Raw genomic sequence first — 144179 nt, 5'->3', positions numbered from 1 at the left:
TGCCGCTCACTATGACAGGCATATGTCCAGCAACTACTTGGCACCTGCTGTCAAGTATTGTCTTCTCTTAGATCCTGCCTGCAGGAAATTCAGAGTATAGCATGCCTACACCTTGGTGTTCCAAAGCATGCCACTTCAGGGTTCCCACATGAGGTGACCTTATGAATGACCCATGGCTGTGAAGTCGGAGTGGGCTAAAATGCAGGAATTGAAGTTAGAACTTTGGCTTACGGACTCCACAGCCCTGGTATGACCAGCTTCCTGTGGAGTGACTCCCAGGTCATAACTCCTTGCTGCCATTTCACATATTTGTTGGGTGATTGCACCTTTTATGTTGCATTGAAAATCACAACTTCCTGCGTAAACAAGGGACTGTATGGGGAGCAATTATTGTCTTACAGCTCATTTGTCCCAATACAAAAAAAAAAAAAAAAGAAAATAACAAGGTAACTAGCTCAATCCACATGCTATTACCAAACAAATATCTGTGAAAGGATGCAGGGGCTAAGAGCAACAGCATATGCTATATCAGAGGAGTTTAGCAGACTTGTGGTAGAGCTGAGTACAACCTGCAGTGCAGACATGGAGCAAACTAATGCATGATGAATTCATAAAGCAAGGGGGCAATCTACTTAAAATCTACAAGGGACTGTATTTAATAAGGCTGAGTGGCACTTCTCCATCTCAGCGTTGAACCAACGAACATCCCTTGCTCCGCAGCTACTATGGTAGACTTGGAGTCCTATATATAGATAATGCTGACAGTGGTCCTGGATCTAAAGACTACATACAAGTTGCTTGAAAACCACCAAACATATTAGCCTATACTGTGTAACTGGCAAGCACCTTAGCCTTTACTTGGTAACTGGCAACTATATTATGTGTAACCGGCAAGCGTCAGTGCCTCTTGGGAGTAATGCTGAACTGTTTGCATTTTATTCCAGAGTATCCTGATTATTTCTTCTTGTGCAATTCATCTTCAAACATGTAACCTCTGTCTCAGCCTTCTGACATTATCACTTGTGGCTCACATCTTCACCACTTCTAATATACATCTACAAAAGAAGGATTGTATTATTATTATTTTTTCTTTTTATGATAGATATACTTGTACATCATAAGGTATTTCCTGTAATGCATATATGTATTTCACGAATGTCAGCTTTTTTTTCTTTTTCAAAAATTCTATAGGCTTGTTATTTTCCTACCTTTCATAGAAGGTCAAAGCAGAAGAATAAGGCATGGATGTGATGGATGCCTTACTGCAACATATGCCCAGAGATAGAAAATAAGAATGTAGCACTATGCTGTACAATATTATGGATTACAATTTAATGGGGTTTTCTACCTTTTAGATATTGGTGACCTGTCCTCCCAATAGGTTATCAATATCAGGTTGAGTATTACTTTAATGGGAGCTGTGCTGCAGTACCCCAGTATGGCCACTACACAGTTTACGGAGTCTTCTTCCTCCAAGTCTGTCCACTGTTATGTTTCTGGTGCCCACTGTTGCTGCAAATAGCTTGTTGTTGGGCTACCAGATGTTGAGTCCTCCACCAATCTGATATTGATGACCTGTCCACAGGTCCAAGCCAACAGTATTTAAAAGGTGGTCAAAATACCCTACTAATAATTTTTTGTAATATACTTTCTATACTTTATTGATTTTATTGTTTTATAAGCAAAAGTGGCCGCCAAAGTATGGACCTTCCTGAAGCACTCTTCACTGCAGTGCATACAGGATCCGTACACTGTAGCAATATATGTGGTATATGGATTCTAATTTCTTAAGTATGCACTGCACTGATAGCTGTACTGGCAGGAGCACACATTACTGCTCCTGCATGTGCCCTCCACTGAAACCTCTGCCATAGAACATTGGAGCAGGATACCCTGTGCTATGCCAGGGTTTAGTGGAGCTGTTTGAGAACAGACAGGAGCTAGGAAGGCCGGAAGATCTCGCAAGATTTGAGATACTTGAAAACATTCAATTTTATAAAACATTTCCCTGTTGGTATATGATGTGTAGCACTATTGCAGTGCCTCTCTGACATTAAGACTTTTCCACTGGTGCCTTCTGGAGTAAATGCCGCCAAAAAGTGGCACAATTTGGCACGTCTAAGTGTAAATAAAGTTTCTGCGCCTAGTTTGAAAATGGGTATGGCTTAAAGAGAAAGGGGCCTGGCTTCATGGGAAATGGCCATGGCTTAATATGCATAATTTTTCTCCAAAAGTGCACCACAATCGTGGTGTAAATTTCTGTCTTAAATTAAGCCAACCAACGTTTTTTATAAAGTTAGACAATAGTGTCTCTCCCTGCACCAAATTTATCATCCAGCCTGAGCCCATGTGATAATTCTGTTGCAGGTCTAGACAGCCTGAGTGAATGTACTCTATCTATAGGATTAGTAAATCTGCTCCATGTCCTGTAAGGACACGGATCTTTCTTAATAACAGGTGAAACTTGAAATATCCAGAGTAAGCCTGTCCTGACTATGTGTCTAGACCTTTTGGGGTCTGGGTTTCCCATAATATCATCAGGTATTCTGGTGGGTCAGTCCAATTATGTACACAAGTTAGAGCCAATTTCATAGCAAGACTGTTGATCTATATCAGCCACATAACATAGGGAGAATTTAGTCAATGAATGAAGTTGTTGCCATAGTTGGATTTCATCCAATACCCCCAGTGCTGCAAGACAATGAACCACTGTGCTAATCAATGAAGGATAAATTCTATAATGACTGTCCTACTTGGTAGATTGTTGAGAGGAGGCTCGTACTGGCTCTTTTAGCCAGGGTAGACCCCCTAATCCCCCCACCCCCTGCACAAGTGACACATGGACACAGTACACTGACTGAACTACATACAGATGATCAGTGTACAGCATATTCAGGGCCGGTGCCACCCATAAGCAGAGTAGGCCACCACGTAGAGCGCCACTCTTGCTGGGGGCGCCGGCGCTCTGGAGTCTGGCCGCCAGTGGCGTTGCGAGGTGGGTGCGGGCTGCACCGGGTGACACCAGTTTGATGGGGTGTCACCCGCCGGACCCAAGTTCCCAACACCACTAGCACCAGCCCCCTTGTACTTGTGTTGCTTATCTGATCCTGTACCTGCCAGCTGCGCGGGCATGAGTTCAGTCACTTCGGCGCGCAATCCCGCAATACCCGTGACCTCTCGAGGTGGGTCTCGCGGACCACGCGCCGCAGGATGGGATTGCTTGCCGAAGACACTGAACTTAACTGAACTTATGCTCGCGCAGCTGGCAAGTACAGACTGTACAGGATCAGCGACACAAGTACGGGGGGGGGCAAACTACATAATGGAGGGCAGTCTGGGGGCAAAGTTAACTTGTGTGGTGGCAAAATTACTTAGTCGGAGCAAGGGGAAAATTACATAATGAAGGGCAGTGTGGGGGCAAAATTACTTAGTGGGGGGCAATTGAGCAAAATTACATTAAGGAGGGAAGTGTGGGGGCAAACAACATAATGTAGGGCAGTGGGGGGGGGGCAAATTAATGTGAGGCAGTGTGGGGGGCAAATTACATAATGTGCGGCAGTGTGGGGGGCAAATTACATAATGTGAGGCAGTGTGGGAGGCATATTACTTAATGTGGGGCAGTGTACGGGGCAGTATTACTAATGAGGGCATTCTATAAGGGAATTACTATTGGTGGGACTATGAGGAGCACTATTACTATGGGGGCACTATTATTTCTTCAGGATAGTATTTGTGGTCGGGCCGGGGCACAGCGAGCAGCAGGATAACACTGTGGGGACTCCAGGTTGAGGGATGAGGATAGAAAAGTGAGGACACTAAGGTGTCTGTGTGTCACACTCTGCAGAGACGAGGCGGCTGAGAGATGTGTCCGGACTGAATGGAGAAGATGATGACAGAGAAGATCTACATTTGAGGAGACGTCACCTGGAGGCCCTGGATGTGAGAGGTACGTGCTGCTGTATATGTGCAATGCTGCTATTTTACATATGAGAAAATGTTTACAATTCAAATGTTTTAATTAAATGTTCTATTTTACTATTTTTATTATTTGGTCGAAAGGCTGATTGGTGGGAGGGGGGATTGAAACGGGGCTGCTGTAAAATATCGAAAATTAGCTGGTCAAGTAGAATGTTGTTTGCAACAACCATTAAATATGTGGCCGACAAAAAAGGGGGGGGATCAATGGGCAGAGTCAAGGGGGCGGCAAAATTAGCTTTTGCCTAGGGTGGCAAAAATCCTTGCACCAGCCCTGAGCATATGCATTCATACAAACTACCCAGTTTATTATCATACACTCGTTGGGTAGCTGAAATGACTTGTAGGTGCAGAAACAGGGTCTCCAGGACGAAACAGTATTAGGCACAGCCTAGGCAGCAGGCTACTACTAAAAATAAATGTGTGTTGGCGTAGTTAAAGAGATTTATGAACAGTGGTCAGGCAATGTTTGCATGTAGCTGTACAGTGGGTCCCCAGAATGAATTTCACAATCTGAGACCGATTGAGACCATCATTTTTCTATTCCATCAGCCACTGTTGCAATCTTTCATACCAGTCAGTGTACCAGTCTTTTAGTCATGCCAGAAATGACACCATGAGAAAGAATACAGCCTCATTCATTCATACAATAGCATCAGGGACCACACATAGTATACATAAATGACCAATACTACATATGGTGCTAGTCCTGGCTAAATTCTTTCAGAAGTCATTAGAGATGGCACTGGCATTTTCAAATGTGACATGAGATATGTTATTGTTCCTTCTGTTCTAATACTAATATATTGTTTTGGATATAATCTTATTACTGTTGGCATCTGCACTGTTGTACCCATAGTAAAAAAATATTTTTGTGTAAGGTTGGGTGAGTATAATGCAATAACAACATTCTATTCCATTCTCCCAGTCTACTGCCCTGATCCCTCGCTAATCAGGGATCTTAATAACTAAGCAGCAGTTTGGAAATATTTTGATGCAAACTGTTTTTCTTTGTCACAAAAGGATTAGAATATAAAGGTAGGAACAACAATAAAGATGTAGCAACAAGCATAGAAGTTGTGTGTAAAGTATAGTATAAAGTAGAGGAATGAAAGTTGGAATCATCATAGATAGAAGAACATTGCAGCTAATATGGGTCCTAGGGAGTAGAGAGTTCAAGCCATGGTCGGACCATTTCTCCTTCACATGTGAACCTACTCAAGACAGTCCATTTCTACAGGTATCATCAATATTAGGCTACTTTCACACTGGCGTTTCTGGGTCCACTTGTGAGATCCGTTTCAGGGCTCTCACAAGCGGCCCAAAACGGGTCAATTTAGCCCCAATGCATTCTGAATGGATAAGGATCCATTCAGAATGCATCAGTTTGCCTCCGTTCAGCCTCCCTTCCGCTCTGGAGGCGGACACCAAAACGCTGCTTGCAGCGTTTTGATATCCGCCTGACGATGCGGAGCCAAACTGATCCGACACAATATGGTGCAATTGAAAACGGATCCGCCTCCCATTGACTTTCAATGCAAGTCAAAACGGATCCGTTTGCATTATCATGAACAAAAATAAAATAAAAATGGTAATGCAAACGGATCCGTTCTGAACGGATACAATCGTTTGCATTATAGGTACGGATCCGTCTTTGCAGATACCAGATGGATCCGCACCTAACGCAGGTGTGAAAGTAGCCTTAAATGTGTTATACAGGATTTGAAAACAAGGCTGCTTTCATTTAGAAACAGCACCAACTAGGCAATGGGTCTAGCCAAACTTCCCTTCTAATAGGTTGGGAGGATGCATAAGATTAATTATCCCTACAAGCACTTGAAAGAAGGCCTTACTTTGATCTTAGCTATAGAGCTCCCTCTCATCTATGTGTACACTCAGGGGAATGAAGTATTGGTTACAACATGGGGGGGGGAAATTATGGTTATATAGACCTAAAGACAACCATCTTAATATTACATTGATGCCCCATGTCCAATGCTGCCGGGCTACTTCTGTTTTGAACATTATTTATTCAAATACTACTACTCCCATTTTGCCATCACCAGCACTCCCCTCCTCTCTTTGCTCTGAGTGCAGTTGCACAGCTGCTTCTAAGGCTAGGGCTACATGACGACATGTGTTGCGCAACATTTTGTCGCACCAATGTCGTGCAAATTTTTTTATATTGATAGTCTATGGTGTCGCAGTGCAGCATGTGACATGCTGCGACTGCGACATGACAGTCACAAAAAATCCATCCGAGATGGATTTTTCTGCGACTCTCGCGTCACACAGTTGTATGTCGCACTGCAACACCGTAGACTATTATTATAAAAATTGCTGCGCAACACTGGTGCGACAAAATGTCGCGCAATACATTTTGCAGTGTAGTTGTGCCCTCATGTCGTCGTGCAGCCCTGGTCTAATTGTTAATCAGCTTCTTCTATAAATACTGGGTTGCCCTCTTAGTCTATGCCTGAGCTTAGGTTCCTAGCTTACCAGGGAAGGCGTGCTACCTGATTGTCTGCCCTTGTACAGAATTCTGCTTTTTAACTGAATAGGTACAAATACTAAGAAATAAGTAATCTAGTATGTGTTTTTAATGTGCTGAAAGATCAAGGTCCCATATTTGGGACAACATGATGATCTATATAAGACAGGACTTAGCATAACCAATTCATATACTATTGCAACTTTGTATCAGCTACTAATGAGGGGGGCAGGCGCCCTGAAATGTGCCTAGCATTTGAACTGACATTATTGAGAATCTACCTATATAAGCAATACTTTGAGTATTGATATTTATATTTGTGACATATTATGTGGTTTTAATCAAGTCATAATTACCATTAGTGCATTAATAAATAGTCTATATGAGTATCATTGTGCCTTGAGCTATGACTGATTATATTATTACTAGAGAAAGGTGAGCCACCGCTAGTATTATGAACTTTGACTGCCTTGCCTTCTACCTGTTTACAGACTAAGGCCTCATGCACACTGCCGTTGTTTGGGTCCGCATCCGAGCGGCCGTTTTGCCGGCTCGGATGCGGACCCATTCACTTCAATGGGGCTGCAAAGATGCGGACAGCACTCGCTTTGCGAACAAGAATAGGCATTTATATTGAAGGCTGTCCGTGCCGTTCCGCAGAGTGCGGAACGCGCATGGACGCCATCCGTGTTTTGCAGATCTGCCATTTGCGGACCGCAAAACACACCACGGTCGTGTGCATGCCTAAGAGTGTCATTTATCAAACTGGTGTAAAGTAGAACTGGCTTAGTTGCCCATAACAACCAATCAGATTTTGGACAGCTAATTTGGAAAATGGAGGAATCTGATTGGTTGCTACACCAGTGTGATAAAGGACCCCCACTGCACAGTGGTCAGAGTATTGCAACCAAGACAGTTCTACTTTACACTAGCGTGATAAATGACACCACAGTACAGTGGTCAGAGTATTGCCTGACCACTGTACTGTATGGGACAGAGCAGGGGTGTAACTACCATAGCGGCAGACCATCCTACTGCTATGGGGCCCAGGTCAAGAGGGGGCCCAGTTGTAGGTGGAATTATCTCCTCTTCCACTGGAGGTGAAAACTTAATCAGGACTCTACCCTCTAAAGGAACAACTTTTAGCAAATGAGGCAGTGGAAAATGGCCCAAGGGTCACTGAAAAGGGTTTAGGCAGAAACCCTTCTGGCCATTGTGGGGGCCTGGTTTGACCTTTGCTATGGGGCCCTTACTTCTCTATATACGCCACTGGGACAGAGCTATTAAAAATATCCCATTGGATTACGAACTGTGACTGCCTTGACTTCTACCTGTTTTACCAGCTAAGAGTATTGACTGACCACTGTACTGTATGGGGCAGAGCTATTAAAAATATCCCATTGGATACATAGAAATTAATTCATAATTCATTTTAATTTATTAATTAACTTCAGTGCATATGATGATCCTCACCATGTACTATTATGTAAGAATTAGGAGTAGAACTAATTTTTAGAAATTTTTATTATTTTATCATTTTATTATTTTATCATTTTATATATGTATTGATATTTATATTGTGACATGATATTTGTTTTTAATCAAGTCATAATTACCATTAGTGCATTAATAAATAGTCTTTATGACTATAATTGTGCCTTGAGCACTGACTGATGATATTATTACTAGCGACTGGTGAGCCACAGTTAGTATTATGAACTCTGACTGCCTTGACTTCTACCTGTTTACCAACTAAGAGTATTGCCTAACGACTTGGTGCTTCGCGTCTCTGACCCCTGTGGGTCAGCTGCCAACTACACCAGGACTATTCCAAAAGGTAGCAGCCTGGTGGGTACCTTGCAGCAAAGGCGAAAACCGGGGTGTAACCGGGGGATCACCAGAATAATGCCTTAGGACTAGCCCAAATTCAAGTTAGTTGGAACAGTGGGTCCACACCCACTGTCTGGTACATTTAAAAGATTAGAATTAGGGAAGTCTGTGTTAGTACATTGGTCACATACTGTTCTAGGATGGAGACTTGTATCTGTGACCTCTACCAGCATAATGATCACACAATAATTACCAGAACCATTTTCTACTGCTATGTTAAAGATGTATGATTTATGACTTCCTTTGCCAGATAAGTTCGCAGCACACAGTCTTGACTGTAAGGCTGGCCATACAACTTAAAGGGTTTATCCAACTCCAAAAATGCCTGCATATCTCAATGGCGATGACGTGATGACGTAGGACGTCACGCTCTCCCCTCCTCCCGTGGTTCGGCTTCCCCGCTGGCTTGAGTGTCTCTGCGGCCTCTCTGCGGCCTCTCCTGTTTCCCTAGACCCGGGGACTCGTGAGGTAGTCCCGGGCCCCGCTTCAGCTGTGCCCCTGTCTCTGCCTCCAAGTGCGTCTCTTCCTTTTCCTCTATACCTCATCACCTCCTCACCTCACCCAGATCGTGGACTTCTTACCTGGGCTCCGCTTCGCTCCGTCCGTCTGCCTCTGCCTCGGCTCTCTCCTCTCTGCCTCCTTGGCCGGCGGTGTTCGGCACGGCTTGGTCCGTGGTCCCTTTGGCGACTTCCAGTTCCCCTGTGCCCACTGGTTGTGGCATTCCTCCCCTCCTGGTGGATCCTCTCTGCGCCCTGTGTCTTGGGCTGCCTGCGGTGTCCGTCGGAGCTTGGTCGGCTGCTCCTCCTGACGGACTTCTTCGGCTGTGTCGCTGTGCCTCCTGCTCCTCTCCGGGCTGCCTGTGGTGTCCTCAGAGCTTGGTCGGCTGTTCCTCCTGGCGATCCTCCTCGGCTGTGTCGCTGTGCCTCCGGCTCCTGTCCTGTCATCCTGTCGTCCTTCCAATGTTCAATGTCTCCATGATTGTCCGGTCTTCATGTGGAAATTGGTCAGACGGTTCCTTTTTCGTTTTTTTCTTTGGTTCTTCTATTCTTTTACTAATCAACTAACAGAAGTAACAAAGTAACCAAAGCTAATTAAAGGATACTAATGCATACTCAACCTACATCCCACAGGGATCATTACTGAGGGAGATAAAGACAAAGAAACAGGAAAAAGGGGGGAGAGCAAAAAGAAAGAGAAAGGAGGGAAGGAGGAAAGGAAAGAAAGAAAAAAAAGAAAGAAAAGGAGGGAGAGGGAGAGAAAGAAAGAGAAAAAGACATATATAAAAAGGGGAAAAAAAATAAAAATAAGGAGAAGAGGGGGAAGTAAGGAAAAAGAGGAACGCGGAATGGCCCCAAAAGCTAGTAGGCCTTCCGCAGATCTCTCTGCCCAGAAACCAGCGACTAAATCCTTTGAAGGAACAAAAATAGACCAATTCCTAAGGTCCCCAAGGGTTAATACCAGAGGTGGTCAAAAGGACATTAGTTCCAAAAGAACTGACAATTCTGAGGTGATGGAAGCAGAATTACAAAAAGTTTCTGGGTACCCTCAAGGGGAAGGGGGAATAGAGGGAGAAGACATGCTTAACGTCAACTCTACCTCGCTAAAAGAAATACTATTGGCAGTAAAACAGAATGGGGATTTAATACAAGGCATTACAACCCAACTTGGGTCAATTCAAGCCGATGTGGGACTGATTAGAGACGATTTGTCAAAGATCCGAGATAGAGTTAACAATGTGGAGAGTTCTATGGCTATAATACAGAATGAATCCCAAAAAATAAACAGTGAGGTGTCCACCCTGAAGATAGATCTCAATCTTCTTAAAAGAAAGGTGGTGGACCTCGAAGACAGATCACGAAGATATAATGTGAGAATTTTGGGGGTTCCAGAGGGTGTGGAAGATAAGAACCCTACCCAATTTATACAGACGATGATCATGGAGAAATTTGGGAGGTATTTTTTTTCACCTTTGTTTATGGTAGAAAGAGCCCAGCGGGTCCCAGGTGTGAAACCAATCCCTGGGAGACAACCACGAACATTCCTTGTTAAGATGCTGGTTTCAAGGGACAGAGATACGGTACTAAGAAGGGCGAGGGAATGTTCCCCCGTTCTATATGATGGGAACAGATTGGCCTTCTTTCCTGATTTTTCTAAGGATATCCAGGATAAGAGACTCTCGTTTATGACTGTTAAAAAGAGGTTAAGAGAAAGGTATATTAAATACTCACTTATTTTCCCAGCAAAACTCAGGACACAACTTTTTTTTTTGACACTCCGGATAAAGCCGCGGATTGGCTTGAACGAAATAATATGTGACCTAACTGTTGTAAGGTTCGCTGGGAATAACAATTGTTAGACAGTGTTTATATTTTCCACTTTCTTTGTTTACCTAGCGGGGAGGTGCCGAGCAGGGGGGGGGGGGGGGGAATATGGGAGGGATGGTCATAGGTGAGATATCTGCTGCAATATGTGGTGGATTACTTGTATGGCGGGATTGGGATTGGGCTGGGATGTGTTTTTTTTTTTTTTTTCTCCTTTTTTTAATTATTGTTCATAATGTCTATCAGAATTCTTACCTGGAATGTTAGGGGTTTGGGGGACAGAAGGAAGAAAGAGACAAGCGGTTTTTGATATGATGCGTATACATCTCCTAGCAATTGTATGCTTGATAGAAACACATCTTACTGGGGAGACTTCCAGGGTGGTCACCAGGGGATGGGCTGCGCACACGTACCACTCAACCTTCTCTAGTCATTCTAGGGGAGTGACAGTTTTCATTCATAGAACGATTGAATTTTTGTGTGAGGCATCCTCTGTTGACCACCAGGGAAGATTTGTCTTCTTATACTGTAAGCTGGCGGGGATGATGTGAATTTTGGCCTTTGTTTATATTCCACCTCCATTCTCTTTCTCAGTGCTTAACTCTCTGTTAACATTTAGTGACAAATGGCCGGAATGCCCCACATTGATTATTGGGGACTTTAATTGTGTTATTAATCCGGCAGTAGATAGGGTCTCTATGGGTGTCGAGGGAGACGCCTCTGTTCAGGGGTCTCCCCTGGCACGCTTCTGTTCTGAGGCTGGGTTTGAGGATGTTTGGGGAAGTCTGGGTCAGGGGAGAAGAGTCTTCTCATGTATTAGTAAATTAGGTAGATCCATGTCCAGAATAGACCATGCTCTGATCAATAAAAAATATGTACGATATGTAACACGAATAAAGTACGAGACTAGGTCACTCTCGGACCATCTACCGTTACTCCTTGTACTTTGCCTGGCCCAGGATAAACAAATAGGGAGGCCTCCTTTTAGATTAAATCCTTATTGGCTATCACTAATAAAGAACCATGAAATAATACAAAAGGAAATTAACCAATTTTGGGTAACTAATTATGGGTCAACTAAAATCCAAATGGTATGGGATACTTTTAAGGCCTATATGAGGGGAATAATGGTCAGTCACATTGCAAACCTGAGAAAGGAGTACGGGAAAAATGAGAAAAAATTAAAAGAACAAGCTTCCTCAGCCACACATTTTTTCTATATAAATAGGACAGAGGAAAATAGGGAAACTATGCAGAAGACTACACAAGCATACTCTAACTTCTTGCTGGAGAAGGCACAACAGAGTTTATTCTTTAAAGGGCAAAAATATTTTACTGAATCGGGGCGACTGGGAAAACTCCTATCTAGGGTGATCTCGAGTCAGGAATCCCCAAAAAATATAGATAATATATAATTGGCTAATAAGAGGATGGTCAGGGGACAAGACTCCATAGAGAAGGTCTTCTTTGATTACTTTTGAGACCTTTATAGAGCCGACTGCAGGATCACGGATGAAATGATGGACTCTTATCTTGATGGTATTGTCTTTCCTACTATTACTCTGGCTCAAAGGAAGGTACTTGAGGCCGATCTCTCTATTCGGGAGCTTGAAGGCGCAATTTAACTATGCTCGGGCAACTCCACCCCCGGTTCAGATGGACTCCCATATGAATTTTATGGTAAATATAAAGAGGTTGTTTTTCCTAGATTGTTGGAGGTCCTTGCTGAATTGGTGGAGGAGGGGAACCTGCCGGGTTCAATGATGGAAGCTGTAATAATATTAATTCCAAAAAAAGGTAAGGACCCCATAGATTTGGGATCCGATAGACCGATCTCACTGTTGAGCGCGGATGTAAAGCTCCTGGCGAGGATCTTGGCCACAAGACTTTCTGGGGTTATCTCCTCCATTGTCCATCCGGACCAGAACGGTTTCATTCAAAACAAAGGTACACGTCATAATCTTCATCGGCTTTTTGCCAATATACAGGCTCCTGGGGGGTCTGCTCGCTCCATCCTGTCTTTAGACGCCTCTAAGGCCTTTGACAGGGTGGAGTGGCGATTCCTATGGAGGGTTTTGGCGAAGGATGGGCTTTGGGGAGAAATTTATAAATATGATTAAAACACTCTATAGATCCCCTACGGCCAAGTTGAGTCTCAACGGGAGTCTTACTGCCAGTATTGACCTAAATAGAGGTACTCGCCAGGGCTGCCCACTATCTCCACTCCTATTTGATATTTATATTGAGCCCCTGGCCGTGGCTATTAGGCAGGATGTTCAAATTAAAGGATTTGGAATATTAGGAGTGGAAGATCGTATTTCTCTATACGCGGATGATGTCCTTTTCTTCGCAGATAATACAGAGATAACTGTCCCAAGAATTATTCGTATGGTTAAACTATTCGGTGAGGTATCAGGCCTAGACATAAACTGGTCAAAGTCCATTTTGATGCCAATAGATCCGGTGTCCCAAAAGGAGTCCTTGATAACCCAGTTAGATGTTGTTGATACTTTTCAATACTTGGGTATGACGATATCTCCCAAGGTTGAAAATTCTGTACATCTTAACCTGATCCCATTGATAACAAAAACTAGGGCAAAAATAGGGATTTTTATCCAGAGCTGACCGAGTTTCACTGGTTAAAATGGTAATTCTACCCCAATTCCTCTATGTCCTTAGGAATATACCAATTTGGATAGAGGATAAATACTTCAAACTTATGGAAAGAATAATTAATGATTTGATCTGGGGAAGAAAACGAGTGAGACTCAGACTAGAATATTTATATAAGCCGCTGGAGCATGGGGGTCTAAATTTCCCATGCTTTAAAGGCTACTTTATTGCTGCTCAGCTATGGATGTGCAATGAATGGCCAAATAGTACACTTTTAAGTAGCCTAGTAAGAAGCTCTGCGCATAATAATATATTTACGCTTCTGGAATCTGGGCTTTTGATTAACAGGGACCAGGGTTATAAAGGGACTACAAAATTACTATTGAAAATGTGGGCTATTACTAGAGGATGGTTGGGGGTAAAGGGATCACTTATATTCACGCCTCTCTGGCACAATATCCATTTACAGACTTTAGATGGTATAGCAATGGATCAATTCTGGCAAAAGAATGGGATTCTTTATATGGCACAGGTTGTTAAGAATAGAGAAATTAAGTTGTTTGTGGAATTATCACATAGTGTAGAGAATCTATCTTGGTTTAGGTATTTTCAGCTTCACTCTGCACTTTTTAGTTTGGATGATAAATCACTGCTAAAAATAGATAATTCTTCTCTGTTAAATGAGAGGTTCGGGAAGATACCATTAAGAATGAAGATTTCAAATATATATAAATTATTAATTAAGTCACGATTTTCTGAGACACAATTACCAGGGCAAAGGGCCTGGGAGAGGTACTGCCCAAATATACAAATGGTAGGGTGGGGGAGCATCTTCACTAATCCAGATCAACTTTCTCATAACTTTAATCACGTTCTAATACAGTTTAATATTTATCACAGATTATATGTCACCCCCATCTGGTTAAACAAGTGTGGAATAAGGGATACCTCCAAGTGTCCTCGATGTGATACTGTCGGTGCGGATTATCTGCATATGATCTGGGCATTCCCAGAACTTGGAGCATACTGGAATGGTATTAATAATTTCCTCACCCATAAATTAAAAATACGGATCCCTCTTGAGCCACAATTGTTTCTACTGAACGATCTTTCGACATTAAGTAGCTATAAATCCCAAAAGATCCTACTAGGTAGAACACTACTATTGGCCAGGCTCCTGATTAGTCGGAGCTGGTTTGCACGTCATACCCCAGAGGTAAACAATTGGATAAACCTGGTTAATAAGGTGAAAAACTCTATAAGCAGAGGGGTGGATTAGAGAAATGGGTTAAGATATGGGACGGCTGGTAGTTCTGATTCTGATATGACTGTACGTGGAATATATTTATTTATTTTCTTATTTATATATAATTTTTTTATTTTTTATTTTTTTTTATTTCCTCTTCTCTCTTCCCTTCTCCCTATTTCTTCTTGAGGGGGTTTGGGGGGGGGGGGGGGAGGCGGGGGTGGACGCATTGCAGGGTGGGGTGGGGGGTAATGGGGTTAAGGGGAAAAATTGTGAAAATATATAATAAGGATGAATTGCATTTTGTGTACTTGCTTTTTATGTACTTTTTGCATTTTGTGTACTTCCCCTTCCCCCCCCCTATTCTGGTGTATATATGTATGTATTTGTGTATTTAAAGTCAATTATGTATTTTTGTACGGTTGTACATGTGTGCACATTATTGGATATATTGATATTGTTATGCTTATTATATTATATTTATTATATTTATTCTGTGGTATTTTGTATACTTTTCATTGTCCCATTGCTCTCCCTTCCCTCCCCTCTTCCCCCCCCCCTTCCCCCGTCTATACACACCAGACGGTACATGGGGTTACCCATTTGGGTATATATAGATATATGCGGTCATGTCAATATTCATCTGTATGTTCATTCTCCCCTTTGTCCCACCTTCCCCTTCTTTCTATTTCCCTTCATCAACAGTGGTGTCCTGATTCCTGATTCTGATAGATAGATGCCTGTTGCTCCTCCCCCGGTGTGATGCGTGCGCGCGTCATCCGGCGCCCCCTGCCTGTGCGTCCATACGTCATTTCCGCTCGATCATGTGCTTAGTCACGTGGGTGGGCGTGTTTTTGACCGGACGCCGGCTGTGGGGTGCCCGGATGCGCTCGCGCCAGAATGATCGCGCGCCGACAGACATACGCACCTGGGGACTAGTAAGTGCTGGTGTTTGATTGGTTTGTAGAGATTTTAAAACATTCGATCTGCAGTGATGGTGTTACCCCCTGACGAAGGTACGCCGAAAAGCGCGTTGGGGTAGCGCCACCCTGGTTGTTCCACTCCTGGTCTGTCTTTTGGTGAGTCCCATCTGCTATTTTACTCCCCGGTTTCTCTCCATCTGGATGTCTACTTACTGCCAGGCTTCCTTTGTGATTGGCCGGGTGTTTATGTCTTTGTCCACGTTGGGCTTCACAGTCATTTTGTGACTCACCTTTACATTAAAAATACATTGCTGGTCTGCGGGTAGTTCATTATCACTGTCTATACATATATCCCGCTGACCTCATATATTTCAGTATTCATGACCGGAGTGTCCCTCCCAGGATGGCGCCGTTCTTCCCTCTCCCTGCCCCCTTTTTTGTTCCTTGTCTTACTGCATCTTTTGTATGTAATTTTTATTATTTTTTGCCATGCTACAATAAAATATTTATAACCCTCATCTTTTGGCACTTTTAGCTCCATTTTCTCTGCGGTTCTGATATTGCTTTTTATAGTAATAAAGATGTTAAATAAAAAAAATAAAAAATGCCCGCACTGCCGCCGCTACATCTCCTCGTCACACGGATCAAAACATCTGGCGACCGGGGGCAGCCAGTAGCAGGCCACAATGGGTATGAGCAGGGCCGGCGCCACCTGTAAGGCTACCTAGGCAGCCGCCTAGGGCGCAATTTAGCAGGGGGCGCCGGCCCCGTGCGGTTTTAAAAAAAAGCGTTACCGCAAGTTTTTTTTTTAAAGTACGGTGGGCGGCGGCGGGCCCTCCCCCGCAGTGGGCGGCTGCCGCACTGCCCAAAGAGAGGGACTGACAGGAGGGAAGCACCTCTAATGTAGCGTGGCCGAGCTCTGTTCGGTCCGCGGTACAGGAGCATTTGTTTTCTGTACCCGGCCGGACTGACAGGAAGTGCTCACTTAGTGTGCACTTCCTTTCAGTCGGGCCGGGTACAGGAAATAAATGCTCCTGTACCGCGGACCGAACAGAGCTCGGCCACGCTACTCTAGAGGTGGGGGGGGATGGAATGAGAATGACAAGGGAGTGGGGGGGGGGGATGAGAGTGACAAGGGAGGGGAGGAAATGATGAGAGTAACAAGGGAGTGGGGGGAAGAATGAGAGTGACAAGGGAGTGGGAGGGGGAATAAGAGTGACAAAGGAGGGGGGGAATGAGAGTGACAAGGGGGGGGGGGAAATGATGAGAGTGACAAGGGAGTGGGGGGGAAATGATGAGAATGACAAGGGAGTGGGGGTAAGAATGAGAGTGACAAGGGAGGGGGGGATGAGAGTGACAAAGGAGGGGGGGAATGAGAGTGACAAGGGAGGGGGGATGAGAGTGACAAGAGAGGGGGGGATGAGAGTGACAAAGGGGGGGGGAGTAAATGAGAGTGACAAGGGAGGGGGGGAGTAAATGAGAGTGACAAGGGAGGGGGGGAATGAGAGTGACAAGGGGGGGGAGAGTGACAAGGGCGGGGGGAATGAGAGTGACAAGAGAGGGGGGGATGAGAGTGACAAGGGGGGGAGTAAATGAGAGTGACAAGGGAGGGGGGAATGAGAGTGACGAGGGAGGGGGGAGTGAGAGTGACAAGGGAGGGGGGGAATGAGAGAGACAAGGGAGGGGGGGAGAGAGTGACAAGGGAGGGGGGGAGAGAGTGACAAGGGAGGGGGAATGAGTGACAAGGGAGGGGGGAAATGAGAGTGACAAGGGAGGGGGGTGAGAGTGACAAGGGAGGGGGGTGAGAGTGACAAGGGAGGGGGGAGTAAATGAGAGTGACAAGGGAGGGGGGAGTAAATGAGAGTGACAAGGGGGGGAGTAAATGAGAGTGACAAGGGAGGGGGGGAATGAGAGTGACAAGGGAGGGGGGGGGAATGAGAGTGACAAGGGAGGGGGGGGGAATGAGAGTAACAAGGGAGGGGGGGAATGAGAGTGACAAGGGAGGGGGGAAGAGAGTGACAAGAGACGGAGGGGGGGAGAATAGAGTGACAAGGGAGTCCCCAGAGCCAGACTGCAGCCAGAGACCAGATCATCTTATTGTCCTGGTGGTAAGTAGACAATGCAATATGTTTATTATGTAATTGTTTAGTTATTAATACTACATTGGAAACTAATTTACCTCACATTAAGGCTCCATTCACACGTCCGCAACGTGTTTTGCGGATACACGGAGCCGCGGATCCGCAAAACACGGAAAGCGGCAATGTGCGTTCCGTATTTTGCGGACCGCACATTGCCGGCACTAATAGAATATGTTAAAACCCCTTCAGCCACTTACCTTTCTCCAGCGCCGGCACTGGGAACTCTTCTCCCCGATCCTCCTCTCAGCTGCGAATGCGCATGCGCACGCATTCAAAACTATGTTCCGCGTCTTCCCACTGTAATTTTCACAGTGAGAATCGCGGAAGCACCTCTAGCGGCTGTCAGGGAGGCAGCTACAAGAAGCTGTATTAACCCTAAGGGAAACATAGCAGTTCTTTTAATTTAAATGCTGAGAAAGGGGTGGGACATGATATAGGCAGATCATCTGATAAGGGGGGGGGGGCGGCGGCAATTTTTATCTTGCCTAGGGCGGCAAAAATCCTTGCACCGGCCCTGGGTACGAGCCTCCCTTGTGTCACCCGCGATGCCAGATGTTTTGATCCACGAGACGGGGAGATGCAGCGTTGGCCTTGCGGGCATCAGATGCAGCGTTGGCCTCGCAGGTGCCGAGAAGCAAGGTAAGTACAATCTGTGTGAGGGGCCCGGGCATTTGGGGGGGCATTTATGGGGTTAGATAACCCCTTTAAGGCCCCTTTACAAAGGCCCACACAGCATGCAATTATCTTGAACTATACAGGTTCTTCTCAGAAAATTAGCATATTGTGATAAAGTTCATTATTTTCTGTAATGTACTGATAAACATTAGACTTTCATATATTTTAGATTCATTACACACAATCCTTTTGCAGAAATGACTGCTTCAATGCGGCGTGGCATGGAGGCAATCAGCCTGTGGCACTGCTGAGGTGTTATGGAGGCCCAGGATGCTTCGATAGTGGCCTTAAGCTCATCCAGAGTGTTGGGTCTTGCGTCTCTCAACTTTCTCTTCCCAATATCCCACAGATTCTCTATGGGGTTCAGGTCAGGAGAGTTGGCAGGCCAATTGAGCACAGTAATACCATGGTCAGTAAACCATTTACCAGTGGTTTTGGCACTGTGAGCAGGTGCCAGGTCGTGCTGAAAAATGAAATCTTCATCTCCATAAAGCTTTTCAGCAGATGGAAGCATGAAGTGCTCCAAAATCTCCTGATAGCTAGCTGCATTGACCCTGCCGTTGATAAAACACAGTGGACCAACACCAGCAGCTGACATGGCACCCCAGACCATCACTGACTGTGGGTACTTGACACTGGACTTCAGGCATTTTGGCATTTCCCTCTCCCCAGTCTTCCTCCAGACTCTGGCACCTTGATTTCCGAATGACATGCAAAATTTGCTTTCATCCGAAAAAAGTACTTTGGACCACTGAGCAACAGTCCCGTGCTGCTTCTCTGTAGCCCAGGTCAGGCGCTTCTGCTGCTGTTTCTGGTTCAAAAGTGGCTTGACCTGGGGAATGCGGCACCTGTAGCCCATTTCCTGCACACGCCTATACACGGTGGCTCTGGATGTTTCTACTCCAGACTCAGTCCACTGATTCCGCAGGTCCCCCAAGATCTGGAATCGGTCCTTCTCCACAATCTTCCTCAGGGTCCGGTCACCTCTTCTCGTTGTGCAGCGTTTTCTGCCAAACTTCCTTCCCACAGACTTCCCACTGAGGTGCCTTGATACAGCACTCTGGGAATAGCCTATTCGTTCAGAAATTTCTTTCTGTGTCTTACCCTCTTGCTTGAGGGTGTCAATGATGGCCTTCTGGACAGCAGTCAGGTCGGCAGTCTTACCCATGATTGTGGTTTTGAGTAATGAACCAGGCTGGGAGTTTTTAAAAGCCTCAGGAATCTTTTGCAGGTGTTTAGAGTTAATTAGTTGATTCAGATGATTAGGTTAATAGCTCGTTGAGAGAACCTTTTCATGATATGCTAATTTTTTGAGATAGGAATTTTGGGTTTTCATGAGCTGTATGCCAAAATCATCAATATTAAAACAAGAAAAGGCTTGAACTACTTCAGTTGTGTGTAATGAATCTAAAATATATGAAAGTCTAATGTTTATCAGTACATTACAGAAAATAATGAACTTTATCACAATATGCTAATTTTCTGAGAAGAACCTGTATGTTGCCAATAAACTGATTGGCAGTACCTTTACACTGGGCAATTATTGGTAACGAGTGTTCCCAGTAACACTCCTTCATGATATGTGCCCCGATTGATAACCAACCCCCCCCCCCCCCCCCCCCCCATTGTAAAGGTGCCTCAAGATAGCCACTGCCAGACTCCTCTGGTCTATCTCCCCTAAAAAAATAATTAGATGTTGAAATCAAACAGCTCTTTATCTCCCCTTACATTTGTCATCAGGGTAGAGTGGAGTATGGCCAACTATAGTGCAGAAAAAGTATGAGGCCAACTGGAATAGCAGCTGCACAAATCAAACACCTGTTTGCTTCCTCCCTGACTGACACATAGTTGTATCATAGCACAAAAATGGGAAAGTCACCTCAGTTCAGTCAGATCCTGCATGCTACAACCTGACCAAACGATTCACATGTTAACATGCCAAATAAATGATATGGTGTGCCAAGCAGTGACTTACCAGGCTGCCTCTTTCATTGGGGGTAAGTAAATGACTATTAAAAAGTCAGCTTATTAACCCGTCTGGTGCTATAAATTTTTTTTAGCAGCATGATACTTGCAATCAAACACTAAAAATTGTATTTGACCATATTACAAATTAATAATTACATGGGATCCTTTTGAAAACAGATCCAGCTTATCTATAGTGCATCAGTTAAAGAGGTTGTCTCACTATGAAAACCCATTGTTAAAGGGGTTAGCCTGGATTTTGGTATTAATGGCTTATTCTCAGGAAAGGTCATCAATATCCGATTGGTGGGGGTCTGACACCCAGATTATAAAAGCAGACCACATATCAGTCACATCATTACTGGGTTGTTAAACTTTATGGGAAGAATATTCCAATTACAATGAAGGTTGCACTGCTCTCAGTGTTCCCGGGCCCAGTTTTTAGAATCAAGAAGAACATGTTCCAATATGAGAATGGTTATATTCCTAGATTCTAGAAGTCAGATGACCGTCCTTCTCATGCTCACTGAGCTGAAAAAGTACACAAAATTATATCAATAGAAGATAGGATCGACACCAGGATGGTCAAATATCCAGTCTTCCTCTCCCTCCAGCATCCCTGGACCACTTTCTGAGATTTCTCTTCACATCTGGCTAGAAAATGGCCAACATCCTGAACTAGAGATTCTCTTAAGTAGTACAACCCTTTGTTCAAAACCATTTGAATGCAACATTCGTCTGTCCCTCCTCCTGTATGTGGTGTGTCTGTGTATAGTGCTATGATTACCTGTAACATCATGCTGAAGACATAGTAGTTCTCTTTTTACTGTTTTCCATATTTCAATATTTTTTTATATAATTTGATTTCACCAAAACTGCATTGAAAATGGAAAAGGTGAAGTCCAGCACACAGTGGGCCAGATTTATCATTAGCTCAAGTCAGAATAATGGAGTGAAAAAGTCGCAGATTTTTGCGCAATCGCTAAAACTGCGCACAAATTTGCGACTTTTTTCTGCTCTGCACTTTGCTCGCCAGTTTTCTGAAAGTGAGCGTGTTTTCTTATGTAAATGAATCTCTAGACAGATTTACTATTGGGACTATTTAAAAAGTCGCAAAAAAGTCGCAAAAAAATGCGCAATTTCACTCCAGTGAGGACCATGCTTATCTTATGAGACTTTTTAATTGAACATGCAACTTTTTCGTAAGGACGTGCGACTTTTGTAAAGCTGCTTACTGACAGATAAACTGCTACCGTCAAATCACATTTATTACAGTCTTAAAGGGCCGATCATAAATCTGACTTGGCTAAAACTGACTTTAGCCATATGTGAAAGTGGAGTGAGCTGTCAGAGTCATGATAAATCTGGCCCAGTGTGTCTCTATTAAAACATCATCATTTAGTAAAGTCTGTTAAAAAAAAATACACATAACATGAGTACAGTACCGCAAGATCGGTCTACTCATTTTGAACTAGATAGTTCTTAATCATGACCTAACAACTAAATACATGGTAACACACTATTTAAAATATGCAACAAATCACATGATCAGAGTTGCACAAGTGTTGTTGATGAGTCAAAAAGATTAACACCAAGTGTACTAGAGCGAAAGAAACATAGTATTAAATGGCTGCAGTAGTTACCGGTAATATTAACAGATCAGATCAAGCCTCAGATTAAAACCTTCAGGAGCACTAGTATGTAATGAAAAAAATCAAGTGTCTCCCTACTGAACAATAACTTTCCATAATCCCCCTCTATGGGCTTTCAGATCCTTTCAATATATTGAAATGAATGCCAAAGTGTACCTTCTTGAAATGTCTGGACAGGGCAGAAAATGTTCTCTCTATCGAAGGTCACATCCTATAAATGACGGCATATGCACTCCTTCAAGGCACAGATATTGATATAGTTCTAAAATACTCAGGGAGACCTCAGTGAACCTGTTGACTGCTTAATATGAAAAATCATGCTGACAGAGAATCCCTTTAATTTGGCACTTAAGAGTTTTCCAGGATTTTTTTTATATGATCGTGGGGTCCAACACCCTGGACCCCTGCCGCTCAGCTGTTTTGAGAAGGCAGCGGCACTCCTGTGAGCGCTACTGCCTTTTCGCAGCTTACCAAGCACAGCGCCATACATTGTATAGCAGCTATGCTTGGTATTGCACTCAGCCCATTTGAAGTGAATGGGGCTGAGCTGCTCCTAGGCCACATGAACGAAGAACAAGATATCAGTGGCCTAGGAAAAGCTGAAAGAATGCCACGGCGCTACTGTGATCGCTGCCGCCTTCTCAAACAGCTAATTGGCGGGGGCAGTGCTGTGCCTAGGGTGTTTAGCATCCAGGGCGGGTCCTTTATTTGGCCCTCCCCCCCAATACTTAAAAAAATAAAAATACCCCCTCACAGTAGTATTTTCCTCATTGTACAACCTTCACAGTAGTTTTGTACAGATGTGTGCCCCCTCACAGTAGTTATGCCCACATTGTGCCCTCTCTGTGCCCACTTCACAGTTGAAATGCCCTCTTTGTGCCCCCTTCACAGTAATAATCCCCATTGTGCCCCTTCACAGTAATAATCCCCATTGTGCCCCCTTTATAGTAATAATGCCCATTGTGCCCCCTTCATAGTAATAATGCTGATTGTGCCCCCTTCACAGTAATAATGCCCATTGTGCCCCCTTAATAGTAGTAATGCCCACTGTGCTAGTAATGCCCTCTGTGCCCCCTCCATAGTAGAAATCCCCATTGTGCCCCCTTCACAGTAATAATGCCCACTGTGCCCCCTTCACAGTAATAATGCCCTCTGTGCCCTCATCATTGTAGTAATGCCCTCTGGCTCTGTACCCCCTCCACAGTAACATAGTATATAAGGGCAAAAAAAGACATTTGTCCATCCAGTTCAGCCTGTTATCCTGCAAGTTGATCCAGAGGAAGGGAAAAAAAAACTGCGTGGTAGAAGCCAATTTTCCCCACTTAAAGGGAAAAAAAATCCTTCCCGACTCCAATCAGGCAATCAGAATAACTCCCTGGATCAACGACCCATCTCTAGTGGCTATAGCCTGTAATATTATTACACTCCAGAAATACATCCAGGCCCCTCTTGAACTCTTTTAGTGAACTCACCATCACCACCTCCTCGGGCAGAGAGTTCCATAGTCTCACTGCTCTTACCGTAAAGAATCCTCTTCTATGTTTGTGTACAAACCTTCTTTCCCTCAGACACAGAGGATGTCCCCTTGTCACAGTCCTGGGGATAAATAGACGATGGGAGAGATCTCTGTACTGACCCCTGATATATTTATACATAGTAATTAGATCTCCCCTCAGTCGTCTTTTTTCTAAAGTGAATAACCCTAATGTTGATAATCTTTCAGGGTACTGTAGTCCATCCATTCCAGTTATTACATTAGTTAGCCCTCCTCTGTACCCTCTCCAGCTCTGCTATGTCTGCCTTGTTCACAGAAGCCCAGAACTGTACACAGTACTCCATGTGTGGTCTGACTAGTGATTTGTAAAGTGGTAGGACTATGTTCTCATCGCGGGGATCTATGCCCCTTTTGATGCAACCCATTATCTTATTGGCCTTGGCAGCAGCTGCCTGACACTGGTTTTTACAGCTTAGTTTGCTGTTCACTAAAATTCCTAGGTCTTTTCCATGTCAGTGTTACCCAGTGTTTTACCATTTAGTATGTACGGGTGATTTGCATTATTCCTTCCTATGTGCATAACCTTACATTTGTCAGTGTTAGAGCCTATGGCCCCTCTTTTTGAAGTTTGGTATTTTTGTTCCTCCCTGAAGAAATACTCTTTTGAATGATAATTGGAAGGTTATTACTTTATGGTCACTATTTCCCAGGTGTCCCCCAACCTGCACATCTGTTGTTCTGTTAGGTCTATTGGTTAATACTAAGTCCATTATGGCCGTCCCTCTAGTTGGATCGTGAACCAGTTGGAAAAGGTAATTGTCTTTGGGTAGTTGAAGTCCCCCATTATAACCACCTCATTATGATTTGCCGCCTCATCTATCTCGTTTAGTAGCAGATTTTCTGTGGACTCTGGTATATTAGGTGGTTTATAAAAAACTCCTATTAGTATTTTATTGTTTTTGCCTCCATGTATTTCTACCCACAGTGACTCCACATGTTTATGTCCCTCACTTATATCTTCTCGGACTGTTGGCTTTAGACAGGACTTTACATAAAGACAGACCCCTCCCCCTTTCCGGTTTTGGCGATCCTTTCTAAACAGACTGTAACCCTGTACATTAACTGCGCAGTCATAGCTATCATCCAGCCATGTCTCAGTTATTCCCACTATGTCATAGTCCTCCTCACACATCACTAATTCCAGCTCCCCAGTTTTATTAGTCAGGCTTCTGGCATTAGTATACATACATTTAAGTTTATGTATATTTTTAACCCTACACCTTTTCTTCTAAACTGTTCTAATCCCCCCCTCTCCATACCTCCCCCAGTCCCATTACCTTGTCCCCAGTCTCTATCTGCACTATCTTCCTATCCTATAATGTAATTACCCTCCCCCAGTCCCTAGTTTAAACAGTCCCCCAACCTTCTAGCCATCTTCTCCCCCAACACAGCTGCCCCTTTCCCCATTGAGGTACAGCCCATCCCTACGATAGAGCCTGTAGCAAAGAGAGAAGTCGGCCCAGTTCTCTAGGAACCCAAACCCCTCTTTCCTACACCTGTTCTTGAGCCACTTGTTAACCTCCCTGATCTCCCGCTGCCTTTCTTGTGTGGCTCGTCGTCAGGGGCGTAACTAGAAGTGACTGGGCCCCACAGCAAATATTTGTAAGGGCCCCCCCCAGCGTGCTTCGCACCTCCCTCCTCCTGTGTAAACCCCACTCCTTTGGCACAGTGTAGCGGTATACTGTATATTGTGTGGCACAGTGTAGGCTATATGTGTATAACATAAACATATTTCATATGAAAACTTACAGTTACTTGACTTGGCCCTTGGGGATCTCGGACACCACTTCCACACTTTGGTCGGGGGCTCGGTGGAGCTGATGTTGTGCTTTATCCTAATGAGAAAGATTTCATAATAAGGATTTGGAGAAGGGGCAGAGGGATAGCAGAGCAGGGAGAGGATGGTGCTGCTACTAGGAAGCTCATACCATGGGGGAGTAATAAAGCCCACCATAATGCCCCCCCAGTAGAAATAATTCTCCTTATAATGTGACAGTGCAAAAATACCCCCTTGTAATGCCCCCAGTTGAGCTAATGTCCCCATAGTGCCCCCATAATGTCCCAGTATAAAATACCCCTTTATAGTGCCCCCAGTAAATTCCCCCATAGTGCTCCTCTCCCCCTTCCTGCTAGTGCCCCCCATAATGTACCTGTATAAAATGCCCCATATATAGTGCCCCAGTAGATGCCCCTCAGTGTCCGGCCTCTGATAGGCTGCGGCCTAGTGTCCCCCATAATGCCCCCCAATAATGTGCCAGTAAGTGTCCCCATAGATGCCCCCCCATCATGTGCCAGTATCAAGTGCCTCTCTCCTCCCCCCCACATGTCCCAGTATCATAGTGCCATCTCCCATCCCCCCAATGTGCCAGTATCAAGTGCTTCTCTCCTTCCCACCCCCCATGTGCCAGTATCATAGTGCCAACCCCCCCCCCATGTGCCAGTATCAAGTGCCTCTCTCTTCCCCCCCATGTCCCAGTATCATAGTGCCATCTCCCCCCCCAGAAAAGTGGCAGTATCAAGTGCCTCTCCCCCCCATGTGCCAGTATCATAGTGCTAAACCCACCCATGTGCAAGTATCAAGTGCCAACCCCCCATGTCCCAGTATCATAGTGCCATCTCCCCCCCAAAAAAGTGCCAGTATCAAGTGCCTCTCCTCCCCCCATGTGCCAGTATCATAGTGCCAAACCCACCCATGTGCCATTATCAAGTGCCAAACCCCCCCTCCCACGTGCCAGTATCAAGTGCCTCTCTCCTCCCCCCCATGTCCCAGTATCATAGTGCCATCTCCCCCCCCCCCCCCAAAAAAAAGTGCCAGTATCAAGTGCCTCTCCCCCCCCCCCATGTGCCAGTATCAGGTGCCAGCCAACCCCTCTCCCCCCCATGTGCCAGTATCAGGTGCCAACCCCCCTCCCTCATGTGCTAGTATCAAGTGCCTCCCGCTCCCCCCATGGCAGTAACAGTCGGGTATTAAAAAAATAAAAAATAAGCACTTATACTTACCAGCGATGCAATGCGATGCAGCCTCTTCCTGTGTCCCGCCCTGTATGTCCATATATGGAGTCAGTGCTTGTATTTCAGAAATGTTTCTGCTGGGATTTGAACCCACGGCCTTCTGTATCAGAGGCAAAGCACCTAACCACACGACCATAAGAGCTGCCTTGCTGCTGACTGAAAAAATATGAGACTTCTACTGTTATAGCTGGCTAAGTCTACATCTATACACAACACACCCAGCTGCCCCAACACACCCAGCACTGCTATATCTCTATATGACAGCTGTCCCAGCACACTCAGCTCTGCTATATCTCTATATATGATAGCTGCCCCAGCACACCCAACTCTGCTACATCTAATAAACATGACAGCTGCACCAGCACACTCGGCTCTACTATATCTCTGTATATGGCAGCTGCCCCAGCACACCCAACTCTGCTACATCTATATATCTCTAAGTATTGCTATACATTAGATAGATATATAGAGATATAGCAAAGCTGAGTGTGCTGGGGCAGCTGTCATGTGTATAGATGTAGCAGTGCTGGGTGTGTTTGGGCAGCTGTCATGTGTATAGATGTAGCAGAGCTGGGTTTGCTGGGGCAGCTGTCATATATAGAGATATAGTAGAGCTGAGTGTGCTGGTGCAGCTGTCATGTGTATTAGATGTAGCAGAGCTGGGTGTGCTGGGGCAGCTATCATATATAGAGATATAGCAGAGCTGAGGGTGCTGGGACAGCTGTCATATAGAGATATAGCAGTGCTAAGTGTGTTGGTGCAGCTGTCATGTGTATAGATGTACACTTAGCCAGCTATAACAGTAGAAGTCTCATATTTTTTTCAATCAGTAGCAATGCAGTCCTTATGGCTGTGTGGGTAAATGCTTTGCCTCTGATACATGGTACATGGAGGTTGTGGGTTCAAATCCCAGACACATCAGGAGACAGTAAGATTAGATCACATTAGCCTGATCCGCTGCGGCTATTTAACTAACTTGAAAATAAACTGTCACGCTGCCGGGGCGCCGGGCCCGAAGCAGCCGCTTCCCCGGTAGTTACGCCACTGCTCGTCGTACAGGTAGTATTTCGGAAAATACTACCTTTGAGGTCCTTGCCCTAAGCTTTTGACCTAAATAGTAGAAATGCCCATTGTGTCCCCTCCATAGTAATAAAGTCATCTGTGCCCCCTCCATATTAATAATGCCCACTGTGCCCCCACTGTATTAAAAAAAAAAAACTACTACTCACTTTTCTGGTTCTGGGTGTTGAACCCCCACTGATCAGATACTGATGACCTATCCAGAGCATATGTCATTGATGTAAAACTACTGGAAAACCCTTTTAACCTCTTGGGGATACAGGGCGTACAGGTACGCCCTGATGTCCCGATACTTAAGGACACAGGGCGTTATTGTGTAAAACCTAAATAAATAAAAAAAAAGGTATACATATTAGGTATCTCCGTGTCCGTAAGAACCTGCTCTATAAAAATAGTACATGATCTAACCTGTTAGATGAACGTTATAATTAATAAAAAATAAAAACAGTGCCAAAACAGCTATTTTTTGGCAAATTTTTCATTTTAATCCATTTTTCCGCGTAACAAAGCAAGGGTTAACAGCCAAAGAAAACTCAATATTTATTTCCCTGATTCTGTAGTTTACAGAAATGCCCCATATGTAGTCGTAAACTGCTGTATGGCCACACGGCATGGCGCAGAAGGAAAGGAACGTCATATGGTTTTTGGAAGGCAGTTTATGCTGGACTGTTTTTTTGACACCATGTCCCATTTGAAGCCCACCCTGATGCACCCCTAGAGCAGAAACTCCAAAAAGTGACCCCATTTAAGAAACTACACCCCTCAAGGTATTCATAACTGATACAAACTTTGTTAACCCTTTAAGTGTTCCACAAGAGTTAATGGCAAATGGAGATGAAATTTCTGAATTTCTATTTTTTGTTACTTTGCCTCACAAAAAGTGTAATATAGAGCAACCAAAAATCATATGTACCCTAAAATAGTGCCAACAAAACTGCAACCTTATCACGTAGTTTCCAAAATGGGGTCACTTTTTTGAAGTTTCTACTCTACGGTTGCATCAGGGGGCTTCAAATGGGGCATGGTGTCTAAAAACCAATCCAGCAAAATCTGCCTTCCAAAAACCAAATAGCGTTCCTTTCCTTCTGCGCCCTGCTGTGTGCCCGTACAGCAGTTTACGACCACATTTGGGGTGTTTCTATAAACTGCAGAATCAGAGTAATAAATGGTGAGTTTTGTTTGGCTGTTAACTTGCTTTGTTACTGGAAAAAAAATATTAAAATGGAAAATCTTTCAAAAAAGTGAAATTCTGAAATTTTATCTCCATTTTCCATTAAATACTATGGAATGCCTAAAGGGTTAACAAAGCTTGTTAAATCCTTTTTAAATACCTTAAGGGGTGTAGTTTCTTAGATGTGGTCAATTTTATGGAATTTCTACTCTAGGGGTGCATCAGGGGTTCTTCAAATGGGACATGGTGTAAAAAAAAAAGGCCATCAAAATCTGCCTTCCAGAAACCATATGGCGTTCCTTTCCTTGTGCGCCCTGCCGTTTGGTCATACAGCAGTTTACAACCACATATGGGGTGTTTCTGTAAACTACAGAATCAGGGCAATAAATATAGAGTTTTGTTTGGCTGTTAACCCTTGCTTTGTTACTGGAAAAAATGGATTAAAATGGAAAATTTGCCAAAAAATTTAAATTCTGAAATTTCATTTCCATTTGACAATAACTCTTGTGGAACACCTATAGGGTTAAGAAAGTTTGTAAAATTTTGAATACCTTGAGGGGTGTAGTTTCCAAAATGGGGTTATTTTTGGGTGTTTTCTATTATGTAAGCCTCACAAAGTGACTTCAGACCTGAACTGGTCCTTAAAAAGTGGGTTTTGGAAAATTTCAGAAAAATTTGAAGATTTGCTTCTAAACTTCTAAGCCTTGTAACGTCTCCAAAAAATAAATAGGCAATCCCAAAATGATCCAAACATGAAGTAGACAAATAGGGAATGTAAAGTAATAACTATTTTTGGAGGTATTACTATGTATTATAGAAGTAGAGAAATTGAAACTTGGAAATTTGCAAATTTGCTAATTTTTAAAAATTTTGGGTAAATTTGGTATTTTTTTATAAATAAAAATGAATTTTTTTTACTCCATTTTACCAGTGTCATGAAGTACAATATGTGACGAAAAAACAATCTCAGAATGGCCTGGATAAGTAAAAGCGTTTTAAAGTTATTCACACATAAAGTGACACTTGTCAGAATTGCAAAAAATGGCCTGGTCCTTAAGGTGAAAATGAGCCCGGTCCATAAGTTTTTATTTTTTTATTTTTTTCATCTCATTTCAAAAGCCATACATTTTTTGTTTTTCTGTCAGCATAGCTCTATGAGGGCTTTGTTTGGGACTAGTTGTAATTGTTAATGGCATCCTTTTAGAGTAAATCTAATATATTGTATCGTTTTTATGAAATTCACTATGCAGTATTAGGGGCATTAAACTTTTATTTTATTTATTTATCTGTTGGTCAGTAACATTCTTTTCAAAACTCTTCCTGAATTTTTTTGCTGCATTTTTATTTTTCCATTGATGGATCCATGTGACGGCTTGTTTTTTGTGAACTGAGTGGTAGTCTTCCATTTAGCCATATTGGGGTAAGTACAACTTTTTGACACATTTTATTATGTAAATAAATGTGTATGCAAAAAATAAATGGTGATTTTTTTTAACTTCAATTTATTTTTATTTTTCCAAATACTTTTCTCATTTGCCAAATGCTGGGTCAAGTAACAATCCCTCTGCACCCACGGTTGCAACATGGGGGGTCATACACACATAGACGTTGCTACAGGGAGGCAAGGGGGCGCAGCCTTCTTACTGCCCTCGCTCAGGGCCTCTGCAGGCCTGCTCACCGCCGCAGCCCGGACTTCATGTAATGGTGTGTGCCTGTTCTGTAAAGCCCATCCTGGCAATGCCCACTATTTTCACTGTGTGCATTGCTATGGTGGGCTCGGAACAGGCACCCTCCATACTGCCCAGGGTGTCCTGACGTTACTCAGTGTCAGGACGTTCCTGTGCGGCGCTCCCGTTGGCCCCGCCTCCTTCCTCATGCCACGCTGCTACTGGAAGAGAACATGTGCAGCGCGGCAAAAGAGGAGAAAGGAAGAGGGGATGGCATCTTCTTGGACCTAGTCCCCCAGCCCCCTCCATATTGTTGAAGTGGCGTGTGAGATCACCAAGGGCCAAGCCAAGTAATTGTAAGTTTTCATGGGGAGTATGTATAGACTGTGCCGCACAATATACAGTATACCTCTACACTGTGTAGGGGTTATACTGTATATTGTACCACATGGCGCAGGGGTTATATTGTCTGGCATGGTGTAACCTCCATGCATTTGCTGTACAATATTCATTATATTTCATTCACCATGCCATGCAATATACATTATAATCCCTGCACCATGCTGTACAGTATACATTATAATCCCTGTACCAAACTGAATGTCAGAATGGGAAAGAAAGGTGATTTAAGCAATTTTGAGTGTGGCATGGTTGTTGGTGCCAGACGGGCCAGTCTGAGTATTTCACAATCTGCTCAGTTACTGGGATTTTTACGCACAACCATTTCTAGGGTTTACAAAGAATGGTGTGAAAAGGGAAATGTGCTGTTCCTTTCATATTGAATTTCTGCACTGTATTATTTCTTGTTTTTACCTATGTTGTTTAAATCTATTGTTCTCTGCTGCCATCTGCTGGCCGGAATTTGTATGCTGCACGCTTCGTTCGTTGTCTATAAAGTTTTCTCTGGGCGTGGTTTTAGCAGCCTTGGGCCTGGTCACTTCCTGTAGCCTTTTTCAGTGCTGCATCCTTTGTGACTGGAGACACACACCTCGGCTTGTGAAGGCATCAGTTTTTGACCAGCAGTTGCCTCAGCAGTTGCCTCAGCAGTTAGCCTCAGCAAAGACATCCACATCACAGCATCTACTGCATTCCTGTATTGTATCACTGTATGTCACTGCTCTGGATCAAATAAACCCACGTTTGATTGCATCCTCATGTCTACGTCTGGATCCATCTAACCTGAGCATCTGCCGGTCCGGTCTGCTCCACTGCTTGGATACGAAGGTAGGACAGTCACAAAGTCATTATCAGTTACACCTTCAATCGCCTTCATGTGGGGACAGAACAGTCAAAAACTGCCTTAAAGCCTTATACCCCAGTCAATATCCGTCTGAATGTCCAATGCCCGGCTGCAGGTTCCCTCAGAGCCCAGTGCCACACTCAGGAACCTCCCCTGCAACAGGCCCACTCCCAGCAAATCTGCCCGGCAACAGTGCACGTCCCATAAGCCTAAGGGGGAGCACGGCGTGTCCGCAGTAGATATAGTCTCGCCTGGAAGTCCTCCACTACTCGCCAAGCCACTTTCTACATCCTATATTAACCCTTGCTCGCATGATATAAGAACTGTTCACGCACGCGGGGCCTCCCTCAAACCAAAACCCCGCAATTCACTCAAAACACCTTGGGAAACTCATCGGGGTGCCTCATCTGAGCCGCACAGCAATTTTCAGCCCCCAATTCAAAAGTTCATTTTCTTAAAGAGACAGCGCACCTTAAATAAAAATGGCCGAAAAGGACCTCGTACAGTTCCCCAGTGATGAAACAAAACAAATGCAACCTGATACTGATCATTATGAAGAGCTCGAGGTAGAAACCACACTTCCAGCAGACCAAGTCACGCGACCAAGGCGCTCTCTCAAACCAACTATAAAGATCACAGAAAACTATCACACCAGGAAAGATGAGCTATGTGACAACCTGGAAGAGCTATGGGAACGAGTTTCCTCCCTCATATCAGGATTTAAGTCCTCCTCAGGCGATGCCACCAGTTTACAAGTTGCCGTCGGGCGGCTGAACGCAGCCCATGAAAGATACAAGAGACTGTCCACAAGGTATATAACCTTTCTAAAAGACTCTAATATTGAAGAAGCCCCGTCAGAATTGTGCAAGGCAGAATCAATAGACAGACAAAGAGACGCCATGGTGCTGGATGCTAAAGATAAAGTGGAACTCCGTATCTCTCATTTGCAAGAAACTAGATCACACAGATCGCATTCATCCAAACATTCCTCGCGGTCCTACAGATCATCATGCTCTAGAAGCTCCACCCTGAGCGAAAGATTACTAGAGGCCCGCATAAATGCAGAGCAATCCAAAGTGAGGCGTTCCTTCACCGAAAAAGAAGTCCTTGCGAGGGCAGAGGCACAGACGGCGGCCAAGAGGGCTGAAGCGGAGGCAGAAGCCAAGAGGGCAGAAGCAGAGGCGGCGGCCAAGAGGGCTGAAGCGGAGGCAGAAGCCAAGAGGGCTGAAGCGGAGGCGGCGGCCAAGAGGGCTGAAGCGGAGGCAGAAGCCAAGAGGGCAGAAGCAGAAGCCAAGAGGGCAGAAGCACAGATGGCGGCCAAGAGGGCTGAAGCAGAGGCGGCGGCCAAGAGGGCTGAAGCGGAGGCAGAAGCCAAGAGGGCAGAAGCAGAGGCAGAAGCCAAGAGGGCAGAAGCAGAGGCTCGAATAAAGATCCTTGAATCAGAGAGGGAAGAGGAAATTGCATTAGCAAAAGTAAGACTACTTGAGCAAGCATTGAGCCAAGGCCTTGATTCAGTCTGCTTACCACCAGAGGAGATAGACGATCCAGCTGATCGCACCAGCGACTACATACTGAAACAGTTATCTGCACCACCCCCAGTGTGCAGTACTGTCCAAGCCAACAACACTGAAACCTCCAAGTCAGCTCTACCTGCAGTGGCAGCGATACCCACAGCACCCGAGCAATCCAATAACAGTTGCCCAGACGCGCCCTCTCAAGGGCAGTTATTACAGCAAGATGGCTACCAGGTGTTTCCTGGCCTACGTCCACAGCTCAAGCAGCAGTTATCAAAATCTACAGAGGCTAGACCACAGCTCAACCCTGCAGCAACATCATTCTACCCGGAAGCATCTCACCCTTTCACGCCACGCAGCCTATACGCCCCAGGGGCATCACAAGTTGTCATGGCAACAAGCAGTGAGAAATCAGATATGTCTGAGTTTGCCAGGTTTATGGTGAGCAGAGAGCTAATTAACACCAGTCTCTCAAAATTTGATGACCGTGCGGAGAGCTACAGAGCCTGGAAGGCAACCTTCAAAGCTGCCATCGCCAACCTCAACCTAACCGTAGAGCAGGAGCTCGACCTCTTGATCAACTGGCTGGGCCCAGGCTCCACAAATCGCATCAAGAGCCTTAGAACTGTCTATGTGGGACAAGCAGAAGCAGGTCTCGCTGCAGCCTGGCAGAGACTCGAACGCACCTTTGGCAGTGCAGAAGCAATAGAGAAGGCACTATTCAGGAGACTGCAGAACGTCCCCAAGATCAGTCTCAAGGATGTCCACAAGCTTCAGGATTTAAGTGATTTGCTCATGGAACTGGAGCTTGCCAAAAGAGACCCTCGTCTGTCCGGGCTGTGCTACCTGGATACAGCCCATGGGGTGAACCCAATCGTCGTGAAGTTACCATACAGCCTGCAAGAGAAGTGGGCGGCATCAGTCTCAAGGTACAAAAGAGTGCATGACGTCACTTTTCCCCCATTTATTCATTTCTGTAGGTTCATCGATGAACAGTCCCAGATGAGGAATGACCCCAGCCTCGACTTCCTGGAGTTCAATACTACAGCCTCAGTGACACCATCATCAAGGTATGAAAGTATTGTACATAAACACAGAGACTTTAAGAGCAGCGTGAATGTTAGAAAGACTAACCTACCATCATCTGCAGTACCCACTGGTAGACAGTACACTACCTCATCAGGAGACAAGGCCTTCAATCGTGAATGTCCCATTCATAAAAAACCACACTCACTGAACAAATGCAGAGGATTTAGATCCAAAACAATACAGGAGCGCAGGAAAGTCCTGACCGAGCTTGGGGTATGTTTCAAGTGCTGCGCTTCATTGGAGCACATGGCTAAGGACTGCAAATCCATTATCAAGTGTGAGGAGTGTCATAGTGATAGACATGCCTCAGCTATGCACCCAACTCCACTCACAAGGGATTCACCTGCTGCCGTCACCACCAGTCCTGCTCCAAGTCATGGCGGGGAGCCCCAGAACCACGCTAACACAGCCACTGCTGTTTCCTGCTCATGCTTGGACGTATGTGGGGAGGGCCAGAGTGAGAAATGTTGTGCCCGCATATGCCTAATCAAGGTCTACCCGGAGGGGCTACCAGAAAAGGCAGTAAAAATGTATGCCATCATTGACGACCAAAGCAACCGCTCCCTAGCAGGACCTAAATTCTTTGAAGCCTTTGGAATAAAGGGACCGTCAGAACCCTACATCTTAAACACCTGCTCGGGTCGCATAGAGACTAGCGGCAGGAGGGCACAAGGATTCATCTCTTGTTCCGTCAGTGGAAATACAGAAATACCTCTACCGACGCTGATCGAATGCGATCAAATACCCAACCATAGGGATGAAATTCCTACCCCGGAAGCTGCATTTCACCATCCACACCTAAGGCACCTAGCCAACGTTATCCCACCTATGGACAACAACGCCGAGATTCTACTCCTGCTTGGCAGAGACAATCTAAGGGTACACAAGGTGCGTCAACAGTGTAATGGTCCCGACTATGCACCATACGCCCAGAGACTGGACTTGGGATGGGTAGTCATAGGAAATGTATGCTTGGATCAACCAAAAATCCGCTCATTCAAAACGTACGTGCGTGGAGATGGACGCACAACTTGCATTAAGCCTTGCCCTCATCACTATGAGGTGAAAGAGAAGCCTCCAGACCTCATACAACCACCTGACGACATTCCTCCCTTTGCTGACAACTTGGGAAGATTAGTCTTTCATACCAGCAAGGACGATGATAAAGTAGCTTTGTCAGTAGAGGACAGAGAATTTATCAAGATAATGGACAATGAGTTCCTTAAAGACGAAACCAATCACTGGGTTTCTCCATTACCCTTCCGAGCTACCAGGGTGAGACTCCCGAACAATAGGGAACAAGCTCTGTCTAGATTTAACTCTCTTCAGCGTACCATGAACAGTAAGCCTGAGATGAGAGAACACATCGTTGCCTTTATCGACAAAATATTCCGCAACAACCATGCAGAACCAGCTCCATCCTTAGGGAAGAACGACGAGTGCTGGTACTTGCCTTCATTCGGAGTGTATCACCCACGGAAACCTAATCAAATTAGGGTTGTTTTCGACTCAAGTGCCAAACATCAAGGTGTATCGCTTAATGATGTCCTTCTCACAGGTCCTAATCTGACGAATAACCTAGTTGGAGTGCTGATGAGGTTCAGAAAAGAGCTTGTTGCCATCACCGCCGACATTGAACAGATGTTCCACTGTTTCGTAGTCAGAGAGGACCACCGGAATTTCCTCAGGTTTCTGTGGTACAAGAATAACGACACCAACGCAGAGATGGCAGAATATCGTATGAGGGTACACGTATTTGGAAACAGCCCTTCACCTGCCGTGGCAACTTACGGCCTTCGGCGAACTGCCTTAGAGGGAGAATCCGAGTACGGTAAAGACGCCAGAGACTTTGTAGAAAAGGACTTCTACGTAGACGATGGACTCAAATCACTACCCACTGAAGAAGCGGCTATCGATCTGCTCAAAAGGACTCAAAGTATGTTGTACCAAGCTAAACTTAGACTACACAAAATTGCTTCAAACAGCCTGGCCGTTATGAGGGCCTTCGAATCAGGCGATCATGCACCAGGATTCAAGGACATTAACTTGGGACTGGACAGTCCACCTGTGCAGAGGAGCTTGGGCCTCAGATGGGATCTCTCGGCTGACTCCTTCGGTTTTCAGATAAGTTGTGCAGACAAGCCATTCACAAAACGAGGCGTCCTATCAGTGGTAAACAGCCTATTTGATCCGCTGGGATTTGTAGCGCCCATCACCATACAAGGTAAATCTTTACTGAGACAGTTTTCTGAAACAGTCAAGGATTGGGATACCCCACTTCCCTCCGTGAAAGAGCAACAAACCGAAAGGATTGACTGGCCTATCGGACTAATTTCAAAGGTTTTCCCTAGCAAGGATGGCAAGGTCCGGAAGGTGGAGTTGAAGATCTTCAGGAAAGGCGAGCTCAAAACGTTCTCAAGACCAATCAACGAACTCATTTTAATATTGCCCATCGAGAACGTCCCTGCAGGGTGAACAGGACTGTATCAAGCTTCGCAGATCTTCTCCATTCCAAGTTGGAAAACAGGACTAATCTTTTTTGCATTCTAACATGTTTTTCTTTTACAGGTTGTTTATATTTTATGGACATTCGTCATAGTGAAATCCCCAAAGTGAATTTCAGACGGGGAGTGTGCTGTTCCTTTCATATTGAATTTCTGCACTGTATTATTTCTTGTTTTTACCTATGTTGTTTAAATCTATTGTTCTCTGCTGCCATCTGCTGGCCGGAATTTGTATGCTGCACGCTTCGTTCGTTGTCTATAAAGTTTTCTCTGGGCGTGGTTTTAGCAGCCTTGGGCCTGGTCACTTCCTGTAGCCTTTTTCAGTGCTGCATCCTTTGTGACTGGAGACACACACCTCGGCTTGTGAAGGCATCAGTTTTTGACCAGCAGTTGCCTCAGCAGTTGCCTCAGCAGTTAGCCTCAGCAAAGACATCCACATCACAGCATCTACTGCATTCCTGTATTGTATCACTGTATGTCACTGCTCTGGATCAAATAAACCCACGTTTGATTGCATCCTCATGTCTACGTCTGGATCCATCTAACCTGAGCATCTGCCGGTCCGGTCTGCTCCACTGCTTGGATACGAAGGTAGGACAGTCACAAAGTCATTATCAGTTACACCTTCAATCGCCTTCATGTGGGGACAGAACAGGAAAAACATCCAGTATGCGGCAGTCCTGTGGGCGAAAATGCCCTGTGGATGCTAGAGGTCAGAGGAGAATGGGCCGACTGATTCAAGCTAATAGAAGAGCAACGTTGACTGAAATAACCACTCGATACAACCGAGGTATGCAGCAAAGCATTTGTGAAGCCACAACACGCACAACCTTGAGGCGGATGGGCTACAACAGCAGAAGACCCCACCGGGTACCACTCATCTCCACTACAAATAGGAAAAAGAGGCTACAATTTGCACGAGCTCACCAAAATTGGACTGTTGAAGACTGGAAAAATGTTGCCTGGTCTGATGAGTCTCGATTTCTGTTGAGACATTCAAATGGTAGAGTCCGAATTTGGCGTAAACAGAATGAGAACATGTATCAATCATCTGATGGCTACTTCCATGTCACAAAGCTCGAATCATTTCAAATTGGTTTCTTGAACATGACAATGAGTTCACTGTACTAAAATGGCCTCCACAGTCACCAGATCTCAACCCAATAGAGCATCTTTGGGATGTGGTGGAACGGGAGCTTTGTGCCCTGGATGTGCATCCCTCAAATCTCCATCAACTGCAAGATGCTATCCTATCAATATGGGCCAACATTTCTAAAGAATGCTATCAGCACCTTGTTGAATCAATGCCACGTAGAATTAAGGCAGTTCTGAAGGCAAAAGGGGGTCCAACACCGTATTAGTATGGTGTTTCTAATAATTCTTTAGGTGAGAGTACATTATAATCACTGTACCATGCTGTACAATATACTGTATAGCATAACCCCACAGTGTAGGTGTTATACTGTATATTGTACGGCATGGTTTATGAAATATAATGTACATTGTATAGCATGGTGCAAGGATTATAATGTACAAAGTATATTGTATGGCATGGTGCAGGGATTATAATGTATATTGTATAGCATGGTGCAGGGATTATACTGTATATTATTATTATAAAAGGAGGCAATCATATATGGAAAGGATGGGGGCCATGGATTGGGGGTACTATGGGGGTGGGGGACATTATACAAAGGAGGCAATTATATATGGAAAGGATGGGGGCCATTATTACAATACTAATACAGGGAGCCATAATTATTACAATAATACAGAGGGCATTATACATATGGGCACTACGGGGGGAGGTTAGGTATTTTATCTAGTGGCACTACAGAGGGTCATTGTAACTACATGGGGCACTGCAGCAGGTCTTTATAAATACTTGAACCACTATAGGAGGTATTATAACTACTGCAGACAGTATAGTGGACTTTATTACTACTGCATGCTCTTATAGAGGTATTCTATAGAGGGGTCTTGTTACTGCTGGGGCATTATTATTGAGCACATATTAATGGGGTTACTATTGGAGGTACTGTGGGGCAGTGTTCCTCAACTCCAGTCCTCAGGGCCCACCTGCCGGTCATGATTTGAGAGTATCCCACAGAATGAATACCTGTGGTAAGTCCTGATGCACTGACTAATTGTATCATCTGCTCAATACTAAGGAAATCCTGAGCACATGATCGACAGGTGGTCCCTGAGGACTGGAGTTGAGGAACCCTGCTGTAGGGAGCACCATTACCATTAAGGACAATTTGGGAGCATATTATTATGGGGGACTATTTGAATGGAACTATCTCAGTATTGGAGGTAGCAGCAGGACGACAGTGTTTAGGCACCAGGAAGGGGAAGGATAGCAAAGTGTGGAATGTAAAAAAAAAATCTGTGAAACTCTGCAGAGACGAGACATGGCTGAAAGAAGATATGATGGCTGTCTGATCTCCGAATGAAGACATTGAGGGAAGTCTACATGACAGGAGATGTCACTGGATGTAAGAGGTATGTTCTGCTGTATTCTCCTGTATATTTTGTAGCAATGTATGTAAGGTCCATCCAAATATCTTTTTCACGGTAGGGGGGGAGGGGGTATATAGAATTTGTCCCACACTGCCTCAGCCCGGCCCCAGACTTCAGGTCACACTGTGTGTGTTCTGAATTCTGGGGCCTCACACCCATCTACTACATTATTTGTACTCAGAGAGCTATCACTGTGTTATCTGTGGTGTTACATAGGATTGCAAGTGACATCTACTACATTATCTGTAAAAGGGGTGTGGCCACAGATGGGGGGGGGGGGAGCGCTGTACTTGGCTTGCCCCGGGTGCTGGCAACCCATGCTACGCCACTGCCCGCTGATTCTTCTTTAAAACGCTGGCCGCCGCTAGTACAGCGGCGATCTGTCAGTTTTGCCAAATTGAAAGTACTGCCCATGCTGCCCACCCGCTTCACTAGGGGCTCCTTGGCAGTCAGCAGCAAAGTGAATCTTCCCCCACCCATCTCAGCTGCTATTGGCTGGGAGGGAGAGGGCAGCACTACCATTGGCTGCCTGTGTATTTCAGCCCAGCAGGGTCTCCAAAGGCAGAAAATAATTTAACATCAGGAAACATCAGGTATCCCTGCATACCGCAATACTCTCGTATTTTGTAATCCTATTTATATATACTTATTTAGTTTTTTTCAGTAGTATGATTAAGTGGTGAAAATTATTAGTGCACCCCCATTTTTGACTGTGGTATCTTATGTGCCCACCCCTTATATATTGTTTCTAGAGTCGCCACTGCATACACATTAGATTAAATTGGACATACCATAAATTGGATATACCAGATCTGCTCCTTTATACAGTTTATTCTTATTGTCTTTATTAGTGGTGTAGCTGTAGGGGGAACATGTAAAGATGGAGCTAGGCTTTCCTTTACTTGGGCTATTTTTTTTTATGAAGAATACATGAGTTTTCTGAAACAGACATGTCAGGAAAGTTGTCAGGTCCTCTTCAAAGCAGAAGACTTATCATATTAGTTATACCATACATGATCCTGATGTGATTATGAGACAAGATAGTCCTCTAACACCTAATGATGGGAGATATATCCTAATACATAAATGAGCATGTTTACATATAGAATTACCATAATTTAAAGCTCCTGCACCCCAGTATAAAATATGTAGTAAGGCCTACCATTTTCCATGTGCCATTTAAAAGATCCTCTCAAGCATCATGACCTGGGGTGCTACCTTTGAACTTCTTAGGCTGGGTTCACATGGGCGAGATTTCCACGCGGGTGCAATGCGTGAGGTGAACGTATTGCACCCGCACTGAATCCGGACCCATTCATTTCTATGGGGCTGTTTCACGCATAACTTGTGCGTTGCGTGTAAATCGCAGCATGCTCTATATTGTGCGTTTTTCACGCAACGCAGGCCCCATAGAAGTGAATGGGGCTGCGTGAAAATCGCAAGCATCCACAAGCAAGTGCGGATGCCGTGCGATTTTCACGCATGGTTGCTAAGATGAAAGTCTATTCAACTGTATTATTTTCCCTTATAACATGGTTATAAGGGAAAATTATAGCATTCTTTACAGGGAGTGCAGAATTATTAGGCAAGTTGTATTTTTGAGGATTAATTTTATTATTGAACAACAACCATGTTCTCAATGAACCCAAAAAACTCATTAATATCAAAGCTGAATATTTTTGGAAGTAGTTTTTAGTTTGTTTTTAGTTTTAGCGATTTTAGGGGGATATCTGTGTGTGCAGGTGACTATTACTGTGCATAATTATTAGCCAACTTAACAAAAAACAAATATATACCCATTTCAATTATTTATTTTTACCAGTGAAACCAATATAACATCTCAACATTCACAAATATACATTTCTGACATTCAAAAACAAAACAAAACAAATCAGTGACCAATATAGCCACCTTTCTTTGCAAGGACACTCAAAAGCCTGCCATCCATGGATTCTGTCAGTGTTTTGATCTGTTCACCATCAACATTGGGTGCAGCAGCAACCACAGCCTCCCAGACACTGTTCAGAGAGGTGTACTGTTTTCCCTCCTTGTAAATCTCACATTTGATGATGGACCACAGGTTCTCAATGGGGTTCAGATCAGGTGAACAAGGAGGCCATGTCATTAGATTTTCTTCTTTTATACCCTTTCTTGCCAGCCACGCTGTGGAGTACTTGGACGCGTGTGATGGAGCATTGTCCTGCATGAAAATCATGTTTTTCTTGAAGGATGCAGACTTCTTCCTGTACCACTGCTTGAAGAAGGTGTCTTCCAGAAACTGGCAGTAGGACTGGGAGTTGAGCTTGACTCCATCCTCAACCCGAAAAGGCCCCACAAGCTCATCTTTGATGATACCAGCCCAAACCAGTACTCCACCTCCACCTTGCTGGCGTCTGAGTCGGACTGGAGCTCTCTGCCCTTTACCAATCCAGCCACGGGCCCATCCATCTGGCCCATCAAGACTCACTCTCATTTCATCAGTCCATAAAACCTTAGAAAAATCAGTCTTGAGATATTTCTTGGCCCAGTCTTGACGTTTCAGCTTGTGTGTCTTGTTCAGTGGTGGTCGTCTTTCAGCCTTTCTTACCTTGGCCATGTCTCTGAGTATTGCACACCTTGTGCTTTTGGGCACTCCAGTGATGTTGCAGCTCTGAAATATGGCCAAACTGGTGGCAAGTGGCATCTTGGCAGCTGCACGCTTGACTTTTCTCAGTTCATGGGCAGTTATTTTGCGCCTTGGTTTTTCCACACGCTTCTTGCGACCCTGTTGACTATTTTGAATGAAACGCTTGATTGTTCGATGATCACGCTTCAGAAGCTTTGCAATTTTAAGAGTGCTGCATCCCTCTGCAAGATATCTCACTATTTTTGACTTTTCTGAGCCTGTCAAGTCCTTCTTTTGACCCATTTTGCCAAAGGAAAGGAAGTTGCCTAATAATTATGCACACCTAATATAGGGTGTTGATGTCATTAGACCACACCCCTTCTCATTATAGAGATGCACATCACCTAATATGCTTAATTGGTAGTAGGCTTTCGAGCCTATACAGCTTGGAATAAGACAACATGCATAAAGAGGATGATGTGGTCAAAATACTCATTTGCCTAATAATTCTGCACGCAGTGTAATACAGAATGCTTAGTAGAAGTTAAATTGAGGGTTAAAATATATATATATATTAACTCCAATTGATCGCGTAGCTGCCGGTCTCCTGTTCTTTCTTCAGGACCTGTCAAAGGACCTGTGGTGACATCACTGTGCTCATCAATGATACATCACATGATCCATCACCATGGTGATGGACCATGTGATGAGCTCAGTGACGTCACCACATGTCCTTTGACAGGTCCTGAAGAAAGAACAGGAGACTGGCAGCTACGCGATCAATTGGAGGAGGTGAGTTAATTATTATTATTTTTTTTTTTACCCTCAATTGACCTTCTACTAAACATTCTGTATTAAAGAACGCTATTATTTTCCCTTATAACCATGTTATAAGGGAAAATAATTACATCTACACAACCTTGAACCCAAACCTGAACTTCAGTGAAGAAGTTCAGGTCTGGGTACCACATTCAGTTTTTTATCACGCGCGTGCAAAACACATTGCACCCGCGCGATAAAAACTGAACAACGGAACGCAATCGCAGTCAAAACTGACTGAAATTGCGTACCTACTTGCGCAGGTTTGCCGCAATGCACCCGGGACGCATCTTGAGCCAAAACGTGACACCCGTGTGAACCCAGCCTTATTGTTTTACACCCCAATTCAACAGCTTTTAGACACCAAGGCAAAGAATCATCTTTCCACGGACAAAACATTTACACCCTGATGAGCCATGTTTTGTCAGTGCTGACAGTGTCCCCTCCATGTCACAAGCAGGCATAAGGATGGGAGGGTATCTGACCAGTGTATAATGAATCTACCAAATCACAGCTTCTTGCATGCTTGTAAGTGTGGTATGAGGGAAAAAATATTGGGACTAACTGCAATCAACCATTCATACCTAATTGTTCAGAAGGTGAGTAGAGAGAGCGTATAATGATCACCTATAAAGTATATACAGCAACAGTAATTAACAGTATAATTCAATGGTTGCAAATAACTTTTTCCAGTTGATGACAAGGTATATAATGCCATGTATGGAACCCCATTGGTACCTGTCAATCACAGCAACCAGTAGCACAGAAGTAATGTCTGCTAAATGGCTCCATTATTTCTGGGGTTTCATGTAAGTAACCACTTTGACTGCAGCATTCCTTTTGTTTTCTGATTGTTATCTTTGTGTTATTTCCATGGAAAATACAAAGGAATCTGGAGAATCCATGAGGGCTGTACACAGACTAGTGTGCTGAATAGACACAGCCTGGGCCCTTTTCTGTACACAATAGGAAGTCATGCAGACACCAAGCAGCCACTTATGTCTCACACCCCATTAAATGAACATGTTGTCTTACACATTTTTTTCAGGGAACAAATATTCACTGAAGCACAGACTGGAATCAATCAGTAAAGAAATCCATTACACTAGACTATTGGGACTGTAATGTTTCGGTCACTAAGCCATCATGATAATCATGAAAATAGTACAACTTCTTATGTATTATAAACCAGTATCCAAAGGACCAACGGCATATAAAAATAAATATGTGAAAAAAATATCTACCATTGATCCAAGGCTGGAGCTCAGCCTGGTGAATACATGAGCTGATACACTTAGAGGGGTAAATTCTTGATAGAAAACTCATTTTACATAAATATAAAGAATCCTACATAGGGGGTGTCATAACGATACACAAAGTGGCTGCTATGGAGTCCATGTAGAGAGGGGGCCAATCTTTCTTCCAGAACATGGGTGATGTGAACCTTTGTAGAGTGAGAAAGAGAGTGAACAATGTTATTACTAAAACCGGCGCCCATACACATTCAGTAGTTGTCAAATGAGGGACCATTTGGTGACAGCTATCTCTTATACATATACATGTTCGGTGGGGCTGAGCATGTATATGTTGTCAGTGAGAAGAGAGGAAAAATCCTCTGCCAGACACTCCTAGCCAATGGCATGCTCAGGAAGAGAGGGACGATCCACCCCTGGTGCAGGCTCTCAGGGGGGTGCCAGAACAGAAGCAATGAGCGCTTCCATCAATACAGATGTAAGCGCTCATTGCTTTTCCCTTTATAAGATGCAGTGCATCTTGGCTGCCTGCAGCGTCAGGACGTACAGAGCGCACTCTGACCTGACGCTGCAGGAGGTCAGGTGACTGCAGCGCTGGCCCTGAGAAGGGAAGACAGCCAGGACAGGGAGAGTGGCGACAGGAGAGGTAAGTTACTTTATTATTTTACAGTCTGATCTGAGGTCTGATATGGAGGTCTAATGGGGGGTCTGGAGAGGTCTAATGGGGGGTCTGAAGGTCTGACTGGGGGGGTCTGGAGGTCTGACTGTGGGGGGTTTGGAGGTCTGACTGGGGGGGTCTGGAGGTCTGACTGGGGGGTCTGGAGGTCTGACTGGGGGGGTCTGAAGATCTGACTGGTGGGGTCTGGAGGTCAGACTGACGGGGTCTGGAGGTCTGACTGGGGGCTCTAGAGGTCTGACTGAGGGGTCTGGAGTCATCTAATGGGGGTCTGGAGGTCTGACTGGGGGGTCTGGATGTCTAATGGGGGGTCTGGAGGTCTAATGGGGGTCAGATATGGGGGTCTGGAGGTCTAATGGGGGGTCTGGAGGTCTGATATGGGAGTCTGGTCTGAGGTCTGATATGTGAGTCTGGAGGTCTGATATGGGGGTCTGGAGGTCTAATCGGGGTCTTATATGGGGGTCTTATCTGAGGTCTGATTTTGGGTCGGGGTCTTACATGGAGGTCTAATGGGGGTCTGATCTGAAGATTAAAACTGGGGTCTTATATGGGGTCTGACATAGAGGTCTAAAGGGGGTTTGGTCTGAGATTGGGGGATCTCATTTAGGGTTTTATATGAGGGTCTGATCTGAAAGGAAGGGGGGATTGTTTTGTACTAGTGCACAATATAAAGGGGTGTTTTTGTACTGACGCACTATCTGTGTGGTACCAGTATTTTCAGGGAGACTGTTTCTGCAGGAAAGTATTGGAGAGCAAAGTGGACACAGTATTTGGGGTTGCAGGATGGGGTGTTGAGAAGGTGGGAGGATGATGGAAAAGTAGGAAAATAAGATGTCTGTTTGTTAAACTCTGCAGATACGAGGCACGGCTGAAAAAAGTCACCATGGTGGTCTGGTCTAACAGGATAAGAAGAGGATATCTACATCAGAGAAGAGAAGTCACTGGATGTAAGAGGTACATATGTGAGGCTGTATTATCCTGTAGTGCTCTATGTAATGTTTTCTAAGTATGTCTTTAAAGGGGTTGTCCGCTTTTTTTTTGTATGAGCACCACCTTCTCTGCTCCGTTTACCTGCTCATCACTGCAAATGCTACGGCGAGCAGGTGAACAGAGCAGAGAAAGCAGCTCTCATATGAGTGCTGCCCTCTCTTCAAACAGCTGGGGGCACAGAGGGCATTACTACTATGGAGGGGGCACAGAGCCAGAGGGCATTACTACAATGAAGGGGGCACAGTGGGCAATATTATTGTGAAGGCGGCATAGTGGGCATTATTACAGTGAAGGGGGCACAATGGGGATTTCTACTATGGAGGGGGCACAGAGGGCATTACTAGCACAGTGGGCATTACTACTATAAGGGGGCATTGAAGAAATAAACAACAGCACTCAATAAAGAACTATGTTCTGGTTATTTATTGGCAACTTCACCAAATTGTGACGTTTCGGTCGTAGGACCTTTATCAAACACAAGTTGCCGTTGAGAAAATGTGTGAAGAGTAGATTGAGCTGATGGTGTATCCACACCCATATAGCGTCTATATGGGTGTGGATACACCATCAGCTCAATCTACTCTTCACACATTTTCTCAACGGCAACTTGTGTTTGATAAAGGTCCTACGACCGAAACGTCACAATTTGGTGAAGTTGCCAATAAATAACCAGAACATAGTTCTTTATTGAGTGCTGTTGTTTATTTCTTCAATGTATGATTCTGGCTGGGAAGCCAGCACAACAAGCACCACAGTCCACAATAGATAAGAGTGCCACGTCTTGTCTATTTAAAATATACTATAAGGGGGCACAATGGGCATTATTACTATACAGGGGGCACATTGGGGATTATTACTATGAAGGGGACACAATGGGGATTATTACTGTGAAGGGAGCACAATGGGAATTATTACTGTGAAAGGGGCACAGAGAAGTCATAACTACTGTGAGGGGGGCACAATGTGGGCATAACTACTGTGAGAGGGCACAATGTGGGCATAATTACTGTGAGAGGGCACACATCTGTACAAAACTACTGTGAAGGTTGTACAATGAGGGCAATACTACTGTAAAGGGGTACAATTTTTTTTAAAGTATTGGGGGGGAAAGGTGCCATAGAAAGGACCCGCCCCGGTGCCAAACACCCTAGGCACGCCACTGCTCCTAGCGGCCCTTATTTCTTGAGAGAACAAAAGGTTTGGGCAAAAAGAATTCAGCTCCCCTGATGCATTTCTCCTCCAACAGGCTCTCCCCATTCATAATAAACTGTTGGCCAAACCTTTGCATGGAGGACTTAAGAGTATGGTGGTGTAAATGAACAACAATGGGCCCTGTAACATGGATGTATGGATGCTAATAAAGGGATATTCTGAACAGGCAAAACCTCTTTACATCCACCCTTGGAAATTGTATCAAAAAGGAGATAGAAAGTAAATACTGTGGCTACATTTTCAGTAGTAGCCTGCTGCCTAGATGGTGCCTCAGACTGTTAATTTCCTGGTGACCCAGTCAATTTCCTCCTGATTGGCTCCTGCCTTGGACTATGGCTCTCTTAGGCTACTTTCACACTGGCGTTTTGAATTCCGTTTGTGAGATCCGTTTCAGGGATATCACAAACGGTTCAAAACGGATCAGTTCAGCCCTAATGCATTCTGAATGGATAAGGATCCGCTCAGAATGCATCAGTTGGGCTGCGTTTGGTCACCGTTCCGCTTTGCAGGCGGACACCAAAACGCTGCTTGCTGCGTTTTGATGCCCGTCTGACGATGCGGAGCCAAGCGGATCCGTCCCCATTGACTTCAATTGTGAGTCTGGACGGATCCGTTTGGCTCCGCATCGTCAGACGGGCTTCAAAACTGTTTGAAAACGTTCACGTCTCTGCGCATGCCCAGTAATTTCCTTCCCCTCCCATCATCGTCGGCCATCTTGGATCATCGACTTGCTGAACACTGGTAAGTATATGAAGTTTTGTCTGTTTGTCTTTCTTTATTTCTTTCTATCGATTTATCTATCTATCTATCAGTAGGGGGGCTGCTGGCACTGGGGGTGTGGCTGGAACTTTGGGAGCTGCTGGCACTGGGGGGTAACTTTATGGGGGCTACTGGCTCTGGGGGTGGCTGATGGCACTGGGGTGGGGTGCTGCTGGCACTGGGGGGGCTGATGGCACTGTGGGGGGGGGGGTGGGTGGAACTGTGAGGGCTGCTGGCACTGGGGGGGCTGCTGTCACTGGGGGAGGTGGCTGGAACTTTGGGGGCTGCTGGCACTGGGGAGGCTGGCTTTATGAGGGCTACTGGCTCTGGGGGTGGCTGATGGCACTGGGGTGGGGGGCTGATGGCACTGGGGTGGGGGGCTGATGGCACTGTGGGGGGGTTGGTTGGAACTGTGGGGGCTGCTGGCACTAGGGGAGGCTACTGTCACTGGGGGGTGGCTGGAACTGTGGGGGTTGCTGGCACTGGGTGGGGGCGCTGTCTTTATGGGGGCTACTGGCTTTAGGGGGTGGCTGATGGCACTGGGGGGGCTGATGGCACTGTGGGGGGGTTGGTTGGAACTGTGGCGGCTGCTGGCACTGGGGGGGGCTGTGGGCACTGTGGGGTGCTGCTGGCACTATGGGCGGCTGCTGGCACTGTTGTGGGCTGGTGGCACTATGGGGGGATTATGTCACCTGTGGGATTAATAAATTTTTATTTTTTTATTAGGGTCGTCAAAAAAATAAAAACTTTAATAGAAAGTTCTGTGGTGGACAAGAGGCAATTTATCTTGTATAAAGTAAGTATTTAAAAAAAAAATTGGTGATATATCTGGAAATAGTGCTCTAAACAAGTTCCTTTAACGTTATCTGCATTTTGTCTGGTATTATGTTGCGTACAGATGTCATCAAAGAAGCAAACCATTGATTGGAGACACCCACCCAGAAGGCGCCTTCATTTACAGAGTCCGGTAAGTAGAAAATCAATGCTTGGAGTTTGTACTGTTTGATTCGTTGCATTAATCAGTATGTGCTCTTATTATAGGCTTCTTCATCATCATCGGACGGCTCTCCAGCTATGGCCGGCTCACCTGCCGGGGCCGGCTCGGCAGTGGTGGCATCGCCATCGTCCAGGGGAGGTGGACCATGCCCAGACCGGGGCTGTCAAGAAGTAAGTATATATACTATTATACTACATTATGGTTACAACATTTTTTGTTTTTGTTTCAGCAATCTGCACCTAAAGCTGCCAGCGAGGATCCCCCAGTCGCCTCCAGAGTCCGCGGGAATGAGCGTGGCAGTCGTAGACGTGTAAGTCTTGATTAAGTAGTTCTAATTTGCATTTTGTATTAGGATTTTCAGTTAATTTTGTATTTCTTTTTCTTTCAGGGTTCCAGAGGCTCCACCAGAGAAGATGAGGAGCTTGGGGTCCCTTCCATCGATAACAAGCTCCTCATCCAACTGGTGGAGGCGCGTCCATCTTTCTTTATGGGACCACTCTGACCGCCACCACGCTGATCATCATCGGACCCAGCGGCTCTGGAGGGACATATGTTCTGAACTTTTTGAGACCTGGGGGGAATCTAAATGCGGCGGCTCAGGAGAAATATGGTAAGTACAACAATATGTATTTTACTACATTCATATTGTTCTTTACCTTACATCATACTAAATTTTATTTTTATGTTTTTTTCTACAGCCAAACTGGTTACCACGCGTTGGCGATCTATCTGGGACCGCTTCAGGAGGGATTTCAACAAGGAGGTTCAGGCCCCGTGACTCCGGAGGAACCTCAGGGACCACATACATCTATACGGCAGCCCTGGGGTTCCTGCGACACACAATGGCACCAAGAAGGTAAATATTTTTAAAGACTGTAAAAATAATTTATTTAAAGGGGCTGTCTGAGACAGCGGAGCTTTTTGCTCCCCTGTTTTAGCCAGCCCCCTACAGTCAGAGGGACAACTGTTCTCTGGGTCTGAGTGTAAGGGGCTGTCTGAGACAGCGGAGCGTTTGGCTCCCCTGTTTTAGCCAGCCCCCTACAGTCAGAGGGACAATTGTTCTCTCGGTCTGTGTAAGGGGCTGTCTGAGACAGTGCAGCGTTTGGCTCCCCTGTTTTGGGCAGCCCCCTACAGTCAGAGGGACAACTGTTCTCTCCGTCTGAGTGTAAGGGGCTGTCTGAGACAGCGGAGCATTTGGCTCCCCTGTTTTGGCCAGCCCCCTACAGTCAGAGGGACAACGGTTCTCTCCGTCTGAGTATAAGGGGCTGTCTGAGATAGCGGAGCTTTTGGTTCCCCTGTTTTAGCCAGCCCCCTACAGTCAGAGGGACAATTGTTCTCTCGGTCTGTGTAAGGGGCTGTCTGAGACAGCGGAGCGTTTGGCTTCCCTGTTTTGGGCAGCCCCCTACAGTCAGAGGGACAACTGTTCTCTCGGTCTGAGTGTAAGGGGCTGTCTGAGACAGTTGAGCGTTTGGCTCCCCTGTTTTGGGCAGCCCCCTACAGTCAGAGGGACAACTGTTCTCTCCGTCTGAGTGTAAGGGGCTGTCTGAGACAGCGGAGCATTTGGCTCCCCTGTTTTGGCCAGCCCCCTACAGTCAGAGGGACAACAGTTCTCTCCGTCTGAGTATAAGGGGCTGTCTGAGATAGCGGAGCTTTTGGTTCCCCTGTTTTAGCCAGCCCCCTACAGTCAGAGGGACAATTGTTCTCTCGGTCTGTGTAAGGGGCTGTCTGAGACAGCGGAGCGTTTGGCTCCCCTGTTTTGGGCAGCCCCCTACAGTCAGAGGGACAACTGTTCTCTCGGTCTGAGTGTAAGGGGCTGTCTGAGACAGTTGAGCGTTTGGCTCCCCTGTTTTGGGAAGCCCCCTACAGTCAGAGGGACAACTGTTCTCTCCGTCTGAGTGTAAGGGGCTGTCTGAGACAGCGGATCATTTGGCGTTTTTTTTAAAGGACAATTCTTTACTTTCCTTCTTTTTTTTTTTCTACAGAAGTGCCAGCAGCATTCGTGAGCCTAAACAACCTCCTGAGGCGGAACCGGAACGGATCGCCAGCGCCAGCCCTCCTGTCCCTCATGCATCGGCTCAGGACAATCCGCTCAACAGAGGCTCTTTAGTATCCGCCCAAATTTGAGAGCCCTGGTGAGCAGGCAGAGATCCGGTAGGCCAAATGAAACTGATTAGGTGAACCTTGTAGAGGTCGTTTCCGTCGCTCTGGAAGGTTTTGCCGATCATCAGAGGAGTTTAGTGCTGACTTGATTCGCCGCTGGGAGGGCGCGGAGTTGGTGATTCAACGCAGCCCTAACTACCATTATGGGCTAAGCATAATCAGTTTGATGGACTCAATGACGCCTGAGCAGTTGCATGAGTTTAAGATCATGCTAGAGAAGGAGTCATGGCAAATTATGCAAAAAAAAATTTCCACAATAAAAGCACACAGAGTTATGGGGACTGAGTATTGCGGATGTGCTAGCGGCCATCTAGCAACCCATGTCCTCAGCTCTATACATCAAATCCCGGTGACAGTTTCCTTTAAAGGGGTATTCACATTAGACAATGTGATATGCCCCCATTGTCTGAGATGAGAAAACCCCTTCAAGGCCTCTTGCACACGACTGTATGCCCTCAGAGACATACGGTCCGTGAGCGGGCCATATGTCCCGTAGTGGCATTGATCGTGCGCACGAGAGTACACAGCATCATAGTGTATAATGATTCTGTGCAAGTCGAGCTGCCCGTGGGGCTATTGTCTAGCACTAATAGATCATATGAGTGCGGGACAATAGCCCAGTGTGCGGCACAACATGGTCAGCATCATGATGCTATGTACTCCCGTACGCACGATCAATGACGATCAGGGACATATGGCCCGCTAACAAACACTATACATCTTTTAGTGCATGTAGTCGTGTACAAGAGTCCCGAAGGTGTGGTCTGTGATCAAAGCTGAAACCGGACCGACTCGGAATTTCAACAAGATGGCCCCGGAGAGATTGGCAACGGAGCATTTAATTTCTTCTAGCTAATGACAACCCTGGGATCTGAATACATGAATTGGGGGGACACTTTGAGATGCTACTCAATATAAAACGGATCCGCTAAATGGATGCAAAAACGGAAACGAACGTGACAAACGGATCCGTTTGTACGGATCCGTCTAAATGGCTTCCGTTTGTCTCTGTTTAGTCATTTTATTGACGGATCAGTTTCAAATGCGTTTCAAACTGATCCGTGAAACGCCAGTGTGAAAGTAGTCTTAGCTATTTGAACCAGGAACATACACTCAGACAGGCTGCAGCAAATGCTACAAGATGAATGATCATGGGGGAAGTGTGTCCCTGGTGAAGAAGGATACTGGCTGGCCCCCCTCTGTGCCTAGAAGTCATCCCAGCCACCAGATACATCTATAAAAGTATACTGAGTAGTTTGTTAAATAATGTACCCAGTTTTACATATGTCCATGGGCTAGCTGAGATACTGTATGCACTCTATCTGTATGCAGTACAGTCAGTGTACTGTGTCAGTTGTGCAAGTAGTGGGGGACTAGGGGCTTACCTTGGCTCAGGGCCCACCAGGGCATTCACTGGTTCCCCTGTGGGCCAGTCAGAGCCTGAAAGAAAAACCTATAATTACCTCCATGTGAACTCGGAGACATAAACACATTAGCCTAAAGTTGATCAAAATGGACAATTTCAACCTAAATGATTGTTTGTCTGGTGAAATTTAACAGCAAACCATAGTTTCAGCCAACGAATGACATACTACCAGTGTCTGAAAAGAATTCATCCCTGTTTGAAATTTTCGTCCAATAGACAGAAAATCTTTAGTTCAAAGATGTTCCCAGATAAGATTATTTGGTTTTGTCCGGTGTTATTGAACATGTATGGCTGGTTTGAAAGACGAATATGGACTAAAAGGTGTATGACTACGTATGCAACGTGATCGCTTGCAATTTACCTACTTCTATCTGAAAGATGCCCATACACAGACTAAAGTTTATCAAAACGAAGAATTTCAACCAAAACAAATGTTCTTCAGGTGAAATTTAACCTACTGACCGGTGAAAGACCATCATCATCTGAAAAGAAGTTGGTCTCATTTAATATTTTCATCCAATAGTCAGATGAAAGTTCACAGAAAGATAGTATGGGACCTAAAGATCTTTCTTTGATAGAATGTTTTCAGAAAGATCTTTAATCCTTCGGCTGGTTTCAATGAGTATGTATGGCCAGTTTGAACAACTGCAACGGCAAATATAGACTAACATTTGTATGGCATGCCCGCAAAACCATTTATATTTGTTTTTTCAACTGCTTTTCATCCATCAACCAAATTCTATCTAATGTGTATGGCCACCTTTAGTGTACACTTTTACAGCTTTATAAAACTAGGAGTTAGTGAGTCATCTACGAAGGGTATAAGTTATCTACCTGGATATGAAAACAAAATTTTCTGATAAAATGTTACTTACTACTTTTTGATGTAATCCCCCTTGACTATAACATACTTATTCCATTTCACCTCCAGTGATCGGATTCCCTCAGAATAGGAGACTTCTTGCTGCTGCACGAACCCTGTTACCACCTCTTTGACTGCATTATCATTAGGAAATTGTTGCCCACACAGAAATTTCTTCTGGTTCCAAGAGAGAAAGTAATCATTGGGAGCTAGGTCTGCACTGTAGGTTTAATGTTTGAGCTCCATGAAGCCGCATTCTCTGATAGCAGGTTGTAATTTGCGAGACCTGTTAGCTGGAGCATTGTCATGAAGCAGCAACACACCTGCTGACAACTTCCCATGTCATTTCTCTTTAATTGCCTCACATAATACCTTCATTTTCAAGCATAGGTATCTCCAGTAATTGTTGTCTTGTGTGGCATAATTTCTAGTGATAAAACGCCTTATGTATCCCAAAAAACTGTTGCCATGATCTTTCTATCTGACTGCTGCGGAGACAAAATGTATTTGGAGTTGGTGATCCCTTGTGCTTCCATTGCATGGACTCTTGTTTAGGCCTCTTTCACACTACAGTATTTTGCGTTCAGTATACTGGACGTTTTTTGAGTTCAGTATACGGAACAGATACTGAACCATTCATTTCAATGGTTCAGCAAAAAATACTGAAGTGTCTCCGTGTGCATTCCGTTTCAGTATTTCAGTATTTCCGTGCCGTGGAAAGATAGAACATGTCCTATGTTTGTCCGCAAATCACGGTCCGTGGCTCCATTAAAGTCAATGGGTCCGCAAAAAAACGGAATGCATACGGAAGGCATCCGTATGTCATCCGTTTTTTTCGGATCCGTCATTAACAAATGCTAGGCCCAGCCCACTGTGGCCATGTGTTTCTTGTTGCCAAACTTTGGCTGAGCACAAATACAGGTGGCTTCCGTTTTTGATCCGTGAAAAACGGACCGTATACGGGAACCATACGGAAACCATACTGAAAGGTTTTTGCGGACATACTGAACGGAAACGGAGACACAACGGAACCCAAAAACGGGACAACGGATCCGTGAAAAACGGAACGCAAAACACTGAAATGGACATACTGTAGTGTGAAAGAGGCCTTAGTCTCAGAATCATGGTGGTGGACCCTTGTTTCGTCACCCATAATAATTTGAGTCTCCCAGATTTTCTCTAAGCATGTCTAAAGTCTCTTGGCTTAATTGCTGGAAACAATTTTGTTTCTAAGGTGTGAACATTTGTGGCACCCACTGGGAACTGATCTTTGACATCATCAAAACATCATGAATGATACTGGATATTGTGCCAACTGAAATGCCTAATACATGAGCTATAACACTGATTTTGATATAATGATCTTTCAAAATTATTGCCTCCACTTTATAGCACATTTCCTCTGAAGGTGCTTCAACAGGTCACCCTGAATGGGAGTCATCTTCAATTGATTCCTACCCCATTTAAACTGCTTGGCTGAAAACTTTACTTGATAGTAGCAAAATGCATCATCACCATATACAGCAATCATCCTTTCATTGACTTCTTTAGGCTTATTTCTTTGTAAGGAATTTAATCACTGAATGAAGCTCCAATCCCTCACTTTCTTGGTAGACCCGTACTGCACTGCACTTGCCATCCTGTCACTTCCAGTGCCTTCATCAGACTGAACTGCTACTGTGTTTGTTGCATGTCCAGACACGTCTCAACCTGCACATACAAGCTCAGGTACAGAACATGTTGGAGTAGATAACTTCTTGATCACCTTATACAGCACTTTGGACTATGTCAACACTGCATAAACAATTAGAATCACATAGATAATGAGGCAAGCGCTACTTTCACACTCGCGTTTTGTGGACGGATCCGTTCAGATAATGCAGCGTCTGCATCCATTCAGAATGGATCAGTTTGTATTATCTTTAACATAGCCAAAACAGATCCGTCTTGAACACCATTGAAAGTCAATGGGAGACGGATCAGTTTTCTATTGTGCCAGATTGTGTCAGTGAAAAACTGATCCGTCCCCATTGACTTACATTGTGTGCCAGGACGGATGCAAGCAGCGTTTTGGTGTCCGTCTCCAAAGAGGAATGGAGACTGAACTGATGCATTCTGAATGGATCCTTTTCCATTCAGAATGCATTAGAATGCAAACTGATCCGTTTTGGACCGCTTGTGAGAGCCCTGAACGGATCTCACAAACGGAAAGCCAAAACGCGAGTGTAAAGTAGACATAGACTGGGACACATTTACCAATATTGTCTAAGGGTGCGGACACCTGGTCAGTTTTCCTGATGCAGTTTTGCAAGCAAAAGCCAGAAGAAAATAAAAAAAGTTGTACCTGTCATTTATACTTTCTCATCTTTTATGATCCACTCCTGATTTTAGCTGCCAAAACTGCATTAGGAAATCGGACCATGTGGCCACACCCTCAAGGTACCAATAAACCTTTAAAAGCTGTCAGCCATAACTTGTTCGGGTTCTTTCACACCGGTAGCCAATTATCACAAACATAAATTTGTATGCAGTGCAACATTTGCCAGCTGATCAGATCGTATGTGAGCATGAAAATACTTGCTGGTCAAGAGTACATCTGTGAATATGGGATGTGCTGCCAACATAATATTTAAAGTATGCGGGAAGAACAATCATTCGTCCCTCATGCACTTCAATAGTCTCTGTAAGGGCCTTTTAAACAAACATTGATTGACTGATTTTATTGTCAATTGGCACTCGTTATGGCTTGTTGCGGCCTGTGAAAAGACACTTAGATTTAAACTGTGTAAATTCAGAGTAGGCTGCCTAAAGATGAACCAAATTTATCACAGTGCATCATGCTGGATATTAAATTTGGCGCATCTTTAGACACCTTTGTCTTACTTTCACTAAAAGTTTGATGCAATTTTTGAGCATATTGGTGTATTGTACACCATGCTCTATTTCCCGCTAAGCCATGCACCCTTGTCAAGTTGGGCGCAATAAAGTATCTGATACACTTAATAGGTGTAGAACAAAGTAGGTATGCCAAGTTTAGCCAGAATTCTTGTATATTTAGCGTAATAAATCTCCCTCATTATGTTTTTCCTCAGGTCAGGTTGATGACTACAGAATTATCACTTGCCACGTTATTCACCTCTAGACTGTTTATTCACTGTGGCTGGTGACATTTATACTGTACAATAGGCTTGTGACTATGGCATAATATTTATTTACATACCTGCGGGCATTGCGCAGTATTGGGATGGGCTGTGGTCATTTTTTTTCTATGAAGACATATTTATCTGTACATTTCCATGCACACACATTTTTGCATTGGTCTGGCTATTTGCTTGTTATTTATGATACTTTTAATTATAATATTGTCTAGCACTGTTGTGTTATTCTATAGGTGGGTTTTTTGGATTCCATGTAACAATTAAATGGGTTCTATGAGAAGCAGGTATTGATTACCTATTCTCGGGATAGGTTATCAATATCATATCAGTGAGAGTCCAATCTGTTTCAGGCTGCTATTGTGCAGTAAATTATAGTGTGCATGGAGCTGGAGGCAGTCAGCTCCATACACTGTGTAGTGGCCATGAAGGGGTACTGCAGGTCAGCTACCATTCAAGTAGCTCTGTGCTGAAACTAGCATTACATTAGCAGATCAGGCAGATGATTGTCGGGAAGGAAGCGTTCCTTCCTGGCAATTGCCTGCGCGTCAACGGATAAGACCCCTGCTATTACATGCAGCAATCTCCTCCACAGTATGGGGATGAGCGATGGCTAATGCCATTGCTTGTCCCCATACTAAATCATTATTTGCTGCAGCAGACCGTGATTAGATGGCATGATCTGCCGCCGGCAAACAATGATTTTTAAGCATGCTGAAAGATTCAGATTACCGATCAATGAGAATTTGTCTGCACGACGATCTGCACGATTATCTGCTAATGTAATACTAGCCTAAGCCTCTGTCAGCAGTTCCTTCAGATTTGACAGAGATTAGTGCAGGATGCAGCACTAATCTTCCTGTCAAAAAGACAGACACCACATTAGGACCCATGATGGATGACTGTTACTATTGAAATAACATCTTACAGAACCAAACATACAGGAGAATACTGCACCACATACCTATTTTATCCAATGATATCTCCTCTGATGTAGACATTCTCTTTTCTCATCTTCTCCTTTCGAACTGGACCGCCATGATGATTTCTTTCAATCATGTCTTGTCTCTGCAAAGTTTCACACACAGACATCTTAGTTTCCATCATCCTCCTCACCTCCTAGACACCCCATCTTTCCACCCCTAATACTGTGCCAATACAGTGCAGAAACAAATAGTTTCCCTGTAAATACTAGTACCACACAGATAGTGCCCCCTTCAATAATTGTTGACAGACAGTACACTGAAAAATAATTGTGCCCAACAAATCTGACAGTAATAATGTCGGAAAAAGTATGCTCCAATGTAATTGTGCAAAGTTGATGCTGTGCCAGAGTAACCCCACAGTAATAGTGATCCCAAAAGTCCCACCAATAGTAATAATTTTCTCCCAGAGTACACTTAGTGGTAACAGTGCCCCATTGTGTCCTAGGAGTAAGAATGCCTCCAGTAGTAATAATTCCCCTAATAATATATGCTAGTAGAAAAAAATGCCCCCCAAAAAATACCCTCTTATAATGCATGCCAGTACAAAATGGCCCCCTTATAATGTGTGCCAGTACAAAAATACCTCCTAATGTGTGCCAGTACAAAAAGTGACCCTGTATAATGTGTGCCAGTACAAAAAAAACATTATAATATATGCCAGTATAAAAAAAATACCCCCTTATAATGTGTGCCTGTATAAGCAATGCCCACTTGTAATGAGTGCCACTACAAAATATACCTCCTTATAATGTGTGCCAGTACAAAAATTCCCCCCTTTTAACGTGTGCCAGTACAAAAAGTACCCCCTTATAATCTGTACCAGTACAAAAATACCCCATTATAATATATGCCAGTACAAAACATACCCCCTTATAATGTGCACCATTACAAAAATACTCCATTATAATGTAGTACAAAAAGTACCCCCTTATAATGTGTGCACTACAAAATATACCTCCTTATAAGGCTAGTTTCACAATAACACTAAATTTGTTCAGCAGGCTGTTCCGGCAGAGGAACAGCCTGCCAGGGTTTGTCGTATATGGCATATACGCCCCCTGAAGAAGCAAGGCGAAACGCGCGTCGGGCAAGGAGCCATCATCCTATCCTTTCTGGTCAGTATAGGTTTTCCACCATTAATTGTACTTTGTATTGCTGGTTGCAGGTGGATCAGCGCCTGATCACCTTTATGTGATCACTCTGGCTGACCTTACTGCAACATTATTGCGACCTTATGTATTTATATTTTTGTAACGCGTGGTGGCGCAATAGGGACGCTGTGCTTTCTGTGTAATTACTTATTGGTATTACAACCATTTATTACATCAGTTTACCATCTGACCTATCTGACATACCAGTTTTAGGATCGTTTTGGTGGCTCCGTGCACTTGTCACTTTATCCTCCTGCATCTTTTTACCACTAATTGAAACTGTTGTATATGTAGTATTCATTATTGTATCTTTCTATTAATAAAGATTTATCAATTATATATGTGTGTGACTTTTTAGGTTTTCTATTTATGTACACACATATTTTCTTACACGCTAGCCTAACATCTTTGGTTGTGTATATGGCATAGCCCAGTGGTCGGCAAGCCGCGGCTCGCGAGCCACATGCGGCTCTTTTTATCCTTGAATGCGGCTCTTTGGTGCGGGCTGGCGGGTGGGCGGCCGCGCAGCCATATCGCGGCGCTCAAGCTTGCAAAATGTCCATCATGCGCCTCCTGCCCCGTCTGTCTGCTCCTTCCACTTTATGAATGAAGCAGGCAGGCGGGGCAGGAGGCGCATGACGGAGGGTGAGATGTCACGCTGCGCACAGCAGCAGAAGAGCGGGCAGCGGCGGACTTTCTGCAGAACACCGGCCATGTGAGGAGTGGTAAAGAGGCCGCCGCTCAGGTCCAGGAGGAGCGAAATGTCCTGCAGCAGAAAGGTAGGAGCTGCCCCCGGTGTGTGCACAGCGCCAGGCACTGCACCGGCCCCGCCGCAAGTGTCCCTGCCTCTTCCCTTCCTCCCACTAATACATTACTTTACTTACTGGAGGGCACTTATGGGGGATATCTGTGGAGGGCACTAATGGGGGATATCTGTGGAGGGCACTTATGGGGGATATCTGTGGAGGGCACTTATATAGAATCTTATGCTATATATGTGTCATCCACAGATATCCCCCATAGGTGCGTCATCCACAGATATCCCCCATAGGTGCGTCATCCACAGATATCCCCCATAGGTGCGTCATCCACAGATATCCCCCATAGGTGCGTCATCCACAGATATCCCCCATAAGTGCGTCATCCACAGATATCCCCCATAAGTGCGTCATCCACAGATATCCCCCATAAGTGCGTCATCCACATCTGCAGACAAGTTTAATAAAAGTAAAAAATGATAAAGATAAAATGAAATAATAATCAAGATCCAAATAAAAGAAAGTACATATAAAAGTATGTAAAAACACACTCTGGGCTCATGCCCACGAATGTAAGGGCGCCGTGCCTGTGCTCTGGACCGCAAATAGCGGTCCGTCTGCAATGCACGGACACAGACCATGGGGCAGCTGCATGAGGATCGCGGACCCATTCACTTGAATGGGGTTCGCGATCCGCATCCGACTGCCCGCACCGCAAAAAAGTAGCGCATGCTGAAGTGAATGGGTCCATGATGCAGGCTGCACATGGCCGTGTGCAGCCCGCATCATGGACCCATTCACTTCAATGGGTCCAGGATCGGGGATATGAGTGCTACAGTGTGCTTCCGTGGTGCTTCTGGCTGTGCCTCCGCACCTCGAAAAAGTAGTGCATGCGCTACTTTTTTGCGGTGCGGAGGCACAGCCAGAAGCACCACGGAAGCACACTGTAGCACTCATATCCCGGATCCTGGACCCATTGAAGTGAATAGGTCCTTGATGCGGGCTGCACACGGCCAGTGCCCGTGTATTGCGGACCCGCCGTATGCGACCTGCAATATGGCAACGGCGGGCACACGGTCGTGTGCATGAGCCCTAATAGTCCTCACTGGTACTGTTGACGCAATATTTTAGGTGGCTCTAAATGTGGCTCTCCAAAGAAATTTCAATCGTGGTTTTGGCGATATTTGGCTCAGTTGAAAAAAAAGGTTGCCCACCACTGGCATAGCCCAATACTACCTTTTCTTGCCAGAGCCTATTGACTATAATGGGACTCGGTGGGGATCTGGACAGTTTCTGGCATTAGTCAAACGGGCCTGGCGGTGTTCCAGGAGTTTCTGGCTATGCTGGATACAATGAACACCAATAGGACGTTCCACTGCAAGAACAGCCTGCCCGGACGATTTTAGTGCTAGTGTACAACTAACCTAATGAGTGCCACTACAAAATATACCTTCTTATAGTGTGTGCCAGTACAAAAAATGCCCCCTTGTAATGTGTGCCACTACAAAATACACCTCCTTATAATGTGTGCCAGTACAATAATGCCCACTTATGCGTGCCACTACAAAAATGCTCACTTATGTGTGCCAGTACAAAAAATGTCCCCTTAGGTGTGCCAGTAAAAAAAAATGCCCCCCACCATGTGTGACAATACAAAAAGGCCCATTATGTGCCACTATAGAAACGTTCCCTTTTTATTGCCCCTTAATAACTCTTCTGGGCTGTGTCCTGAGCTATATGCTGCCCGGCTCAGGTGGCGCAATGATAATGACATCATTATGCCGCCTGTGTTGGCCTCTGTTATGCTACAGGCACTAGGCCTGAAGCCTAGCAGAAGGAGGGGTGGGGCAGGGAGATACCACTCCCGTGCTTCATGGCAGCATATCACCGTTCTGAGGAAGAGACTGCATCTCATGTAGGGTTTGGCGACATGTTTTTCGCGACAAGAAAGTCACATGACATTTTACGTAAAGGTGTTGCAATGAAACACGCAACATGCTGCGGTGCGACATTTGCAAAAAATCCAGATGTATTAGATTTTATGTCACAGGTAGTGTTGAGCGAACTTCTGTTTTAAGTTCGGCGTCTAAAGTTCGGCTTCCGGTTAGCGAAGAATCCCGATATGGATTCCGAATTCCGTTGGGGTCCGTGGTAGCGGACTCAATAATGGCCGATTATTGATTCCGCTACCACGGACCACAACGGAATTCGGAATCCATATCGGGATTCTCCGCTAACCGGAAGCCGAACTTAAAACAGAAGTTCGCTCAACACTAGTCACAGGTCATCTACGACATTCGTCCAATTGACTTAAATGCTAGTCTCACACCACCCTCCACCCACCTGCGACTTGACTCTGTTTTCACAGCAGAATCACAGTTTTTAGCATCTTTTATGTCTCGCGACACAAGTTGGCGTGTAACCTTGTTCGATACTATTTATTCTTAGTGCAACTAAAAAGAGCATCATACACAATATTTTTTAAACTAATGGGGACAAAACCACCCTGTCAAGGACTTGATGGATGAGGTCAGTTCAAGCAATTGTTGACTGGAGTCTTTCATAAGTATCAGAAGTTTTTTTTACTTGAATGATAATTATAATATTATTACTACTTTACCTCATGACTGGAATATCTGAAACAGGAATGCAATTTCCAAAAGCCGCCACTGGGGGTGCTGTGCGTCGCTGTGCCTTGTGATTGGCTGCCCTCTGGCAGATGTGCCCCGCACACGGCACGTTCTATATAGAGCTCGAGCAGCTGTGGAGGAGGAAGGTCCTGAGTGGGAGCTCAGCAGCGCAAGCAGTTTCTCTCAGGAAAGCCTACGAGACGACGTGCAGGGCTCCCGCATCATGGCCCCGGCATTCCCTCCCGGCAGGGTACTGTGAGAACCCTGGACGCAGCCTGTACACCTTCACATATCGTGGAACGTGTGTAGATAGCGACTTGTCCTGCGCCACTTCTGACTGTTTTGGGACTTTTGCTCTTGGAATGATGGATAAAAGCAGCCTGGTCACTCAAACGCAGACTGTCCTGAGGGCTGACATCTTCGCTGACCACTACAGAGTTGTGGGCAAGGAGCTGGGCAGGTAAGAGCAGAGTGGGCAGTGCATTTTATCTATTTAACTACCACTCCCATCATGTACCAACTATTGGCTTACTTTTTATTCCAAAGCTGGATTTGACTTGTTTTTGTAGGGGTATGCTGTAATTCTAACACCTGTGGGGCCCCCCTGGTGAAATTAAGAATCCCCCAAACCTATTATTCGCCTCAGTAATAAGTGTGTATGGGGGGGATTGTATCTCCCCCTTATTGAAATCACATCTGTGACTGACTTATTCCAGAAGTGATCCTGGTGGGTTCACTCGGTGATTTTTGTAGCAATGGTCACTATATTCGAATTGGTGGCATTTATCATAATGTACTTGTTACAGTGCATCTGTATTGTTCTGGACAACTGTCCTTTAAAGGAGGATTCCACCTAAATGTATTCTTTAGCATCACAGAAGGTGGTTTGTATTGTTACCTCCACTGATCCCCTAAAGGAAGAGGACTTTTCTCTGCAGAGCACCTTTTGATCCTGCTCAAAAACTGGTTGGTGTCATTGATAGTGTTGGGCGAGCCTGCTCGGCCGAACACCGCTATGCGCGAGTCAATGTATTTAAATCTAATTTAGCCTCTATTTCTGAAAAGTTTCTGGCGGGATTCAAACTCAGAACCTTCTACATTACAGCCCAGAATGTTAACCACTACACTATAAAGTTGCACAGCCAGTTACTTTAAAAATAAATAAAAAAGAGAGACTTCTGCTGTATATAAATACTTAGGCTACTTTCACACTAGCGTTCGGGGCTCCGCTTGTGAGCTCAGTTTGAAGGGTCTCACAAGCGGCCCCGAACGGATCCGTCCTGCCCCAATGCATTCTGAGTGGAGGAGGATCCGCTCAGAATGCATCAGTCTGTCAGCGTTCAGCCTCCGCTCCACTCAGTGAGCGGACACCTGAACGCTGCTTGCAGCGTTCGGGTGTCCGCCTGGCCGTGCGGAGGCAAACGGATCCGTCCAGACTTACAATGTAAGTCAATGGGGACGGATCCGTTTGAAGTTGACACAATATGGCTAAATTTTTAAACGGATCCGTCCCCCATTGACTTTCAATGTAAAGTCTGGACGGATCAGTCTAAACTACTTTCACACTTAGAATTTTTTTTTAACTATAATGCAGACGGATCCGTTCTGAACGGATCCAAACGTCTGCATTATAGGAGAGGATCCGCCTGATGAAACATCAGACGGACCCGCTCTGAACGCAAGTGTGAAAGTAGCCTACTAGTAGTAAGTATTCCTATACAGCAGAAGTCTCATTATTATTATTTTTTTTTTTTAAAGTAACTGCCCGTGCAGCTCTATAGTGTAGTGGTTAACATTCTGGGCTGTAACGTAGAAGGTTGCGAGTCCGAATCCGAATCCCGAAACTTTTCAGTGTTATCTGCAGATGTGTTCTCCCACATAATATCTGTTCCAGCTTGTACTGGGTGTTTTATATAATTGGTTATTGAATACGGGGAGTAATACGTCTTCTATACATAGGGATCTCTGCAGAGAAGCTATGACAGATCCACTCAAGTCTATTCAATGTCCACGGAGCTTTGAGTTGATTTATTCGGAATCAATGACTGTTTGCCATTGATATACTTTGGTGATATTGACACCAGTGTCACTAGTCAAAACCAACTTGATGTTACTGGGTTGCATAGAATTTTAAAGAGGGGCAAGTATGTCAGACATATACGACAAATCTTTCTGATTTGTGGGTGCCTGGCAGCTTTATCCTTGACTTGAGAGCTGAGCACATCCACAGTTGTCATTCTTTTCTTTCTCCACACTCATACTGCTGCAATGGCCAAGTTCAAGCAGAACTTTCATTCTCCCAATGGGTAATGGTTCATGGGTTGGTGAGGTTCCCCAAAATCGGACTCTTGCTTCATATTTTATGGCTATGCCATAAAAAATTGTTAGTCGGATTACCCATTTAAAGAAGACATATTGGGGTGGTAGTTCATGACTTAGGACCTTTATTGATACCCAAAACAAAAGTTTTGGCACTGTAGCAGGGGCGCACATAGACAGCAGAAGACCTATGTGAAGAACCATACATATGCCACTTGATATACAATAGCCCATCATATAGCATCCCATTTTGTCTCTATCACAATCTATATAGTTACTCCAAGCCGTAAGACACATTAACTCAGTCCTTTATGTGCAGTCTAATAAACAGTGGGAAGATGCTTTCAGAGTGGCCTGGGGTCCCCTTACTTACTAGGCCCCTATGCAATTGCACAGTTTGCACTTGTGCTCTGTCTGCTCCTGCTCTACACAGCACTGGGACCTCTGCACTCATTTTAAGGGCTTACACACATGAACGTATTTTTTCCATGTCCGTTCAGGTTTTTTTCTTTGCGGCCTGTATGCGGAACCATTCACTCCAATGGGGCTGCAAAAAAGGAAATTACTCTGTGCGCATTCTATGTCGGCATGGTCGTTCTGCAAAAAAAAAATGACCATGCCCTAATATTGTCCACATTACGGACAAGGATAGGACTTTCCTATTAGGGGCCAGCCGTTCTGTTCAGCAAAATGCGGAATGAACACGGCCGGTATCCATGTTTTGCGGATCCGCAATTTGCACCAGATTTTGGTGGTGTTTAGAGATTTTGACCATGTTAAAAAACCTCGCGGCATTATTGAAGAGGTTTGATTTCCCATCGCTTGGGAATTGGGGAAGATATGGCAGAAGATAGGTTTAGGAGGAATTGCAGTACAGATAGTATTTGCACAAAAAAAAACTATTGGCAAAACTACAAATTGATTAGACAAGATCAGTGTTTCATGTACCAGTCACTGGAGGAAGATCCAACCTATTAAATGTGCCCGTGGTGTTAAATTAGTTGGACTGCGAAGTTCCCGCCTGTGGTCTGCCTCCTATCGTCCATGTCCCTCCCGTTTTTCAGAGGAAGGTGGCAAAGGTGTCGAAAAAGCTGAAAATGCTGAAATTTGGATGCAAACAGCAACACAATTTGCGAATTTCCGATGCCAGAAAACTGGTATAGAGCTATAATAAATGACCCCTAATGAGTTGTGGCTCATTGAGTTGTAGCTCCATTTATTACTGGTGACGCTGCTGCATGGAGACTTGTTTGAAAGGTATCAAATACCTAGTGAGAATTTGTTCCCGACACATCATTAGTAATCATTATAAGGTGTTGACTTAAGCACTCTGCCCAATTATATCCCCTTTGTTCAAATGGGTTAAGATAATAGTGCTGCTCTCTTCCCATACATTCTTCCCATACAATTGTAGATACAACAGATGTATATTCCAGGATGCCTGTTTACAGATGGCTTGTAATAGTACTATATTAAGACATGTGTAGGCAAACCTGCTCATTACCTAACACATCCAATCCTTTTATGTTATTAGTATTTTTCAGTGTAGTGCTGCTGCAGGGGATTTATATTATTTTACACTTTACTGATTGATTTAAGGGAACATTCCAGGCAAAAGTTATACTTAGTGCAAGGATTAAGGGGGCGGTGCATGACAGGGAATCCCTTTTTAGTATTCTTGGACTCACTGTGTCAAACACCACCCCCTCAGGTCCTGTCCAGACTAACCTTTTTGAATTAAGAAATCTATTGGATTCAGTAATGAAACTAAGCTAGCCAGTGCTGGTGCTGTCACTGCACAACTCCCCAGATTCTCATTTGAAAGGTCCATAAGGGAATTTAAAGGGGTATTCCTATCTTGGACATTGATGGCCTATTGGTAGTATATGCCATTAGTGTCTGTGGGAGCATAACGCAGAATGTGTGGCATGCTTTATATTCATTGCTGTGGGAGTTCTAAAAATAGCTGAACGAGCGTGCGGGGCAATTTTTGAAAGTCCCATAGTGACGAATGGAAGGCGCACTGAACATGCATTGTCACCTCTCCGTTAATCACTATGGGACTGCTGGAAATAGCCAAGTCAGCACTCAGTCATTTTCTTAACTCCCATTGTGGTAAATGGAGGGTGGGCGCACTTGCATGATGGACTCTTCTTCACTTTGGGGGACCTGTTTTGGAGACAGGAATGGGTCCCAGAGGTGGGACCCACACCTATCTGACATTGATGGCATGGAGTATGGAAATACTTCTTTAAGAGCTGTACAACTATCATCTTGTCCCCTCAACTGAGTAGTAGAAAGTTATCACGTGAAGGATACCCAATTCATGTACTCCATAAGACCTTCCTGCACAGACTCCACACAGTCCTTCACTAAGAAGTTTCAAAATCTCCATAAGGCCTCATGCACACGACCGTTGTTTTGGTCCGGCTCGGATGCGGACCCATTCACTTCAATGGGGCCACAAAAGATGCGGACAGCACTCCGTGTTCCACCCAAAAAATATAACCTGTCCTATTCTTGTCCGTTTAGCGGACGAAAATAGGCAGTTAGATCAATGGCTGTCCATGCCGTTCTGCAAATTGCAGAACACACACGGACGCCATCCGTGTTTTGTGGATCCGCAATTTGCGGACCGCAAAACACACAACGGTCGTGTGCATGAGGCCTAAGTCGGATTTTTTTTCCAGCACATCCCCCAGATGGTCGATTAGATTAAGATCTGGGGATATGGATGCCAAGTCAGCACTTTAAACTTTTTGCCATGTCTCTAAATACACTCGTGAACCATTTTGTTTGTGGCATTGTGTATTATCCTTGTCGTGTACTTGGTCTGTAACACAGGCGGAGTCTGAGCAGAAGATCCACTTGATATGCCCTAATAGAATTTTTGGAAAAGTCGTCTCTATGAGACAACACCTCTTAAGAAAAGTGTAAGGCCATAAGTATTTTTTGGGACTGGACCAGACATGCTCCACACGTGCATTAATGAGCCTTGGGCACCCAAGACCCTATCACAGGTTCAACAGTTGTTCCTTGTTAGATCTCTTTAGACACACAATTTGGCTTTTATCAGGGTTGCTCAAATACTTACTTTTGCCAGTTTTTTCTGTTTTCTTCAAGAGCTGACTGTTAACTTGCTGTCTAATAAATGCCCCCCCTTGACAGGTCCTATTGTCACAGAAATGTTATTCAGATTGTATATACAGATTTTACTATTATTACTCTATATGGAGTTTTGTAGGAAAACCAAAATACAACTTGACATCTAGACCCAGAGCAACAAGCACTGATCCTTACGCTACCTAAATATAAAGATATATATATAAAATCAACATACCATCATGGAATTTGTCACCAGTTTTGTGCTGCCCTATCTGATGCCACCATACGCTGGTGACAAACACCTTGAGTAAAACTGTAGGTCACATACTTATTTGTTTAGTATTGAGGAGTTCCAATGCAAGCTGGGCACAAGAGTCCACTCAATGATGTGCATGAACTCAGGAGTCCTGATATTCATGAGCTCCTGGTTCTCTCTCCTGCACTGCCGATTGACAACTCTCTTCCCATTGCAATCAGCAACAGGGGGTGTGGAGAGTTTGGAACTCATGACTTTTAGGGGTGCTGAGTTTGTTGAGTATATGCACCAGACTCCAGCACTCTTCTCATGCTGGAGGTGCTCTATACTGATTTTAGGGTCCATAAAGCAGTTTTCTGGGTGTATAATTTTGTTGACCTATCCTCAAGATAGGTCATCAATATCTGATCGTGAGGGGGTGGACTCATGGCAACCCCCAGTCAGTTAGCTTTTTGCAGAGGCTCTGGTGTGCAGTGGCCTAGGACAGTGATGCCACTTTCATCGGTCACATGGCTGGGGCGCAGCTCAGTCCGGGGCTGAGCTGCAATACCAAGCACAGCCAGTATAAAATGGATGGCACTGTGCTTGGTAAGCTGTGAGAAGGCTGTGGCACTTACCAGGGTGCCTCTTCTAACAGCTGATCTGTGGGTTGCCGGGAGTCAGACCCCCACTCATCTGATATTAATAATCTATCATGAGAATGGGTTAACAGATATGGTAGCATAACACTGGTGACAGATTTCCTGTAGCATGATATACTTGTTTGAGACAGTAAAATACACAGTTGCTGATTACAGTACCTTTGTTTAAGGGACAGTGCTCTCTGAATTCCACATAGCCCATAAAGCTGCTATGAAAACATTTGAGCCATTGATCAGTGATGCACAACCTGGCCACTTCAAGGACTGTGTAAATGAAGAGCCTTAAATGCAATGAGTTAATTACTCAAATCATGGCCCATTCGCACCACTGTGCTATTCCTAACACAGACAGGAACTTTATGAGTAACACCAACCCTACAGATTCAAACTTTGGTTTCAATTATGGAACTAGGGACTGTCAATTGGCCTGTGTCCACCCAGGACCACACAAGACGTCTTAAAGAGCCATAATCCTTTGTATACATTATATCACTTTTTCAGTAGTATGGCAAATCTGTGGAATGTTAACCAAACTGTAAGGGATGCCAAGAGGAGTTCGACAAATTTTAGGATTTGCTGATATTATTTCCAATTTCCACTTCCATTGACATACCTTATGGCTGAACCTGGAAGTTCATACATGTGAAAGGATTCCAGTGATCTGAAGGAAACTTGTGATCGCTTCCTGAGTTTACTTTGGATGTGGAGTCTCAGGGTTGAGACACACACAGTGAAATTTAAGCATGGCGGATGAAGCATTCATTGTTTATGTCTGGAAATGTTCTGTATCTGGTGTTTTTGAGGTACTACAAGTCCTGTACGCTATGTACTTCATGGCTCGGGCTGTGTAAAGCTACTTTTTGTTAAGTAGTTTTCTGTAACATTATTCCTTGAGTAGCAAGTTGGATTAGGTTTATAGAAGGTTGAAGGATCTCAAGACATAAATCTTGAGGGCAAGGTGTTGAGTTAAGGTAACCAGTCAAGCCATGCCCAACTGCAGCAGCCATTGGCTACTCAGTTCCACCATAAATTCATGTAGTCAGTTGCTGCGGCAGGTGGGCAGGGCTTGGCTGCGCCGTCTGACCATACCTTTAGAGCAGGACAAGAAACTTTTACCTTTTCCTTAAAGGATAAAAATACCTTTATATGTTCTGTAATGTCAATATGTTCAGAGCATACTAACTGAAAACACAAATAATAAGGCTTCAGGCACAGAACATACAGGAAGATTATTGGACACAGTAAACTTGGCGCATTTACACTTTGTCGATGAACATACAATTGTCTTAAAGGAAGCATTCCCTCCCGACAATTGCCTGTTCATCAGTGGAGGTGAAGAGCTTTATTTAGATACATTGATCACCTCCACTGTATGAGAATGAGCAATGGCTATTGCTATCGCTTGTCCTCATACAAATTCATTGTTTCTGGGCAGCAGATCCCTGTTTGCACAGCATGATGACTGAGATGTCTGCACGAAAGATCATTTCACCCAATTAACGAACGTTCGTCGGGTGATCTGTGGTAGGAATGTTCGTTCTTGATGATCTGCCCAACTATTAGGCATCATTTAACTAGACAGCTAAAAATGTGTGAGGTTTATCGCTGTGGCTGATGCTAGATGATGAATCTAGTGCACCTATAGTCTAAGTTTATACTTTACGCTATAATTTTACGCAAACGTTCTGATGCATATTCGTGGCCCATTAGGGCAGATTTACCAAACCTATTGTCTCCATGCACCAGATTTATCACATTAAATCTGGTGCAGGATTAGGCGCTTTTGTCTAACTCTATACCAAATATTGGTTGGCTTACTTTGACGCTAGAATTGTGGTTGCAGATGCCCTTCCTGCAGATGTCCCTTTCCTGCAAAACCGCATCCCTTTCCACTGAACCCTGCCCTTTTTCAAAGAAGTCAGAAAAAAATGTAGAAACCCTAGTTGTGCCAATCGGCGACACTTTTTAGACAGATTGTAGGTGCAGATACATTAGTAAATCTTTTTATCTTTATATAGCGCCAACATATTCTGCAGCGCTTAATCCAGACCATTGTTGTCCTCTTTCTGGTAGGTCATGCCCTATTGTCACAAACCATGCCCCTGTTTTCGGATAAGTAGAAAAAGGTGTCTAGAACACTTAATGTGGTGCCAAGCACGTACGCCATTTTTTGTGGTTCAAATTGTGCCAGAATTCTGGTGCATCTTGATTGAAATTAAAGGCTGAAAACCACAGCTGAAGCTCCAATTTCTACCACAGATTGGCAGCGAATCCACATGCAGATTATCCCCATTGTAATCTAATAGGAATAAACTGCAGCAATATTGTACATGTCATGGATTTTAAAGTCCACAGAGCATTCATTATTATGCACAGATTTTTTTTCAGGAGCATGTGAACGGGTTATAAAATGCCATATTTACTTACCGTACATTGCAGGCAGAATATCAGTATCTGTGATAGTTATGATTTAAGAACATTGCGTTTGAAACATGTTAAACTGCGGTGGAGGGTGGTGAAGTCTTACCTATGTACTTTTAACCGGAATTAAAATAAAGACTCCAGAATTTGTTCAATTATCCAAAGGACGAGTCCGGTCCACTCCGTGCACCGAATATGTATGGTGAGCTGGAACTTTTTTTACTTATGAGCATATCTGTGATTTAGGCTAGGGCGACTATTTGTTGCAACATTTAGCTCTCATGCACGCGACCGTTGTTCGGGTCCGCATCTGAGATGCAGTTTTTGCGGCTCGGGTGCGGACCCATTCACTTCAGTGGGGCCGCAAAAGATGCGGACAGCACTCTGTGTGCTGTCCGCATCCGTTGCTCCGTTCCGTGGCCCCGCTAAAAAATATAACATGTCCTATTCTTGTCCACGCCTTGCGGACAAGAATAGGCATTTATATTAAAGGCTGTCCGTGCCGTTCCGCAAATTGCGGAGCGCGCACAAACGCCATCTGTGTTTTTTGGATCTGCGATTTGCGGACCGTAAAACACACCACGGTCGTGTGCATGAGGCCTTATTGTAATGATAGTCTATGGTGTCGCACTGCGACATGCTGTGGAACGACAGTCGCAAAAAATTCATCCAAGTTGGATTTTTGTGCGACTGTCGTGTCGCAGCATGTCGCAGTGCGACACCATAGACTACCATTATGATAAATGTTGTGTGACACATGTCGCAGTGTAGTTGTTCCCTTTTTGTCGCGCGACTAATTGTGTAGCCCTAGCCTAAATCTTGACATAATCCTGAATGTGTGAACATGGCCTGTGAGTGGAGATTTCCATAAGCGACCACCCATCTTGAAAGTGAGTTGTTATCCCAAAATGTTTGCCATAATTTGTAGTAAGAAAGTTGTAGGGTTCAGATTTGGTCAGAGAAACACATACATGTAGTTTACATTCTCTACTCATGGGTTTCCTCCACAGCAAAATAAAATTTTTAGGTGAACTCTAAAGTGCTTTAAATAAGCAACACTTTGGGGACATAGGTCCATGCGAATTTAACCTCTATACAATGCCATGGAATATGTTCATGTTATATACCGTATTTTTCACCCTGTAAGACACAACTATATTTTAGAGAAAAAATAAAAAGATTTTCATCAGACCTCAGCTCAGATCCCCAATCAGACCCCCAATGTGAATCAGACCTCAGCTCAGACCCCCAATGTTAATAAGACAACCAATGTTCATAAGACCCCCAATCAGACCCCAATGTGAAAAAGACTCCATTCAGTCCTCAGATAAGAGCCCCAATGTGAATGTTCCCCTAGGCAGACCTCAGATCATACCCCCATGCTCAGAGCAGACAAAAAAAAAAATCAACTTACCTCTCCTGCTCCGCATGCCTCCGCTGCTCCTGGCATCCATGCTTTTCTTGTTCTTCCTGCAGTGCACTGTGCTGTGACCCGACGCTGCACAACTTGAGTTCACAGAGCTCGCCAACATCCTCACGCTGTGTGCAGTCACAGCACAGCCAGCGGCCGAGGACCAAGAGTCGGTGAGTACAGAGCCCGCACAATGGGAGTGCTGCATTCACCGCCTCCGAGTTCTCCTGTACTAATGAGCTCCTCCATAATGGAAACGCTCATTAGTATTTGCCCTATAAGACGCACTGACATTGAAGGAAGGGGGTAGTGCGTCTTATAGGACAAAAAATATGGTAATTGATCGGAAATAAATACATGGGCTGTAGGGAGGAATGGCTTGAATGTGGTGTTGGTGCTGATCGTTGTAAACAAGATATGGCTTTCCTTCAGTGCAGAGTATACTATACAGAAAGTCAGAAGGGAACTTCCTCTTTCATGATCCCTGCGGTTTTGCTGGAGACACATTGAATTTATCACCATCCAATAAGCAAATGTGACTGTCTGTCTGGGAATGTTAGCATGAAAGCTGAGGATGGTCAGGGGTTCTGATAGTACTAGCCCTAGCTATACATTTACAGGGGAGTTATTCAAGAGCTGTGAGCTGATGCATTGGAATTCCAAGCAGCCCTGCCAGGTCAGAAGACAATGATTATATGACCTGTCCTCTTATTTACTAGTAGCCACATGATTCTCCTTTCTTGTTTTGGCCCTGGTCAACTGTGTTAGCAGTGACATTTATCTTTCTATCCTTACACACCAAAACAAATGCAATTCCTGCTGTGACAATGCAGGTTTTAGGTTACTCTATCATTAGTTTTTGTCCATCCATGACCACACAGTCCAGTTTTTAGGGTGCCCGGATGAAACCAATTGCCATGTAAATACGGTAGTTATAACCTACAAAATTCCATGAAGTGGATGCTCCATGAGTTCTTCCGTCATCCTAAGTTCTCCTGTACTGATTTTAGAGATGGAACCACTGGGCATGTGTCTTATTGTCCATAAATAACCTTCTGTTTCTTCTTCCACACATTTTTGCTGCCCGTTGTCTTGAGCTCCTGTACAACGTCCCATCTCATTGAACATTTCACATTTCTGTCCTTTACTCTGTACAGCATGTCTGCACTTCAACTCCCTATGGAGATGTAGAATCTTACTTATCCGGACAGCGATGCACTGACAGACTCTCTCAGCCTGGGGCCACTTTTCCATGTTTAACATATTTTTGAACTCTCTATGGATTTGTTGAAAAAAAACAGTTTGTATGCTGCTGCCTTGGTTTCACATATATAGCTATTTCTAGTCATGTGCTGATGCAATGGTTCATGCTTGACTTTGATTCTGATCAGGATGTAATTTGTATGTTCCAAATCGGAACTGGACAGATCCCAGGAATCTGGCAGCTAATGTGACTAGATATTTGGTGCTGGAGACTAAAGGCCCCCATACACATTAGTACAAGAATGCCCAACCTGCGTCCCTCCAGTTGTTGCAAAACTACAATTCCCAGCATGCCTGGACAGCCTACAGCTATTAAGGCATGCTGGGAGTTGTAGTTTTGCAACACCTGGAGGGCCGCAGGTTGAGCATCCGTGCATTAGTGTATTGTCAGCTGAATGCACTGCTTTTGACAGGACCAGACAACATTCTAAGGCTACTTTCACACTAGCGTTCGGGGCTCCTCTTGTGAGTTCTGTTTGAAGGCTCTCACAAGCGGCCCCGAACGGATCCGTCCAGCCCTAATGCATTCTGAGTGGATGCGGATCCGCTCAGATTGCATCAGTCTGGCAGCGTTCAGCCTCCGCTCCGCTCAGCAGGCGGACACCTGAACGTTGCTTGCAGCGTTCGGGTGTCCGCCTGGCCGTGCGGAGGCAAGCGGATCCGTCCAGACTTACAATGTAAGTCAATGGGGACGGATCCGTTTGAAGATGACACTATATGGCTCAATCTTCAAACGGATCCGTCCCCCATTGACTTTCAATGTAAAGTCTGGACGGATCCGTTCAGGCTACTTTCACACTTAGAAATATTTCTAAATTATAATGCAGACGGATCCGTTCTGAACGGATACAAACGTCTGCATTATAGGAGCGGATCCGTCTGATGAAACATCAGATGGACCCGCTCTGAACGCTAGTGTGAAAGTAGCCTAATGTGTATGGGAGATCCTGACTTTTCCCTAACAGATTATGAGAAGAGAAGGGTCTGGCAAACTGTACTTTTTGCCCGGTCCTTTGTTCTCCCAGGAGATAAGCAATCACCAGATGTTTTTTTTTCAATGACATGCTATATATTTAATGAAGAAGAACCCTTCTGTTCCTTTCAGTCTGATACAGAAAAAAAATAAAGAAATAAAGAGACATCCATAGTCCAGGAACAAATAAACACATATAAAGAAGTCCCCCAATTCCATCTGTGGACACTGCAGGCCTCCACAGCAGAATGAAAATAAAAATATTCACTAGATAGACTGACAGTCTGCATGATTGCAAAAACTGGATTTCCCCTTTAATATCTCTCATACTTGCTACTTCTGTTTTGTTTTTCCTATATTGCAAAAATGCATTTTTTTTTTTACCAAGCTCTGTAACTTACAGTATTTAAAATTGTTTTTGCATGGAAAAGTAGGAGAATTCACATGCTAAAAGGACATGGCCAGCAATCCTTCTCCCTTGCTTAAACATTATTATAATGACTTTGAAACTATGTAAACAATAATGTGGGATTTCGGCTACCATGCTCTATTTTTTATTCTAACTTATAGCTGGTTTACTCTTCCCGCTGGTTTTTTAAATAATCGGCCCGTGTAAAGGTGCTGCAGTTTACCTGATGAAATAGCAAAACTCTTATTCATCTGGTCCCCTTTCATACGGACACGGTTTGTATTGCAGTTGTAAGTAAAAAACAAAACAAAGCAGCCATAACCTCTTATTGTCTAGGCATCAGAGGGTCATGGATTGAATCCTGACTGATCAGATGTTGAAGACATTTCCTATAAGGTATACCTCTTATCAGTATAGTAGGAAACCACCTTTATGCATTGAAAATTATGCCAAAGATTGCATTTGAGTTGTAAGCACCAGAAAATAATTTACTCTGAATATTTACATACAATTGATATAACTGACCCCTGTATAACAGTAATTGTCAATATAATCAATATTTCATTGAATGTCCTATCTCTATGGAAAAGATCTCGGTCGCTCCTGTCTCTTCCAGCAGCCAGCATCCCAATATAGTGCATTACATGAGCGCTTGCTAAGTCTATATCTTCCCAGAAAAGCTCTCAGTATTATGGGTATTTTGTAGATATTCGATGCCTCCACTGTGTGCAATCATTGACTGACATTATGGTTGGTGTTAGATCACAGCCAAGTGAATAGTGATTCTGGGTGATTAACTTAACACTTATTTTTTATTTTTTTGGGATGTACCGTATGTCATTCTCCAAGTTACCCGCATGTAAAGGGCTGTACTGTTTTTGGTACAAGGCTATCCTTGTATAGGACTACCAGCAATGTCTCGGAGGTCATTGAGTCATTTTGCTAATAACACACACACATTCACAATTCACTTATTTCCTCTCTCTTACGTTACTATAAACTGAGCTAAAAAAAGAAGAAAAAAAAAACTGAGAAGAAAGAGAAAAGATGCAGTGCTGTAACCCATCAGACTGTCATTATCAGGACAGGAGCATGGTGGGGGTTACAGATATGTAGGCTAAACCTTTCATGACCCAGAAAAGTACCTTCCTTATCATGAGATTGGAACATCTGTATACACACAGTGTGTTATGTAGCACAACATCAAAGACTGAATGATAGGCATGGGGAGAATCAGCAGGCGGCACTGTCCTAGTTTGCTTACAAGTGGCTACAAAGAAACAATTTTCTATGGTAGTAAAAAAAACTATCAATAAACTCAGATTTCCAGTTTTAGGCCTCATGCACACGACCGTGGTTGTGTTCCGTTCCGCAAAATGGGGTTCCGTTGTTCCGTGATCCGTTTCCGTTTTTGTTTCCGTGTGTCTTCCTTTATTTTTGGAGGATCACCAGACATGAAGGAAAGTATAAAAAAGTCTAAGTCAAGTTTGCCATGCAAATGATAGGAAAAAAACGAACGCGGACGACAATTTTGTGTGCATCCGCGTTTTTTCACGGTCCCATTGACTTGAATGGGTCCGCGAACCGTTTTCCGTGAAAAAAATACTACAGGTTATATTTTTTTGACGGACTGGAAACACGGATCACGGACGCGGATGACAAACGGTGCATTATCCGAGTTTTCAACGGACCCATTTAAAGTCAATGGGTCCGCAGAAAATCACGGAAAACGGAACAACGGACACGGAACACAACAACGGTCGTGTGCATGAGGCCTAAGTCATGTTCCCTGTCAGTCAATTTAAAAAAAAAAGGGTCTAAAATAATACATGTAATGTAAAGTGTTTATGCCAGTATTTTTGCAATAATTGTACACAAATTCTGGCACATTTTTATTAGTAAATTGTCCCTATTATTTTTTGCTGTACTAACTAGGGCATAGGCTACACTGAAGCTTTTGATGCCCATAAAAACCTTTGAAACTTATGTGACTAAATGCAACTGAAACACCAGTGGTGCAAACTTACAGTTGACATCAGCTTGACACAGTGCGGTGATTGTTGAATTGCTTTAGAAATTAATGGTAAATGCTGCAAGACTTCCAAAGGGCTCATGCACACGACCGTATGGCTTTTTCAGTGTTTTACGGTCTGTTTTTTACGGATCCGTTGTTCCGTTTTTTGTTTCCGTTTTGTTTCCGTTTCCTTTCTGTTTTTCCGGTCCGTTTTTCCCTATGCCATATACATTATACAGTAATTACATAGAAAAAATTGGGCTGGGCATAACATTTTCAATAGATGGTTCTGCAAAAACCGAACGGATACGGAAGACATACGGATGCATTTCCGTATGTGTTCCGTTTTTTTTGCGGACCCATTGACTTGAATGGAGCAAAGCACCGTGATTTGCGGACAAGAATAGGACATGTTCTATCTTTTCACGGTACGGAAATACTGAAACGGAATGCACACGGAGACACTTCAGTTTTATTTGCTGAACCATTGAAATGAATGGTTCAGTATATGTACCGCATACTGAACTCAAAAAAAGGCCAGTATACTGAACGCAAAATACTGTCGTGTGCATGAGCCCTAATTCTGTTGGAGAAAAAGACCAGCTGAAAAGAAAAAGTTGTGTAAGGCTACTTTCACACTGGCGTTTTGGCTTTCCATTTGTGAGATCCGTTCAGGGCTCTCACAAGCAGACCAAAATGGATCAGTTTTGCCCTAATGCATCCTGAATGGAAAAGGATCCGCTTAGAATTCATCAGTTTGCCTCTGTTCCGTCTCCATTACGCTGCAGCGTTTTGGTGTCCGTCTGACGAAACTGAGCCAAACGGATCTGTTCTGACACACAATGTAAGTCAATGGGGACGGATCCGTTTTCTATGACACATTCAGGCACAATAGAAAATGGATCCATCCTCCATTGACTTTTAATGGTGTTCAAGACGGATCCGTCTTGGCTATGTTAAAGATGATACAAACGGATCCGTTCTGAACGGATGCAGACGGTTGTATTATCTGAACGGATCCGTCTGTGCAGATCCATGACGGATCCGCACCGAACACGAGTGTGAAAGTAGCCTTACCCTTCCCTGTGCTTATCATTAGAAAAAAAACGGAATTCACTGGTTAGTTTGGGCTTTGCAGAGGACCTGTCACCTCTCCTGAAATGTCTACCTTAGCAACTACTTGCATTCTCCATGTAATAACAATTCTGCAGCATAGATCGCCTGCAGTGAATGTCCATATGGGTGTTACCAGTTGGAGGTGTGTCCCTGGACAGTCTGACACTGGCAGCACTGATTGAATATGTCAGACTGTGCAGGGGCCACCCCCCCTTCCCAGTAACGCCCATCTGGACCTTCATTGTAAACTGCTAGCAATTTATTCAGGATTTCTAAATTAAATATAGTTGGGTAAGAATTTTTTTCCCCTAAAATGAGGAAATTTTCTTCTACCTCACAGTATCTTTTTGCCTTGCACTGGATCAACTTGCAGGATAACAGGCTGAACTTTTTTTCAGACTTACAAACTATGTTACTATGTAAATAGCAATTTTGGAGCATCTTTTCTTAGAACGCTGCTATACCTAAAATTCCTCTGTTATTTGCCCTAGAAATTCATGATGACAGCTGTTTGTTAGTTACCAGATGGGGGTGTGTCCATACACATAGACACTATCAAATCGTATCAGACTGTGTAGAGTCACACCCCTTTGATAAGGGGTAGAGTAACGTCCAGCCTTCAGTTTATTTATAAATAGGAGGAATTAAAGAGGAGCAACACAATGCAGAATCAAGAAACAAAGTGTCAGTAGTGGCGACTGGTCCACTTTAACATGTAATTGGCTAAGACGTTGCTGATGACAAATAGATTTAGATTCTTCTCTTCCTTAGGGCTGTTGCAAATGTAATTTGAATTGTCAGTAAGGAAGATTTCAGCTTCAATCACCCTGTTTTTTTTTTTTTTTTTAAAGGAAATGGGGTAACAGGTTCTCTTTAAATAAAAAATTATAGCACCTAGAGTTTAGGTGGGGGAACTGGTCTGACATGTGCCCCAGGTGCTGGGTATCAGGGAGGGGGTGCTAAAAAACCACTCTGCCTTGGCCAATGTATTTAGATAAAGGCCCAGGTGAGCAAAGTGAATCTTTCCCCCAGGTAAAGAAAGCTTAGCTACTACTCTGGCATTCTCTCAGGGTAAGGTCTCTCTCACACGACCGTTGGTGTCCCGTTCCCGTATTGCGGACTGTATTTGTGGATCCGCAATACACGGGCACCGTTCCGTTGTCATTCCGCATCACGGATGCGAAACCCATTCATTTCAATGGGTCTGCCAATCCGAAGATGAGGAACAGAAGCACGGAAGGTAACACTACGGAAGCACTACGGAGTGCTTTCTGGGGTTCCGTTCCGTGCCTCCGCACCGTAAAAAGATAGAACATGCTCTATCTTTTTGCGAACGGAGGGATAGCGGACCCATTCAAGTGAATGGGTCTGCGATCCCCATGCGCCTGCCCCACGGAAGGTGCCCGTGCATTGCGGACCGCAATTTGCAGTTCACAGCACGGGACACCAACGGTCGTGTGAACGAGCCCTAATAGTAAGGCCTCATGCACACGACCGTTGTGTGTTTTGCGGTCCGCAAATTGCGGATCCGCAAAACACGGATGGCGTCCGTGTGCGTTCTGCAATTTGCGGAACGGCATGGACAGCCTTTGATATAACTGTGAGGTATATGGATTAATATTTACTGTCAGCCATGTCCACCCACCATTTGCTGAAAGATGGCAGAGGAAATCAAGCTCCACAGGGGGGCCCTGCTTCAAAGCCACCGCCAAATAGCAGAAAACTCCTAGCAGGCCACCTTTTGTTACATTTCACATCTCCAGTCAGACAGCACGGATCCTGCAGGAAAATCCCCCAGCAGGAGGTATCAGCCCTTGCCAGGATCAATGCTACCTCCCAGACATTATGAATCGCCGGGCATCGCAGGAGCAAACCAGATACATATTTGTGTCCCGGTGGCCACGAGGAATGTGCCCATGGTCTTTGTTTGAGGGTGGGATGCCCGGAAAGGGAGATATACATATCTCCCCACAGAAACCAACTAACGGTACTATGTTTGGACTCTAGTTTTAGCCGGAACCCAGGCGGATCCGTTGGTCCCAGAACCATTTTCCTGTGACCTGGACTGGAGCTATGAACCCTAGAGGGTTTTGTGGGTCATTTGCAGCCATTCCAGCAGAGGAGGGGTGGACCCCTCCCAAAGGCCGGGAGGGGAGGGGTCGGCTACAGGTTAAAAGGCTTGTGCCAGCAAGTGGGCGTGTCTTTCTCTGAAGAAGGGTCACATCGTGTAATGTGTTTAGGGGGACCCAGGAACTAGCTGAGATCACTGCCCTTCATGTGACTACAACAAAGAACACCTCACAACCCAAAGGAACTTTCATCTTAGCCGGTAACTGACTTCTACTCTGCTTAACCCTGTTGTACCCATATAACCTGTATCTGTAACCTCAGACCACTGTATATATTCTCTGTTTATATTGTGTTAAATCTAGTGTGCCCTTAAGGCGATTAAATATATAATTTAATCTTGTGCTATCTTGTATCTCGATCATGAATCCCTGATCATGTCCGTGTTTGGGCCTAGTTAAAAGCTACTCCGGGTTGGTTTCTCACCCTATATAATCCCGTTAGCGGACCGGGTTTATATCAAACGAGAAGCTGGTGGCAGATACCCTGGCTGAGACAGCGCTGTTTTCACTGCGTCAGTGAAAAGGCTCTCTCAGCTTGTTGCCTCTCTGTGCCCGCGTGTACAGGAGGTGTCTGTGTAAACTGTACCAAGCTGACCTTACCTGCTCCTCTGGAGGGCGTAACGTCACCCTTTTGGTAACAAGTGACCATACTGCGTCTCGTGAGCTCGACGTAGGTGACGTCAAGCGGGCATGAGGGGTGGTATTCGTCACAATAACTGCCTATTCTTGTCCGCAAAATGGACACGAATAGGACAGGTTATATTTTTTTTGCGGACCACGGAACGAAGCAACGGATGCGGACAGCACACGGAGTGCTGTCCGCATCTTTTGCGGCCCCATTGAAGTGAATGGGTCCGCATCCAAGCCGCAGTTTTTGACCAAAACAACGGTCGTGTGCATGAGGCCTAATACAGTTCTTCTTTGCACCCTTGGTGCCCTGGGCTTGTATGAGCTTCAATGTGCTTTAAAATGTGCACATAGAACTCTTCAGACATTAAAGCGTAGAAGCTATATTTATAACAGGACATCCTCCCTCTGCAACATCTCATAAATATACCTTAGACCATGAAGTACAAAGTATTTGCAGATATGTATACATTCCAGCAGTTAATAATATATGTTCTGCTCTGCAATGCATACTTAAGAGCTGAACCCGGACATACATCCATTTTCCCCCCGGCAGCCCCACTGACTTCAGCATTGGAGCAGTTCATGCTCCGATGCTCTCCTTTGCCCTGCGCTAAATCTCGCAGGGCAAAGGCATTTTTTGGAGATCCGGTGACATACCGTGGCTCTCCATGGGGCTGCCAGGAAACTCTGTGATGTCACCGGCATAGATGGGCGGGATTTAGCGCTGCCCTAGCTAGTAAAACGGCTAGGGCAGCTCTAAAGGCCGCCCATCAGAGCCAGTGACGTCACCGAACACACTGCCGGGCGGAAGTTTCCACCCGGCAGTGTGTTATAATAAACAAAAGAACCCTTGCCCTGCACGATTTAGCGGTGAACCCGGACAACCCCTTTAATTAAATAAGCTCATGATGCAGTGATATGGACATTACTCATTATTTATATAGCAGTAATATATTTTGTGCATGTTGTAATCAGTTATGTCAATGCCTGACCCTCTGGGGCACACAGTCTAATCTCACTATATTAACCTTTCACTTGGGATCCCGTCACATTATAAAAAAAAACAATATATGGGTGAAATATGAAATGGAAATATGGCCATGACAATGCTCCTTTAAGGCAAGGGCGAGTTTACATCTGCGTTGGGAGGCTCCATTCAGGGCCTCCATAGCAGATTCCGTCAAAAAGACCAGAGAACAACGCCCCATGCATGACTTTTTTTGTCCAGTAAAAATACAGAATTGCAAACAGACACTTAATGAACTCCATTGTAGCTAAAAGAGTCTGTTCAGCTCTGTTTGTTTCAATCAGGTGCCACTTCCGTTATTTTCATTGTTCCACTCTTCTAACGGAGCAGAGCAACAGAAACAGTCAGAACTGGTTACAACTTATGAAAATCTACAACACACAAATATAGCAAAGATTGAATGTCTGGTTGTCATCCCAAATACAATATATTGGGCACCGTCATATGTAATCTCAGGACATGAATGCACTTGGCTTAAATCCCACTCCACTTTTTAAAGTGGTGCGAGGTGGTGCAGGAGGCCAAAAGTAGCGAAATTTTGTGCAACTAAAAATGTTAAATAAACTGGCATAACACATTTGATAAATGTCCTCCTTAGGGTACTTTCACACTTGCGGCAGAGGATTTCGGCAGGCAGTTCCGGCGAAACTTTTTCAAACTGATGGCATTTGTCAGATGATCAGGATCCTGATCCGTATGACAAATGCATTGAAATGCCGTATCCGTCTCTCCGGTGTCATCTGGAAAAACAGATCCAGCATTTATTTTTTTCACATTTTTTTCACGGTCTGAGCATGCGCAGACCGTGATGCCGGATCCGTTTTGCTGGAACACTCAGGGCCGGATCCGGCATTAATGCATGTCAATTGGAAAAAATGCTGGTTCCGGCATTCCGGCAAGTGTTCCGCAATTTTGGACGGAGATAAAACCGCAGCATACTGCAGTATTATCTCCGTCCTGAAAAGGCAAACAGACTAAACAGAAGACATCCTGATGCATCCTGAATGGATTGCTCTCCATTCAGAATGCATTAGGATAAAACTGATCAGTTCTTTTCCGGTATTGAGCTCATGTGACGGAACTCAATGCCGGAAAAGAATAACGCTAGTGTGAAAGTACCCTCTTAGTCCATATTGACCATTACAGTGGGTCAAACTGACCATATATGTTCAGTGACATCAAATGAAGCATAAACAGTCTGTGCTGGAGCCTTCTGGGGAACCTTATTTCCAGGATGACTTTTTGACAAAATTTTTAAAGATGCAGACTTCTTTTCAGACGATCATGGTGTGTCATCGGTCAGTTAAAATGATAGGTCGTTTTTACATGATAAATGATCACTTTAGTCTGTTTTGATCAGCTTTTGACTAATGTGTATGGTCACCTTTAGTGGGCAGGTCAAGCACCAAAATTATCTGTGTGTCTATAGTCACCATAATGCTGGCCAAGGACCTGTTATAGATGCTGGCCAAAGAGGCAAGAAGCTCCTGCTAGACATACAGCATACAGATTTCCAGCCTGTTGGCTAATTCTCTCCACCCAATGGAGATTTTGAGGGACACTTAATCAGTCTCTGTAGATATTATTAATGTATGTTGGTGGATTTTTTATATTTTTTTTGGTGCTTGTCCCTGCACTGTACGTTATCAAAACTTTCTCTAGTTTGGATCTATTTCAAGACTGTCAAGGGTTATGGCTACAGTTAATCATTATCATCTGCGCTGAAGTGGCGAATTTGTCTGTAAATCCTGGCATGTTTCTTGTGGTTAGAAAACAACTACCATGAGAGTGTCAGAAGCTGAGCTTACCTCACTCTCTAATAAATCTGTCAAACTGGGAAGAACCTGAAGCCACACTTGACTGAATTACATTAACTCCAGTTACAGGTACAAACAGAGGTGGGAATGTGCCATAGTCCAGAGTGTTCCAGAACAGAGGAGCAGCTTGAGAATGCTAATTTTAATTAGTATACAATAAACATGGAAAACTGTTTTTGTGGGCAGAACCTAACATTTTCATATCTGTTATGAAAGATTATTTACTCAGATCAAGATACAAGTCAGTCCCAAAGTCTGAAGTATTTTGCTGGACTCGCCACCTCTGCTGGTATGGAATTCCAAGAATCCCACCCTATTTGTAGCTTATGTCTTCACTGTCCCCCTGGCTGACCACCTTCCATATTCTAACAATGGGCCTCTTGTCTGAAGACTTTTCTTTGTCTGAAATTTGCTACCCTCCTCAACATTGCGGAATTCCTAAATGGATGCAAAGAGCTGTATAACAGAACTATGCCCTTTCTCGTAGACAAGAAATTAGGGCCATGACATTAACTGCTGATTGCACAAACGTTGCATCTAAATACAATGGTAATAGAAAATAGTATCAGATAGCTGTATCTCAATGGTTTAGATGGAGTTACACTTTTTCGATCACATCTGGTCTATTCTTCCATGCTGCACAACAATTTACCTTTGTCCGGAAGATTTCTGTGACATGGCAGAAGATTAGGTTTTCAGAGAGCTATAATAATTTAAGGTCCCTTTAGACGGGACCATTTAGCAGGCGATTGTTGGTTAGGATCTCCACCGCAATATGGAGAGGAAACTGACTGAGCTTAGACATGTGCTAATGTCAGCTGAAGCTAACTGTCTTTATCTCTTCTTTCTACATGTCTCTTTTTTTATGAACAGTGAACTTTTATTTTATGAAAATGAGCCTCTAGGAGCAATGGGGGTGTCGCCCCTACTCCTAGAGGCTCTGTTCACCCTCCTCTGGCCACGCCCTCGTCATGTTGAATGACAGGGCCAGGCAAGATGATGTGAACACTGCCTGGCCCTATAGAGAAAAATAGGGAAAAAACTGTCAATCAGCAATGGGGGCGGGTGGGCAGGGGTAGCAGGAGCTCATGATAAGCCGACTCTTCTCAGGCTGTGCGGGGGCTCTTCTCTGGCATGTGCTGCTACCATCTCAGCAGCAGCTTTACTTTAGCAGATAAGTAACTGCTGATTTCAGCGTGTCTGTCACTACTTTATGCTGCCCTCAATCAGGAGGTGACGAGTTCCCTTTAAGATATACGTCTTGTTCAATTGCCTATACACATTGGTAGGGATGAGCGAATTGACTTCGGATGAAACATCCGAAGTCGATTCGCATGAAACTTCGTTTCAATACTGTACGGAGCGAGCGCTCCGTACAGTATTAGAATGTATTGGCTCCGATGAGCCGAAGTTATTACTTTGCAAAGTAAAAAAACATTTCCAGAACTCGGATTCGGTTCCAAGGTACCACTGAGTTCGGGAAATAGATTTTTACAGTAGAAATCTATTTATGAAGTTATTACCCGAAGTCCCGTGAGACTTCGTGAAGTAATAACTTCGGCTCATCGGAGCCAAAACATTCTATTACTGTATGGAGTGCTCGCTCCGTACATTATTGAAACGAAGTTTCATGCGAATCGACTTTGGATATTTCATCCGAAGTCGATTCGCTTATCCCTACACATTAGTTTTATTTTGAGGTATCTTCTCATTTTGGTATGATGAACTGGCAATATAAGGGTGGTTTAAATTGTAGTATTGTGGCCAGAATACCTGAACCTTCTGCACTTCTACTGAACCAAACTTATATTTCTATAGATTCTTAAAAACATGGCTGTAAGGGAGATTAAAATACATCTACATTACAACCACCTGTTGTGTTAATGACTGCCAGACACCCTTAAAGGGGTTGGCCCATCCCAGACATTGATAGTATATCACCAAGGCATGCCATTAATGTTAGGTGCAAGTTCCACCTCTGGGACCCGCTCCTCTGCCCATTACGGGGCCCCCGAAGTGAAAGAGAGCACACTGATCGGCAGTGTCGGACTGGGGTGCCTAGGGCCCACCAGTGGAATTGATTTTGGGGTCCAACTCTACCACTAGCATAAGCAGAAATATTACTTGTATATTTTTCGGCCTTAAGTGCATGAACATGTGCATTTTAGCACAGAATTCAGCATGCAGAATAGAACTGTATTGTGCACTGTACAACATCAAGTGTTTCTCATTAAGAAACTCAATTAGTTGATAACTTAAGGGGAGGTTTATCATCTCCCTTGCGCCAGAAAAGTGACTTATTGAAAAAAGAGTCACATGTGTCTCTTTTTACTCGGCACTCACCACTTTTCAAAAAGGGATCATGACAAGGGTGGAAAAGGGCGTAGTCATCAGCAGAGAAAAATCTATCGTCATTTACAACTGGTGCAAAAAAAGACAGAAATCCAAAGGCAGACTGGCCAAAAACCCTACAGGGAATTTCATGCAGTGGGCTGATGCCCATATGGCCACCCAATCCCCCCTCACTGCCGCTGTCCAGGTACATACTACTGGGGGAACTATAGGGGTCATTATCATAGAAAGTTCAGGCAGCATGCTGAAGGTAGGGTTGGCTTGGTCTTGTGGCCCACATCTCACTTCCTAAGCCCCCTGCTACATATTAGCGACAATATGAGGAGGAGAACAGAACATAGCATATTGATGGCCACCACAGAGAGACAGCTTATGGGGAGGTATTTGGTTCTGTGGGACATTATTCTGTGCTGCACTATGGTATTACTGACCTTGCCAACTTGTCTTGGCCCCATTTACTTGTGTTGTCCCACCTTCTGTCAATTTGGACCCATCTACAACATTGGAGCTACTTTAAAGTTTAAAGTTTTTTTCCAGGGCCACTTAAAGTTCCCAGTCCGCCCTTGCAGAAATGTACGGCAGCTCTGAGCTGTTGTAGTTTTCTGTTTAGCTGCACAGAGTGCAGGTGGATGCACCTAATTTATGACGAGGCCTGCACCTCGTAATAAAATTTGCCACATCCTACAGCAGTGCAGGAGATATCAAGCGTAGAAAGCACCAATCTTGATAAATCTCCCCTAAGGGTCCATACACACATCCGTGAATGTGTCTTCACCCGTTCCGCAGAATTGACGGGGCAGGAATGTGTAGGAATGTGTACGGACAGCACACTGTGTGCTGTCCACATCCGCATTTCCGAAGCGCGCCCCCGATCTTCCGGTCTGCGGCTCCGGAAAAAAATAGAACATGTCCTATTCTTGTCCACAATTGTGGACAAGAATAGGCAGTTCTATGGGGGCGCCGGTCGGGTGTATTGCGGATCCGCAATACACTACGGACGTGTGCATGGACCCTTAGTCTGCTATTTGCAGTCAGTAGTATGGACAGCAGTAACACATGGAAATTCCTTGAGGGTGGGCCCCACAGCAGTGCAGCAGCCATACAAGATGAGGAGTGGTGAGATGATCTCAGAGATTATCTAGCCACTTGCTGCACCCTCATGCCCATTGCTGGACCTGTAGTGAGTGCCTCGCTGCTTATTACAGCGACAGGTAGTGGCGCTTTCCAGCAGGCAGCTGGGGCTGCCGCTCATTAGTGACTATGTGATTATCAATATAGGCATGCAGGCAAAGGGCCCACCAAGGATTTCACCAGCTCCCCAGTGGGCCAGTCTGAGCCTGCTGATCGGGTACACTCAGCTGTGTTTGAGAGTCCCACAGTGGTGAATAGAGAACGCACCATGGAAGCACTGCCACCGCTCAATTCACGGCTATTGGACAGACTGAAATCAGGCACTCACTATTTTTGTGTTTCCCATAGCGACAAATGGAGGGTGGCCATGCATGTGTGACTCTGCATTCATGTAATAGTATGGATCCCAGAGCTGGGACCCATAATTATTTAGCATTGATGGCATAAAAGAAAAGGGGGGAGAAATTACAAAGTAAATGTACTACAGATCACCAATTTTTGGAAAGAGTATACTAGAAAGGTGATCCAGAATTCACTAGATACAGTGGATATAAAAAGTCTACACACCCATGTTAAAATGTCAGGTTTCTGTGATGTATAAAATGAGACAAAGATAAATAATTTCAGAACTTTTTCCACCTTTAATGTGACCTATAAACTGTACAACTCAATTGAAAAACAAACTGAAATCTTTTAGGTGGAGGGAAGACAAATTATAAAAATAAAATAATATATGGTTGCATAAGTGTGCACACCTTTAATCTAATACTTTGTTGAAGTATAAACGCCCCACTCCTCCGTGAACAGGGGCCTGATGTTACCCGCAGGCTGTGTATGGCCTAACAAGAATGCCCAGCTCGCTGGTATTTAAAATCAAGACGGCCTCAGAACGAGGCTTGGCTCATGACGTAATGACGCCCACGCGGTCTGGATTGCTTGAATTGCCGGGCAGTGCGGACGCTCCCAGTGTAGTGACGCAGGTGGCCTAAGATGACGTTACTGCGTTGGGCCGCTCTACGATATACGCGGTCCAAGCTGAATAGCTTGCCGGGCAACCTGGACATAATAGCAGAATTAGTGAACATGGAATAGTGAATTGATGGACATGGTATATTAAAATATAAAATACATAGTAACATAGTATATAAGGTCGAAAAAAGACATTTGTCCATCCAGTTCGACCTGTTAACCTGCAAGTTGATCCAGAGGAAGGCAAAAAAAAAAAACTGTGAGGTAGAAGCCAATTTTCCCCACTTAAGGGCAAAAAAATTCCTTCCCGACTCCATTCAGGCCGGCAGATAACTCCCTGGATCAACGACCCCTCTCTAGTAGCTATAGCCTGTAATATTATTACACTCCAGAAACACATCCAGGCCCCTCTTGAATTCTTTTAGTGAACTCACCATCACCACCTCCTCAGGCAGAGAGTTCCATAGTCTCACTGCTCTTACCGTAAAGAATCCTCTTCTATGTTTGTGTACAAACCTTCTTTCCTCCATACGCAGAGGAAAGATGTCCCCTCGTCACAGTCACAGTCCTGGGGATAAATAGACGATAGGAGAGATCTCTGTACTGACCCCTGATATATTTATACATAGTAATTAGATCTCCCCTCAGTCGTCTTTTTTCTAAAGTGAATAACCCTAATTTTGATAATCTTTCAAGGTACTGTAGTTCCCTCATTAAATTGTAATGAAAGAAAACCAAACCAAAACAGATAAGAAATAATGAAAACAGGGGGGGGGGGGGATTTTTATAATACAGAGGTATTATATATTGTTCAGTAATTCTGTGCCATTATGTCCAGGTTTCCTAAATTACTGTTACGCAACAAATGCCAATTTCTATATTGCGCGGCGGCCGCGGCCCCACATTTGGGACCGTGCTCCTGACAGGAGACGGGAACGCGTCCTGGCAACCTAGTCAGCAGTGACGTCATCTTAGGTCACCTGCGTCACTACGCCGGGAGTGTCCGCTTTGCCCTGCAATTCAAGCAATCCGGACCACGCATGCGTCATTATGTCGTGAGCCAAGCCTCGTTCTGAGGACATCTTGATTTTAAATACCGGCGGGCTGGGCATTCTTGGTAGGTCATACACAGCCTGTGGGTAACATCAGGCACCTGTTCACGGAGGAGTGGGGCATTTATCGATTGCCACCCCCCCCCCCCCCTCCTCCTTCTACTTTTTTTTTAACTTAAGCCACACTATAGGTTTAGTTCTTTGATTATTGCAGCATACAGGTGCACTAGTAGAATCATTTGTTTTGCACCGCTGCTCATCAGTACCTATTTTGTAATTTTTATCATACACCCAGCTTCCTTATGTTTGCCCTGATGAGTCTTTAAAAGCGAAACATGCATATAGGGATTAACTAGGATAGGGCGACCTAGGGCCAGTTTAATTAGGGAAAGGTTCTGGACAGGGTCGCCCTTGTCAGGGCAGGTGCTCTGTGGTTAGGTTATCAGGGCCAATACAGCACCCCCTTCATAGGGCAACATCAGGGACATGTAGTCCCAGCTCCCGTCCTCTTTGCAACTATTTCCCTTTTTCCCAATGACATTCTCATCTTGCCTGCTGGGAGAATTGATGCGTTCTTGAACTCAACGACTGAGTGGTAGGACAAATGGTGTTCATTTTGAAGTGCCGCCGTGCACTATTATCCCTACTACTCGAAAAGCATTTTGCCTTTATCTGTGGATTGGTATTGTGATGATTTATTTTGACAGAAGCTTTTGGTTTTTGTTTTCATTTGGATTTGGTTATTTGTATTATTATTATTTGCATTGATGGCATACCCTAGCGATCTGCCATCAGTATCTCAGATGGACCAACTCCTTTAGGTATTCCTAGTTTAGCAGATCCACTTTGTCAACTCCTGATAAAATGGGGATCGGGCGGTGTTGAAGTATGATCAAACTGATTGAGAAATTTAATGAACTTAAATCTTAATGAAGAACAAGGAATGCTTAGTACCAATGGAAACAAGTTTTGGCCATGAGCCTTTGATATGTATTGTTGGGATAAACCCATACACAGAGTGTCAGATGTCAGACAACCTTGGATTAAGCTTTTTGCTGAAAATATATATTTTCTTATATTTGCTTAGACATGATTGCCACAATAAAAGTAAAGGTCTTGAGATGTATACAGAAATGTACTCTCGTTCATAAAATCACTAGACAAACATGTCGGACCTAATGGGATTAGTTCAATTATTAAACATTATCGAGATGTGTCCTTGTCTCATAACCAGACTTGTCAGGTTTCTTTGAAGCCAAAGAGAAAGAAATTGAGTCTATGTTTATCCCCATAAGCAGACGTTAAATAAGATCTTCGCCTTGCTAATCCATTTAGTGAATGTGAGGGCAAAGTCTTTTTTATGGTCAATAGACAAGTGACACATTAAAATGCTCCTTATCTTCTCTGATTCATTAGAGAGAGCAAACATTTACTAATATCACCTAAATTATGACCTCCTAACCTCGAGTAAGCTTTACGATAAGATGCCAGACCAATGCTAACACAGCCTGGGCCCTCAGCAGAGACAAAAAGAAGAAAGTCTGGTTTCTTAATTAGATGAAAATGAAGAAAGAGAAAAAAAGAGTTAACTTACGTGAGAATGTGACTGAAAAATAGCTCCATGGGCTTGTCCAATAAAGATAAAGACATGTCCATATCATCACAAGATCATTCAATAAGCAGCTGCTGCTCTGGCGGGGTCATAGTTACCACATATTTGATAATTGCCAATTCATTTCAGTAGGTTCAGTTATCCATGGCCACCCCATTAATAATAACTGATCCACTAGAGTTTAGAGCAGGGATGGCCAACTTGAGGCTCTCCAGCTGTTGCAAAACTATAACTCCCAGACTGCCCAGACTGCCTACAGCTATCAGCCCACAGCAGGACATGGTGGGAGTTGTAGTTTTAAAACCACTGGAGAGCCGCAGGTTGGTTGGCCCTGGGATTAAGCTGATAGCTGGACATACACATCAGCCTGGCTTCCTGACTCTCCTCTGACAGATTTTGGAGGAGAGAAGGATCAGGGATGTTGGAATTCAGCATCCCCAGTCCTTGTGTTTTCAAGATAGTAAAGCTGCCGCCAGAGGATTCTGGCAGTGTCTTTACTCCATTGTCCCAATTCAGACAAATTGAGCAGGCATATGTATGGGAAAGGGGGTATAGGGATTGATTGGGGATTGCCTAGATGAAAACCTGCTTTAAATGGATTTTCCAAAAACTAAATATTGATAGGTCATCAATATCTGATTAGTGGGAGGCCAACTCTCTTTACTCGCAGAAAATCCCCTTTAGGCCTCATGCACACGACCGTTGTTGTGTTCCGTTCCGCAAAATGGGGTTCCGTTGTTCCGTGATCCGTTTCCGTTTTTGTTTCCGTGTGTCTTCCTTTATTTTTGGAGGACCACTAGACATAAAGGAAAGTTAAAAAAAGTTTAAGTCAAGTTTGCCATGCAAATGATAGGAAAAAAACGGTCGTTTTTTCACGGTCCCATTGACTGGAATGGGTCCGCGAACCGTTTTCCGTGAAAAAAATAGGACAGGTTATATTTTTTTGACGGACTGGAACCACGGATCACGGACGCGGATGACAAATGGTGCATTAGCCGAGTTTTCAACTGACCCATTGAAAGTCAATGTGTCCGCAGAAAATCATGAAAAACGATCGCAAAACACAGGCACCTGAAATGTGCGATCCACAATTTGCGGACCGCGCATCACAGACACTATAATAGAAAATGCCTTTTCTGGTCCGCAATTGCGGACAAGAATAGGACATGTTCTATTTTTTTCAGGAACGGAATTGCGGATCCCGAAAAAACGGATGCGGATACCGAAAATGCGGATTCGCATTAGTTCCAGCCCTATTGAAAGTGAATGGGTCCGCAAATTGCGGAACGAATGCGGACCCAAATTACGTATGTCATCCTTTTTTTGCGGATCCGCAAAAAACGGAAACATGTATAAATTTCAATAAGCAAATAAAGTTGTTTGGATTTCTTTGAAAAAAAATTGAAAAAAAAAAAGTGAATAAAAGTTTATAAGATAAAAATGTAATTTCCAGGAACGGAATCCGCATAAAACGGATGACATACGTAATGACATACGAATGTCTTCCGTTTTTTGCGGATCCATTGACTTTGTATTGTACCAGGATCCGATTTTTGCGGAAAAGAATAGGACAAGTTTTATATTTTTTCGGACATGCGGAACGGAACAACGGAAACGGACAGCACACATTGTGCTGTCCGATTTTTTTCCAGGACCCATTGAAAATAAATGGGTACAGAACTGGTCCAGATCTGTTCCGCATAAAACGGAACAGATCAGGAAATAAAAAACGGACGTGTGAATGGACCCTAAGGCTGGGTTCACACTTGAGCGTTTTACAGCGCGTTCAAACGCGCTGTAAAACGCTCAACACATGAAAACCAATGCTTCCCTATGGCCCTGGTTCTCACTTGAGCGTTTTACAGCGCGTTTGAACGCGCTGAAAAACGCCCTACGCTCAAACAAGTACTTGAGCTTCTTTGGGGCGTTTTGACGCGCGTTTGTGGCCATAGAACACTGCAGTCAATCACACAAACGCGCGTCAAACGCGCGTTTACTATTGCAAAAAACGTGCATAAAAACGCGCGACAAAAACGTGCGTTAAACGCGCATATAAAATGCGCTCAAGTGTGAACCCAGCCTAAAGGTGACTTAAAATAGTTGGACAAGTAAATAGTCTGTCAGACTGCTATCCTCCTTATCTCTCTCCTCAAATCACTGTGGCACACAAGCCTTTTAGGTTGCAGGCTACTTTATGCTCTGGGCCAGGTCATGCTGAACAGTTTGGTGCAGTATTCAGTGTATTTTATTCTCCAAAAACAGGTATGGAATCTAAAAGGAGGAAAAGTGTAAAGAAAATAATTATCCTACTCTTCTATTCATGTGTTACTATTCAGTATTTTTTTGTGAATCACATACTGGAAACTGCAGAAGAATTGCATAATTAAATTTATTTTAAAATAGTATTAACTCCTCAGGAGAGATGTACGGTAATTTGATTACAGCTGCAGTATTAGGTCTGCGCACCTCTCGGGGATAAGTCCAACAAAGGTTGGAATTAATCAGCTCTCCTGCATTCTTGTGTATCTGACCTTGAAGATGAAGGTCTCGGAGTGGGCACCTACAGGGCACAGGTGGAAAACATTAGCCTGTGTTAGAATTCCATGCAATTCCTTTTATTATTTGACGACCATCTGTTAGTCTGCACATTGTCCCTGTTAACCCGTGAGGTTAATTTGTTTAGTTAACTGCCCATTTTCAAGCAAACAGTTTTCTTTCCCTTCTGTGTGCAATAAAATTGGTGGAAGACATCTGTCATAGTATAACGTTTGTGTTGGGAGGTTCACAGGTTGGACATTAAACAATAAGATCATTGTCATGCCTTTCTGACGGCCATAATACATAAGTCTGTATTATGGCTACAATACCAGGACCTCTTATGGTTTTGTGAACTGCGTAGATCACCATAGACCCTTCAGTTAGGGACCCAATACACGTTAAGCCATTGTCGACCGAACTTACTGGCTGACAGTCTAAAATTTTAGGAGGCCTCCTGACTCTTCCTGGACATATGATGTCAGGGATTAATAGAAGGGTTGGGCCCATTGAATTTCAATGCCTGATCCTTTTTTTCTCCCTGGAGATAAGCTGAGTGTCTGGCAGCAGCTTTGTCCTTTCTGCCCATTAAAAGCACATACCTGCTCAGCCAACCGTGCACATGTATGGGGAAGATAGGAGAGATAGCTGTCAGCCAAACAAGCCTGTTATACACAGCCTGAATTTTTCATCCTAACCGTATCATATTTGGGCTGACCTGAAGGATACCCAGGTCCACATAAAGATTGTTCTGTCAGTTGTGATAACAGAGACACTGGCATAACTTGAAGGTCCTGGGCCCCCGAAAAATATATATTGGGCACCCCAAGTATCAAATGTTATTTATAGTACTGTTATTTTCTTGTGTGGAAAATGAACCATAAACCCCTTCAGGTGCCAGTTGTAACATTATGCTTTGCAAGAAACTACTATGCGCTATCATGGATAGTAAGATTAGATATCCATGTTAATAACCAAATATAGGCCTTTTTCACACAAGCAGCCTTAGGGTACCTGCACATGGAAAAACTGCAGCGTAGTACAGTATAAGCAAAATTTATAAGAATAGACAATTCTCACTTTGCCGATTTTTTTTTTTTTTTTTTTTTTTTTCTGCCCTGAAATTGACCTACTATATAGATTTCCAAGTCCGCAGCATGCCAATTTTGGGTAAAACCAGTGTAAAAACAGCATTGAATCCGCACCAAAAACCACAATTAGATCTTGCAGTTTTGGTGCAGAAACACACAGAAATCCTAAGAGAAATTGGTGTGGTTCTTGTGCGTGTTCACCCACACCCAGGTGCAGTTACCCGTATACAGATTCACTTTAGGGAGCTGGATCAGGATCAGAATTTCACGTTATGCAATGAATAGCAAATGTCAGCACTGAGCTTATGAAGTTATTTGCTGGCCCCGCGTTATACCTCTGCAGCCTGCACTCGATGGCACCTGTACCTTTTTAGCTATTATAGTAAATACTTTGCAATCCCACTGGCTCCACTCAGAGATAAGAGCTGTTGATTTCAGTTGTGAAGTCAGTCTGCAGTGTGCCTGGACATCTCAAGGTTATCTGTAAGTATAGCGCCTGTTCTGTAGCCGACAGCCAGGTAACCAAGCTAATCACTTTGAAGTGGAGGATTACAGGTAAGCATTAAGTAACTAAAAACATTACATCCAGTCTAATCTAGTATTTTCCTTTACCGTACCTAGGAATATATGTCCTTATAACACAGTCACAATGAGCAGCTTTGAAGCTAATGTGAAACTAGCAGCATGCCCTAATAGATGATAATATATTGATAATATTGAAAAGGAAGAAGCTAAAGTAATTTAAAGCAAACCTATTGCCATGAGATTGCAGTGCAGTCTGAAGACAACTTGAGAGTCCAGAGGGCAGTCAGTCACTGAGTAGGACCACCCATTGGACTCCTAAGCGCAGAATGAGCACGGCCTTAAATGAACAAAATACCCATTTTACTGAATTTTCCCATAATGCTATGCATTAATCTGCTCAGCTTCCCCTGCTCTATAACATCCAGATGGGACTACATTTTCCATGTGACAAGTCAGATTTAAAGGTGTTGCCCATCATTATCCTCACAATAGGCCATCATTAGCTGATTGCGGGGGAGGGGTGTTCTGGCACACCCCACTTTGCCAATCAGCTGTTCGGTGTAGCTTCATCGTCAGTGGTGGAACCGTATAGCACTGTCAACATTATAGTGGACAGTACTGGTCACTGCAGTGCTGCTTCGATTGAAGTTAATGGGAGCAGCGCTGTAGTAGTGAGCTCCCTCTACTAAAAATGTCAACTGTGCTATGTTGTTCTGGTGCCGAATGCTAGTAAAAAAAGCTAAACCAAACAGCCGATCATTCGGAATGTGGGGTCTCAGACCCCACTGATCAGCTAGTGATCGCCTATCGCCAATTTTTTTTTAAATGGGTTGTAGTATTAAGGCTAGTCGTACAGAGGAGGCTGTTTTATATATAGTCAAGGGCATAGCTACAGGGGTACAATGGTTGCAGCTACAACTGGTGCCTAATGCAGCCTGTTGTAGAAAATATTAATAGTTGTAATCAGCTCGCATCAAAGTTTGTGTAAGGAAAAAGGTGAATTCCTTCTCTCAGCCCCAGTCAGAGACAAACCCAGGTGTTACCATCTTGATTGAAAATTCTGAGCAACTCCCCCTTCTCCATGCCCAGCCTGTACTTTTATTTAAAAGGGGCTGGCCCAAGACAAGGATACAGGAAGTGATAACATGCAGGAAGTGATGTCAAAGGACAGGGCGGGGCAATCAATGTGGCTGGGCAGACAATGCACACGCCCCATCCCTGTAAGGAAGGATGAGTCATGTCCATTGTCTGATCAGCCAGGTGGCCGCCCACTCCCCATCACTGTCAGCATGGCCTCATTCAATACTGCTCAAAGGTGATCAGTATCTAATAAAGATCATTCTACTGGTTCCCATAGGCTTGAAATTATCTGCGAGACATTGCTATGGCTATTGTCAGTATACGGTACTAGTATACCGACAAGGCAGATATGCATGTCTTAAAAGCAGATATGTCTCCAAGCCCATGAGAAGGTTTTCATACTGACGATTTTACCACTAGTCCCGATTCAGCCAAAGTACCCTCTGCTAGAGCGCTCCTTGGCTAAATCAGACACAGGGAGACAGATGACAATCTATAAAAACACACCCACATCCTAAAGTAAAATGTCCGCATAATAAAATTTCCACAACAAGCCCAAACCCCTTTTACACATAAGAAAACAGCAGTGCTATAAATGACATGTGATAGTTGGGAGTGCCCTATATAGATAGATTTTGCGTTTGAAGACCAGGTTCTTCAGCCCTGTCTGCATATCACAACTACTGTATTGCAAAATTTTATAGAATTTTTTTTTTCTGCAACACTACTGACACTTTGTGAACCAGGGCACCTTGTAGGTCAGTCCACAGAACCACGAGAGGATTGGGTATTTCAACCATAATACAGGCTTTTGTATTACAGCCATTCAAAATTCATAGCAATTATCTCACACGTCTTCCAAAAAAATTTGATTCTCCCAGATAGCAGGCTTAAATTAATTGTGACCTGCAGAAAGAACCTTAGTCCAGAGGTAATTGAGTGGGTGAGAATCACAGAGTGCTGCTGGAGAATTGAGTTATACGCTTCATTGGGTATAGTACCTTACAGCCAGTATTTGTCCTAGTCATAGATAAATAATCACTCTCTATTATTGCACATAATATTTGTTCACTTAGGGTACAGTATGTTCACATGAGGCAGATTCATTGCAGCAATATGTACGACTTTAAACCCACTTTAAAACTTGAAACTGAACTTGGCTGAACTGGTACCAAAGTAGAGTTCGATTTCAAGTTTTAAAGTGGTTTTCCACTTTAAAAATCAATTACCGAAGTTATTCAACAAAGTCACGTGCGACTTTGTGAATAACTTACTTCGGCTCATCGGAGCCCATACATTCTAATACTGTACGGAGACAAATCTCCGTACAGTATTATTCCGAAGTTTTGAACAAAGAGACTTTGGGTGAATCCTCTGAAGCTCGCTTCGCTCAATACTAGTAGTGACAAAGGTGACAGCAGAGGGATGGGAGTAATAGTGGCATAGGTGACAGCAGAGGATGGTGTGCTGGAAGGATGATGATGAGCTTGGGGAATGGGGGAAGCACGGTGACTAATTTCGGGGGTGGGAGGATGGTGAACCTGCATGTGACTGCATGTGACTGCTGGGGGATGATGGGGAGCAATCTTCTGACAACTTTGAGGGTAAGAGGATGGTGAGCCTGCATGTGAGTGCTGGAGGTATTGGGGGCAATATCGAGCAAGCTCTGACAACTTTAGGGCGTGGGAGGATGGTGAGCCTGCATGTGACTGCTGGTGGGGGATAATGGAAAGCAATCTTCTACCTTAAACTGATTATTTAGTTTGTCACATACAGTTTGTACTATATAACTTTCCTGTATTGCACGGCACACCAAGCTCTTCTGCTTTGATTTTTATATATTTTTTCACTCCTGGAGTAGAAGGTCGCAGATTATGGTGCACACCATTTTTGCGCTGTAATTTAAGATTTTTACTTATGAAACACCAGTCAACACATGCTACCTGATAGGCCAATCAGTTGAACAATCCCTTAATTTCCTTCCGACTGCTAGATATGTGGAAATCTTCCTTAAATTAATCCATAGTATATACATCACCCCCATAAGAGGTTAGAAAATTGGTATTTTCCCCACTTTTGCTTGTTTTAAATGTGGTATACTTCAGCCAAACTTATATCACTGTACATTGCAATGCTTGCACTTATAACCCAACACCTAAACCCTAACACCCCTTTGAATTTGTGGGCAGTCATGGGCTATATAGATAAGACACAATACAATATACTAAAAAAGGACCTGAAATTATTACACATGGTTTCAGCCGCAGCAAAAAAAGTCTGGAAGCAACCTCTTTCCCCCTCATTTGGTCTTTTCTCAGAGAAGCTATACTTTATTATTAAGATGGACTGGATAGAGGCGGCCCAGCATAAAGAAAGGAAGGTGAAGCAGTGGCGTGCCTAGGGTGTTTGGCACCCGTGGCGGGTCCTTTCTCTGGCACCCCCCAATACTTGTACCCCCTCACAGTAGTATTGCCCTCATTGTACAACCTTCACAGTAGTTTTGTACAGATGTGTGCCCCCTCACAGTAGTTATGCCCACATTGTGCCCTCTCACAGTAGTTCTGCCCTCTGTGCCCCTTTCACAGTTCTAATGCCCTCTTTGTGCCCCCTTCACAGTAATAATCCCCATTGTGCCACCTTCATAGTAATAATCCCCTTTGTGCCCCCTTTATAGTAATAATGCCCAATGGGCCCCCTTCACAGTAATAATGCCCATTGTGTCCCCTTCACAGTAATAATGCCCATTGTGTCCCCTTCACAGTAATAATGCCCATTGTGCCCCCTTCACAGTAATAATGTGCTAGTAATGCCCTCTGTGCCCCCTCCATAGTAGAAATCCCCATTGTGCCCCCTTCACAGTAATAATGCCCACTGTGCCCCCTTCACAGTAATAATGCCCACTGTGCCCCCTTCATTGTAGTAATGCCTTCTGGCTCTGTGCCCCCTCCATAGTAGAAATGCCCATTGTGCCCCTTCACATTAGTAATTCCCTCTGTGCCCCCTCCAGTCCATAGTAGTAATGCCCTCTGTGCCCCCAGCTGTTTGTAGAGAGGGCAGCGCTCATATGAGAGCTGCTTTCTCCGTTCTGTTCACCTGCTCGCCGTAGCATTTGCAATGATGAGCAGGTAAGCAGAGCAGAGAAGGCAGCGCTCATACAAAAAAAAAAAATGAAAAAGTGAGAGGGTTTCCAGCATGTGCTCATGAGTAGCTCCTGGAGATCCATGATCTATATATCATCTGCACGTGTTTAGCAGATTTTTCAGGATTGACAGGACTCTGTATTTCATACTGTAACACCTTCACTGTAGATTTTATTGATGCATTCCTTAGGTGCAGTGATATTCTTCTTTAATGAATAACTCTTGAAATGTCCTTTAATGCTGCACCTGATACTGATCACATGCCATGTTACAACAGACTTCTGATTGGCTATTGCTATTGCTGGTTATGACATTGACATTTTTTGGCTTTATGTAAATTATATTTGTGGACATTTCCTGTGGCGCTACTGCTAGCGTCAATGCCTTCTCAAACAGCTGATCGTCGGATAGGTCATCAGTATAAAACTCCTGGAAAATCCCTTTAAAAAGAAAAGTTAGGTCTGGGAGTTGTCCTTTCAAGTAAAACAATTCTGTCCACCCATTTCATAGTTGTATGTATTTGTGGTAATATTGGGTGACAGCTAGTGTTGATCGAGCACCAAAGTGCTCGGGTGCTCGAGTAGAAAACCTCAGGATGCTCGGGTGCACGGTAGATGGGAGTCAATGGGAGAACCCGAGCATTAAACCAGGCACCCCCTGCTCTGAAGAGGGGAGGGTGTCGGGTTCACATGAAAAGGTCAGAAATTGATGAAAACACCACTGAAATGGTTCGGGAACAGCATGGGTAGGATGTCTGGATGCATATTGAACTCCCAGGTCGCTGCTGGGATTGATGTTGTCCGAGTAGTACGCCAATTTTACAGACTGACAATAATACGCGCAAAACCGAAGATAAAATCGATTTTAGAGGAAAAATTATTCTGTATATTTACTTGTATATAAAGTGCAAGTGCTGCCAAAAATTACAAGGAAGAGGCACTTCGATACAACCTGTATATCACATAAAGGAGGGCCTCATTGATATTGTGGTACAATTGTTCAGGTAGTGGGACTCCTACACTTATAAAGCCTATGCAGTAAGTGAAAGGGCTGCCAAAAATTACAAGGAACTGGCACTCCAATACACCCTTTATTACACATAAAGGAGGGTATCATACACACCCTTGAAAAATTATGATTGATGGCCTGCTGGTGACCCTCAAAAACATTAGGAGCAAGGGCCTGTTGGTGACCCTCTAAAACATTAGGGGCGAGGGTCTGCTGCTGATCTGACCCTCTAAAACATTAGGGGTGAGGGCAGGGGCGTAGCTAAAGGCTCATTGTCCCTGTTGCAAAAGTTCAGCTTGGGCCCCCCTTCCATCAGTTTTTTCTGGCCAGGGGCAGGGAAGCACATAACCTTCGTGCTGCCTAAGGAAAAAATTGATACGCCCCCCCACCCCATGCCAAATTCTTGACCTAACCCCTTCCCTCCAGCCAGAGGTGTAACTTGACCAGCATGCACTTTCTATACTACCGGTATCTTCTTATGCGACACAAGGGTCTTTGGGCCCCCTCAGGCTCCTGGGCCCGGTAGCGACTGATACCTCTGCACCCCCTATAGCTACGCCCCTGGGTGAGGGCCTGCTGCTAAGCTGACCATCGAAAAAATTATGGTTGAGGGTCTGCTGTGATTTGACTCTCTAAAACATTAGGGCCAAGGGCCTGCTGCTGATCTGACTATGGAAAAAATTATGGGCGAGAGCCTGCTGCTGAGCTGACCATCGAAAACATTATGGTTGAGGGTCTGCTGCTGAGCTGACTCTCTAAAACATTAGGGGCGAGTGCCTGCTGCTGATCTGACCATGGAAAAAAATTTGGGTGAGGGCCTGCTGCTAAGCTGACCATCTAAAACATTATGGGCAAGGGCCTGCTGCTGAGCTGACCATCTAAAACATTAGGGGCGAGGGCCTGCTGCTGAGCTGACCATCTAAAACATTAAGGGTGAGGGTCTGCAGCTGAGCTGACCATCTAAAACATTAGGGGTGAGGGTCTACTGCTGAGCTGACTCTCTAAAACATTAGCGGCTAGTGCCTGCTGCTGATCTGACCATCTAAAACAGGGATCAGCAACCATCGGCACTCCAGCTGTTGTGAAACTACAATTCCCAGCATGCCCCATTCATTTCGATGTGAGTTCTAAGAAGAGCAGAACAAGTTTGCATGCTGGAAGTTGTAGTTTCTCAACAGCTGGAGTGCCGGAGGTTGCCTACCCCTGATCTAAAACATTATTGGCGAGGGCCTGCTACTGAGCTGACTCTCTAAAACATTAGGGGCGAGTGCCTTCTGCTGAACTGACCATCAAAAAAAATTATGGTTGAGGCCCTGCTGCTGAGCTGACCATCGAAAAAATTATGGTTGAGGGCCTGCTGCTGAGCTGACCATCGAAAAAATTATGGTTGAGGGCCTGTTGCTGAGCTGACCATCGAACAAATAAGGAGCAAGGGCAGCCTAATAAGCATGTTGATATGATGGAGGAGGAGGACGAGAAAAGGAAGATTGAACCATATACCCTTTTTTTGTGGTGGAAAGGGTGCATGGGAATACAGTGTATTAAATACACCATAAAAGCCACATTTAAAGTGCCTTTAAGTTTAGCTGCTTTCCTCTGGTGGAGTAGAGAAGTCAGGGGCAATCCAGGCCTTGTTCATTTTTATAAGAGTCAACCTGTCAGCATTTTCAGTTGACAGTCAGATGCACTTATCAGTTATGTCCCCAGTAACACTAAATACCCGCTCTGACAAAACGCTAGCGGCAGGGCAGGCCTGCACCTCCAAGGCGTAGAGCGCCAGTTCGTGCCACGTGTCCAGTTTGGACACCCAATAGTTGTAAGGCACAGAGGGATCATTGAGGACGCTGACACGGTCTGTTACGTACTCCTTCACCATCTTCCAAAACTTTTCTCTCCTTTTGACACTAGGCCACGCATCAGGGTGAGGTTGCTGGCGGAGAGTCATAAAACTGTCCCAGACCTTGGAGAGTGTTGCCTTGCCTCTGTTGGAACTGCTGTGTGTTCCCCTCATCTCCCCTCCTCGGTTTCCCAAGGAACCATGTACTCTGCTGCCAGCATTGTCAGCTTCAAATTTTTGGAGCAATTTTTCCACAAGGACCTTCTGGTATTGCACCATTTTGCAAGTCCCCTGCACCACTGGAATGAGAGGTGAGAAGTTCTCTTTGTAGCAGGGGTTGAGAAGGGTGAACAACCAGTAATTGATGTTGGCCAAAATGCGTATAACGCGAGGGTCAAGGGAAAGGAAGCATAACATGAAGGCAGCCTTGTGTCCCAGAGACCCAACAGACAAAACTTTGCTGTCCTCATCAGAATGACTCTAAATCTCCTGATCCTCTTCCTCCTCTTCGGCCCATCAACGCTGAACAGATGGAATAAACCTGCTGTGGGTACTACCCTCTGTAGCGGAGGCAACCGTCTCCTGCTCCTCCTCCTCATCATCATCCAATTCACGCTGAGAAGACAAATGGAGGGTGGTCTGGCTATTACCTTGTGTACTGTCTTCCCCCATTTCCACCTCTTCCACATGCAAAGCGTCCTCCTTCATTGTAAGCAGCGAGCGTTTCAGTAGACACAGAAGTGGGATGGTTATGCTGATAATAGCAGCATCACCGCTCTCCATCTGTGTTGATTCCTCAAAGTTGCTTAAAACCTCACAGAGGTCAGACATCCATGCCCACTCGTCACTTGTGAAGAGCGGAAGCTGACTGGACAGGCGACGACCATGTTGCAGCTGGTATTCCAGTACTGCTCTCTGCTGCTCACAAAGCCTGGCCAACATGTGTAACGTGGAGTTCCAGCGCGTGCTCACGTCGCACAATAGTCGGTGAGCTGGCAATTGCAAGCGCTGCTGCAGCGTTGCCAGACCGGCGGCAGCTGTAGATGACTTTTGGAGATGGGCACACAGGCGGCGCACCTTCACCTGTAGCTCAGGCAAATTGGGGTAGGTTTTGAGAAACCGCCGAACCACTAAGTTGAACACGTGGGCTAGGCATGGTATGTGTGTGAGCTTGCCCACCTCTAAAGCCGCCACCAAATTACGGCCATTATCAGACACAACCATGCCTGGTTCTAGGTTGAGTGGCAAGAGCCACAGCTCAGTCTGGTCCCTTATTCCCGTGCCACAGCTCTGTGGTGGTGTGATGTTTGTCACCTAAACATATTAGTTTAAGCAAGGCCTGTTGCTGCTTCCCCATTGCAGTGCTACACTGCTTCCAGCTACTGACTGATGGCTGACTGGTGCAAGATGATAATTCAGAGGTGGATGTGGAGGAGGAGAAGGGGGGGTTATAGCCTCTAAAATAGGTGGTGACGCAATCCTTCGCGTCGGTAGCACCTGTGCCATCCCAGGGTATGACTTGCTCCCGGCCTCCACAACATTCACCCACTGTGCCGTCAGGTAAATGTAGCGTACCTGGCCACAAGCACTTCTCCATGTGTCATTCGTTAAGTGGACCTTCCCAATAACTGCGTTGGTCAGGGCATGGGTGATGTTACGGGACACATGCTGGTGTAAGGCGGGGACGGCACGCCAGGAAAAATTGTGGCGGCTGGGGACTGAGTATCGAGGGACCGCCGCCGCCATCAGGCTGTGGAAAGCCTGTGTCCACAAGCCTAAATGGCAACATTTCCAGGGCCAGCAATTTGGAAAGGTGCACATTTAGTGCTATGGCCTGTGGTTGGGTGGCTGGGTATTTGAGCTTTCGTTCAAAGGCCTGGGGTATGGACATCTGTACGCTGCGCTGGGACACATAAGTGCATGTACTAGCTGATAGTACTTGCGAAGGTCCAGGTGCAGGGCGGAAGGCATCCGGGCCTGCGTCTTGGACAGGGGATTGGCTAGCATGTAACACAGGGGAAGAGGAGGCAGTGGTGTGACCCACAGACACTGATTGTGGACCCAGGCGTTTAGCCCACCTATTAGGGTGCTTTGATGCCATGTGGCGGATCATGCTGGTAGTGGTGAGGTTGCTAGTGTTCACGCCCCTGCTCATTTTGGTACGGCACAGGTTGCAAATGACAATTCTTTTATCGTCCGTACTTTCCTCAAAAAAGCGACAGGCTGCGGAACACCTAGCCCTTGGCAAGGGAGATTGCTGCAAGGGGGTACTCCGGGGAACAGTTGCGGGCCTGTTTGTTGTGGCCCGCCTTCTCCCTTTTGCCACCCCACTGCCTCTTCCAGCCTGTTGCGGTGCTGCGGATCCCTCCCCCTCCGTACTGCTGTCCTCGCTTGGCTTGGGTCAGTGATTTCATCGTCCACCACCTCCTCTTCCACTTCCTCACTCTGGTCATCCTCCTGACTTGTTGACCTAACAACAACCTCACTTATTGACAGCTGTGTCTCATCCTCATCATCAACCTCTTGAGACACTAATTGCCATTGACTTATGCGCAACTGTGTCTCATCATCATCATCCACCTTGTGAAACATTATTTGCCGTTCCCCACCGTAATCTTCTTGTGACTGTGGGCATCAGTGCACGCGATCTCCTCCTGTCCCTCTTCAAGTGGGCTTGGCGAGAGGCCCAAATGAAGGAATGGCGCTGAAAAGAGCTCCTCGGAATATCTGAGTGTGGGATCACTTGTTTGGCAAGACTCTCCATGGTGGGAGGAAGGAGGATCAGGGTGAGGATTTTGTTGACCAGACTCTTGGCTACTGAGACTGGACTTTGTGGAAGACAGGGTGGTGCTTGACCGACTGGAAGCATTATCTGCTGCAATTCAACGCCATGCTGCAAACTGGGACATGAAGCTAGGTATTGTGAATGAGTGTGTTTCTTGTGCTCTGGCAGCAAGCACAGTTTCAACGCGCCCAGGGCTACGGCCTCTGCATGCACCATCAGCAGCACAGCCACTTCCCCGTCCCTTACTGCTCGCCTTCTGCATATTAAATGGTATATGTGCTTGCAAGTATGTCACACGTACAATAGCGCAGGTTTTGTAAATGTATGCGCAAATAAATTAAACTGAATGTCACTCATATTTAGGATGTGCAAACGTTATACAGGAGATGTAGCGCAGGTAATGTAACTGTCCGCAGTGGACACCGTCTACGGAAAAAGTACACTGGATGTCACAGATATTTTAGGCTGCACACACTTTACACAGGAGTAGTGATGAGCGGCAGGGGCTATATTCGAATTCGCAATATTTCACGAATATTTGGGTGAATATTCGTCATATATTCGCGAATTCGAGATTCTTTTCTTGATTGCGAAAAATTGGCAATACAGGTGTGGGTCACTTTTGCTACATTTTTCAAGGTGCGGGAAGTTTCCTGAGACGGGAGAAAATGGTTGGCGTGGCAGAACATTAAAAATGGCTTTATATGCAGTTAGAGTGCTCCAATATATTAGTGATTGCGCTAATCGGCACTAATGCGAATATTTTGTCGCAATACGTGAAACTTCACATTTTAGCAGGTCTGCATGTATGTATGGACAGCAGAACCGATCACACTACCTAACACACTGCACTGCTACAGCTACACTATATCAGAATATAACCTACACTGACTATCTCCCACTAACTATCTGTATTATATATATAAGCTATCTAATGTAGTGTGGAAAGCCCTGAGCACAGCAATGACACTGCTGTCTCTCTCAGAACTTTAGAAAGCTGTAGAAAATGGCTGACAGGGAGGTTATTATATAGTAAGGGGTAGGCAACTTTCCTATTGGTTGCTAGGAATGTTGCTAAGCTCAGACAAAAACATTGCAGCCTTCTCATTAGCCCACAAGCAAGAAGGGAGGTTACTAATGACGCGTTATGGCCAGCCAATCACTGTAATGCCAGTAACCAACATGGCCAACATGGCTACGGCATTACATTGAGTGGCAGTACTTACCTGCACGTTTATTAGCTGCGTAGCAGCCAACAAACATGCGGGGAGGAGACTCAAAATAGTGTTCGGCCGAGCATGCTCGATCATCACTAGTGACAGCCATGGACAGAACATGTCCATAATAACCTTCCGAAAATTTCTCCATTGTTCTGCAGTACAGAATACATTTTATTTCTATTTATGCAATCTCTTAAAGGGGTTATCCGAGTTATGGGAAAAAAAATAAAACCTAACAAAATTAATCAGGATATACATATACATTAGTCAAGCTTGATTTTTTGAAAAAAAAAACCGATCTTTACACCTTTTCTAGGTTCTGTTATTGCTGTGTTTACATGCAGCAGTAACAACAATGACTCATCTCTCCCTCATGAATATTTGTGGGAGGGGTTGATCATCATGATGGCACTGTTTAGGGGGGAGATCTGTGTGGATGGCACTGTTTAGGGGAGGGGGGATCTGTGGATGGCACTGTAGGGGGATCTGTGGATGGCACTGCCTGCCATCCACAGACCACAGATCCCCCTACAGTGCCATCCACAGATCCCCCTCCCCGACGCTCACAGCAGCAGTACTAATCAGTCACTTCATTTCTCAATGCAGAGGTATTTTCTTATTATTTTGAAATCTCAGAGTCTCTGACTCTTACTTTGGCTGAGCTCCGGTAACAACAGCAGGCAGTGCAGGCAGCGTTCATTCACTGACGTCACGCGCCTGCTCCGCCTAGTGGGAGGAGCAGGCGCGTGACGTCAGTGACAGTGAGTGAGCGCCGCCCCCCGAACTGCCTGCTCTGCTATTACCGAAGTACAGAGCTAAGAGATATCCTGTAATAATGCAAGTAAAGAGCTCACTACAGCGCCCTGTATATTCTAACCCCCAGGCAAGCGTCCCTCTCACCATGGGAACGCTTGGGAGTTAGAATATACCATCGGATTTGAGTTTTTTACGATCTCACTGAGCTCGAAAAACTCAGATCCGATGGTATATTCTAACCAGGCAAGCGTCCCCGTCACCATGGGAACCCCTGGGGGTTAGAATATTTTATACCATTGGATCTTCTGACTGTTACTCTGCTTGGCCAGCTCGGGGCCCCAACCAGTTCGGGGCCCCAAGCTATTGCTGGTTTTGCCTGGCCTGATGATCGCGCATATGCGATCACCTATTAGCCGCAGGGAGGAACTTTGAGGTAGCCGCGGCACAAGTGAGGATCGCGCATGCGCGATCAACTCACAGCCGCACGGACTGTAATCCAGAGAGGTGGGGGCGTGGCCAAGGCTGATGACGTTCCGTTTACATGGCTTAGTCACTCCGACAAGCAGAGAGCTCCATGTAAACGGAACGTCACAGCTGATGACGTGGGCGGTCACATGACTGTTTAGTGTAGCAGAGAAACGGCACAAGATAGGTACTGCAAGTTATTTAGGAAAACTAATGTATAGGAGAAATAAAGCCATAGAGAGAAATTAAGTTAACTCGGATAACCCCTTTAAATCTAAGAATCTGACCTGAGAAAAAAACTAAAATTCAGTTCCCATCAGTCTTGATGTCTACTTGGAGCTCATGCTGTTTCATGATGATTACTTTGAAAGTTCTATTATACCTTTAATCTTGAATTTCCTGCTTACTGAGAAATGCAAAAATTATTCATTAGCAGATGTATGTGGCATGCGTGGGATGTACACGCTTCACTGAAGACAATGTGATTTCCTTTCTGATCATGAGAAAGTTGTATAAAGGCTTCCAGCATTCATGTATTGTGCTCAGCCAATGTTGTAAATCAGGATAAAGCTCTGTTCACATCACATTTATGGCCTCAAATATTTCAGGATATGTATGTTAAATGGATGCCATTGTTGGATGTCATACAGTAACCCCTATCACCCATTGTAAAAATTGTATACTCTTTTTTTTTCTGGACACCATTGTCTAACTGAAAAACATAGGAGGTAGTAGCTTACTAAAACTTAACATTTAATCAATTGAATAAAATACTAGGATGCTTTCAATTTACATCACAATAATAACAACAATGAAAGGTGTGTGCACACCCCCACACGTGCCACAAACACAAAACAATAACAAAAAATGTCAAATGGCCAGTGAGCAAATATCGAAGCCAAAATAACACGAAAGCCTTCCACTCTTCGTTATAGAAATTACCGAAAATAAAAATAAGAGTCTGGTTTGAAAATCACTTCAATGAAGATGACGGGCAGGGTCCTGGTGATGAACACTGTCCCTAGACCACCCTGTCAGAACTAGTATGTCCTGATGTCGGAGTAATCACCCTGATAAGGGCGGCCCCGTTCGTAACCTTACCCTGAAATAGGAGGCCCTAGACGTCCCTACCCTAGAGGAAAGATGATAGACCCCAGGGAAGGGAGAATATTCCTACGTGTTTCGTCTTAATCTTATTATTGCCCCAGACTCGTAGGGGACACCATGCAATACAAAGAAATATGTCTAAATATCCTTAACGATAAGGACAGCTATGAGCGCATCCCCCTGGATCCCACTACCTAATACCAATTGGAACTTTGGAATGTTTTGTTTAGAGCTAAAACGAGTCATCTGATAGGGGAAGATGATTTTAATTACTTGTATCCCCTACATTCAATTATTGCAACTTTTTACTGCCTACCCAAGATGCACAAGGGAATCGTGCCACTAAAAGGCCACTCTATTGTATCTGGGGTAGGCAGCCTCTCACAAAAGTGTGGAGTATATGTTGATATTGAGACCATTTGTTCAGAGTCTCGCCTCTTACATTAGAGACACTGGGGACCTATTGACCAAATTGGATGGTATCACAGTAGAAAAAGATTGGTTCCTAGCATCAATAGACATTGAGGCCCTTTACCCATCAATTCCACATGAGGCGGGCAACATTTTTTGAGAGCCAGGGGTCAGTTCTCAGCACATAATGCCTTTGTTTTGAAACTTTTGCATTTTGTGCTAACTATGAACTTCTTCCTCTTTGACAACCACTTGTACACCAGCTCAGGAGAACCGCTATGGGCAGCTCCTGTGCGCCGTCCTATGCAAACTGGGCTGGTGGGAAGAGACAATGGTATTTGAGGATACACCAATACCAGGTACAACTCATGTGGTACTCTAGGCACGCTTCATAGACAACATTTTTGTCATCTGGAGCTGTACCAGGGCTGACTTCACTGAGTTCGTGACACAGTGAATGTGAATTCTATTAATCAGTCATTGAAATGTAGTGTCTACTTTTTTGGGATATTTCTATTCAGAAAACAGACACTTAGAAACAAGCATCTACCATAAACCCACCTCTACCAATTCCCTTTTGAGATGGGAGAGCAATCATCCTGCACCCCTCAAACGTGGAATACCTACTGGTCAATACCTGATACTAAGACGTAACTGCTCTAAACAGAAAACATTTATCCAACAGGCAGGTGACCTAAGCACCAGGTTCCAGGAACATGGTTACCCCGTACTACATTATAACATCCCACCACCGTTCCCCGTCAGACGACGCAGGGCATTATATGACTAATAGGGACTTTTGACACAGCATCAGGACATGTTAGAGACATTATTTCCCAACATTGGGACACTTTACTGATGGATCCGGATTTGAAAGATGCTCTTAGTCCCCATCCCACAATTACATACAGGCGGGGTAAAAGTCTAAGAGACTGCCTTGTGCAGAGTCACTTTACACCGCCGCACAGCCCAAAAACCTGGCTAGACAATCCATTAAAGGGCTGCTACAGTTGCGGCAATTGTAGATTCTGTAAGTGTGTACAATGTGTAAGACTTTTACAGGGAGAGAAACTGACACTACCTATCGTATATACAGCTTTATCAATTGTCGTACTACAGGAGTAGTGTACCTAATTTCCTGCGAGTGTGGAGCACAATATGTGGGGAAAACAAGAGGGACTTTCGCTGACGTATAAATTTAATCAGAGAAGACCGAATGCAATTAAGTTTACGGGAATTGAACGGGTCAACCGGTCACCCAGAGGTGGTGATTGGGAAAGACATATTCTGCAAAGAGAGACCTGGTGGATCTATAAATTTAAGACACCAAGCCCCAATGGTCTCAACGAACAACTGAATTTTGAGTGCTTTATCTGACTACAGGTATATTCGCTCACTAATGTTATCCTGCTGCACCAATGATAATTGGTGATCACGTTGGGAATAACCCCATCTGAGAGTTTGGAGTTTGTCCCTAATGTGGTCATCCAATAATTTGATGACAATTCTCTTGTTTTCCTGGTGTCTCTTTATAAGTAACCCTATAACCAATCAACACATTCTTTTGTTTTTTATCTCTATAATCATTGAATTACTCTTAGGAGTTCATAATTAGTCTCTGGCAGTGTATTATAAAACTTATTATTTATTCCAGCCCAAAATGTTCCCCCTTTCTTTTGTCTATTATTCTATTATGAGCGATCTGCTTTATCTGAGCGGGGTGGACCACCTGGACACGTCCCCTCCTGACTGCCCGTATGATGCTTTTTTAGTGACGTCATCGGGACTGCCCGAGGGAAGGAGGGGTTCTCACGCTCCTCAGGTATATCTGTCAGTGGAAGTACGGAGTACGCCGGCTTCCACAACCACATGCAGAAAAGTGACCACATGCACTCTCTGAGGATCTACTATCTGGCAATACCCCGGCCCTTTGTAGAAGGTAGCACTCTGGACCATATGTCCTTTACCATCCAGGGTGGGCATTTAACTAACCCGCCCCCCTCTTTTTCTTTAATAGATTTTGTGTCACTACAATATAATACTATATTTTCAGAATTAATTTTTAGTGACACTGGGAGGATTATTGATTCCTGTATACTCCCTTTACAGTTTGGCTGTTTTACCAAATTTTCAGCTAAACTGTTGCCCCTTATCCCCTGATGAGTCTGGGGAAATAATAAGATTAAGATGAATTGGTTAGGGATATTCTCCCTTCCCTGGGATCTATCATCTTTCCTCTAGGGTAGGGACGTCTAGGGCCTCCTATTTCAGGGTAAGGCTCCGGACGGGGCCGCCCTTGTCAGAGCGATGACTCCGTATTAGGAGGACATCAGGGCATACTAGTTCTGACAGGGTGGTCTAGGAACAGTGTTCATCACGAGGACCCTGCCCGTCATCTTCCTTGAAGTGATTTTCAAACCATACCCCAAGTGTGATTTCAGATATCTTCCGCCTACCGGTAAGACTGTTATTTTTATTTCCGTTAATTTCTATAATGAAGAGTGGAAGGCTTTCTTGTTATTTTGGCTTTGATATTTGCTCACTGGACATTTGACATTTTTTGTTATTGTTTTGTGTTTGTGGCACGTGTGGTGGTGTGCACACACCTTTCATTGTTGTTATCATTATTGTGATGTAAATTGAAAGCATCCTAGTATTTTATTCAATTGATTAAACGTTAAGTTTTAGTAAGCTACTACCTCCTATGTTTTTCAGTTAATGATTTGTTGTGGTAGTTCACTGAGGAAGTTTTCATTATACCTCCCTCTGGTGGCATCTTTTTGTTTAACTTCATTGGCTAGTCTAATAGTCTCGGCCTCCGTCTGGCTAATTTAGCCCTGTGGACAAGTTTAGCATGTACATCGGGAGCTTTTACAGTGTGCACACAAAATGTGCTTGAAAAGCATCTAGGGGGTCATTTACTAACAGAAATTCGCATATTTTAACGAATTTCTGAGGCAAATTGCAGCACAAAGGTTATTTGCAATGCAATCTGCGACTTCCCCCCACTCACACCAGGTCTAAAAAATGGGTGCGGGGCTGCAGGCCTGTCTCATTTATCATTTTCTACGCCTGTTTTAGGCCAACAAGAAAGCTGGTTGGCTCCTCTTTATTACTTCGGCAGATCCAGCGCGCGTGGTTATTAAGACCAGCATCTAAAACGCCGGTCTTAATAAATGACCCCCATAGTTTTCATTAATGAGCATGCTGGGAAATGTTTTTTGTTTTTTTTGGGGGGGGGGGGGATTTTAAATATCTTTATTAGAATAAGAAATATACAGTCCATTTTAATACATAATTAAAATACAAAGATAATATACTTTATTTCCCCCATAAACCACCTAATTTACACACCCCCTACACTTCCCTACCCTTGCGATGCATCTCAGATCTCTCTATCACTCTCTATCACACAAAACAAGCAAGAGAGAGGAAAAAGGACGAGCTGAGAAAGAAAGAACAAACAAAAAAATAATAATAATAAAGGAATCAAACATAAGGGAGGGATTTTTAACACCTCCAAGCCTCCTACATCTTCGTCTGCTTCTCTTGAGCATTTCTTTGCTTATAAAGAATGTTTTTATAATTTTTTTACCTTATTCACCAAGTTTATCTGTGTGTTCACCTCTGGAACACATCATGAAAACCAGGCAATCAGAAGTCTAGCCAGAAACCATATTCTGCCTAAAAAAATCTTCTTATATTTATGAATGCTTTAACTTAGAAAGATCACTCAGTATCCAACATTCTACCATAAAAGAAATCTGCAATCTTAATTTATGAATAAGAAAATTATAAATAACACTCAAATAGTTCTTTAATTTTGGACAAGACCAAAGCATATGCAGATGGTCTGCGCCCGGTAGCTCACACCGTGGACAATTAGAGCTATCCCTTAACCCACGATTATTATGCCATAAGGGCGTTACATATAATCTGTGCAAAATATTAAATTGAACCAAAACGTGATTAAAATTGTGAGTTAAATTCACAAATATGTTTCCCCATCCCTCTGACTGGATACCTGGGCAATCAACTCCCCATGCCCTTTGTCCTGATGATTGTTTTTTAATAAATAGTGTCTTGAGTAGTAATTTATAAATATGTGCAGTCTTAACTCTCCGTTCTAAATTCACTATCAAATCATTTAAAGAGGTGGAAGTGTCAATCTCCAAAATTGATTTATCCTTTACACTAAACAGTGCCGACCGCAACTGAAAATATCTAAACCACGACAAATTATCCAAAGTCTCCCTTTGTGCTAAATCAGAAAACGACAGTATCTCTCTATTCTTCACCACCTGTGAAACATATAGAATGCTATATTTTTGCCAAAACTGATCTTCGGCAATTCCATTTAAAGCCTGTTGATGGAAATTATACCAAAGAGGAGAGATGCTTTTATCCCCATCCATGATCTAATAGTGTACCAGGAGTTGGATAACAACTTTCTAGCCTCTTTGTACTCCTGTTCCTCATTAATCAGTTGGCCTGCTGGGAAATATTTAACAATGGTTATAATTATTACATACATTTTTACCGTAATTTATTTGACAGAGCGGGATTTTACCGACCAGGATGTGGGGGCCTTCCGTTTTGTTCCCCATGCAATACCCACCCTTGGTATCCTAACAGTGCTATTCTTTTTGACAGGGAGTCCTGAGTAAGTTCTCATTTCCCCTCCCCTCTCTCCATGGGTCCCATAGCAGCCATATGGGATGTATACCCTACAAGTGGTTCTTGGACCTTTGACATGTCTTGCCATCTTTACCATTCTCTGGGATAGCTATGAAGCAAATCTGGCCATACACATCCAATAGCTGTCGGCTAAGCAATTGTTTGGCCAACAGCTATCTCTTTCAACTTTCCCATACACATACGTGTTTGATTCGACCGAGAGGAGAAAGCCACTGCCAGACAGTTCTGGCGGCATATCGCCAAAAATAAAAAAGTAGTAGATCCAAAATACCACAAGAAAATAAAGCTACATTTAAATACAGATGAAAGACAATGAGGGTGATTCTGCATGCAAGATACAAACATATATAGCAAAAATAACCAGTCAGAAATGTAATGGGCAAGTGCCCACGGGCCACGAGTCAACAATACAAAAGTTGAAGGCCCATAGCCAGTGCTGCAGCAAGGCTCACCCACCACACCCGACTCGTGTTTTACCAAGAACTTTGTCTAGGTCATTCAATACAGCTGTAACCCGAACGGCTCACAACCGCATCATGTGGTTGTATCAATAGGAAGTGAAACATTGACTTCCTACAAATATGTAAGCAGTCCTTGCATTAAAATAAAAATGTTACCCATCAACTTCGAAAGTACCAGGTTCAAGAACCTGACTTTGTTTTTTTTCCTTATATACTGTATTTTTCACGTTATAAGACGCACTTGGCAGTGCTTCTTATAAAGCGAATGGTGTGCTTTTTAAATGTCTGATACTGATACATCGCCGGCTGCTTTGCTGCACAGCCTGGCCTGCGATGTATCAGCGGGGAGGGAGGAGGGGCTGGAGGCCGGCAACTGGCGGGGCCCGGTGCAGTCACTGTACTCCATTACACCGGGCCCCGGTCACAGCAGTTTTCATATGTAAAGTCCATTCATGTAATCTTCAAGCAGTAGCTCTGCTTTAAACTAGCACAATCCTCTGTAGTAGTGCTCACTATCAAAGCGGCATGCAGTCCAGCAGTGTAACCTCACTCACTCATTCACGCTCCTGCTTCATTAATGAAGCTGGCAGGAGCGTGACTGACTGAGTGAGTGACGTTACACTGCCGGCCTACTACTACAGAGGATTGCGCTAGATCATCACTAACGAGTGTTCATATGAATGCTTGTTAGCGATGATCTGCACAATTATCTGCCAGTCTACTATAAGCCTGACTGTGTACTGCTGGAATGTCTTTTATTTTTAGTAATGTAACTATATTTTATTCTGCTTTGTTTGATTTTGCTATTCCTGATTTACCCTAAAAAAACAGGGGTGAATTCTGGGAATCAATCCTAACTCACTGTTTGCACACAGGCATTATCTTCTTAATTACAGTTATTTTTCTCCATTAAATTTGTGTCATGCAGCATATTGGATCCTCCATTACCAAGAACTCTATGGAATAAACTAGAATTGTCTTTGGACGCAAACATCTTGATGCAAAGAGCTAAATTGTAAGCCATGTTTTTTCTTCTGTCTTAGGGGGAAGTTTGCAGTGGTCAAGAAATGTGTGGAATTATTGACAGGCAATGAGTATGCAGCAAAGTTTCTGAGAAAACGGAGAAAGGGGGAAGACTGCCGCAGTGACATCATCAATGAGATTGCCATTCTGGAAATGGCTCGGTTCTCACCCCACGTGGTGGATCTCCATGAGGTCTTTGAGACAAACAGTGAAATTATCCTTGTCATGGAGTAGTAAGTATTGGCTTAATCTAGATCTGATGTCTGGTGGATGTCTGTGGAGCTCTGTCTTGCAGTGATAATAAATACTTCAGCAAATGTCATTTATCATGTAGAGAAAGTTAAAACAATGCACTTACTGATGTATTGTGATTGTCCATATTGCCTACTTTGCTGGCTTGATTAATTTTTTCATTGCATTATACACTTCTCCTTTCCATGGTTATGACCACTCTGCAATTCGGCAACAGTGGTCCTGCTTGCATACTATAGGAAAAAGCGCCGCCCGCTCTGGTGGCTGGGAACATGGCAGTGCACATAGGTTGGCGCTTTTTCCTATAGTGTGCGAGCACAGCCACAGCTGCTGGATATGAGTAGTGTGATGTGATGCAAAAATGAATCAAGCCAGCAAAGGAGGCAATATTGACAATCACAATACTTTAGTAAGTGCCTTAAATGAAATTTCTCTACATGATAAATGTAATTTTTCTGAAGTGAGACAACCCCTTTAAATACACTTTCTCCTTGAGAGATAGACCTACAATATGCCAAGAACCAATGTACGTGAAGTGTCTAAAATGTAGTATTATAATCTCAGATAAAGGAAATCGTTACCACATTGCACTAAAACTGTGTTACATCTTTCTGAGAAATGTATGTCTTTGTGCATGTCAGCTGAAGCTAGGTACCCACATCCTGCCCATCTCTCAGACAGCAACGTCTATAAAGCTGTTTAAAGCCGAGATATATAACCTTATATAGAGTTTATGAAAGTATCTATGAAAATGTTGTGGTCACACCTTTAAATGTTAAGTTTTAATTATTGCAGAAAATGTCACCTATCCTGACACCATTTTTATTACATATGTATGTTATCTATCACCAAGAACATTAACAAAAATTCTGCTAAAGAGGTTAACCAGTTTTCAAAAATCTGATTATTATGGATAAGAATGAATAGATAATCATAACAGGCAAGCCTTCTAGTCAATTTTGAAGTTGCACAAACTTCTGGTGAACAATTGTATACATGCACATTTTAGTCCATATTGGTTGTTACAGTTCATACTGCCCATACACATTCAATGAAACCCGGCAATGGGCAAAAGATCTTTCTGGGATTGTTCTTTCAAAAGAAAGATCTTTAGTTCTTGAACAGCCTATTTGAGCGATAAATCTTTCATTCGACTATCGGACGAAAATATTGAACACGGACGACTTTTTTTCCAAACAGTTCTGTCATAGATTGGCTAAAACAATTGTTCATTGTTAAATTTCAGCTGACAAATGTTAGTTTTGGTTGAAACTCCCTATTTTTATTAACTTTAGAAAAATGTGTATGGCCATCTTTAGAGGAGGAGAAACCCTTCAAGGAGACAAGTGAAATATGGGACGATAATAGGAACGCTACTTCTTTGTGCATGTTAGTTGGATTTCACTGGTGTCTCTTTGATCAAATGCATTGTGCATTGACAAAATCGCTGCCATCAGTATGTTTGAATTATGAGTAACCTTTTGTGAAGGGAATTAAAACATTGGTATCCAGCTGAAGGGTCCCCCATTGGAAGTGGCCATTGAAATCTATGGGCTGACAAGCCAGATTGTTTAGATGGAGAGTCGCTCTTTACAGCAGCTTTCTGCACTTCTACACACCTACCTAGGCATTTGGAAAGGTTATCTAGAATAGATAACCCCTTAAATTATTTTTCTCTTCTGACAAGCTGGTGAAAACTTTCTTTGTTTTACTAGTTTTTGAGAAATATGGGTGACAACTAGGAATGAGCGAATCGATTTCGGATGAAACATCCGAAGTCGATTCGCATAAAACTTCGTTCCAATACTGTACGGAGCAGGAGCCAAAGTTATTGCTTTGCAAAGTCTTGCGAGACTTCGTGTAATAACTTCATTTTTTACAGTACAAATAAATTTATGAAGTTATTATCTCGCAAGACTTTGCAAAGCAATAACTTTGGCTCCTGCTCCGTACAGTATTGGAATGAAGTTTTATGCGAATTGACTTCGGATGTTTCATCCGAAGTCGATTTGCTCATCCCTAGTGACATCCAATCTGTCCTCTAGTACAGTACCCACTGGAGTTGTCACTCAACTTCCACTAGCTTTTCAATGACTCATGCCCGGCTCACAGTTTACTTCACACTTAGGACTTGGAGGGGAAGGTGAGTGACACCCCATATGGGAGCTGTAATGGAGGCCTTATTAGGTGTTACCCAAATTTCACAGAAACTGAAATTATATTATTGCTTTGTATTTTTTTTACACAAACTATGGTGTCCATGTACTGAAGATAAAAGTCGTCCAGCATTGGAAAAATGAACGTGAACGATTGTCTGACAGGAAACTGCCAAGAAGTTTGGTTATGGTCGTCCGAAGCTACATGTGTATGTAACAATTGGCCGAATTCAGCTGATCATTTGCCACTTTGCACAAGCCACAGGGCAATTCCCTTTAATAAAGATTTAGCTGTAGAATAGGTTGTGCAGAAACTGACACCCCCAGGAAACTAAACTTGTGACTGGTCTGGGAAGTTAAAAGGTTTATGACATTCATCCTACAAACCAGAGAATTGACTTTTAGTGTATCATGCACAGACTTAATGTTGTAAATGGAGGCCAGGTGCTGTGTACATTCTACTGCAGATTAGCTTCACACTGTATTCCTGGCTTATTATTTGATTATCTTTTCCATGACGTATAACCAGCAGCTGGAGATGAGAGGACCAAGAGGAAATAATGATTTTAATTATTTCTTTGTCAGTTGCCCTTGTGCTTGAGATCTCATTAGCCGCTCGTGTAGACAGTAAATGGGTCTTGCAGGTTCCTGGACATGGAATGTGCTGAGACAATAAATTCTCATAAAGTCATCTTATCGCAGCCAGAAAGGAGATTAACCTATTCAGCTCTTGCTGTTTTGGAGGATTTTGCTTGGATGACTGCAAAAGTCAAATATGTTTTGTATCAAAGGACATGCAACCATTTTCAGAAGTCAGCGGTATGTCTACATCTTATCACAGGGCCAAATTCAGGATCTGCTGACCCACAAGAGGAACCTGCAGGGAGTCCAGTATCTAATGAGATAACGAGGCTATCCTGCAAAAAGGCCCCTGAGATATAGCAGATAACTCGGAAACCAATTATTTGGTATTAGGATTTGTCCCCTTTTTGGGTCAATTAACAAATAGCCTATTAAGGCCAGCTTCTGGTGCACATTTAATTCATGCAGTTTTATCATTAGTAGCTGCAGTTTTGTGAAACCATGTGACCAAATACTACGAAGCAAGCATGTTTCAGTACGCAGTGCAGCTGGATACAGATTTTTCCTGTAATGCCAATTATCATAATATCCACTTGTTTTCAAGCAGTCATGTGCAGGGGCAGATTGGGAATTCAAAGTGGCCCTGGAAAATAATATGCAAATGGGCCATGCTGTAGGCCGGGCCAAACTATTAGAAGGCGGGGTCAGACCAAGTAGGCATGGTCATAATGCTCGTTGGAGGGTCCAATACAAGCAATAATTCTTTTCATTAGGCAGGTATAATTTACAAGTAAGGTCAGGTTCACATCACGTTTCGTTTTCCATTCTTCTGATCTGTCAGAACAGAACATTGTGCTTATTTTGCATCCATTTTAGCCATTCCCATCCTTTTTTTATTTTTTTTTGACAGGAGGAAAAGTCCTGTGTGGAGGACTTTTCCTACCATCTAAAATAACGGATCTCACACGAAAATGGCTACAACAGATGCAAAATAAAGGATTTTCTTTCCTTTTTTATTCTCTATTCTTCTGACAGATCAGAGAATGGAAAACGAAACATGATGTGAACTTAGGTGACGTTAACATACCAGTAGGGAGTGTGATTTCACTTTCTTGTCATTGTCTGTCCGCCCCCCTCCCCCCATATACACAATATACACTATGCAGTCACCCCCACTGTCACATATACACAATATACACTATGCAGTCACCCCCACTGTCACATATACACAATAAACACTATGCACTGCCCCCCCTTACACACAATGCAGTGTCCCCCCCACCTCCTCTTCTCGGCAAACCTAAGAGCCCAGGCAGAAGCAGGTGACTTTTCTCTCTGGTATGAACTGCAGACAGGGAGGGTCTTACATCTGAATGGCTGTCCAGACTTGCCTCCTCTCTTTTATTGGCTGAGCTGCTCGTCCTTCATTCCTGTTGCCCTGAATCACAGAAATCCAGCAAGTGGCAGCGCCTGGGTAACCCTTTCCTTTCCAGATCAGAGCCCTCCTGTTAACTCAGTGCAACACAGGAGCTTAGTAAGGCTACTTTTTACACTCGCGTTTGGTGCGGATCCATCATGGAGCTGCACAAATGCATGCGTTCAGATAATACAACTGCATGCATCCGTTCAGAATGGATCAGTTTGTATTATCTTTAAAGAGGACCTTTCACCGATTATTACACTATGAACTAACTATACAGACATGTAGAGCGGCGCCCGGGGATCTCACTGCACTTACTATTATCCCCGGGCGCCGCTCCGTTCTCCTGCTATGCCCTCCGGTATCTCCGCTCACTAAGTTATAGTAGGCGGAGATTCCAGTCACTAAGTTATGGTAGGCGGAGTCTGCCCTTGTTCTGCTCTAGCGCTGGCCAATCGCAGCGCAGAGCTCACAGCCTGGGAGGTTATTTTCTCCCAGGCTGTGAGCTCTGCAATGCGATTGGCCAGAGCTACAGAAGAACAAGGGCAGACTCCGCCTACCATAACTTAGGGAACAGAGATACCGGAGGGCATAGCAGGAGAAAGGAGCGTGCAGTGAGATCCCCGGGCGCCGCTCTACATGTCTGTATAGTTAGTTCACATTGTCATAATAGGTGAAAGGTCCTCTTTAACATAGCCAAAACTGATCCGTCTTGAACACCATGGAAAGTCAGTGGGGGACGGATGTGTTTTCTATTGTGCCATATTGTGTCAGTGAAGACGGATCCGTCCCCATTGACTTATATTGTGTGTCAGGACAGATCTGTTTGGCTCAGTTTCGTCAGACGGACACCAAAGCGGAATGGAGGCGGAACGGAGCCAAACTGATGCATTCTGAGCAGATCCTTATCCTTTCAGAATGCATTAAGGGCAAAACTGATCTGTTTTGGACCGCTTGTGAGATCCCTGAACAGATCTCACAAATGGAAACCAAAACTCCAGTGTGAAAGTTGCCTAAACTGTTTAGCACAGTTATGCTACCAGTACTATTGGCCCTGCAGTGCTGCGCTGTCATTATCATACACTGTGTATGTTAATGACAGCCCTGGTTGGCCCTACTGTCCTATTGTTATGATAATGAGAGTGCAGCAGGGCCAGCAGCCTGCGATGTGTATTACAGACTGTAGCACACAGCGCAGGCTAGGGCTGTCATTATCATACACACTGTAGTGTATGGTAATAATAGTGCAGCAGGGCAGGCGGGCCATTGCATAGTAAAAGGGCAGTCGGCCCACCGGGACTTTTCCAATCTGCCAATCTGCCCCTGGTTATGAGGGCAATTGTCTAGTGTGAATGAAGGAAAAGATAAATGCTAAACCTATCTTTTGATAGTGCCACTGTAAAAAATAATTGCATGGAGTGTGGGTACTACAGATGGATGGATCAGGTTCTGAGGAATCTTGTTATAGGGGTTAAATGGAGAAAAGTTTGATTAAGTAATATGATTAGCCATCCTAAAAAGAGGTGTTTTTAGGGCATGCTTAAAGCTGTGACTTAAATTTGGCAATCTAATACACCCTTGAGAAAGTAACTTGATTGTCTGGGACAGTGCATTCTAGTGATCTGGTGCAGCTTGAGAAAAGTCTTGAAGACAGGAGTGGGAGGTTTGGATCATGGAGGATGTCAGCCTTAAATTAGGCTGGATTTACACAGGCCGACTGAGCAGTCGATTGTCTAGAAGCGTTCCTTCCCAACAGTCAGCTGCTTGTTCAGTGAAGGAGACTGCTGTATTTACATGAAGCGATCTCCTTCATAGTATGAGGATTAGGGATTGCTATTGCAATCCCTTGTCCCCATAGAGATTAATTGTTTCCGAGCAGCATATCGCTGTTTAGACAGCACAATTTGCTGCCCAGAAGCCATGATGGTTTCACTCATTCATCAGGTGATCGGCGGCACATTTACATGGCCAGATTGTCGGGAACAACCGTTCGCCAGAACAGTCATTACCGATAATCTGTTTGATTCTCGCGCCGTATAAATGCACCTAAATTTGCAGAATGGAAAGCATGGGGAAGACAGGGTGAGGGAAGAGATATAGGGAGGTGTCGGTGAGATTGATAAGATTACAAACTACATACAGATGCTGTCCCTGATCAGATTCAAACCCATGAACTTGTTCTCTATAGCTGAAGAGTAGGTGCCCCAGTCTGACCACGCCTCGATATGAAAACCCATTTACACATTATTGCATTTGTATGTGTTTTTGGGACAGAGAGGTAACAGGAGACATTTTGTCACAAAAAGAGAAACTTCTCTGTATCAAGGCCGTTTTGTAGGTAAAAATGAAGAAATCAGGCTAAAGTCCCATATTTACAAAGACCTCGACAGATTTGCAGAGTGTTTTTGTAACAGATATGCACAAGATATAATTATGTCAGACGTCAAAATACCGGGACCGGGCAACAGCAACAGGGTATGTGAATCTGTCATTTGTGTGCAGGGAGGATGCCGCAGGCCTGGAGCTCCTCCTTAAGATAGTAAAGTATGAGACAAAAAAAGCAGACTACAAAGGTCTGAACCTGACATCTCGGAGGCTTTGAAGGTTATTGCAAGCTAATATTTGCAGCACCTTTTCTCAAGCTGTAATTTAAATTTTCCATGGTAACACACGCATGTTAAGTAGTTTCCTTTGGCTAAATTGGCCTTGCTTAGCACCTATAATCTGGCTCCGTGAAGAGCCTTTTGTTTGACATTTGTAACTCTGAGCATAGAAAACTCTGGTTGATCTCTAACTGCAGAGTGATCACTACAGGAGTTATACTGCAGGGAGAACTGGTTGTAGCCAGAACACAGGACCTCCTTTATATACTATCAACGAGATATATAGAATCGGCAAGTAAAGGCAGCAGGAACCTCCTTTGCTTATGGCCACGTGTTTTAATGAAGGTTATTTAGAAGTTGATATAGAGATGGAGGAGAGACTATGTTTACACGTACATATCATAGACCCAGACTATGTGGCTTCTATGGGGCCCTAAGTTCATCCCATACTATTTTCTACAGAGGAAATTGATTAGCAAACAAGATGGGGAATTAAAAAGTATTCTAAAGATTAAAAAGCATGCTAAGGAGAAACATACACCAGGCCTGTTTGACCTGGGTGGCAAAAACCGGCCCCATAATAGGGAGCTTATTTTGATCTTTGCTGTGGGGCTTCTTCTCTCTAAGGGTGCATTCACACAACCAGAGTGTTTTGTGGTCCGCAACTTGCGGATCCGCAAAACAAGGATACCGGCCCATGTGCGTTCCACAATTTGCGGACCGCACATGGCTGGCACTGTGATAGAAATGCCTATTCTTGTCCACAATTGCGGACAAGAATAGGAATTGCGCTATCTTTTTTGCGGGGCCGCGGAACGTCGTGTGCTGTCTGCATCTTTTGCGGCCCCATTGAAATGAATGGGTCCACACCCGTTCCGCTAAATTGCAGACCCTTTCAAATGGCCATCTGAATGAGTCCTAAGTCTGCTATAACTGTGGTACTATTTAGCAATGAAAACATTCAGAAGTGTATGGAGATTTACCTCAGGCAATGGTCCATGGGTAAAGGAATGTAAATTAGTTCTCTTTGTTACTTGCTTCCCCATGGAGCATTGCTTCAATTAATTCTCCAAATGATCTCTATTCTCTATGATCTCTTCTGTGGAAACCAGGAGGCTCAGTACTGCGTTTGTACCACCAAGGCACAACAACCTCAAAGGAGCTGTATCCAGATAGGTGTCTCTTTGGGGAAGTCTCTGGTTTGTCTGGTATGATAGTTTTATTCCTTCTGGAGAAGAGGCAAGTTACATACACCACTGGTTATAGGACAGGTCATGGGTCCCTTATAGAGGACCTGTCACCTCTATTGAGATGTCTGTTTTAGTAGCTACTTAAATTCTGTATAAAATAACAATTCTGGAGCATCTGTTCTTATGGCTTTAGGTTGCTCTATTTCTCAATTACATTAAATTCCAGGCATTGTAAGCCCAGCCCTGGGAATGGCCAGACTCAGATAGGAATGCCCATATATAAGCAAGGCTTACATAAGTCCCACCCATTTTCAGCTTGGGACACACAGAATTTGACAGAACTGTCTCTGAAAATTAGGGACAGTCCCTACAAGTTCAGGGCCGTTGACACCTATACTGTTATTCCTTATAGATGCTTATGAGTGAATAAGCCAGCAGTGTACAATAAAGGTCCAACTGGGTATTACCAGTTGGCGGGGGGTCCCTGCACAGTCTGACACTGGCAGCACTGATTGGATAGTCTCAGACTGTGCAGGGACACACCCACAACTGGAAACACCCAGATGGACCTTTATTGCAGAGTGCTGGCAACTCAATCATAAACTTCTAATAGGAATAATAAAGGAATGGTATAACATAAAGTCATAAGAATAGATGCTCCAGAATTCTTATTTCTTGGGGAATGGCAATAGTTACTAAAAACAGACATGTCAGGGGAGTTGACAAGTCCTCTTTAAGGACAGAAATGTTTGGAAGGGTAGAATTCAGAACCCCCTTTTAAACCTGGATCCTTTGCAGTCCTTTTTTTCACCCTTCCTGACCCTGTGCATCTAAAATAAAATGTGGAATAGCCTTAATTTAAAAAAAAATCCTGTTTCTGTATACATCTTCTATGCAGCCCTATATGGTTCCATGGTTACAAACACACCCTATGCAGCCTAAGGCCTCTTTCACACGGGCGTCATGTTTTTTGCCCGGATAAGATGCGGGTGCATCGCGGGAAAATGCACGATTTTTCGGCGCGAGTGCAAAACATTGTAATGCGTTTTGTACGCGCGTGAGAAAAATCGGCATGTTTGGTACCCAAACCCGAACTTCTTCACAGAAGTTCGGGTTTGGGTTAGGTGTTCTGTACATTGTTTTATTTTCCCTTATAACATGGTTATAAGGGAAAATAATAGCATTCTTAATACAGAATGCATAGTACAATAAAGCTGGAGAGGTTAAAAAAAAACAAAACATTTTTTAACTCACCTTAATCCACTTGATCGCGCAGCCCGCATCTCTTCTGTCTTCTTCTTTGCTGTGCACAGGAATAGGACCTTTGATGACGTCACTGTGCTCATCACATGGTCCAATCACATGGTTCATCACCATGGTGAGGGACCATGTGATTGGATCATGTGATGTGACGTCACCACAGTTCCTTAGCCGGCAGCTCAACATTACAGAAGAAGACAGAGATCCACAACAACGCGATCAAGTGGACTCGCTGAGTTAATTTTTTTTAATTATTAACACCTCCATCACTATTTTACTTTGCATTCTGTATTCAGAATGCTATTATTTTCCCTTATAACCATGTTATAAGGGAAAATAATACAGATCGGGTCCCCAGCCCGATCGTCACCTAGCAACCGTGCTTGAAAATCGCACCGCATCCGCACTTGCTTCCGGATGCTTGCGATTTTCACGCGGCCCCATTCACTTCAATGGGGCCTGCGTTGCGTGAAAAACTTAGAATATAGAGCATGCTGCGATTTACACGTAACGCACAAGTGATGCGTGAAAATCACTGCTCGTGTGCACAGCCCCATAGAAATGAATGGGTCCGGATTCAGTGCGGGTGCAATGCGTTCAACTCACGCATTGTACCCGCGCGGAATACTCGCCAGTGTGAAAGGGGCCTAAGGCTATTTCTTTCTCCGCCATTTATGACTGAGATCAGAATAGCCATCTTCTGTGGAGGCTTGGGTCGGGTGGCTGGAGTTACAGAAAGAGCCGCAGAGGTAAATGAGCGATACAGAAACAACATAGCACAGCCTCCTTTTTTCTGTAACTCTGGCCATCCTGGCTACCACATAAGACAAGTATTTGGATGTCACCCATGAATGGCTAAGGCTAGTTTGACACTTCTCCAAGTGGTATTTGACGGGTCGCGGCCGGATCTCCGACGGTCCCCATTTTTGGATAATGGGGCCAGACGGCATCCCTGTAGCTGCCAACAGATACAGATACATTCAGCAGGCTGTTCCCTGCCGAATCAGACTGGCACTAGTGTGAAACTAGCCATAGATGGGAATGCCCTTTTAATATCATACAGTGAAGTAGGTTAGTAAGAAGTGGCGGACAGATGGATGGCATTATTACTACAGGATCAGATTACAAAGAGCTTGTTTGGAGACACATAGATCTAAATAGGAGATATGCATAAGAACATACCCTAACATTATAAGAAGTAGCATTTGTCTGAATATTATACCTCAAGCTCTATAGAGAAGACTCAGAGTTGCTCACCACCTATGATAGCCCATTGCAAAATCTGGTGACAAGATCTGACTTGTATATTTGTGTTGGTTCAGAATTGCATAGATACGGATCATTCTGTACTCACCCCGAACAATCACATGTCATTCAGCAAGGTGAGCAAAATGTTTTCATAGCCAGAGGTGGTTTGATTTCAAGAGCCCTAAGTAACTCTTGATTCAAAAGAAATGTGATCTACCACACTGCACATACCATACTATAAAGAGAACTGAATGTATGTCCAGGAAGATCTCATTGTTCATCATATATTATTTCCATCCTGTGGTTCTTTGTTAGGTTATTGCTAAGTTATCAGTTTCAGTTTTTAAAGATTTATTTCCTAGATGTCAGTCAGGTTTTGCTACTTGTATGTGGATTTTGTGGTGTTTTTTAATTAACAGGTGCTGTAAGGATAGGTTCACACAGGTTTTTGGTTACTATTTCCTGCAGGTTTTTCAGCCAATCAGAAATGGATTTGAAAGGAATCAGAAATCTAAAGGAAGGACTTATACTTCTCCATCCCTGCTGGATCCAGTTCTGGATTTGGCTAAAAAAACCTGAAATGAAATCTGCCTCCAAAAACCACCATGTGAATCTACCTTAAAGCTGAGGTCCCACATAGTGGCTGCCACAAGGGCGATCTGAGTTGCGGTTCAGCAAAAGCCCCTGTTGGAGTGGTTTACAAGTTAATTGACTGTTAGGCTACTTTCACACTTTTTTACTGGATCCGGCAGGGTTCAGCAAAAATGCTTCCGTTACTGATAATACAACCGTCTGCATCCGTTATGAACGGATCCGGTTGTATTATCTTTAACATTGCCAAGACGGATCCGTCATGAACTCCATTGAAAGTCAATGGAAGATGGATCCGTTTTCTATTGTGGCAGAGAAAACGGATCCGTCCCCATTGACTTGCATTGGGAGTCATGCCAAATCCGTCTTGCTCCGTATCCCAGGACGGAAAGCAAACTACAACATGCTGCGGTTTGCTCTCCGGTATGGGAACGCAACTAAACGGAACGGAATGCATTTTGGTGCTTTCCGTTAGGTTCCGTTTTGTCCCCATTGACAATGATTGGGGACAAAACGGAAGCATTTTTTTCCGGTATCGAGCCCCTATGACGGATCTCAATACCGGAAAACTAAAGCCTGAACTGGCTGTTGTTAATGGCCACATAGTTTTTGACAAACCACAGGGCTGTTAACAGTCAGCAACCAATTAACATTCAATTTATTTGCAAGCCACCATCTTGGGGCATTTTGCTGCATTTGGCCATGTGGCATCTGCTATGTCTTATCTCACCCTAAAGGGGTCACAGGATATTAAAAAAACATGGTTACTTTCTTTTAAAAATAGTGTCATTCTTATCCGTAAGCTATGCATGGTATTGCAGCACAGCTCCATTCAAGTAAGTCAGATTCAGTAATTCACATCTGTCCATTTGGCATATTAAAGTGGAAATATCCCGTTATGTATTTTATTGCATTGACCACTTTCACAATGAGCATTTTTTAGTTCTCATTATTTAATATGTATGTCAAAGCAAAAATAATGCAATATTTTAACCACAGTATGACAATAGAGGAAAAGCCAGACAGGTTATCATTCTGTACAACACATGATTACAACAATATGGTATTTTGATCTGTATAAATGATAAATCTTGATATAATATTCTGTTCCTAGTGCGGCTGGTGGAGAAATCTTCAATCAGTGTGTGGCTGACCAAGACGAAGCCTTTACAGAGAAAGATGTTGTGCGGCTCATACGTCAGATCCTGCAGGGGGTGTTGTATCTACATGGAAATAATGTCGTCCATCTGGACTTAAAGGTAAGACATAATCAGATATAAAATTTACAAAAACTTGATAAGGCAATGTTAAAAAATATGAATAAAGATGTTGGATTATGGCGTTTAAATGTTGTCAGCTGCCTATGGGTGCAGTGTTTAACAGACCTCCATATCTAAAGTGTCCAAGATGGCAGCAGTTTCTACTCAGATGGCCGCCTCACGGCTGTGACTTCTACTATGCAAGGGCAAGGTACAGGCAGCAGAAGCTCCTGTATTTACACTTGCCCTGAACACTTTTGGGTACTGCCATCTTAGACGGGGTGGTTTGTTTGCATATCACACCCATGGGCAGCGGGGGTTTGTACGGTCGTGCTGGGGTAAGCAATGGACCCTTTCAATTTTTCGCATGCAATTACTTGTCAGTGAACAGCATTTCAGAAATTTAATCAAAATGTGGACAACTTATTTAAACAGTAAATTTGGTCACAGTGATCGGCTGATATAGATACATGTGAGAAGATAACATTGGGGAAGTCTATTATCTTACACCACTACTGATATTCAGAATGAATGTCTCTATACTGTAAATCTGATACAACGTTCAAAGCAAATTCACTTTGATATGAATGTGAGCATACAGACCTTTCATTCTGAAAATCACTAGTAGTTCAAGATCACCAACTTCTCCAATATGATCTTCTCACATGTAGCCATGACAGATCAGGAGTTCATTTTTACAGGATTCCCCCTGTAATTATTTGCATAGGTTTGAATGTCACTATTACTGTTGTAGCATCTTGGTAATTCTGTTTTCCTGATATCCTCTATTACAGCCACAGAATATCTTGCTTACCAGCAGTAAACCACTGGGAGACATTCGTATTGTAGACTTTGGTTTGTCCCGGCAAGTGGACAGCATCAAAGAGGTGCGAGAGATACTTGGGACACCAGAGTATGTAGGTAAGTGACAGCAGTGTTAGATTAATTAATGAGCATCCATGCAGAGCATTTAAAGGGAACCTGTCATGTGGATATTTGATTATAATCTAACTAATTATATACAATCATTAACTACTAAAAAGTACCTTAGATGTATTCACTTACTGGTGTGACAGATGGTTACCTGATAATATACACACAAAGATGCCGCATGCTACATGCTAATGAGCTGATTCGAGTCCGGCGTGATGTCATTGAGTCCAGCGTATATTTGATTCACAGCTATAGCCACTCCCCTGCCCACCTGCTGCTGGTTCATATGGAAACAAACTGTCATTCAACAGCCGGTGGGCGGGGAGAGTCAGGAGCTCATGAATATTCATGACTCATCATTAGAAGCTGGGGCTTTTCAATACAAGATGTTGGCAGATTGACTGGGTCAATTAAAGAAAGTGACCCAGCATTGTGCTAAGGGAATCAATCACTTATTTATGTTGCCCTTAGTTAGGACACCATAAAACTGGTGACAGGTTCCCTTTAAGTACTGACTGTACATTATCTAGCAGCACACAAGTATCAAGATCCAGGCTACTTTTGTGGAAGTTAAAGAGGAATTCCATCTTAGGCAGCTATGGCATATTCAAAGAATATGTCATAAATACCTGACAGGAGAAGGTTATCTTTGTACTGTGACATCACTTTGTGCATTATGCTTGTACTGGGCATTCTGTTTGTGCTGTGACATCCATGAGTAAATTATACCTGTACTACAGAATTATTGTGCGCATTATGGGGGTGATTTATCAATCTGAAATACACCTTCCCCGCTCACACCAAATCTAAAATTGTGGGCGTGGCATGGGTGGGGTTTACAATCCTCTACGCCTGTTTTAGGAGTAGAAAAAGGTCTAAATGTAAGACAGCTCGGAAGCTGTTTTACATTTAGAACTGGCGGAGGATCCGCCGAAGTTATGAAGAGGCCGGCGCCTCTTCATAACTTTGGCGGAACCACCGCCAGTTTAGGGCTTTATTAAGACCAGCATCTAAAACACCGGTCTTAATAAATGTGCCCCTATCTACTGTGATATCACTCAATATATCACGACTGTACTGTGACATCACTGTGAGCATTATGCTTGTGCATTTTGGGAAGGCATGTGGCACAAATTGGAGTCAGAATAAAAAAAGCTTTTCATGATCTGAATTCACTTGCTGTTCAAATTTAAAGGGGTTATCCAGGAATTGATAATGATGACCTATCCTCACAGCTGTTTCAGGGACCCGCCACACTCACTGGAGCTCCTAGCAGCTTACCAAGCACAGGGCTGTACATCGTTAAGGGCTGTTTCACACGAGCGGATGCCGTGCGTGACATCCGCTCCGTGAATGACAGCCAAGACCCGATGCAGACTGCAGAAGCACGGAGCATTAACATGATTGATAATGCTCCATGCCTCTTTGTGATCTCTTTACTACGAAATCACAGTGACAACTTTATCTCACTGTGATTTCGTAGTAAAGAGATCACAGAGAGGCACAGAGCATTATCAATCATGTTAATGCTCCGTGCTTCTGCAGTCTGCATCGGGTCTTGGCTGTCATTCACGGAGCGGATGTCACGCACGGCATCCGCTCGTGTGAAACAGCCCTTACTGGCACTGCTTGGCATGACTTGCTTTGACTTGAATGGGGCTGAGCTGAAACTAGGCCATATAAATGATGTACGGTGACATCACATGGCCTAAGAAGAGGCCACGGCTCTCAGCGCTCAGAGTGCCGGCCTCTTCTAAAAGATCAGCGGGGGTTGCAGGCCTCAGGCTGGGTCTCCTAGGCAACCTGTTAGTGTATGACTCAGTGTAATACACTAACAGGCAATGCATTACAATACAGATGTATTGTAATGCATTGCAAAGGGAATTAGACCCCCAAAAGTAAACATCAGAAATAAAGTAAAGAAAAAAAAAGTAAAAAAATATGTTTATAATAAAGTAATACAATTAATAAAGTAAAAAAAGAAAAACGCCCATTTCCCCTTATTTCATATTAAAAAACTGAAATAAAAAAAAACAACACACATATTAGGTATTGCTGCGTCATAATGACCGGCTCTATAAATATATCACATGATCCACCCTGTCCGATAAATACCATAAAAAAAAAAGTGTTAAAAAAAGCCATTTTTGTCACCTTACATCACAAAAAGTGCAACACCAAGTGATCAAAAAGGCGTATGCCCCCCAAAATAGTACCAATCTAACCGTCACCTCATCCTGCAAAAAATGAGCTCCTACCTAAGCCAATCGCCTAAAAATTAAAAACCTTTTTCAAAAATGCTGGTATTGTGTAAAACTTAAGTAAATAAAAAAATTATACATATTAGGTATCGCCGCGTCCGTAAGAACCTGCTCTATAAAAATATCACATGACCTAATCCCTCAGATGAACACCGTAAAAAAAAAAATGTGTAAAAAAAGCAATTTTTTGTACCTTACATCACAAAATGTGTAATAGCAAGCGATCAAAAAGTCATACGCACCCCAAAATAGTGCCAATCAAATCATCATCTCATCCCGCAAAAATCATACCCTACCCAAGATAATCACCCAAAAACTGGCTCTCAGACTATGGAGACACTAAAACATGATTTATTTTTTTTTGTTTCAAAAATGAAATCATTGTGTAAAACTTACACAAATAAAAAAAAAGTTGACATATTAGGTATCGCTGCATCCATAATAACCTGCTCTTTAAAAATATCACATGACCTGACCCCTCAGGTGAATACCGTAAAAAACAAACAAAAATAAAACGTGTAAAAAATTCAATTTTTTGTCACTTTACATCACAAAAAGTGTAATAGCAAGCGATCAAAAAGTCATACGCACCCCAAAATAGTGCCAATCAAACTGTCATCTCATCCTGAAAAAAATGAGCCCCTACACAAGACAGTCGCCCAAAAAATAAATAAAACTATGGCTTTCAGAATGTGGACACACAAAAGAATCATAATTTTGTTATGTAAAATGTAAAACTGAAACAAATAACCAAAAAAAATGTGGTCATATTTGGTATTGTCGCGTCCGTGACAACCTTCTCTATAAAAATACCACATGATCTAACCTGTCAGATGAATGTTGTAAATCAAAAATAAAAACTGTGCCATTTCCTTTTGCGCCCTGCCGTGTGCCCGTACAGCAGTTTATGACCACATATGGGGTATTTCTGTAAACTACAGTATCAGGGCCATAAATATTGTTTTGTTTAGCTGTTAACCCTTGCTTTGTAACTGGAAAAAATGGATTCAAATGGAAAATCTGCCAAGAAAGTGAAATTTTGAAATTTTATCTCTATTTTCCATTAATTCTTGTGGAACACCTAAAGGGTTAACAAAGTTTGTAAAATCAATTTTAAATACCTTGAAGGGTGTAGTTTGTAAAATGGGGTCATTTTTGGGTGGTTTCTATTATGTAAGCCTCACAAAGTGACTTCAGACCTGAACTGGTCCTAAAAAAGTGGGTATTAAACATTTTCTGAAAAATTTCAAGATTTGCTTCTAAACTTCTAAGCTTTGTAACGTCCCCAAAAAATAAAATGGCATTTCCAAAATGATCCAAACATGAAGTAGATATATGGGGAATGTAAAATAACTAGAGAAATTGAAATTTGCAAATCTGCAAATTTTTCCTAATTTTTGGTAAATTTTGTATTTTTTTATAAATAAAAAATAATTTTTTTTACTCCATTTTGCCAGTGTCATGAAGTACAATATGTGACAAAAAATCCATGATTAATTGTGGTTCCGATGCGGGTGGTCAGTGTGTTTGAAAATGAAATACTAATCATGGGATAGATAAATAGATAGATAGATAGATAGATAGATAGTAAATGTAAAATTAGACTTTTTTTCAGAAGAATACCAACCAGTAGAAAGAAATAGTTTGTGATTCTGCTGTATAGAGCTCTAGTGAGATCTGGATTACTGTGTTCAGTTCTGAAGACCTTGCCTACAAAAAGAAATTGACCAAAGCTGGGCTCTAAAAGTAGTGGTAGGTCGTAAGCAATAAAACAGTAAAATGATTTAAAGAACTTAATTTGTAAAGTCTGGAGGAAATCAGAGAAAGGGTTCACAGGATTGAAACCGTAAGGCTGGTTTCACACTGACGTTGCGGGAAAAGATGCGGGTGCGTTGCGGGAGCATGCACGATTTTTCCGCGCAAGTGCAAAACATTGCAATGCGTTTTGCACGCGCGTGAGAAAAATCGTCATGTTTGGTACCCAGACCCGAACCCGGACTTCTTCACAGAAGTTGGGGTTTGGGTTAGGTGTTGTGTAGATTGTATGATTTTCCCTTATAACATGGTCATAAGGGAAAATAATAGCATTCTTAATACAGAATGCATAGTAAAATAGGGCTGGAGGGGTTAAAAAAATAAATAAAAAAATTTACTCACCTTAATCCACTTGTTCGCGCAGCCCGGCTTCTCTTCTGTCTTCATCTGTGAGGAAAAGGACCTGTGGTGACGTCACTGCGCTCATCACATGGTCCATCACATGATCCATCACCATGGTGATGGATCATGTGACGGACCATGTGATGAGCGCAGTGACGTCACCACAGGTCATTTTCCTACTGCACAGCAAAGATGAAGAAAGAAGAGAAGCCGGGCTGCGCGAACAAGTGGATTAAGGTGAGTTAAATTATTTATTTATTTTAACCCCTCCAGCCCTATTGTACTATGCATTCTGTATTAAGAATGCTATTATTTTCCCTTATAACCATGTTATAAGAGAAAATAATAATGATCGGGTCCCCATCCCGATCATCTCCTAGCAACCGTGCTTGAAAATCGCTCCCCATCCGCACTTGCTTGTGGATGCTTGCGATTTTCACGCAGCCCCATTCACTTCTATGGGGCCTGCTTTGCGTAAAAAACTCACAAAATAGAGCATGCTGCGATTTTCACGCAACGCACAAGTGATGCGTAAAAAATCAGCCCTTATGTGCACAGCCCCATAGAAATTAATCGGTCTGGAAATCTCGCCCGTGTGAAAGAGGCCTAAATGTGTTAAAGCTTCAAATAAGGTTCAGAAGGGAAGCAATTTTAATAAAAATATAAATGCAAGAACAAAGGCACAGAATCAGAAATTAGTTGGGGGAAGATAACAACCATTGTCAGAAAATACATATTATGTTACTGATAGAGTAGTAGATGCTTGGAGCAAAATTCAAGCAGATGTTGGCAATCAACAGCAAGTGAATAGTGCCTGGGATAACCATATATTTTCCCAAAGAAAAAACTATAAGGATATAATATAAGGGCAGACTAGATGGATCATGTGTTTTTTTTTCTACTGACATTTTTGTGTGCTTCTAACACTAAAATAGGATTTCTCCTTGATTTTAGCTCCAGAGGTGTTGAATTATGAACCAATCAGCACAGCGACAGATATGTGGTAAGTACAATCAGTCTTCATGATGAGAAAATTAATCTGTTGTTCAGAAATGGAGATAACTGTCCCTCCTGACGTACATTCCTTCACCTGTCACGTCATCACTAGTGCGCTCTCATTACTATTAACCCCATCTTATATAAGCGTTAATTTTTTACGTAATTTTGTTTTCCCTTAGTCCTAACAGCAGCACAAGTGGGGAGTTCTCCCCTGTGAAACTAGTAGGACAGGTGGAATTTTTGATGACAAAAAAGTTTCCTACCAAGCACTAATTTAATAATTAGTAGAAAACCCACCCCTATAAAGGGCAGACTGCCCATAATTCAATGCTTTATATCAAGTAGAAACAAAACAAGGGTGGGAAATTTGTGTGCTGCTGTTAGGACTAAGGGAAAACAAATTTACGTTAAAAATTAACTCTTCCCTTACGTCCTAACCAGCAGCACAAGTGGGGACCTAGCAAGCAACACAAACAAATTGGGAGGGCATCTTCACAGGTACATAATACCGTCCCCTTTTTTTAATTTATTTTTTTATGAGAGGGCAACAGACAGAATGGTACGTCTGAATGCTACCCCCTCCGAGTGCCTAGAGTCTAGGCGGTAATGTCTAACGAAAGTGCTGTGGGAGCTCCAGGAAGCCGCAGCACAAATCTGTTCAAGTGGAACTAGATTATTTTCCGCAAAGGAAGTCGATATTGCCCTCGTGGAGTGGGCGGTGACAAAGGATGGAGGAGCCAAGCCTTGGGATAAAAAGGCTTCCCGGATTGCCTCCTTTACCCATCTACTTAGAGAGGGTTTGGAGGCTTTTAGACCTTTGCTTTTACCGGAGAAGGAGAGCAGCAGGTGTTCTGGTTTCCTAAAGTTTGCAGTCCTGTTCAGGTAGATTTTTTGATTTCTGGAAATGTCCAAGGAGTGAAGGGCTTCCTCTTCAAGAGATGATGGAGTAGGACATAGGACCGGCAAGGAGATGGTTTGATTTCGGTTACCAAATGAGGGAACCTTAGGAGCAAAGGTCGGTAAAAATCTCAATAGAACAAAGTCATGGAGAAAGAGGGTATAAGGCTCAGCGGCCGCTAGGGCCTTTAACTCTCCAATCCTTTTGGCCGATGTTATGGCCAGTAAAAATGTGACCTTTAAGGACAGAAACCTAAGGTCTACATTCTCTAAGGGTTCAAAGGGGGGAGAGGATAGGCTCTTTAGAACAATGGATAGATCCCATTCAGGGATAGGTCTCAGGATTCTAGGTTTTAATCTTTTGGCTCACTTGAGGAACCTCCTGAGTAGGGGGTCTTGAGATAATGGTCTACCTAAAGAGGCAGAGAGAGCACTGATGTGGACTCTGAGAGTAGACCGGCTTAGGCCCTTGTCCAGGCCGTCCTGCAGGAATTGTAAAATAGCTGAAAGAGGAGGATCTGAGGGTACTACCTCTTTAACAGCACACCACTGAAGAAAGATCTTGTGAATTCTTGAGTACGCCTTGTTTGTAGACTCCGCATGGGAGTGTGAAATAGTTCTCAAGACCTCCGCAGAAAGCCCTCTAGCTTCTAGTAGGGGCCTGTCAATCTCCAGGCTGTCAGATTGAGTTTCCTCAGATCTAGGCAGGGGCCTGTGTCCTGATACACAAGGTCCTGCGTTAGGGGAAGTCTCCAATATGTGCCCTGACTCATCTTCATGAGCTGGGTGAACCAAGACCTCTTCGGCCAGAATGGTATTATCGCAATGACCGGGGTCTGGTCTTGTCTGATTTTCGTCAATACCCTTGGTATCATGGAAAGTGGAGGGAATATGTACGCCAGCCTGAACCTCCATGGAATGGACAGAGCGTCTATCGCCAGAGGGTTGTCCTCCTTGTAGAGGGAGCAGAACTTGTCCACCTTCGCGTTCAACCAGGTCGCCATCAAGTCGATCTCCGGAGTGCCCCAACGTAGAGTGATCTGGGAGATGTCTCTGTTCAGTGACCATTCACCTGGAACTGGTAGACCCCGACTGAGTCGATCCGCAACTATGTTGAGATCTCCCCTGATGTGAACCGCGGAAAGTTGGGATAGACTGAGCTCTGCCCAAGAGAGAATTAGACCAACTTCCTAGAGAAGAGGTTGAGATCTCGTACCTCCCTGTCTGTTGATGTAAGCGACCACAGTCGTGCTGTCCGAACGGACTCTCACCGCCTTTCCGCAGATGAGAGGAGCAAAATAATAAAGAGCTAGACGTACGGCTCTTAGTTCTCTCATATTGGACGAGAGAAGCCTCTCCTGTGGAGTCCAAATACCCTGTATTGGACTGTCTTCCAGATGGGCTCCCCAACCTAGAAGGGAGGCGTCTGTGGTCAACGTGATCCAACGAGGTTGAATCAAGGACCTCCCATCTGATAGGTTCCTCCACCATTTGAGTGAGGACTGGACTTTGACAGACAGGGAGTGAGTCTTGTCCAACCCCTTGGGGTTGTGGTTCCAGACTGCTAACACTTCTTCTTGAAGTGGACGGAGGTGCCAAAGGGCCCAAGGAACTGCTTCTGCAGATGCTGACATGTGGCCCAACATCTTCATAAGTGTTCTGATGGACACTCGACGAGGTGCCATAAGAAACTGAGCGGCTCTTATGACTCGATCTTTCCTCTCTGGGGAGAGAGAGAGCGTCATTGCTTGAGAATCTACTATAAACCCCAGGAATACCCTAGAAGTGGAAGGCAGGATCTGGGACTTTTCCCAGTTTATCAACCAGCCTAACCACTGGAGTGTCTGAAGAGCCAGATGAAGATGGGTTTGAAGAACGTCTAGAGACGCGGCTTTTAGAAGCCAGTCATCTAGATATGGCACGATTTCTAGCCCTTGAAGCCTGAGTTTGGCAACAACCGGAGCCACAACCTTGGTAAAGGTGTGGGGAGCGGAAGAGATGCCAAAAGGTAGAACAGCAAACTGGTAATGCTTTACCACACCCTTTATGGAGACCGCAACTCTTAGGAACTTTCAGTGAGTTGGATGAATAGGGACATGAAGATAAGCGTCCTTTAGATCTATGGTGACCATGAGGTCGCCGGGATTTAGAATATTGATTAAGGAGCGGATGGTCTCCATTCTGAAACGCTTCTGCCTTATGAAGCGGTTTAGGTAGCGTAGATCTATTATCATGCGCCAGTCTCCGGAAGGCTTTGGGACTAGAAATATGGGGGAATACACCCCTCGCCCTCGTTCGTGGGAGGGAACCTCCTCTGGGGCTTTTTTGTGAAGGTAAAGGAGGACTTCGTCCTCCAGAATCATTTGGAAGTTGTGCATCGCACGGAGGGTCTGAAGGGGAAGGGGGAAGGTAAGCGGGAGAGTCATAGGTCCGCCTTGCGATCCCTGCCTCGACCATGACCACGTCCGTGTCTGGAGGACCCCTGACGTCTCTGGGATCTAGAGAGGCCCTGAGGTCTTGTGTTTCTGGACCTACTGCGACCCCGAAAGGACTGTTGAGGGAGATTTTTCCCTTTTTTACCTGCCAAGCTTTCCATGAGCTTGTCTAGCTCAGAACCAAATAGCCTTCCTGGCTCATAGGGCAGGCCGCATAAGTTGAACTTAGAGGTGTTATCAGCGACCCATGGTCGTAACCAGAGGGGCCTACAGCTGGCAGAAGAAAGCGCCATACTTTTCGCAGCCAGCTTTAAATGCTGCACAGAGGCGTCGCATAGAAAATCTGCTCCTAACAGGAGGGTCTTAAATTGATCCAGAATGTCCGTTCTGGTCACTCCAGCCTCTAGGTCAGCCTGAATTCTTAGGATGCGGGAACGTACAAAGTCCGCGGTCTCAGAGGAGGCAACAGCTACTGACGCGGAGGCTGCCGCAGCGGAATAATTGCGCCTTAGGGTGCATTCGACCCTTCGGTCTAACGGTTCCTGGAGATGACTACCGTCATCTGACGGGACTAGGGTCCTTTTGAACAATTTGGATATCGCCATGTCAACCTTTGGAGGCGGTACCCAAAGGTCGGACTCAGATTCGTGGAGGGGAAACATGAGTTTAAACCTCTTGTTGAGGACTGGACCCTTCTCCGGATGTTTCCATTCAGTAAGCATGAAACGCTTAAGGTTTTCGTCCACTTTGAAGGTTCTTAACCCCCTAGAGGTGGATGGCGGAGCTTCCCTTTGCTCAACATCACGATCCCTTGACCGGATGGAGCGTAAAAACCTTTGAGTTTTTTCGGCTGGAAACAGGAACAGTGAGTCTTCGTCGTCCGAGGAAGAATGGTCGTCCACGGAGATTGCTTCCAGCATAGGCATCGGACCCGGAGATGATGCTCTTGATATCTTGGAGGCGAGGGCGCTCTTAATTTCTGAAATGGAATTTCCCATAAAGTCATTCATCCACCCAAACATGTCGCTTACAGTGGGTTGCGACAGAGGGGGACGACATAACGGACACCTATTGTACTCATAGGAGTCCGGCATTGGCATCTCGCAGGAAGCACAGACTAGATGTCTCTGCTTGTGGGCGGATTTCCCGCGCTGATCACCGTTAGGGGACGCCATCTAGAAAGAAACTTTAAGTTTAGTAGTAGTAGCCACAGAACTGTAGCCTTAGCTCTCTGCTCAGAAGTAGTAGTAGCAGCCACAGAACTGTAGCCTTAGCTCTCTGCTCAGAAGAGAAAGTACTCCTCTTGATGTGGGCTTATATAGGTGGACTAGCTCCACCTCTGACCTTAGCTCGCCCCCCCCCCCCCCCCCGATAACTCCGCCTTAACCTAACTTTTCCTGAACCCTCAGGAATATTAGTTTTGGACAACATATATTTTCTATATCTGTTTAAATCATGTAGTCCCCAGAGCTCAAATTGCTGAAAAACCATCTGCATATAGTACAACAAACCCGGCGCGAGAACCGGAAGTCGTCGATGACGCACTTCCTGTCGGCCGTGTAGCTCCGCCGGCGACAGAGATGCCGGCGATTCACAGCCTCACCAACGGGGAGAGTGCCGATAGGCACCGCCCCTGCAGCCTGGACTGCCGCTACCTCCAGAGCAGTAGGCGGCGGATTGCGGACAACAATACCGTCGGCGGAGGAACCGAGGACGACTTGGGGCCAGGAGCTAGAACCACCATCTAGTGGTAGGAAAATTGCTGTATCAAAACAAAAAATAAAATAAAAAATCTTTTAAGGTATCAGGCCGCAGCCACAGGGACAGAGAAGAAAAGCACTGAATTATGGGCAGTCTGCCCTTTATAGGGGTGGGTTTTCTACTAATTATTTACTTAGTGCTTTGTAGGAAAAAAAATTGTCATCAAAAATTCCACCTGTCCTACTAGTTTCACAGGGGAGAACTCCCCACTTTTGCTGCTGGTTAGGACGTAAGGGAATACTAATATATCAGCTGAAAAAGCTGGATAGGTCAGCTAAATGATTTATTCTGTTTTTTTTGTGTCACAGGAGTATTGGGGTGCTTACATATGTCATGCTTACTGGAATATCTCCATTCCTTGGAGACACAAAGCAGGAGACTTTTCTGAATATTTCACAAGTAGCCATTCAGTACTCTCAGGAAGAGTTTGAGGGAATCTCGGATGAGGCTATCCAATTCATCAAGTCTCTTCTCATTAAAAACCCCAGGTAAGTGTTTCTGATAAGGCTACATTGACATATCGATGTGAACTCTGGCAGCCTGAACAGGCAGAGGAACAGACTGCCGGAATTCACTGTATCCAGCATAGCTGGATAGGGTGTGCACCACTGGATCCCCTTTGAGTACAATCGGATCCAACAGGGTTTGATCAGACAAAAAGACCTGCAAGCATGACTTTTATCTGGCTCAAAGCCGTCAGATCCAGCTACATCAGATATGGTGAACTCCGGCAGTCTGTTCCCCTGCCAGAGTTCACAATGCATATGTGAACTTAGCCTTATTGAGGTGAATTGACTAGAAAAAATTTGGCAAAGTAGTAAAATACATTTCAAAATATGATGATTAACTTTATGGTCATGTTGGGTTAATTTTTTTTATTTTTTATTAAAATCTAAAAACCATCACTGTCTGCTAGATTTCCGTTCTTGAAATATTTTGAACACTCCATGAAGAGTAATTAACGAGGTTGTGCAGTAGTATGATATTAATGACCTTAGCTCCATAAAAAAAGCGATGGCAGCATCTCCAATCCAAAAGGCTTTATTCACACGTGGTGCATAAAACAGTACACAAAGTTCACAAACAGCAACGTTTCGGCTACATAGTAGCCTTTATCCAGCTATTTTTGAAGTGTCAGGCAGAAGTATATAAAGTACACTTAGACCCACCTCTCATATCAATCTACCAATAAAACGATATATTACAACATATTATCACCTGTGTTAGTTAACACCACCAATGGGCTTTATACATATCATAGATGTTTTCACCTTTCACCAATCAGTGATATACCCATTACCTCAATAAAGATGGCTGCAGCTGGGCACCCCACCATGCGAGCTCTCGTGTCATCCTGGCGTTCTCCTGATCATAATGCGCACGCTCAGAAAAGGCCCCAAGCGTCCCACCTTCGAAATCGCATTGCTCCAGCCCATGTGACCCGCAGTGTCCTCACCACTACGTCATGTGCTCAGCAGACCCACATGACCTATAGGGTCATATCAGCTAAGTCATGTGCTTCAATCCGACCCAAATTACCTACAGCCCTGACCACCCGACCTACTCACATCGGAGGCGTCATTGTTGCCATGGCGACCCACCTACTATTATATTATATATCTCCGAATGCATCCGAATCTAAAAATTAGAGTTAAGTGGATCTTTCCGATTGCTAGGAGATAACGTACTTTCTAAGAAATGTGTCACAAAATCGCTGACAAAAATTTCTTAATATTCGCTGATTTATATCTCGCTTGATGGGGGAACCAGGTGCATTCCAGCTTTCATCTATAAAACACAGATAGATGTGTGCATCCAAATGTATATGATGGTTGTCAGATGAGTGGTTGTGAGGCTGACAGCTATCAGCCATGAGGTGCTTTATACGTGTACATTTAGTCTATCAGGAAGGGTGAATGGACACCAAACACCACTGGCAATAGTCTGTCATCAATGAGGAAAAAAGACAACCAGTGCAAAAAAACATGGCTGATTGTCTTTTGTCCCAAAAATATATGATTAGTAATGTCTGACAATAAAAATATAATGTGCATGGGCAGTTTATTGGAGTGTGAGACAGAGGATTATGCCTCCTTACTATTTTGCAAGTGATTATGTTGCTATGCATAGAACTTTACTGGCCTTTGTGCATGTAGTCCTAGTGAGCTCAGGTCTGGGTAAAGATAATATGACCTATTGCGACTCCTCCATAATTTCTGAAGTAAATGTAAACCTCTCTCTTTCAACAGGAAGAGGGCTCGAGCTGACGAGTGTCTTAAACATGCATGGCTTTCTCAATACCAGGAGCCAGAACCCTTGGAGGCCATAACTTTTGAGCAGAATGAAAGTGAACTGGAGACGCCTAAAACTTCAGAAGAAATTGTGCTTTTAGCATCCTATACAGTTCATTGTCCATGCAGGGAAACCATAGAAACTGATCTCAAAGGTGTAAGGAACCAATTTACAGCCCTGAAGGAAATTCAGCCTGAGGTTGTGTGTTAACATCTGGATAATCTTTGATTCAAACCAAAGCAGGTTCTCTCCTTCCAGGCTGGATTTGGAGATCTACAGGGAGTGCAGAATTATTAGGCAAGTTGTATTTTTGAGGATTAATTTTATTATTGAACAACAACCATGTTCTCAATGAACCCAAAAAACTCATTAATATCAAAGCTGAATATTTTTGGAAGTAGTTTTTAGTTTGTTTTTAGTTTTAGCTATTTTAGGGGGATATCTGTGTGTGCAGGTGACTATTACTGTGCATAATTATTAGGCAACTTAACAAAAAACAAATATATACCCATTTCAATTATTTATTTTTACCAGTGAAACCAATATAACATCTCAACATTCACAAATATACATTTCTGACATTCAAAAACAAAACAAAAACAAATCAGTGACCAATATAGCCACCTTTCTTTGCAAGGACACTCAAAAGCCTGCCATCCATGGATTCTGTCAGTGTTTTGATCTGTTCACCATCAACATTGCGTGCAGCAGCAACCACAGCCTCCCAGACACTGTTCAGAGAGGTGTACTGTTTTCCCTCCTTGTAAATCTCACATTTGATGATGGACCACAGGTTATCAATGGGGTTCAGATCAGGTGAACAAGGAGGCCATGTCATTAGATTTTCTTCTTTTATACCCTTTCTTGCCAGCCACGCTGTGGAGTACTTGGACGCGTGTGATGGAGCATTGTCCTGCATGAAAATCATGTTTTTCTTGAAGGATGTAGACTTCTTCCTGTACCACTGCTTGAAGAAGGTGTCTTCCAGAAACTGTCAGTAGGACTGGGAGTTGAGCTTGACTCCATCCTCAACCCGAAAAGGCCCCACAAGCTCATCTTTGATGATACCAGCCCAAACCAGTACTCCACCTCCACCTTGCTGGTGTCTGAGTCGGACTGGAGCTCTCTGCCCTTTACCAATCCAGCCACGGGCCCATCCATCTGGCCCATCAAGACTCACTCTCATTTCATCAGTCCATAAAACCTTAGAAAAATCAGTCTTGAGATATTTCTTGGCCCAGTCTTGACGTTTCAGCTTGTGTGTCTTGTTCAGTGGTGGTCATCTTTCAGCCTTTCTTACCTTGGCCATGTCTCTGAGTATTGCACACCTTGTGCTTTTGGGCACTCCAGTGATGTTGCAGCTCTGAAATGTGGCAAGTGGCATCTTGGCAGCTGCACGCTTGACTTTTCTCAGTTCATGGGCAGTTATTTTGCGCCTTGGTTTTTCCACACGCTTCTTGCGACCCTGTTGACTATTTTGAATGAAACGCTTGATTGTTCGATGATCACGCTTCAGAAGCTTTGCAATTTTAAGAGTGCTGCATCCCTCTGCAAGATATCTCACTATTTTTGACTTTTCTGAGCCTGTCAAGTCCTTCTTTTGACCCATTTTGCCAAAGGAAAGGAAGTTGCCTAATAATTATGCACACCTGATATAGGGTGTTGATGTCATTAGACCACACCCCTTCTCATTACAGAGATGCACATCACCTAATATGCTTAATTGGTAGTAGGCTTTCGAGCCTATACAGCTTGGAGTAAGACAACATGCATAAAGAGGATGATGTGGTCAAAATACTCATTTGCCTAATAATTCTGCACGCAGTGTACGTCTTGTACTAACACCAGGTGACTTACATGCCAGGAATGAAACGGGTCCTTTCAAACAAGGCTTAGTTTTTTCTTTGACTTATTTCAGCCGTAGGCATTACTGAGTTTTCATTGCTGCCTTGGTTGCCCGTGGAATATATTTGAATCTCAATAGCAATCTGTATTTAGGCTTCAGACTTGTGCTACGGTCATATAACCAGAATTTGGCTCCTTTAAAGCATATCAAACTTTGAAATTATGAAGTGCACTCAGAGGCATCTTAAAGAGTTGGCATTATACTTTATCTGCCACGGATGATGTTTTAATGCCCTGCAGATGGTGGTAACATTAAACTTTTACACTTGATATTGACAGATCCAACTTTATGCTAGGTCTCAAATCCCATAAAATTTTTCAAGCCTACAATATGTTTGCTTTGTGATAGACATTTACTCCCACGGAGGTCACTAACTTCCTTTACTGGAATATTTCTGTCCCAGTGTCCTCCTCTGTCCAGGAACAGAAGCAACAACATGTGTGCACATAGCCTATGGTCTGCCATTCCTAGGTATTGAAAATTGGCATTGTGTGTTATATTGTGATTTATACAGATTAGATGTGGCAATTGCCTATTCACTGTTCTTGCAGCCATTTTGTAGGTTGTACATCAGTCATGGCAACACAGCTCTGAATATTGGTTCTGCCACAGATTGCAGTTCTAATATGGATGCTAGAAAGCACCCATATTGTAGCTGTGTGAATATGGCCCTATTACAGGACCCTCTAGAAACGGAATGGCTTGAAAATGTAACCTACTCACTTAAGATGTAAATATTCCCTAGTTGGGAAATTCCTAGTTATGTAAAATATGATCTATTTATAAATGTGCTTTATTTTATTTTTCTAAAGAAATAACAGACACAAGTGTCTGATGTCATTTACATTAATTTTACTGAAATACGGTGCCTGGGTGCTACTAGATTGTCATATTTCCTCTCCATTGACAGCACATCCAGGACTAGTTATATAGATGTCTATATGAATGACCACAGAGAGTATACTGTATCCTAACAGCACGTAGCTTGCATCTTTCAATAAACTTTGACAAAAAACGGGATAAATGGTGTAATAACAGAAATACTGCCACCTAGTACATGAAATTTTCATAAAGTTGTCAAAGAACTTGATGCATTTAAAATGTTGTATGCGTCTTAGCAAGAAAGAAAAATGATACAGTCTGACAGTAACCATTTGCAGCCTCGTGCTTAGGAACAACTACAAGCATTTTCAATGTCGTGCTTTAAATCTCAAAGTAAAGATATTGGACAAATTTATCAAAATTCAAAGCTCCTTTGGAAAATGAAAGGTGGAATCTGATTGGTTGCTATGGGCAACTAAGCCAGTTTTCCTTTACACCAGTTTTGATAAAACTCCCCCATTTTTTTTCTTTATGAACAAGGTGACATTGCAGCTTCCATGTCTCCAGACCACAAAGGAGCTGGACCATTTTAGGGCTAATTCACATTAGAATTTGACAGCTTGAGAAATTTTATTCCTGAGATCAATTTTTAATTGTTAGTATACGTAAAAGGAGTGATT

The 144179-nt window shown here is 44.0% G+C and overlaps 1 protein-coding gene across 2 annotated transcripts; it reads left to right on the top strand.

Annotated features, from left to right (window-relative positions):
• The first annotated feature begins 61793 nt into the window (after positions 1–61793).
• On the top strand, positions 61794–143679 carry LOC121004177 (serine/threonine-protein kinase 17A-like). 2 transcript variants are annotated; one of them, XM_040436317.1, is made up of 8 exons: positions 61794–62146; positions 114496–114708; positions 126892–127036; positions 127831–127957; positions 133342–133390; positions 138788–138967; positions 140729–141045; positions 142599–143679. In XM_040436317.1, the coding sequence occupies exons 1-7, from the start codon at positions 62049–62051 to the stop codon at positions 140979–140981; spliced, it is 1065 nt and encodes a 354-aa protein (XP_040292251.1). In that variant the 5' UTR covers positions 61794–62048; the 3' UTR covers positions 140982–141045; positions 142599–143679. The 2 variants fall into 2 exon arrangements, with proteins under 2 accessions (XP_040292251.1, XP_040292250.1); XM_040436316.1 differs by having other exon boundaries at positions 140729–141048; positions 142602–143679.
• The last annotated feature ends 500 nt before the right edge of the window (positions 143680–144179 follow it).

The sequence above is a fragment of the Bufo bufo genome, chromosome 6 (genome assembly GCF_905171765.1).
Source record: "Bufo bufo chromosome 6, aBufBuf1.1, whole genome shotgun sequence".
Classification (NCBI taxonomy): Eukaryota; Metazoa; Chordata; class Amphibia; order Anura; family Bufonidae; genus Bufo; species Bufo bufo.
The sequence above is the reverse complement of the archived record's forward strand: the minus strand, read 5'-3'. Positions and strand labels throughout refer to the sequence as shown.

Coding starts and splice junctions, on each gene's coding strand:
- LOC121004177 (XM_040436317.1), top strand. CDS start 62,049: ATGATGGATAAAAGCAGCCTGGTCACTCAAACGCAGACTGTCCTGAGG. Junction 62,147..114,495: donor GTGGGCAAGGAGCTGGGCAG/GTAAGAGCAGAG, acceptor CTTCTGTCTTAG/GGGGAAGTTTGCAGTGGTCA. Junction 127,958..133,341: donor TGGGACACCAGAGTATGTAG/GTAAGTGACAGC, acceptor CCTTGATTTTAG/CTCCAGAGGTGTTGAATTAT.